The sequence below is a fragment of the Salvelinus fontinalis genome, chromosome 6, assembly GCF_029448725.1.
Source record: "Salvelinus fontinalis isolate EN_2023a chromosome 6, ASM2944872v1, whole genome shotgun sequence".
In the NCBI taxonomy this organism is placed as follows: domain Eukaryota; kingdom Metazoa; phylum Chordata; class Actinopteri; order Salmoniformes; family Salmonidae; genus Salvelinus; species Salvelinus fontinalis.
Genome location: NC_074670.1, coordinates 54,741,157 through 54,885,335, shown reverse-complemented (window position 1 = coordinate 54,885,335; position 144,179 = coordinate 54,741,157). Strand labels below are relative to the sequence as shown.

The 144,179-nt window shown below is 43.6% G+C and overlaps 1 protein-coding gene across 2 annotated transcripts; it reads right to left on the bottom strand.

Annotated features, from left to right (window-relative positions):
• Positions 1–77,012: 77,012 nt before the first annotated feature.
• Positions 77,013–121,123, bottom strand: ankrd50 (ankyrin repeat domain 50). 2 transcript variants are annotated; one of them, XM_055927167.1, is made up of 5 exons: positions 120,852–121,123; positions 118,840–119,901; positions 97,506–97,741; positions 80,475–84,016; positions 77,013–79,972 (listed from the first exon to the last, which is right to left on the bottom strand). In XM_055927167.1, the coding sequence occupies exons 2-4, from the start codon at positions 119,340–119,342 to the stop codon at positions 80,478–80,480; spliced, it is 4,278 nt and encodes a 1,425-aa protein (XP_055783142.1). In that variant the 5' UTR covers positions 119,343–119,901; positions 120,852–121,123; the 3' UTR covers positions 77,013–79,972; positions 80,475–80,477. The 2 variants fall into 2 exon arrangements, with proteins under 2 accessions (XP_055783142.1, XP_055783144.1); XM_055927169.1 differs by lacking the exons at positions 97,506–97,741; positions 120,852–121,123 and having other exon boundaries at positions 118,840–119,002.
• Positions 121,124–144,179: the final 23,056 nt, after the last annotated feature.

Here is a 144,179-nt window from a genome sequence, read left to right as displayed (position 1 = left end):
AGAGTTTGGCTTAGGCCACAAGAGAACTGCCGATCTGGAAGTGATGGCACATTCTGGAAGGGATCAGCTGTCACACCCAGCATCCCAGCTGCTCTCTCTACACTATATATCCCATATTATACCAGGAAACAAACATACAGATTAGAGCCAAAATGGGTACTGCCATACCTATGTGTTGGTTCTAGACTTGTGTAATAAGCCATTTTGGGGTGACAGAGTTCTATGGCAATAACGGCACCCTCATCATGCAGGGTAGAATAGGAGATGGACCAGTCCTGATCATGCAGGGTAGAATAGGAGACGGACCAGTCCTCATCATGTAGGGTAGAATAGGAGATGGACCAGTCCTCATCATGTAGGGTAGAATAGGAGATGGACCAGTCCTCATGATGCAGGGTAGAATAGGAGATGGACCAGTCCTCACCATGCAGGTTAGAATAGGAGATGGACCAGTCCCTCACCATGCAGGGTAGAATAGGAGATGGAACAGTTCTCATCATGCAGGGTAGAATAGGAGATGGACCAGTTCTCATCATGCAGGGTAGAGTAGTAGAAGGACCAGTCCCTCATCATGCAGGGTAGAGTAGAAGGACCAGTCCCTCATCATGCAGGGTGGAGTAGAAGGACCAGTCCCTCATCATGCAGGGTAGAGTAGAAGGACCAGTCCCTCATCATGCAGGGTAGAATAGAAGGACCAGTCCATCATCATGTAGGGTAGAGTAGAAGGACCAGTCCCTCATCATGCAGGGTAGAATAGGAGATGGACCAGTCCCTCATCATGCAGGGTAGAGTAGAAGGACCAGCACCTCATCATGCAGGGTAGAATAGGAGATGGACCAGTCCCTCATCATGCAGGGTAGAGTAGTAGAAGGACCAGTCCCTCATCATGCAGGGTAGAATAGGAGATGGACCAGTCCCTCATCATGCAGGGTAGAGTAGTAGAAGGACCAGTCCCTCATCATGCAGGGTAGAGTAGGAGATGGACCAGTCCCTCATCATGCAGGGTAGAATAGGAGATGGACCAGTCCCTCATCATGTAGGGTAGAGTAGTAGAAGGACCAGTCCCTCATCATGCAGGGTAGAATAGGAGATGGACCAGTCCTGATCATGCAGGGTAGAATAGGAGACGGACCAGTCCTCATCATGTAGGGTAGAATAGGAGATGGACCAGTCCTCATCATGTAGGGTAGAATAGGAGATGGACCAGTCCTCATGATGCAGGGTAGAATAGGAGATGGACCAGTCCTCACCATGCAGGTTAGAATAGGAGATGGACCAGTCCCTCACCATGCAGGGTAGAATAGGAGATGGAACAGTTCTCATCATGCAGGGTAGAATAGGAGATGGACCAGTTCTCATCATGCAGGGTAGAGTAGTAGAAGGACCAGTCCCTCATCATGCAGGGTAGAGTAGAAGGACCAGTCCCTCATCATGCAGGGTGGAGTAGAAGGACCAGTCCCTCATCATGCAGGGTAGAGTAGAAGGACCAGTCCCTCATCATGTAGGGTAGAGTAGAAGGACCAGTCCCTCATCATGCAGGGTAGAATAGAAGGACCAGTCCATCATCATGTAGGGTAGAGTAGAAGGACCAGTCCCTCATCATGCAGGGTAGAATAGGAGATGGACCAGTCCCTCATCATGCAGGGTAGAGTAGAAGGACCAGCACCTCATCATGCAGGGTAGAATAGGAGATGGACCAGTCCCTCATCATGCAGGGTAGAGTAGTAGAAGGACCAGTCCCTCATCATGCAGGGTAGAATAGGAGATGGACCAGTCCCTCATCATGCAGGGTAGAGTAGTAGAAGGACCAGTCCCTCATCATGCAGGGTAGAGTAGGAGATGGACCAGTCCCTCATCATGCAGGGTAGAATAGGAGATGGACCAGTCCCTCATCATGTAGGGTAGAGTAGTAGAAGGACCAGTCCCTCATCATGCAGGGTAGAATAGGAGATGGACCAGTCCCTCATCATGCAGGGTAGAGTAGGAGATGGACCAGTCCCTCATCATGCAGGGTAGAATAGGAGATGGACCAGTCCCTCATCATGCAGGGTAGAATAGGAGATGGACCAGTCCCTCATCATGCAGGGTAGAGTAGGAGATGGACCAGTCCCTCATCATGTAGGGTAGAGTAGGAGATGGACCAGTCCCTCATCATGCAGGGTAGAGTAGGAGATGGACCAGTCCCTCATCATGCAGGGTAGAATAGAAGATGGACCAGTCCCTCATCATGCAGGGTAGAGTAGGAGATGGACCAGTCCCTCATCATGCAGGGTAGAGTAGGAGATGGACCAGTCCCTCATCATGCAGGGTAGAATAGGAGATGGACCAGTCCCTCATCATGCAGGGTGGAGTAGAAGGACCAGTCCCTCATCATGCAGGGTAGAGTAGGAGATGGACCAGTCCCTCATCATGCAGGGTAGAGTAGGAGACGGACCAGCCCCTCATCATGCAGGGTAGAGTAGGAGATGGACCAGCCCCTCATCATGCAGGGTAGAATAGGAGAGGGACCAGTCCCTCATCATGCAGGGTAAAGTAGGAGAAGGACCAGCCCCTCATCATGTAGGGTAGAATAGGAGATGGACCAGTCCTCATCATGTAGGGTAGAATAGGAGATGGACCAGTCCTCATGATGCAGGGTAGAATAGGAGATGGACCAGTCCTCACCATGCAGGTTAGAATAGGAGATGGACCAGTCCCTCACCATGCAGGGTAGAATAGGAGATGGAACAGTTCTCATCATGCAGGGTAGAATAGGAGATGGACCAGTTCTCATCATGCAGGGTAGAGTAGTAGAAGGACCAGTCCCTCATCATGCAGGGTAGAGTAGAAGGACCAGTCCCTCATCATGCAGGGTGGAGTAGAAGGACCAGTCCCTCATCATGCAGGGTAGAGTAGAAGGACCAGTCCCTCATCATGTAGGGTAGAGTAGAAGGACCAGTCCCTCATCATGCAGGGTAGAATAGAAGGACCAGTCCATCATCATGTAGGGTAGAGTAGAAGGACCAGTCCCTCATCATGCAGGGTAGAATAGGAGATGGACCAGTCCCTCATCATGCAGGGTAGAGTAGAAGGACCAGCACCTCATCATGCAGGGTAGAATAGGAGATGGACCAGTCCCTCATCATGCAGGGTAGAGTAGTAGAAGGACCAGTCCCTCATCATGCAGGGTAGAATAGGAGATGGACCAGTCCCTCATCATGCAGGGTAGAGTAGTAGAAGGACCAGTCCCTCATCATGCAGGGTAGAGTAGGAGATGGACCAGTCCCTCATCATGCAGGGTAGAATAGGAGATGGACCAGTCCCTCATCATGTAGGGTAGAGTAGTAGAAGGACCAGTCCCTCATCATGCAGGGTAGAATAGGAGATGGACCAGTCCCTCATCATGCAGGGTAGAGTAGGAGATGGACCAGTCCCTCATCATGCAGGGTAGAATAGGAGATGGACCAGTCCCTCATCATGCAGGGTAGAATAGGAGATGGACCAGTCCCTCATCATGCAGGGTAGAGTAGGAGATGGACCAGTCCCTCATCATGTAGGGTAGAGTAGGAGATGGACCAGTCCCTCATCATGCAGGGTAGAGTAGGAGATGGACCAGTCCCTCATCATGCAGGGTAGAATAGAAGATGGACCAGTCCCTCATCATGCAGGGTAGAGTAGGAGATGGACCAGTCCCTCATCATGCAGGGTAGAGTAGGAGATGGACCAGTCCCTCATCATGCAGGGTAGAATAGGAGATGGACCAGTCCCTCATCATGCAGGGTGGAGTAGAAGGACCAGTCCCTCATCATGCAGGGTAGAGTAGGAGATGGACCAGTCCCTCATCATGCAGGGTAGAGTAGGAGACGGACCAGCCCCTCATCATGCAGGGTAGAGTAGGAGATGGACCAGCCCCTCATCATGCAGGGTAGAATAGGAGAGGGACCAGTCCCTCATCATGCAGGGTAAAGTAGGAGAAGGACCAGCCCCTCATCATGTAGGGTAGAGTAGAAGAGGACCAGGTTAGGCCGGAGTTTCAAGGCCAATGGCATCTGATCTAGCATTTACTGTAACTAGTTTCACTTGCCATTTTCCTGAAGTTGAACAATTGCCAATGGCTTTCTCCAATTTTTGTTACATTTTTTTACATATTTGAATGAGACCGTGTTGGTGGACATAAGCACTCCTATAATTGATTTTATACAGTAGGTGGCATTTTGGACATAAATTCAAGAATGCTCAAAGTAACAACCTGCATGACTTTACATACCTTGGTATTTATAGATGTACATGAACACTATGGACATTCTGAAGACAGTGATGAAACTACACTGAACAAAAAAAGAAATGCAACAGTTGCATTGGTTTTACTGGGTTACAGATCACATGAGGAAATCAGTCAATTGAAATCATTTCGTTAGGCCCTAATCTATGGTTTTCATATGACTTGGAATACAGATATGCATCTGTTGGTCACAAATACCTTAAATTAAAAAGGGCCTCAATGGGCCTCAGGATCTTGTTTTTGTGCACTCAAAATGCCATCAATAAAATGAACATTAAATTCTCTGGCAACAGCTCTGGTGGACATTCCTGCAGTCAGCATGCCAATTGCACGCTCCTCAACGTGAGACATCTGTGGCATTGTGTCGTGACACCATTTTAGTGTGGCCTTTTATTGTCCCCAGCACAAGGTGCACCTGTGTAATGATCATGCTGTTTAATCAGCTTATTGATATACCACACCTCACTAACAGGGATGTAAATACATTTTTGCCAATTTCTTTTGAGAAATAAGCTTTTTGTGCGAATGGAACATTTCTGGGATCTTTTATTTCAGCTCATGAAACATGGGAACAACAATTTACCAGTTGTGTTTATATGTTTGGTTCAGTGTATAACAGGAAACGCATTACATACAACTGACTGGAAATGTTGTCCTGTCACTTGACGATTTTATCATTTCCAGGTACAATATAACTGCGAAATCTTTATCACCCAAGAGATTAACTTATTTAGATTTTTATTTCTCATGTTTTTTTCTCCCTTATGTCATTTAGAGTGCCTCATTGATATTGATTACTGAATTGTTGGGTTTGGATCTTGCAAGAAAGGCATTTCACTGTACTTGTGCACGTGACATTGAAACTTGAACTATAAATCCCAAAGTGATGAGATTTACAGTATGAACAAAAACACTTAATTAATGATTTGATCTGACTAGGGTCCCACATCAGTAGGTGAGATCTTTCCAGACGGAAAGCACGGGGGCACCTGTGGATTTTCCCCTTGTTTCCACTGTCAGTTGGAAGGCATCAAATAAACATGCTGGACTGTTATCTCCATCCCACCAAGGAGCAGTCTGAGAAAGGAGGATGTGGTTAAAGTGGCGTAAATGTGCCTCTGACTGACTGAATTCCTCCTCTCTACACACACACACTCGCACACACACACTCGCACACTCGCACACACACACACACACACACACACACACACACACACACACACACACACACACACACACACACACACACACACACACACACACACACACACACACACACACACACACACACACACACACACACACACACACACACACACTGGCAGGCACAGACACACAAATTCTCGGCTGCCCCAGCCATAGAGGATAGGGGCTCACACAGTGATAGGGAACAATATGCTGATTTGTAACCCTGTTTCCTGTGCGTGCACAGAACACTACCCTCTGTCTTATCTTACACAACAGCCACCTGCCTCCAACCTGTCTGCAACCAGGTAAGCACGGTGCGTTGTGACATGGGAGTATTCATTATCTTTTTGCACATCTCTTGAACTACCTCCAATTCCTGAATGGATTGTCCCCCCCGGGGGGAAGCGATGTAGTGGGCGATAATGAGAGCATAGAAAGAAACAAATGGAGAAGCCATAATCTGGAGTTCTCCTCTGCAGACTCAAGCTCAACATCAATCAACGTAACTGTTTATCAACTTTCACTGCCATGTTTTATTTCTCTTGTAAAGGAGTGACCTTTAGTTTTTTGTGTTTGTTTCCTGTTGGCAGTCAACACCAAATACTCTATCAAATCGCCAACTGTGCTATTTAGAGTGACCAAGTGACACAGGTGCTACTCTGTTATAAGACCTCCAATGTACCTTATATCCATTTGATCCCCCAGATGAGACTAACTTGGCATTGTTGTATATAATATAAATATGGAAACTTTGTTCAACCTCTCTCGGATTGGTGGGTCCCCTGCAGGCTGTTGAGTTAAAGTAGGCTAATGCGATTAGCATGAGGTTGTTAGTAACACGAACATTTCCCAGGACATAGACATATCTGTGGTTGGCAGAAAGAGTAAATTCTTGTTAATCTAAATGCACTGTCCAATTTACAGTAGCTATTATGGTGAAATAATACCATGCTATTGTTTGAGGAGAGTGCACAGTTATGAACTTGAAAAGTTAATAAACCAATTAGGCACATTTGGGCAGTTTTGATACAACATTTTGAACAGAAACGCAATGGTTCATTGGATCAGCATAAAACTGTGCACATACACTGCTGCCATCTAGTGGCCAAAATCTAAATTGAGCCTGCACTGGGAAAATACATTATGGCCTTTCTCTTGCGTTTAAAAAATTTTAATAAAAAAACATGTTTTTTTTTACTATTATCTTTTACTAGATCTAATGTGTTATATTCTCCTACATTCATTTCACATTTCCACAAACATCAAGTGTTTCCTTTCAAATGGTATCAAGAATATGCACATCCTTGCTTCAGGTCCGGAGCTACAGGCGGTTAGATTTGGGGTAAAATTGAAAAAAATGTCAGGTCCTTAAGAGGTTTAAACTCCGTTGTCTGTATTCTGTCTCTAAATGTTTATCACGTTTAGCACCATATCACTGAGTATGTGTAAATATGCTTGGTGAATATAGGTGATTCTGATTGTAAGGTACTGACTGCCAGTAGCATCAGCGGAGATGATGTGTAAGGGGATTGTCCACAGACACTAATTGTTCCTAACTTTTATCATTCACACAAAGAGTCCGGAATGTGTAAAGAGCCAAGGACACAAAAGCGTTTCCCTCATCAAAAGGAGCACTAGGGGTGACTTGTTCCACTGAGCCTTTGTCCACATGTTTCATGAAGTATCTCTCTTGCTGGAGGAAAAAAAGGGATCTGGATTTCTCAAATTAAAGCGTTCTCCGATTTCCTTACCACATTCCACTTTTCCTGTTTTTTAGATTCCATAAGAAGTTAGTGTGCCGAAGATATTTCCAAAGTCAACTTAAAAAACAGGGCCAAAGCCACGAGGATAATGACCATGACATTCGTCTGACAGTTTCCCCTATCCCTGCGCCCCCGCCCCTCTAACCCCCTTTTTAAGCCGTTGTTTAAGGTTCGGCTTCGGAACCCACTTTGAACCCTCAGATTGTTCCCTAGCAGCACAGCTCCACGGTCCTTTATCTGTGCCCTGATGCACCAGAGCAGATTATCCCACTCCAGTCTTGTCCCTGTAGCCAGCCAGAGCCACAGCTGTGTGACTTGGTCATTGTCTGCCATACACCCCCTTCCCTAGGCCCCAGCCATTCTATCCTTAAGGTTCTCCACATGATGCAATCGATAGCAGGCCTGAAAAGAGTGTCTCCCAGGACTCAGACCTTTTCCTATTGTGATAATCCTCATTTGGTTTCAGGCTAGGGATCAAAGTTGTGGGCACTGGTGCTAAGAAATACACCAGATGTATGGGTATTTCCATTCATTTTGAGAATACTTCCAGACTACATTGCCATAAAAACTCGTCTGCAAAGATGTCGTGAAGAGTGCTTGACAACACCTCTTCCCTCTCAGGAGGCAGAACATTTTTGGCATGCGCCCTCAGCTCCTCAACATTCTACATTCAACATTCTACAGCTGCACCATCGAGAGCATCTTGACTCGCTGCATCACCGCTTGGTATGGCAAATGCCGCAAAGTGCTACAGAGGGTGGTGCGGACGGCCCAGTACATCACTGGGGCAGAGCTCCCTGTCATCCAGGGCCTTTATATCAGGCGGTGTCAGTGGAAGGCCTGAGAAATTGCTAAAGACTTCAGCCACCCAAGTCATAGACTGTTCACTCTGCTACCGTACGGTAAATGGTACCGGAGCATCGGCACCCGGACCAACAGGCTCCGAGACAGCTTCTACCCCCAAGCCATAGATGTTAAATAGTTCCTTAAGGGTACCCAAACTATCTGTACTGACCCTATCTTGCACTGACTCTATACAAACTCACAAGACTATCTATACACAAACACTCACTCACACGGACACTCTCACCCCCCCTCAAATCAAGTTTTATTTGTCACGTGTGAAATTGCTTACTTACAAACAATGCAGTTCAAGAAATAGAGTTAAGAAAATATGTACTACATAAACTAAAGTAAAAAATTACTTTATAATTATAATCAAAAAGTAACACAAAAAAGTACATAAAAATAACGAGGCTATGTACAGTGGGTACCGGTATCGAGTCAATGTCCGGGGGTACAGGTTAGTTGAGGTAATTTGTGAAGTGACTATGCAAAGATAATAGACAGTGAATAGCAGCAGTGTAAAAACAAAGGGGGGGGGGGGGGATCAATATAAATAGTCAAGGTGGCCATTTGATTAATTGTTCAGCAGTCTTATGGCTTGGGGGTAGAAGCTGTTAAGGAGCCATTTGGTCCTAGACTTGACACTTCGGTACTGCTTGCCGTGCGGTAGCAGAGAGAACAGTCTATGACTAGGGAGTCTGACTGGAGTCTTTGACAATTTTTTGGGCCTTCCTCTGACAGAATAGAATATAGGTCTTGGATGTCAGGAAGCTTGGCCCCAGTGATGTACAGGGCTGTACGCACTGCCCTCTGTTGCACCTTTACGGTTAGATGCCGAGCAGTTGCCATACCAGGCGGTGATGCAACCAGTTAGGATGCTCTCGATGGTGCAGCATTATAACTTTGTGAGCATCTGGGGACCCATGCTAAATCTTTTCAGTCTCCTGAGGGGAGAAAAGGTGTTGTCGTTGGTGATGTGGAAACCAATGAACTTGAAACTCTCGACCCGATCCACTTCAGCGCCATCAACGTTAATGGGGGCCTGTTCAGCCCTCCATTTTCCTATAGTCCACGATCAGCTCCTTTCTCTTTCTCACATTGAGAGAGAGGTTGTTGTTCTGCCACCACACTGCCAGGTCTCTGACCTCTTTATAGGTTGTCTCATCATTGTCAGTGATCAGGCCTACCACGATTTTGTCAAATCAAATCACGTGTGCCGAATACAACAGGTGTAGACTTTACAGTGAAATGCTTACTTACAGGCTCTAACCAATAGTGCAAAAAAGGTATTAGGTGAACAATAGGTAAGTAAAGAAATAAAACAACAGTAAAAAGACAGGCTATAAAAGTAGCGAGGCTACATACAGACACCGGTTAGTCAGGCTGATTGAGGTAGTATGTACATGTAGATATGGTTAAAGTGACTATGTATTTATGATGATCAGAGAGTAGCAGTAGCGTAAAAGATGGGTTGGCGGGTGGTGTTTGGCAGATAGCCTGGTTAGCCAATGCACGGGAGCACGGTTGGTCGACCCAATTGAGGTAGTATGTACATGAATGTATAGTTAAAGTGACTATGCATATATGATAAACAGAGAGTAGCAACGGCGTAAAAGAGGGGTTGGGGGGGGGGCACACAATGCAAAAAGTCTGGGTAGCCATTTGATTACTTGTTCAGGAGTCTTATGGCTTGGGGGTAAAAACTGTTGAGAAGCCTTTTTGTCCTAGACTGGCTCTCCGGTACTGCTTGCCATGCGGTAGTGGAGAGAACAGTCTATGACTGGTGTGGCTGGGGTCTTTGACAATTTTTAGGGCCTTCCTCTGACACCGCCTGGTGTAGAGGTCCTGGATGGCAGGCAGCTTAGCCCCAGTGATGTACTGGGCCGTAAGCACTACCATCTGTAGTGCCTTGCGATCAGAGGCTGAGCAATTGCCGTATCAGGCAGTGATGCAACCAGTCAGGATGCTCTCGATGTTGCAGCTGTAGAACCTTTTGAGGATCTCAGGACCCATGCCAAATCTTTTTAGTTTCCTGTGGGGGAATAGGCTTTGTTGTGCCCTCTTCACGACTGTCTTGGTGTGCTTGGACCATTCTATTTTGTTGTTGATGTGGACACCAAGGAACTTGAAGCTCTCAACCTGCTCCACTACAGCCCTGTCAACGAGAATGGGGGCGTGATCGGTCCTCATTTTCCTGTAGTTCACAATCATCTCCTTAGTCTTGCTTACATTGAGGGATAGGTTGTTATTCTGGCACCACCCAGCCAGGTCTCTGGCCTCCTCCCTATAGGTTGTCTAGTTGTTGTCGGTGATCAGGCCTACCACTGTTGTGTCGTCTGCAAACTTAATGATGGTGTTGGAGTCGTGCCTGGCCATGCAGTCATGGGTGAACAGGGAGTACAGGAGGGGACTGAGCAGGCATCCCTGGGGAGCTCCAGTGTCGAGGAAGGGCATGGCAGATGTGTTGCCACCTACCCTCACCACCTGGGGGCGGCCCGCCAGGAAGTCCAGGATCCAGTTGCAGAGGGAGGTGTTTAGTCCCAGGGTCCTTAGCTTAGTGATGAGCTTTGAGGTTACTATGGTGTTGAACGCTGAGCTGTAGTAAATTAATAGCATTCTCACATTAGTGTTTATTTTTGTCCAGGTAGGAAAGGCAGTGTGGAGTGCAATAGAGATTGCATCATCTGTGGATCTGTTTGGGCGGTATGCAAATTGGAGTGGGTCTAGGGCTTCTGGGATAATGGTGTTGATGTGAGCCATGACCATTCTTTCAAAGCACTTCATGGCTACCGACGTGAGTGTTACGTGGCGGTAATCATTTAGAAAGGTTATCTTCACTTTATTGGACACAGGGACTATGGTGGTCTGTTTGAAACATGTAGGTATTACAGACTCGGTCAGGGAGAGATTGAAAATGACAGGGACACTTGCCAGTTGGTCTGTGCATGCTCTGAGTACACATCCTGGTAATCTTCCTGGCCCCGTGGCTTTGTGAATATTGACCTGTTTAAAGGTCTTGCTCTCATGCATGCTTCAGTGTTGCTTGCCTTGACGCGAGTATAAAAGGCACTTAGCTCATCTGGTAGGCTCGCGTCACTGGGCAGCTCGCGGCTGGGTTTCCCTTTATAGTCCATAATAGTTTTCAAGCCCTGCCGCATCCGACGAGCGTCAGAGCCGGTGTAGTAGGATTCAATCTTTGCCCTGTATTGACGCTTTGCCTGTTTGATGGTTCGTCTGGATTTGCGTCCCGCTCCTTGAAAGCGGCAGCATTAGCTTTTAGCTCGGTGCGGATGTTGCCTGTAATCCATGGCTTCTGGTTGGGAAATGTATGTACGGTCACTGTGGGGCCAACATCGTCGATGCACTTATTGATGAAGCCAGTGACTGATGTGGTATACTCCTGAATGTTTTTGGAATAATCACAGAACATGTTCCAGTCTGTGCTAGCAGAACAGTTCTGTAGCGTAGCATCCGCATCATCTGACCACTTCCGTATTGCACGTGTCACTGGTACTTCCTGCTTTAGTTCCTGCTTGTAAGCAGGAATCAGGAGGATAGCATTATGGTCAGATTTGCCAAATGGAAGGCGAGGGAGTGCTTTGTACGCATCTCTGTGTGTGGAGTAAAAGTGGTCTATAGTTTGTTTTTTGTTTTTTTCTCTGGTTGCACATATGACATGCTGGTAGAAATGAGGTAAAACGGATTTAAGTTTGTGTGCATTAAAGTCCCCAGCCACTAGGTGCGCCGCTTCTGGATGAGCAATTCCCTGTATGCTTATGGCCTTATACAGCTCTTTGAGTGCAGTCTTAGTGCCATTATCGGTTTGTGGTGGTAAAAAGACGGCTAGGAATAATATAGATGAGAACTCTCTTGGTAGATTGTGTGCTCAACAGCTTTTCATGAGGTATTCTACCTCAGGTGACCAATAGCTCAAGACTTCTTTAATGTTAGACATTGCGCACCAGCAGTTATTGACAAATAGACACACGCCCCCGACCCTCGTCTTACCAGACATAGCTGCTCTGTCCTGCCGATGCACGGAGAAGCCTGCCAGCTCTATATTATCTGTGTGTTCGTTTAGCCACGTCTCGGTGAAACATAAGATATTACAGTTTTTAATGTCCCGTTGGTAGGAGAGTCTTAATCCTAGATCGTCCAGTTTGTTTTCCATCTACCTCAAATACCTCGTACCTCTGCACATTGATCTGGTACTGGTTCTCGCTGTATATATTTCCACATTGATCTGGTACTGGTACTCCCTGTATATAGATCCACAGTGATCTGGTACTGGTACTCCCTGTATATAGATCCACATTGATCTAGTACTGGTAGTCCCTGTATATAGATCCACATTGATCTGGTACTGGTACTCCCTGTATATAGCTCCACATTGATCTGGTACTGGTACTCCCTGTATATAGCTCCACATTGATCTGGTACTGGTACTCCCTGTATATAGCTCCACATTGATCTGGTACTGGTACTCCCTGTATATAGCTCCACATTGATTTGGTACTGGTACTCCCTGTATATAGCTCCACATTGATCTGGTATTGGTACTCGTATTGTGTATTGTATTCCTCTGTGTTCCAATTTTATCTATTTAAAAATATCTCCACATTGTTGGCAAGGGCTCGGAAGCAAGCATTTTACGGTAAAGACTACACCCGTTGTATTAGTCGGATGTGATGTAACATTTTTGATTTACATGGCATTTATAAAAGTTATTAAGCAGCCATGGGTTGTTATGAATGCTTATAACACGTCTCACCATGCATTATGGGTGTGATAGAAACCACCATAACCCAAACAGGTGGGGTCATAGTGTTATAGACATCTTATAGGCCTAGGTCATTGTAAGATTAAGAATGCGACTTGGCAGAACAATCAACTCTCTGCCTTCCTAGAATTCCGAGCGGTCTATCTGAAGTCAATCTACAACAGCGCGCAGTACAAATACAACACTGACTCATCCTGTAATTATTGTAGAACATAGGAGAAAGGAAATCCCCTGCATAGCTGCATCTACTCATGTAACAATTTGCTATAATTGTGATTGTGGTTGAATGAAAATGGTGGTTAGGGCAAACAAGATGTTTTTATGACTCTGCCATGCATTGCCTTTGAGAGACAACCACCTTTCTGTGGCAGGTTTCTGTGATGGTAGTAGTAAACAGAAATTAAATTGCTTTCGTGATTGATTGAGTTCTGTGTAGGAGTTCTGCACTTGTATGTCTTTTGTCCATTTTTTTCAATGCCCTGATTTTCATAAAATGGGTGATATGCATTTGAGGTACATAGCCCATGGGAGCTGTTCTGTCTACACTGGGAGTAGTAGATCTAGGCAGAATTAACATGAGGCCATGCCACACACAGACTGTCAGTAGTTATACATTCATTGCATGTCACACTGCTGTGACATTCCCGGCATTACATAATCATTCCTGAGTTATCAACACACTCCTTCCTGATTTTGCAGTTCGGAGGGGAACACAGAACTCCAAAGGAATTTACTCAGTGGCACTTTATGCAAAGGGACGCGAATCACATTTTCCCGGGACTTCCTGTCTGTATCCAAGACATTTCCCGCCTGTTATGCATACAGACGTGTAAATACAATCGGGCTGAAAGAGAGTGCAGAGAAGCTGGGCGGCAGCAGCGCATTCAGAATGGGACTGCCGGGATCTGAGTGGATTAGAGCTGTCACTATCAATCAAATCCGGTCAAAGGGCAGCTTTTCAGGTGGCACAAACAGACTGTTTGGCTGGGCGGGTTATTCTGGGAGGGAGCTTTGTATCTTTTCAACGGAGGGGACCAAGAAAGACATTGGTGTAAACAGGGACCTCTCAGCTAATGCTGAATTCGGAGGAGTGTGAAGGGATGTGTTTTTGTGGTTTAATGCATATTCTGTTGGCTACTTTTGTTGCTGTTGTTGTTGTGTATTCTACTTGTTTTTTTACATGGCATTAAAAGCATCTTGCGCCACAACAAATTGTCATAGCAGGCAAAAGGTGTCTACACAGGGTTTACAGAGACTAGATATTATGCTTGTTTTAGAGATAGTAAACATTTATCGTAGTCATGACGACTTGCTGAAAGGGTTGAGCAGCCGCTAAAATTCAAAAACATCTGCAGTTCCTGGAATGTCCATTAGATTATGCTTGTCTTTTTTTCCTTCACCGAGTCATTTCCTGTCTTCAGGAAAATCTGAGATAAGAATGTACTCCCTCAATCAAGTGATTCTAGACACAAAGCTAGCATAATTTTCCTTCCGTGTCCACAAAAGTACACAGTGACTGATAGCAGCTCACAAATAAACAATTGCTATCCTAGCGATGGTTGAGATTCATGAGGCTCAAGATGTCACGTGAATTCTGAGGGAACATTGTGACCCACCACAATGGGAGGTTGAAATGAACAAACCAATAGAATTTGAATGATCTTTTACATAAAACATTACACTCTATTGCAACTTCATTGAAAAGATCCCTGAAGATGTCTTAGGGAAATCATTGTCTTGTTCTAGAAGAACTGTAGACGTGATAAACAGAAGGTAACGTTTTGAGGGGAAAGGTTTTTGGAGAGCGTCATCCCTGACGGTCAGAACCTATGGTCAGGTTGTGGTCATTTTTCAATTACATGGAAGTCAATTCATGCATGTTCATACCCAGATTGTCATCATGCCTGTTCCTGGAGTGACATCTAACTCACCTCAAGCACTCTTTTTATGAAGTAGTGTCTCTTGCTTGGGAGTGAAACAAACTTCACTGAGCAACCAAGCATTTATTTTTCTATTGCATGTAATTATAAGAAAAACCTCCAGGGGGCTTTTAACAGTAACCCTTCGAAGTAATCAGGAATCCTATTTGTCCAATTTAAGAGTAGGACTATCATGGAACCTGTTGTTTTTTAGTGTGGCTGTGGGTATGAAATGTACATGTATGCATACACTTGCGTGTGGTTGCGAGCTTTATGTGTACTTTGATCTATTTATAGAGTTGTGTTTGCGTAGTACTTCCAGATTCCCACCTCTCGGCATGAAGACTGACAGCTACAGTTGTGTGTTATTCTAAAGTGGTGGAGATTGTTGGTACTTGAAAGAGCTTGTGGACGCTTGAATTTGATTTATGTTCTGTGTGTTTGATATCAATCATAAAAACGACAACACAGCTGTAGGAAGGAAAACTCATCTCCTGTTTAGAACGTCCTTTGATGTCGAAGTTGAAAGGAACAATGGAAAAAGGTACCATTTTTTTCTCATGGTCGGTTCATCTTTTTCTAATTTATTATCCATATTTCCCATTAAATCAACTGTAAATCAAGATATTCCTGACAAGTGAAGAGAAAAAACACGGCGCTTTGTGATTGTATCACGTTATTTTTGCTTCCCAGTCATATAGCAGTGCAGTGATGAAATATGTCAAATGAAAAGTCCTTTGGATTTGTTTTTATCTGCTCTTGGCTGCTGTTGGCCTTTAACGTTGTACATTTCTCGCCAAATGCAGATAAAATGTTGCATGAGAGAAGTGTGGAACGGTTGCATAAAGTTACGGGCCTCAAAATAAGTTCTCACGTGATATTTATTGGGCAATGAGTGTAATGTGGTAATAACTTTCATCACGTGTGACTGAACACATACATAGTGATTATGTGTGAACAACAATGACTCCACTGACACTCTACTGCCCTCTACTGGCTCTCGCTTGCACTTCTCTGGGATTGGATGAAAAAAGATAGTTGAAGTTGCCTTTAAACACTGATCTAGAATCAGATCACTCTACCCCAACCATAACCTTGACTAATATCTGACCCCATATCTAGTGATTATGTGTGAACAACAATGACTCCACTGACACTCTACCTTGACTAATATCTGACCCTATTGCCAGTGCACAGTGAATTTTTACGCCTTGGCAATACATCAATAATGTAAAGGTGAAATATGACATGTGCCAATAAATACCAGAACTCATACATAGTGCTTCTAACTGCTTAAGTGTTTATTAATGTGGGGTCCAACCGGTATCATCGACATGTGTCCAGTGTCACAAATCCCTCTCTGCCTCTCCCCCTGTCTCTCTCTGCCTCTCCGCACTCTCTCTCTCTCTGCCTCTCTGCACTCTCTCTCTCTCTCCACATGCTCTCTCTCTCTGCCTCTCCACACGCTCTCTCTCTACCTCTTCGCATTCTCTCTCTCTGCCTCTCCACACGCTCTCTCTCTGCTTCTCCGCAATCTCTCTCTGCCTCTCCGCACTCTCTCTGCCTCTCCGCACTCTCTCTCTCTCTGCCTCTCCGCAATCTCTCTCTGCCTCTCCACACGTTCTCTCTCTACCTCCCCACATGCTTTCTCTCTCTCTACCTCTCCACGCGCTCTTTCTCTGCCTCTCCACACTCTCTCTACCGCTCCACAAGCCCTCTCACTGCCTCTCCACACACTCTCTCTCTGCCTCTCCACACGCTCTCTCTCTGCCTCTCCGCACGCTCTCTCTCTGCCTCTCCACACGCTCTCTCTCTGCCTCTCCGCATTCTCTCTCTCTGCCTCTCCACACGTTCTCTCTCTACCTCCCCACATGCTTTCTCTCTCTCTACCTCTCCACGCGCTCTTTCTCTACCTCTCCACGCGCTCTTTCTCTGCCTCTCCACACTCTCCCTCTCTCTGCCTCTCCACACTCTCTCTCTCTCTACCTCTCCACACTCTCTGTCTCTACCTCTCCGCACTCTCTCTGCCTCTCCACACGCTCTCTCTCTACCTCTCCACATGCTCTCTCTCTGCCTCTCCACACTCTCTCTCTCTGCCTCTCCACACGCTCTCTCTACCTCTCCACGCGCTCTTTCTCTGCCTTTCCACACTCTCTCTCTCTCTGCCTCTCCACACTCTCTCTCTCTCTACCTCTCCACACTCTCTGTCTCTACCTCTCCGCACTCTCTCTGCCTCTCCACACGCTCTCTCTCTACCTCTCCACATGCTCTCTCTCTGCCTCTCCACACTCTCTCTCTCTGCCTCTCCACACGCTCTCTCTACCTCTCCACACGCTCTCTCTCTGCCTTTCCACACTCTCTCTCTCTGCCTCTCCACACGCTCTCTCTCTGCCTCTCCACACTCTCTCTCTCTGCCTCTCCACACTCTCTCTCTCTTCCTCTCCACACTCTCTCTCTCTGCCTCCACATGCTCTCTCTCTGCTTCTCCACACTCTCTCTCTCTGCCTCTCCACACGCTCACTCTCTGCCTCTCCATCAGTAGTTACCGCTCTCTAAAATCCCAACAAAATTGGAGGAATTTGTCTTCCTCTCCTTCCAGGGAACCTGCCCTGTGAGAGCTTTGACTCAGGGATTTTACAGCTTTCATCTTGTCTCACTGTGTACTACTATCTTTGCTCATTCTGCAGAAATGGCAATTAACACCCTCCATAAATCTGGCAGTAAGGGGAGGGAGCAGTCAGCTTCGATTTCCCATCTACTGTGGCAGGGCCTTGTGTGCCCAACTGTGGTGCCAAGATCTATTTGTGTGCAGGTGTTGCACCACAACTGTAATAAAACAGTCAGTAGACAAGTATCAACAACATACAATTATGTTCACAAGCCAGTTCTAATACTGTAGCATGATAACACATATTTGCCTCAAATATTCAATGTTGAAATTCACACTTATCCTCCCCAATCACTTAATGACGTATACCCGTTAGATATGAAGTCTCTCTTTCTGCAGGGCAGATCACAGTTGGAGGCAGACCAGCTAAAGCTCCTGTGGTTATGGGCATATTCTTCACACATAGATGACTAGTCACACAGTCCTAGTTCCACTCTTGAATTGAGTAGGTTGATATGGTGTCCATAACGAACTATCCAGCACCCCCTGGGGTTTTCCTTGGCTTGTAACTGAGCTGGCGGTAGTTTCTGTCTGCCCTTGGTCATTTCCATGAAAAAGGACCCATGAGTGCCAACGTGAAGTTCTTAGGAGCATATTCATTTGAAAATACTTGAGGCATCAGAACACAATAAGGTTGGCGTAAAGCCCCCTGCCAACTAATATCAACTGGAAGTTGAAGAAATATTGCCTTGTGCCTTGTATTTCTGTTACCAAAACCCCACATATCTCCTTTATGAGGACGGAGGGTAATAAAAGTTCAGAAGTAATACGTAATGGTAGACCAACCAATTGGTTACAGTGATTTTACTGATATCAAATTAGTTCATGCATTATTAAGTGATTTAAAACTCGTAATTCTGTCACCAAATTGGTAACGGAGATACCACAAATATAGGTAATGGAATTACTGCAATTGAATTGGCTACAGTGGGAAATCCTAATCCTAATTCTTTATCTTCGTTTTCAGGAGGTCAAGCCAAGAGTGTTTAAACAGTCTGGACAACCCCTCCCTCTCTCTCTCTCTCCCTCTCTCTCTCCCTCCCTCTCTCTCTGCCTCTCTCTCCTACTCACCAGTTAAAGTAACCTCTCCCAGCTCTACAATGACACACTTAGTTATCTACCCACCGCGGTCCTTTCTTTTAGCATGTGCACATAGTAAGTACACCATCATGCTTTCGGGATACGTGTCTTTTCAGATTCCACAATGATTCTTTAGTTGTGGACACTACATCACCACACTCCCTCTCTTGCTCTTGGTCCTCGTCTTTGTAAGTCACCTTGATTTGGCACCTGTGTGTTTTATCAGTTTCTTTATGAAAGTATTTAGCGTACTCCATGACAGTAGCTAAAGCAAGGGGCTATAGCAGAACACAATAGACTACAGCAAGGGGCTATAGCAGAACACAGTAGTCTACAGCAAGGGGCTATAGCAGAACACAGTAGACTACAGCAAGGGGCTATAGCAGAACACAGTAGTCTACAGCAAGGGGCTATAGCAGAACGCAGTAGACTACAGCAAGGGGCTATAGCAGAACACAGTAGACTACAGCAAGGGGCTATAGCAGAACGCAGTAGACTACAGCAAGGGGCTATAGCAGAACACAGTAGACTATAGCAAGGGGCTATAGCAGAACACAGTAGACTACGGCAAGGGGCTATAGCAGAACACAGTAGACTATAGCAAGGGGCTATAGCAGAACACAGTAGACTATAGCAAGGGGCTATAGCAGAACACAGTAGTCTACAGCAAGGGGCTATAGCAGAACACAGTAGACTACAGCAAGGGGCTATAGCAGAACACAGTAGTCTACAGCAAGGGGCTATAGCAGAACACAGTAGACTATAGCAAGGGGCTAAAGCAGAACACAGTAGATTACAGCAAGGGGCTATAGCAGAACACAGTAGATTACAGCAAGGGGCTATAGCAGAACACAGTAGTCTACAGCAAGGGGCTATAGCAGCACGCAGTAGACTACAGCAAGGGGCTATAGCAGAACACAGTAGACTACAGCAAGGGGCTATAGCAGAACACAGTAGATTACAGCAAGGGGCTATAGCAGAACACAGTAGTCTACAGCAAGGGGCTATAGCAGAACACAGTAGTCTACAGCAAGGGGCTATAGCAGAACACAGTAGTCTACAGCAAGGGGCTATAGCAGAACACAGTAGACTACAGCAAGGGGCTATAGCAGAACACAGTAGTCTACAGCAAGGGGCTATAGCAGAACGCAGTAGACTATAGCAAGGGGCTATAGCAGAACGCAGTAGACTACAGCAAGGGGCTATAGCAGAACACAGTAGACTATAGCAAGGGGCTATAGCAGAACGCAGTAGACTACAGCAAGGGGCTATAGCAGAACACAGTAGTCTACAGCAAGGGGCTATAGCAGAACACAGTAGTCTACAGCAAGGGGCTATAGCAGAACACAGTAGACTACAGCAAGGGGATATAGCAGAACACAGTAGTCTACAGCAAGAGGCTATAGCAGAACGCAGTAGACTACAGCAAGGGGCTATAGCAGAACGCAGTAGACTACAGCAAGGGGCTATAGCAGAACACAGTAGACTACAGCAAGGGGCTATAGCAGAACACAGTAGTCTACAGCAAGGGGCTATAGCAGAACACAGTAGACTACAGCAAGGGGCTATAGCAGAACGCAGTAGACTACAGCAAGGGGCTATAGCAGAACACAGTAGACTATAGCAAGGGGCTATAGCAGAACGCAGTAGACTACAGCAAGGGGCTATAGCAGAACACAGTAGACTATAGCAAGGGGCTATAGCAGAACGCAGTAGACTACAGCAAGGGGCTATAGCAGAACACTATAGCCCCTTGCTGCAGAACACTATAGCCCCAGTAGTCTACAGCAAGGGCATATAGCAGAATACAAGTAGATTACAGATGCATACCCTGAGCTCATAAAGTGAGCGCTACTGGATAGGGTTTGGACTGGGCGAGAAGGCCCCGGCTCAGCTCACATACTCTGCCTCTACTCTACTGTACTGTGCTGTCCAAACTTGTGAAACATCAGATTTACATTCATATCCATAATTATACATTTACGTACTGGGTTCTAAATCCAATTCACTTATATATTTTTTCTAACTCAATGTGTGATGTCATAGTTGGCATCCCATTCTTTCTGCAGACATCTTTGAATTTTTAAAGCAGTGATCACATGAAAACCTGCGGGAGAATTTACCATAATTATGTTACAAAAGTTTGTAAAACTTTCTGTGGAAATTCTTAAAAGTAGTCCTTAAAGTTGGTTTAAAGTTGGTTTAGTTAAACTTTGAAATCAATAATATGCCATACATTTTAAAGTGACAAACCGAGTCGAAGAATAATTATGTTACCGTGGAATTACCCCCTTGTTCAAGACTCACTTTACTCTACACTAAAGGTGTATTGGTCTTTAGGCGTGAAAGGTTTCTGCTTTGTATACTGTATAACAAGACAACATTGACAATGCTTCTCCTCATGCCGCTATTCTCTGTTCTCTTGTCTATCCTTAAGTCACATTACAGCCCGTTAAGCATCATCTGCTCTCTGCAGTCTCAACAAAGACAAAGTTTACCATCAAACACTGACAGCACTGTACATGAATGTCACTTTAATGATCAAGGCTGCAGCAGCCACTCCGACCCTGAAATCTGTGAGGTAAAGAATGTTGGAGTCAGGGAAAGGGCTGATGATATTTGCCTGAGACCGCCCACTACCGCACATCAAGCCCAGGGGCTAATAGTCCGTTTTGACTGACGGGTGAATGCGGGCCTGCCGTGCGTGACACCCCATGCAGTGGGAAACCTGTAATTACGTCTGGGAGCGAACCGTGAGCATCCCCCCACCGGCTACCATGCCGCCATAAATCTGCCAGCTCAATTAATCAAGGCTGTACCCCTGGGAGGCTGCTGGAGCCAGCCGCTAACGTGTCCGTCCCCGCTGAGGAACATTCTCACGAAGCATTAGTGCCACCGTGTTAGCGCAGGTCCATTCAGATGACAGTGGGAGGAAGGAGCCCCAGTATAAACGTTTGACTGTGAGTCCCAGCTCCAGTAGCACGAGTCCTCACTGACTGGCTGCTACTGTTCCATAAGAGGGAGCTCACATAAGACCTCTTTCTATAATGTATTATTCATATGCAGTGGCGATTTTAGCATGTAAATCTTGTCTGTCAGCGAAAAATGTAATTCTGCCTAATTTCTGCCTTTTTAAAAAACATAGCTGATATGGCTGATTTGCTTAAACAAACGTGGTTTCTACTGACAATTGACACGTACAAACTATGGCATAAGGGGACGACGAGCTGATAAGAGGCAATCTGTAGTTTCTATAAATTCTTTATTTAACCTTTTTTAACTAGGCAAGTCAGTTAAGAACAAATTCTTATTTACAATGATGGCCTACACCAGCCAAATCCAGACGATGCTGGGCAAATTCTTCCCTGCTCTACAGTATGGGACTCGCAATCACGGCTGGTTTGGATACATCTTGGATTCAAACCAGGGTGTCTGTGGTGACACCTCAAGCACTGAGATGCAGTGCCTTAGATCACCGCGCCACTCGGAAACTCCAATGGATTAAGACATTAATGAGAGAGCTAGGACGGACGTAGTCAAAATATCTATCTGTTCAGCACTTTTGAAATGTACAGCAGACAGAATTCAGAACATAGGCCGTTCTTACAGTATTTTCCCTATAGGCTACATGTGCACCACCAAGTCAGAACTGTAGGCTAAATTATGAGGTGGAAAAGGGACCAAGTTATTAGGGTGAGGCACATGGGCTACTAACAGCTTGCTACACAACATACACTTAGTATTACTTTCTTAGCTACAGTATACATATCTCCCTGGCATATTACATCATTTATGCAGCAGCATACAAGACATTTGGACTCCTTGTTGTGCTGTGATCACTTTAACAGGAAAGTGGCGTGGTTGTACTCTGTTGGCAAATTTTGTCAAACAAGATCTTCAGTTTCTTGGTAATTTCCTACATGGAATAGCCTTCATTTCTCAGAACAAGTATAGACTGACGAGTTTCAGAAGAAAGGTTTGAGTTTCTGGTCATTTTGAGCCTGTAATCGAACCCACAAATGCTGATGCTCCAGATACTCAACTAATCTAAAAAATGCCAGTTTTATTACTTCTTTAATCAGGACAACAGTTTTCAGCTGTGCTAACATAATTGCAACAGGGTTTTCTAATGATAAATTAGCCTTTCAAAATGATAAACTGGATTAGCTAACACAACCTGCCATTGTATCACAGGAGTGATGGTTGCTACAATAGTCGTTTACAACATTAACCATGTCTACACTGTACTTCTGATCCATTTGATGTTATATTAATGAACAAAAAATGTGCTTTTCTTTCAAAACCAAGGACATTTCTAAGTGACCCCAATCTTTTGAACGTTAGCGTATACATAATTGTTTTTACATTGTTTGCAAACTGACGTGACACGTGACACGTATTAATGCCAAAATAACATGCAGCTAAACAGGCACTCTCCCACCTGCCCTAATTGATGGGTCACTGTTCATGTGTCAATGTGTCCTTGTCGTTGCTCTCGCATCTGTGTCCCCACCTCTATTTCAACCTCAATCTGTTTAGTGTTTATTGACTAACTACTGTAGATGTTTGAGGGAAAGCTGTTCAAACCACAGAACAGGAAGCAGTTTGAACCAAATATGTAACCCAGTCATGGCCAGTCATCAAAGTACTCCTGTGACATCTAGTGGGAATAAGCAGACACAGCACTTGCAGGTCTAATGGCCTATCAAACTAGTTTAGGAGTAGGAACAGACTGGCCCAATATCTGGCAACACCCTACCCCCTTTAATGTTGTATCTCAAATCTTCAACCCAGCCCACAACCCAACCTACTAAATTATCCATCTGTTGAAATTGGAAAGTAAGGAAAAGTTCTGGGCAATTCCACTCTAGCAAAAACACATTTACTGGAAGAACTGTGCAGATGCAAAGTAAGGTAACTGAATTTCGGTAAAATCTACCTCAGTGTGTCTACCTCCTTTTTGTGTCTACGTTTTCCAAAATATCTGCTCAAAATTAAGATTCAACAATGTCTGCAGTGGATTTACACCCTGCATCGTAATTTTATCATGGGTCCCTGATCTGTACTGTACAGAAATGCATAACTATGGATATGAATGTCATTCTCTTCATGGTGATGTATCCTAAATACTGTAGGTACACAAAGGTAAAAATTAGCGACATCTTCCTTTGCAGACTTGGCTATTATTTTACACACTGGCTATTATTTTAATGCTCTACCCCCAAAGATGACCAAATTTGGTTGGTCCGGATCAAATCTGAACCAATCATAGACTTCTGTTTCCCAAGTTTGGACATCAAAGTAGAGCTCAGTAGACTACAGCACAGCACAAAACATTACAGTGCAATTAGAAAAGGTCTTAGAGACTGGCTGAACGACGGTGCTGATAATATAGAGCTGGCTGACTTCTCCGTGTTTCGTCAGGACAGAGCAGCTACGTCTGGTAAGACGAGGGGTGGGGATGTGTGTCTATTTGTAAACTGCTGGTGCGAGATATCTAATATTAAGGAATGTTGAGGTATTGCTTGCCTGAGGTAGAATATCTCATGACAAGCTGTAGACCACACTATCTACCAAGAGAGTTCTTGTAAAGGTTGTCAATGTCGTTCTCCTCCTCAGACGAGGAGGAGCATGGATCGGACCCAGATGCGGAGTAGGAGGTATTCATGATTTTAATGGCAAACCAACAAACACTACAAATTAACAAACAACAAACGTGACTAACCTGCAACAGTCCTGTGTGGCCCAAACGCTAACACAGGAAACAAACACCCACAAAACACCAGTGAAACCCTGGCTGCCTTAGTATGACTCTCAATCAGAGACAAACGATACACACCTGTCTCTAATTGTGAATCATACCAGGCCGAACGCAAAACCCCACATAGAAATAGAAAACATAGACTGCCCACCCAACACTCACGCCCTGACCAATAAAGACATATAAAACAAGAGAAAACAGGTCAGGAACGTGACAGTTCTCTTTTATATTATTCGTAGCTGTTTATTTACCACCACAAATCGATGCTGGCACTAAGACCACACTCAACGATATGTATAAGACCAGAAGCAAACAAGAAAATGCTCATCCAGAAATGTGCTCCTAGTGGACTTTAATGCAGGAAAACTTAAATCAGTTTTACCTCATTTCTACCAGCATGTCACATGTGCAACCAGAGGGGAAAACAACTCTAGACCACCTGTTCTCCACACACAGAGACGCGTACAAAGCTCTCCCTCGCCCTCCATTTTGCAAATCTGACCCTAATTCTATCCTCCTGATTCTTGCTTACAAGCAGAAACTAAAGCAGGGAGTACCAGTGGTCAGATAATGTGGATGCTACGCTACAGGACTGTTTTGGTAGCACACTCTGGAATGTGTTCTGGGATTTATCCAATGGCATTGAGGAGTATACCACCTCAGTCACTGGCTTCATCAATAAGTGCATCGATGATGTCGTCCCCACAGCGACCGTATGTACATTTCTCAACCAGAAGACATGGATTACAGGCAACATCCGCACCGAGCTAAAGGCTAGAGCTGCGCTTTCAAGGAGTGGGACACTAACGCGGACACTTGTAAGAAATCCAGCTACACCCTTAGACGAACCATCAAACAGGCAAAGTGTCAATGCAGGACAAAGATTGAATCCTACTACACCGGCTCTGACGCTCGTCGGATGTGGCAGGGCTTGAAAACTATTACAGACTACAAAGGGAAACCCAGCCGCGAGCTGCCCAGTGACGGGAGCCTCCCAGATGAGCTAAAGGCCTTTTAAGTTCGCTTTGAGGCAAGCAACACTGAAGCATGCATGACAGCACCAGCTGTTCTGAACAACTGTGTGAAGCGCTCTCTGTAGCCGATGTGAGCAAGACCGTTAAACAGGTCAACATTCACAAAGCCGCAGGGCCAGATGGTTTAGCAGAATGTGTACTCAAAGCATGCGCGGACCAACTGGCAAGTGTCTTCACTGACATTTTCAACCTTACCCTTGCCGAGTCTGTAATACCTACAACTTTCAGACCACTGTGCCCAAGAAAGTGAAGGTAACCTGCCTAAATGATTACCCCCCCGTAGCACCTAGGTCGGTAGTCATGAAGGGCTTCAAAAGGCTGGTCATGGCTCACGTCAACACCATCGTGCCAGAAACCCTAGACCCACTCCAATTCACATACCGCCCCAACAGATCCACAGATGACGCAATCTCAATCGCACTCCACATTGCCCTTTCCCACCTGGACAAAAGGAACACCTATGTGAGAATGTTGTTCATTGACTACAGCTCAGCATTCAACACCATAGTAACCACAAAGCTCATCACTAAGCTAAGGACCCTGGGACTAAACCCCTACTTCTGCAACTGGATCCTGGACTTTCTGACGAGCCACCCCCAGGTGGTAAGGGTAGGCAACACCACATTTGCCACGCTGAGCCTCAATAATGGGGCCCCTCAGGGTTGTGTGCTTAGTCCGCTCGTGTACTCCCTGTTCACCCACAACTGTATGGCCAAGCATGACTCCAACACCATCATTAAGTTTGCTGACAACACAACAGTAGTAGGCCTGATCACCGAAAATGATGAGACAGCCTATAGGGAGGTCGTCAGAGAACTGGCAGTGTGGTGCCAGGACAACGACCTCGCTCAATGTGAGCAAGACAAAGGAGTTGATCGTGGACTATAGGAAAAGGAGAGCCGAACAGGCCCCCATTAACATCAACAGGACTGAAGTGAAGCGGGTCGAGAGTTTCAAGTTCCTTGGTGTCCGCATCACCAACAAACTATCATGCTTCAGACACACCAAGACAGTTGTCAAGAGGGTACGACAACACCTTTTCCCCCCTTAGGAGTCTGAAAAGATTTGGCATGTGTCGACAGATCCTCAAAAAGTTATACTGCTGCACCATCGAGAGCATCCTGACCAGTTGCATCACAGCCTGGTATGGCAACTGCTCGGCATCTGACCGTAAAGCGTTACAGATGGTAGTGCCTACTGCCCAGTACATCACTGGGGCCAAGCTTCCTAACATCCAGGACCTATACACTAGATGCTGTCAGAGGAAGGCCCAAAAAATTGTCAAAGACTCCAGTCACCCAAGTCGTAGTCTAGGACCAAAAGGCTCCTTAACAGCGTCTACCCCCAAGCCATAAGACTGCTGAACAATTAATCAAATGGCCACCCAGAATATCTACAATAATCCCCCCCCTAGTTTTTACATTGGTGCTTCTTGCTGTTTATTATCTATGCATAGTCACTTTGCAAATTACCTCGACTATCCTGTACCCCTGCACATTGACTTGGTAACGGTACCCCCTGTATATAGCCTTACTATTGTTATTTACATTTCTTGTTACTTTTTCATTGATTAGATTTTTTTTTTTACTTTAGCTTATTTAGGAAATATTTCATCAACTGCGTTTTGGTTAAGGGCTTGTAAGTAAGCATATCCTGGGAAGGTCGACACCTGTTGTTTTCGGCGCATATGACAAATACTATTTGATTGAATTTTGTTTTGACATGTGGGTTTTTGGTAACATAATTTCAAGGCACAAGGCAATGTTTATTAACCCCTGACAAGGGTTTGAGTGAGAGGACAAACTGGTGTCTCCAAGTGGACACACACCTCTCCAAAGTGTGCACACAAAGTATGCAATTTCAATGTACTTTTATGACTCGAAGAGTCTTCAACTATAAGGTGATTTTTGTCTGTGCTGTTGAGGAACTAGAGCAAGCTCAATTGTAGTTGTTTTGTTTGTTTACACAATCCAAAAATAGTCAATTTCTAAATTGCAATCTGGGTTAGGTGGGCATAATTTGAAAGCTTGTTCTATTGCCAACATGACTAGCTAAATTATAAAATACAAGCTTAGTGTTAGGCTTTCACTAAGCAATTCAGAGAAGCTGATTGTAATTTTGGTGTGCATAGAATGGAGTCATGTTTGCCGTCTTTTCAATGCAACAAACATGGGTTCATTCTATTCAGAATAACCCAGGGTATGATGCCATGTCATCTTGTAACTGTACAAGCAAACATGGTGATCATCAACGTTTATACTGTATATTACATTTGTTTTATGATATGGAAATGTGAAGCGCACATTTGGACATGACATCAAAGCCGTATTTATTATAATCCTCCACGTTTCATCTTTCGAAATACACAATCCTCATAATTTACTGTGAGCGCGGTGCTCAAGTTCAGAACGGCTGTCAGTCACAACCTGTACAGCGCTGTGAAGCACAGAGCCGGAGCTGTATAGCATAATGTATAGCATGCTACTGTACAGACACTGTGTTCCAATTTAGGTGTTATATAGACAGATGTGTGCCTTTCCAAATCATGTACAATCAATTGAATACAGTTGTAGAAACATCTCAGGGATGATCAATGCAAACAGGATACACCTGAGCTCAATTTCGAGTCTCAGAGCAAAATGTCTGAATACTTATGTAAATTAGGTATTTCTGTTTTTTTTATTTTGAATAGATTTGCAAGAATTTCTAAACCTGTTTTTGCTTAGTCATTATGGGGTATTGTGTGTAGGTTGAAAACTGAAGGGGTCTGAATACTTTCCGAATGCACTGTGTATATATGCCTTAATTTCTCAAACATATAGACTCTTGGTTTTCATTTGGCACACAATTTTACATGCTCCAATGAACTTCATTTTGGTGCTCATGGGTCATTTTACATGGAAACTACCAATGAATTTATCTTACCCAAGGTTGTTTATAAATGATGATGAGTCTAAGGTCTACTATTTCAGTTTGAATAGGTTATTGAGCCACGGAAAGTAACTTGATTGAAGATGGATTGAAGAAATGTTATTTTGTCCCACTACTTCCTTATCTTAAAACTGAAATCCGTAGTGGTGAAGTCCATTTGCGATATTACAACAACAAAGACTACTTCATCAAAAAATGTACATTTTTTTCCCCTGGGACATCATTGCACGTGTATAGTACATACTTGGCTGTTCTATGTTTCAAAAACGAAACAAAAACAATAACGAATGTGCCTGAGGCAACCAGAGGCACTGTTTCACCTTATGAGGATCTCCGTTTTACATGCGAACTTGAGCTTGACCTTAACACTAGTCGAAAATGTTAAGATATACCCGGAAGCCTATTTAGTTAGTTTGACCGCAACAGTTGAGATGGAGTCAGAGGATTCAACTTCTCTGGACCCCTCTTCCCGTCAGCCAAAGGTCTGAAGCTTCTATGCATGTGTGGCATTCTCTACTTTACGTCCACTCTGCTCTACTTGTTTGGCGACTGCCCAGAGAACAGGCTAATGGTGTTTGAACATGATGCAGGAATAATGCCAATATCGGTCCCATGACTTGAATGGGATTTGTGCCACAAATGCTAAAAGATTTGCATGTGGAAACAGTGCCGGGGAAACTAAACCAAAGCATTGATTGCTGTCATAATCTGCCGTAGACTGCTTATAATGTAAGGAAACCAATGTCATTTTCTAATTTAACACGATCTGCTTTAAAATTAGCTCACAGTGTTGGCTACTTGGAAACAACAACGTACAGTAACTCAAGAAGATCCTAACGCATATCCCCATGAACTGATTGAGACGAAATGGTTGGCATCCTGCTGCTGCATGGACGTTTCACCGGTAAAACTTGAAGAGTTATCATTCGCGATTGACAGTGAGAAATGTGAAGGGAAGGTGACCACAAAAATGTATGCTTAAAGTAGAGGTAAAGAAACACACGCTCAGAACCTGATTCAGATGTTCAGATCTGGGGAAAAGGGATCCGAGGGGGGTGGGATGGGACGTTACATCCGGATACAAATCCTCTGCCCTTTATTTAACAGTGCAGTTGTTGATGGTAACCTCTGGATCCGGTGAATCTACAAAATATACGCTGAGTGTACTAAACATTAAGGAGACCTGCTCTTTCCATGACCCGGACTGACCAGGTGAAAGCTATGATCCTTATTGATGTCACTTGTTAAATCCACTTCAAATCAGTGTAGATGAAGGGGAGGAGGCGGGTTAAAGTAGGATTTTTAATCCTTGAGACAATTGAGATATGGATTGTACATGTGGCCTTTCAGCGGGTGAATGGGCAAGGTAAAATATTTAAGTGCCTTTGAGTGGGGTTTGGTAATAGGTGCCAGGCACACCGGTTTGTGTTAAGAACTGCAATGCTGCTGGGTTTTTCATGCTCAACAGTTTCCTGTGTGTATCTAGGAATGACCACCCAAGGGCATCCAGCCAACTTGACACAACTGTGGGAAGCATTGGAATCAACATGGGCCAGCATCCCTTTGGAACACTTTCAACACCTTGTAGAGTCCATGCCCCGACAAATTGAGGCTGTTCTGAGAGAAAAATGTGGATGCAACTCAATATTAGGAAGGTGTCCATAAAGTACGCTTACATTGGAGCCATGCAAGCAAGTTCACAGAGGAGGCAACTGGCAAGTAGCCTCAATAGAATACGTTGGCGATAGCCAAAAAAGGTAACAATGCTAAACATTTGTAAAAAAAGTTATAATAATAAAACATAAGATAAAGAGACTGTGGTTTGTTCTTATGTAATACAAAGCATGAAGTTTGATGGGATTAGCCAAAGCATAGTCAGGTTAACAATGCATGTTTGTATGCTACCAAACAATCAGGCCCTATGTGTGGGGAGAAATGGAGGGAAATGTCCCGACATGGCAATGAGATAGCTCACAGGCACATCGTCATATTTACCATACTACCAAGGTGCAAATGCATTAGAATCTATGCAAAAAATTGTGAATTACTTAAACATGAAGTCTATTTATGGGAGTGAGAGGTGGAGACTGGGTTCCAGACCACATGGTGGCCTAAGCTAACATACCATAGCTTGCTAGCAATATGGCTAAAAGTCTGGACACCAGGCTAGCTGAAAACCTCATCCCCATGGTATGCTATTAAGCAAATAACTTGGCTGATTCCTACCATAGCTTTCTGAGTCCTACTGTAAGTTTGGCCACGTTTTAATGCACATCTCTCTGTGTTAGTTACTCAAATGTAAGTATGTAGAATATTGACCCCAGTTATCAAGTTGATGCTATGATGATAAAAATTGGTATACAGATCTGAATGGAGATAATTTATGAATATTTTCTAACGTGTAGATTTTAGAATCTACCATGAAGAGCTGTTATAGATGAGTGTAATTCAACAACGTCTTGTCCCTCAGAAAGAGCAGAGTAATATGTGTAGGAATACTAGGAATGCACCAATGTTGTCTATACACCTTGAACATTCACATGTCTATCCATTCCACTGGCATGCCATCCCTGCACTACGACTCAGGGACATATTTGTGTTGGCTATCTCCAAAAAGTTCCTTTCTCAATTCTCGCCCAAACTGTCATTCCAAGGTTACATTGTTTTAACTCTGGTGGTGTGGTGAATTCATGTTAAACAAACGTATATTCACAGGAAATAACGGTTGATTTATGAGGTGTACATGAAGTGACACTGAACTCTGCTTAGGGCTGTGGCGGTCACAAAATTTTGTCAGCCGGTGATTGTCAAGCAAATAACTGTCAGTCTCACGGCTATTGACCGTTAATTAACATAAACACATGTAGTATCTCCTTTCACTGCCTACAAGCCACTGATGCAGACATTTGGAACATCTACAGTACCAGTCAAGTTTGGACACACCAACTCCTTGAAGGTTTTTTTTTTTTTACCTATTTTCTACATTCCACATCAAAGCTATGAAATAACCCATGTGGAATCATGTAGTAACCCAAAAAGTGTTAAACACATCAAAATATGTTTTAGATTTTAGATTCCTCAAAGTATCCACCCTTTGCCTTAATGACAGCTTTGCACACTCTTGGCCTTCTCTCAACCAGCTTCATGAGGCAGTCAACTGGAATGCATTTCAATTAACAGGTGTGCCTTGTTAAAAGTTAATTTGTGGAATTTCTTTCCTTCTTAATGCGTTTGAGCCAGTCAGTTGTGTTGTGACAAGGTAGGGGTGATATACAGAAGATAGACCTATTTGGTAAAAGACCAAGTCCATATTATGGCAAGAACAGCTCAAATAAGCAAAGAGAAACAACAGTGCATCATTACTTTAAGACATGAAGGACAGTCAATTTGGAAAATGTCAAGAACTTTTAAAGACTCTTCAAGTGCAGTCGCAAAAACCATCAAGCACTATGATGAAACTGGCTCTCATGAGGACCGCCACAGGAAAGGAAGACCCCAAGTTACAGTACCTTTTTGGTTCCAACCGCCATGTCTTTGTGAGACACAGAGTAGGTGAATAGATGATCTCCGCATGTGTGGTTCCCACCGTGATGCATGGATGGTGTGGGGTTGCTTTGCTGGTGACACTGTCAGTGATTTATTTCGAATTTAAGGCACACTTAACCAGCATGGCTCCCACAGCATTCTGCTGCGATTCACCATCCCATCTGGTTTGCGCTTAGTGGGACTATGATTTGTTTTTCAACAGGACAATGACCCAACACACCAGGCTGTGTAAGGGCTATTTGACCAAGAAGGAGAGTGACGGAGTGCTGCATCAGATGACCTGGCCTACATAATCCCCCGACCTCAACCCAAATGAGATGGTTTGGGATGAGTTGGACCGCAGAGTGAAGGAAAAGCAGACAACAAGTGCTCAGCATATGTGGGAACTCCTTCAAGACTGTTGGAAAAGCATTCCTCATAAAGCTGGTTGAGAGAATGCCAAGAGTGTGCAAACTGGCATCAAGGCAAAGGGTGGCTACTTTGAAGAATCTCAAATATAAAACATATTTTAATTTGTTGGTTAATACATGAATACAAGGCATGTTATTTCATAGTTTTATGTCTTCACTATTATTTTACAATGTAGAAAATAGTTTTTTTTAAAGAAAACTGTGAATGAGATATGTCCAAACTGTCACGCCCTGGCCTTAGTATTCTTTGTTTTCTTTATTATTTTAGTTAGGTCAGGGTGTGACATGGGGAATGTTTGTGTTTTGTTGGTTTTGGGTGTTTTTATGGTAAAGGGGTTGTTGGGTATAGTATATGGGTTTGTGTGGAGTACATGTGTCTAGTGTTGTCTATGTATGTTTAGTTGTCTAGGAGAGTCTATGGTTACCTGAATGAGTTCCCAATTAGAGACAGCTGATTTCGGTTGTCTCTGATTGGGAGCCTTATTTAGGGTGGCCATAGGCTCTCATTGGTGGTGAGTAATTGTCTATGTCAGAACGTTTGTAGCCAGTGTGTGCACATCGTTATTTAGCTTCACGATCATTTGTTGTTTTTGTTAATTTGTATTAAGTGTTTCGTGTTTATTTTTCGTCATCTTTATAATAAAAGAAGATGGCTTATTTTCCAAGTGCTGCGTTTTGGTCCGTCAATCCTCCACATGATCGTGACACAAACTTTTGACTGGTACTGTACATTTTCAAAAGTCTAATAAATTCATGTAATATAGCCTACACCTTCACAATAAATCCAGTTCGTTTTTTAGACAGGTCTAAAGAAACATGACATGAAGAAAATATTGTCTATTTCAGAAGAACAGAATAGCATACTCTGAGTTCTCCTTTAGTTAGGTCCTGATCTGGCTATGCCAAATGGCTGTGGGCTACACTAGTTCATTAAGCAGACAAGATTTGCTTAGAATTCCATGGCATTATTTTATAGTATGACGAACACAATTGAACAAAGCTGAATAAAATAGAAATTATATTTTGTCCAAATGATTTGAGGAAGTGCTCACATGTGGCTATTTTGTGTTGAGTGGTTAACAAATGAATGTGTATTCCTATATGCTTAATTTAGAGTTATTAATGTAACTTTAGTTGTTCTACAAACCTTGGGCTATATGTTTAGATTTTTAATACATTGTAAGGCTGCATGATGCTCCGCTTTGTTTTTATGCGCAGGCTGTACACAATACATACTGTAAGTCACTCAATCACAATTTGACATGCATTTGACGTGGCCTAGAGTTTCACGGCGGCATCCACTTTGTGTGGCCGTAATGCACCCTTTAAAAATCCATTCCCATTGGCCGTTGTGCCCTTCTCCCTGAGTGTTGCGTGCTCTGACGCACCTCTCACTCACACGGCTCTCCATCAGGTGAGCGGGTCTTTCTCACAGGCTACAGGTGAAGACAGACACATCAGGGACCCAACTATGATCGTCCTCATCCAGTTACAAGGTGCATATTGAAGATATTGGAAGAACTGTCCACATTTACTTTCGTCAGCCAACAATCAATCTACTATCCCCCGTAGTACAAAGGTCGACCTATTCTATTCTGTGCGAGAAATAAATATTCCAAACATAGTCTGGGACAGTTGTGGGATGCGATAGATCCCGAATTCATGCAACCACTCGCATTAAAAAATATGTTTTACACAATGTCGCTGACGCAACAGATCAGAACGTTTAGCTTAAAATGTTGATAAACTATTAGGCTATTTCCTCACATTATAAGCGCAGCAATGTACACATGATAGTAGGCTACAAGCGCAAATGTTCCATTAGCGGAAAACAACATTATCAAAAGTGACCACAAATGCAATTATCCATGTAATGCTGTTATCATAAAGGTGAATTTTTATGGGGGAAATGATCTTCCCTCAACTTGAAAGTCACGCGTTGCATATATATGCCAGTTAGGCTCTACACCCCTTGTAAAGCGGATTAATGTGCTTAATTTTAAGAAGTTATTTGGCCACTTTAGTTGTGATACAAACCTTATCAAAACAAATAGGCTTATGGGCTAGGCTACATGAGGTGTGCGGCTATGATTAGAAAACGTCACACAAAAAGGCATGGTTTCGTATGACGGGCATCATTCACAACTGATAAGTGATAGGCTAATATTGTCGCCCATCAGACTATTCTTGATTGAATCTTGTCTTTACATATACTAAATAATATATGTGTTAAATTTGTTTTGATTTAGAATGGACCATTATCATGCACCTGTATTGAAACAGGGGCAGCGGGCAAAAAGACATGTCATCTATGCACTTAAACAGCAAACGGAGGACACTTTTCCCATGGTTCATTTTCATGCCAGCTAGGTAGGCTATACTCCTGTTGTAAATATAAGCAATGTGCTTAATATTAGGAAAGTTGAGAAATAAATATAGTAGGCCTAGCCTATAGAAATCTGATGGGATCCTCCTATTTTTAGTAGAGGCCATGACTCTGTTTTCTTGCACAATTGCACAGCCTATAGAAATGTTGCCTAACATGAGCTCTTGGGCTCTCATGAAGTGTTTGATTAGATTTTCGATTACATTTGCATTGATGGTTAAGCGTGCTAACCCTCGCAAGGCTGCCGGCCCAGACGACATCCCTAGCCGTGTCCTCAGAGCATGCGCAAACCAGCTGGCTGGAGTATTTAGGGGCATATTCAATCTCTCCCTATCCCAGTCTGCTGTCCCCACTTGCGTGAAGATGTCCACCATTGTTCCTGTATCCAAGAAAGCAAAGGTAACTGAACTAAATGTAGCATTCACTTCTGTCAACATGAAGTGCTTTGAGAGGCTAGTTAAGGATCATATCACCTCTACTTTACCGGAAATCCTAGACCCACTTCAATTTGCTTACTGCTCCAATAGATCCACATATGATGCAATCGCCATCGTACTGCCCTATCCCATCTGGACAAGAGGAATACCTATGTAAGAATGCTATTCATTGACTAAAGCTCAGCATTCAACACCTTAGTACTCTCCAAGCTCATCATTAAGCTCAGGGCCGGGCTGAATTTCCTGACGGGCCGTCCCCAGGTGTTGAAGGTATGAAACAACACCTCCACTTCTGATCCTCAAAACAGGGGCCCCACAAGGGTGCGTGCTCAGCCCCCTACTGTACTCCCTGTTCACCCATGACTGTGTGACCACGCACACCTCCAACTCAATTAATTAAGCAGACAACACAACAGTAGTAGGCCTGAATACCAACAATGATGAGACAGCCTACAGGGAGGAGGTGAGGGCCCTGGGAGGGTGGTGTCAGGAAAATAACCTCTCACTCAATGTCAACAAAACAAAGGAGCTGATCGTGGACTTCAGGAAACAGCAGAGGGAGCAAGCACCCATCCACATCGAAAGGAACGCAGTGGAGAAGGTGGAAAGCTTGAAATGGTCCACCCACACAGACAGTGTGGGGGAAAACAATGCATCATCAGGGGCAAACTACCTGCCTTCCAGGACACCTATAGCACCCGATGTCACAGGAAGGCCAAAAAATATCATCAAGGACATCAACCACCCGAGCTACGGTCTGTTCACCTCGCTATCATCCAGAAGGCGAGGTCAGTACAGATGCATCAAAGCTGGGACCGAGAGACTGAAAATAGCTTCTATCTCAAGGCCATCAGATTGTTAAATAGCCATCACTAGCCAGGCTTCCACCCGGTTACGCAACCCTGCACTTTAGAGTCTGCTGCCCTGTATAAATAGAGTTGGCCACTTTAATAATGGAAAACTAGTCATTTTAATCATGTTTAAATAATGTTTACATACTGCTTTACTAATCTCATATGTATTTACTGTATTCTATTCTTCTGTATTTTAGTGAATGCCACGCTGACATTGCTCAATTTAATATTTATATATTTCTTAATTTCATTCTTTTACTTTTAGATATGTGTGTATTGTTGTAAATCATTTTTAGATACTACTGCACTGTTGGAGCTAGGAACACAAGCATTTCGCAACGCCCGCAATAACATCTGCTAAATATGTGTATGTGACCAATAACATTTGATTTGATTTTTTATTTAATGTCAGAGTGATTAGAGGGACAATAGAGTGCTGAGTACCAGGCAGTTAGCAAGTTTGGTAGGCTACTAATGACTAGCAGCAGCAACACAGCTTGGAGAAGTCTAATCACAGTGACTAAACGGTCACTTGCAATTTGACTGCCTTCATGACTTGTGACCGCCAGTGTGGCGGTAATAAGGTCACCTCAACAGCCCTAACCCTGCTTCCAACAAAGACCCTGGGAGAGGAGAGAAGATGTACTACCTTCTGAATAGGTTACAGCTTCCAGCATTCTGAGCGAGAGTGGTGGAACTGCAGCTTGGTAAACGTAAGGTTACAGAGAAGTGAGTAGAGAGAAAATGAATAGACCCATTCTGAGGCGTAATGGGACTGGTTCTGCCAATGAACAACGGTGTTAATTAGTGAGAAAGCACACTCTGATTACATGGTCGTTTATCTAGTAGATTGTGACACGAGGAGGCGTCCCACCTGCCACTGTGCCAAACCTTGTTAAGGCATCAATGCTAATTCAGAACATTGTTGAAGCTGCCAGTGTTAAGATTACACCGTGGCTTTGGCACACACTGCTAAAAGGCTACAGGCAATAAAGGATTAATCAGGTGGCACATATAACACAAAATACAATTAACTGATAGTGTTCCAAAAATTGTTTTTCCTATCTAAAACTATAAAGTTGCTTTTTTTATTGGCTAGTGGCTATTTTCTTCCTATTTTCACGATTTGTTCTCTGAAAATGTTTTCATATACATCTTAAAAGTACATTTCTTTAGTACAACACCTATGCAATCAGAAAATTTGAATGTCCATGGTGGGGCATGGCATCACCTAACCTTTTCTCTTGGTGTTTGATTTCGGGTGGCCTTTTACTTATTTGGCCTACACTCTGGCTCTGGAGGGCGCCATCTGCCTTTCAATAATAAGCCTGTACTTGATTTTTACCAAATCACAGTCATACACCCCCATGCTACATAAGGATCTATCTCTTTTCATATATTCTCTATTTCTAGCCACAATGTAAGATTATTTTTTTATTTTTTTTGTGCTAATAATTCAATCTGTTAATTAAAATAATTTGTATTTAAAAATATTTGTTGGCCTTTTTGACCTCTAAGTCTTTAACCTAGATTTCCCTTTTCTTATTTAGCATGTTGCTCACTAGACCCTTTGTCTTCATCATGAAATCTCATGCAGCCTTACAACTCATTTATAAACATGGCAAATGAGGTTTGATTGAATATAAAATGTGACTGCATCCTACACGCATGTGTTGCCAACGGTCATAATAATGGTAGAAATGTATGTGTAGTTCCACAGAAGCCACAGTGTCTCATAAAATCCCTTCTTATGAGACGGTGATTCTCCATTATTTTCATGGCATATGCAACTTTTACAACCTCGAGCGTTCAGTTGCAGTTTGATGTCTTGACCAGCAGGTGGTGTACCTCTGAGTTGTGCAGAGTTGCTTGTGATGGAGAATCTGAAACAACTGGGCATCTTGCCTGCCAGCAGGCATCATCTCATTCTCCTCCTCAAAATAGGTCTGTCACTGAGCTAGGGGAGGACTGCAGCTTCTCCTGCCAAACTGTGAAATGAATGACATACCGTTGGTCAGGGAAAGAGGGATTTGTCTCTAGTATGATTGGGATAACCATAAAGAATTCGCTGAGGGACAATCTTTGCCGTGGCAATTAGAAAGTGCAACTCTGCCTCAATAGCGGCTATTTTAATGCTCACGAAGGTAATGCTAGACTTGATGTTTCCAAACGAAACAATCATTTAGACAGCAGATAAACAAGAGAGATAAATCAAATAAATTAAAAAAGGTCATGAAAGAAAATGAAGCCACAGCGGTGCTCTGCTCCAGTCTGACAGCTCTGATGTGAAGGGATATGTCATATGACATCCGGAACATTGACATCTCTGAGGAGCTGGGTGACCTTCAGTGCATCAACAAAAGGCTGTGCTACGTGCAGGATTAGGTCAAACTTTCAGCTTTAGCTACCACTCAGTCAGAGCACCCTGACCCTTTCTAACCAGTCATGTGAGCTTTGACTCCTCAGCTTCATTTCTGAGGGCCATATCACATCCTGTTGACAACCACAACAATCATGGTTATGTCATTGCTCCGTTTGAGGAAGTTGTAACTTTATGCCTAATACAGAAAATGGGTTGCTTTCTCTAGTAGCCTAACATTTGTAGTCTGATATTTGTTGGACTTCAACTTGGGGTATTGCTCATCTCTGTGCAAAGTAAAACAAAGTTAATATAGCCCTTTTAATAAGCTGATAAGAGACTCAAGCCTAGAAAACAATTAAAATATTACAACATTTTGATCCTACATCCTATGTTGTAATCTAAAGCAATCAATGGTCTGCTAGGCATGTATGCAAATGTATAGACCATTTGGAAAGACACTTTCATTGACGAGTAGGCCTACTTAGTCTTCTAATGAAATATTGTTGAGCTAAATCCGTCATTCACAGGTAGTTCATAGAAAGTGCAAACAGAAAATCTGTTTCATGAAATCGTAAAACACTGTCTTCCTAGCAATTCACTTCGAAAATTGCCCACTTATGTGAGGCCAATGCATAATTGGGCGTCATTACCAACCACCATCTTGAACAGTTTGCTATAGAGGAGAGGGAATCTGGTATCCAGGCTGTGGAGGAAGCATTTGGATCTGGACAGCATTTGCAACCTGAGCTGGCAGTAAATACGCCATTTTATCGGCAACAACTGAGCGGACTCGGCATCGTTTCAAATGATGGAATTTAATAGGGTGTCATTGATACAGAACATTGTCATGAGCACATATGGTTTAAGGCTAATGTCTAGACTCACCGACCATGCTCAGTGACTGCAAGAAATCACTGTCATGACTGACTACACTGAGAAAATGCTGCAACCCCATGAGCAAGTACGCAGTCTCCCCAGACCCTGCACTCCAGTCATAGATCAAATCAACCTCCGAGCCACACCCTTTGACCTCCCAACTATAATAGCCATAATTATACAATACAGTCTCACTCCTGACATCAGCAATGTAACCATTTCTCAAATGAAGTTGTCATTTGTCAAGATTTGAGTTATACACTTTTGTGGCTGGGCGTTTATCATTTCACCTTGCACTTTGGCTTTTACTATGCTCCTGAGGACAAAGGTGTTCCCAAAACCACCGTTAAGTATTTTCCTTTACTCTCACCTGTCTTCTATATCTTCCTAATGGCTATTGCTCAGGGTATGAACCCAGTCCTCTTTACTGGCACTTTGTCCACCAGGTGAAAGCCATTAAGCTAAGAGCAATGTGGCACATTGTTTGAGATTACGGGGCAATATACTGACCTTATTTTTTACAAGCACCAATGATAATAAAGCGATAAGTTAAGCACTGGCGTGTGGCTCAGTTGGTAGAGCATGGTGCTGTCAGGGTCGTGGGTTCAATTCCCACAGGGAACCAGTATGAAAATGTATGCCCCTGCTACTGTAAGTTGCTTTGGATATGAGCATTTGATAAATGAGAACTGAATTGCTGTTGAGGCAATATGATGTGTAAGTGGACATTTTTCTTGGGGAGAAAACTCTTCCATACCAACGCCAGGTCAGCCAGTGGCCATTCAATTATTATTTGACCCATAAGAGGCTTTCGAGGATCCTTTACAAAACCCTGGCTCTGCATAAATCCTTCTATTAAAATGTACTTAAGCGTACATAATACATTCAGTCCAGCTCAGGGGATCACCAGCCTGCAAGTAATGTATGCAAATAGCAAAGATGATATGTTGACCTCACTAAAACAACGTTATCTGTAGAGCGAGAAATTATAAAGATTTAGATCCGTAGGCTTAAGAGCAAACAAAACGTTGACAGGATGTACTGTTATAGAATTTGTGGTTGGTTACAATGCTTAATTTGTACATTTTCATATGAATGGCGGTTTAACCTTTCGGTTATCTAGAGTTTCTTCCTGGACGCTTCTTTTAGCACCGACATCATGATGCAGGATTTATTGTGTCTGCTGGTGACCAGACTGGTGACGCCTCGCGAGGTGAGGGCTGCTGTCGCACTCTCTCTGTGACCTCCGTCGGGGGGCGCTGAGCATGAGCCGACCTGCCATTTCACAGCAGACACCTGTCGTTGTGTCCAACTTGGAAATCTCACCACGTTCACACCGCTGACCATCTGCAAAATGGCTCACGGAATAGAGGGGAAAAGTCATTTCAGGCCTTGGAATTGGATTTCTTTGATGGAATTTGTAAGTATAGAGTACCAACTTGTATCTCTGTTTTATGCGATTTTGGATTCCTCAGCATATTGGTTTTGGAATGTTTGTTTAATATTATGTTAATTGGATCTGTGGGTGATAGTGATGTTTTGCTTAGTCTTGAGGATGCCTTTTGAGTTTGTGTTTTCTTATTCCGAAGCACACAGCCTTTTTTATTGACTTTACCTTGTGGTACAAATTTACACTCCAATTAAAGATAATTAATGGGTCTTGAGGAGTTTTTATTTAGTCTCACAAAATCACCTTTTTAAGGGATTGAAGACTGAAACCTGTTCCTTGACACAGGGTCTAATCTATTGACGCCTCTCTGAATTTTGGCCCAAATTCTCATTACCATAATGTACTTCCTCTAGACTAAAGACAAACCCTGACGCACTACTGTTATATATTCCTTGAAGGACGAATTGTCTGATAAGAGAAACTGATCCACTCATAGTGCTGGGTGCCTTGCTCAGCAGTTTGTGGGGTCACCAACTCCCTGCACTTTTAGGGCAATACTGTAGAATTACTCACCTGATCATCAGAAAATACATCTGCAAGGAAAAGTTAAGGTTGTATATTATTCTTCCAAAGACATAAATACATAGTTACACATCTTTTAATCCAGACATTTTCCAGTTTCTGTGTGACTGAACTAGAGCCCATATCTGTTCGCTATATATTCAACACATCGCTTCATTCTAATATTTATTGAAAGTTGAACTGCTCCCTGGGGCTTGATATCTCTTTCACAATGACAGTGTCTTGGTCATAGTGAAACGCCTGCCATAATCATATTCATTTCACTACATTTGCCATCATGCCACGTTCCCTTCTTTGTCTCAACACCCGCTAATATCCATCACTGAAATGGCTCTTCACTGAGGGAGATGCCCTGGGGGGTCTAATAACTGGTCTCCAGCCTCTCTCTGCCATGCTAGAGCAGGCCCATGGCTATACCAGTATTACTGTTGTCAGCGTTCATTAATATCCTCCGCTAGTATGTGACTAGCAAAGCGCAAAGGGACACCCGTCTCTTGTCTCTCGCTGATGCTGCATGAAAGGGTGTGAAGGAAACATGTCCTGGTTGCGGACCGTTTGACAGTCATATCGAGATATATAAAGGACATGTGATACTTGACCAGGGTGTCACTTCCAAAGACAAAGGCGATCTGGGCGCTTCGGGACTGGAGATGGGGATTCTTCCAGACTCAGAGGGCTAACTGGAGTTGGTTTACGTTTGATGTGTTCTAAATAACTGAATATGTTAATGAGTTGCATTAGTATGCTCCGGCAGAATTGCAGGGAGAGTTCAAAGATGAAATAACCTCAAACCATCAGTAGGCATTATCTACTGTTTCCAATTCCAACACAGTTGGCTGGCAGAAACAACATCTAGTTCAGTTGGGGATTCAGCATGAATGTTTCATTGCTCCATAATACCATGAATATAATCTGGAGGGACTTTAACCGCATGATCAAATCAAATCAAATGTATTTATATAGCCCTTCTTACATCAGCTGATATCTCAAAGTGCTGTACAGAAACCCAGCCTAAAACCCCAAACAGCAAGCAATGCAGGTGTGGCTAGGAAAAACTCCCTAGAAAGGCCAAAACCTAGGAAGAAACCTATAGAGGAACCAGGCTATGAGGGGTGGCCAGTCCTCTTCTGGCTGTGCCGGGTGGAGATTATAACAGAACATGGCCAAGACGTTCAAATGTTCATAAATGACCAGCATGGTCAAATAATAATAATCACAGTAGTTGTCGAGGGTGCAACAAGTCAGAACCTCAGGAGTAAATGTCAGTTGGCTTTTCATAGCCGATCAGAACAAAGGCTCAGCTGTGTCAAAATGAACACTGAAGGTCAATTAGTATTTAGCACCAATTTATAATTAAGTAGTTCAAACTTAGAAATGCACGTTCTGATTTGTTTGTCCCTGTCCATCCCAGATGAAGTGTCTAAGGGAAATGGATTGAGGTTGATTGTTTCAATAGTTTGACAAAGTTGTTTGCATATGAAGGTAGACTTGATAACATATCAGGATTATTAAAGTTAAAGACCTGACATTTAGTCCACTTATATGAACTCGTGTAGAAACCCTGGGGATGCAACCCTGACATATATTGCGTCTCCCTCATAAATTCCTGTAATCCAATTTGGGTGCCATAATCTAAATGCCAATAGAAATGTATTGGCTGACTTTCCCAGGACTTATTTCTCTCTCTCGTGTGACTGGCCCATTTCCCCCTATACTTTGCCAAATGGGGGAATAGGATACCCTCACTGCACTTTTTATCCAGTTTATTCAGTAGCTTGTTGAGAAATAGAGATATAATCACGCTGCTGCTATTGGCTGTGATTGCTTCCCTGTAATTCCATATCTTCCTGGTGGTGCTGTACATATTCAGGTGATAGTGTTGCATTTGTTTATGATGCTTCTCCAGCCTCATAAACAAAGTCTTCCTTCGGTTGAGGGCTCCACATTGCCTTGTGGATTGGACCAGTGCCATGTGATAATGGACAAGAAGAGTCAAAGACCACATTGGCCGTCTGCAAGGTCTTTATGCCTGCCTTTGTCATCAAATGACGGGGGCCGACCTAGGTAGTAAGGGTGTGACATTGTGACAATCCATTGAATGATGATGGGTTTTTCCTATCAGAGCATTGTCAAAAGGAACATCACCTGGTGACATAGGCCTAGCATAGCCTTCTAATTTTATTTTCAGTTCATATTCATTTTGTATGATGCATTGCAGGGTTAGGCTAAGAGAATGTTGGTTTTTAGAGAGGGACTTTTGTACATAATAACAAGAACTCTGAATACACTACAGACTTGACATCTGTAATACCTCTATTTACATATGAAGACGGGTCAAGTAACATTCCTTCAGAACCACTTATTGGAGAGACACATCACTTCTTTCATCTCTAGCCTTCTGTTTGGTTCACGAAAACGCAGAGACTTTCTCCTCAACCTCCCTCCCTTTGTTGTCACACACATTTCCATGTCAACCGCCGCAGCCACATGACAGCTCCCTGCCACAATGGAATTAAATTATTCATTTATTCCGACTGTCTTACATCCAATTACATGGCAGCTGCCTGTCCCCAGGAGCATGGCATCCAGGCAGAGCACCACGTTTAAAGCTTCAGCAGCAGTAGCCTCGCCCACTATGCCCCCTTGCCAGGAGGAACATACACAGTGAAGCACCTCTCTCTACCCCCCCTTACAGATTCCAGTCAGAGGCCTTATCCACAGCTCTGCACTGTCTGGAATGGAATGCTTTTCATGGAGATTTACGCATGCCGAACTTCCTCTTAGCTGTATGTCTGTGAGTGTGGGTGTCTTTGTGCCTCGTTAACTAGAATCAGTCTAGCCAGAGAATGTCAGTATGGTTATTTTATGCAGAATTCCCCCGCAACAACACAAACAAAACCACTTTAAATGTACAGTATGTATGACCAGCTATTGCTGCTGACCCAATAAGCATAATGAAATAAAATGGATGTTGAATGGTCTCATTTAGGTTATCTGTGTTCTATTGTCTGGATACGGGCCTTATTGGTGGCATTAGTGCCAGTTTCAGGCAAAAAGAGAAGAACATTCTTAGCATAATTGCAAACTTCCCCAAGTTTATTAGGTTTTCCCTTGTGCAGACGCAAACACTGTGAAGCAATCTGTGATGTTTATAAACCAACCAAGGAAATGTTTTCACCAAACTGTTGCCTTAGGTCAAGCGAGAACTACAGATCAATTTGTTTTAACAACTTTCAATGCTATCATAAGCAATATTGGCGTATTCAAAACCATCTACACTGGTTTTATTTAATACTGTCTATTCAATGAACAGCATGCTTGGGCTTTGCTCACCGTAGTGTTCAAACAATGAGCAAGGGAAAAACCAAAGACACTACTAGGTCATGCAAACTTATGGACCAATATCTTGAGACAAATATTTGAATAGAAGACAATAGAGCTTTGGAAAACATCATGAGTGCAATTGAGATATGAAGATTTGAACCTCCGAGCTGTAACGGAATTAGTGTGAAATGTCTGTCCAAGCAGTGCCGGGCAACAGAGGAAAAGAGAAGGGAAAATTAACTGCAAAATAATGTCACCCTGAGTTTAAATCGGAGCGCATGGCATTTTGTGAAATGAAACAGGGAAAAGGAAATGCAATTACATATAGGGATAAATGTGTCAATGGGGTTGAGAGTGCTCTTGCCATGCCGATTCATTCCTTGGTAATGAATAGTTCCTGTTGCCAGCGGCGCCGGGGGCTCGTATCACAAAAGGTGTGAAACGAGGTGGAGGGATTTGAGTGCTCGCAGTTATATGGGTAGCGACTTTATTGTACTCTTCTGTAGGAGCATTTGCCATCTGTAGGTACAAAGACAACATCAGTAAAGGAAAACGAATCAATCTCATCAAGCTGAAGTCCTTATGCTAATAAGAGTTAAATGAATGTAAACATATCATTAGGCCGGTGATGAGATATTAATAGGCCAGTCAAAGGGATTTAGATCATAGATGGCCTTAGCCGTCTACAAATTGCATTTCAATAGCCCTTTGTAGGCATTGGATAATTGTCTTTTATCGTCAAATGGCATGTAGCATGCTGGGCTAATGGCTGCTGTCACTCAGAACAGCTTGAACACAGACATCAGCTTGATGAATGAACAGATTCAACAATGACACTGGTACTATTAGTGCCTACCTTGCAGCAATGGACTAACGTTATTTGTCCTCTCTAGAGCTACAATGTAAACACAATGTAGCACAATGATGAATGTCAGTTAGTTCAGTTGAAGTGGGTGTGACGCCATTCCATTTATGCAGATGGTAGATCAAGTGAGACGTAAATCAAAGTCCTCGATTGATCACATGAAATAGTCTTTACCTGAACTGTAGCATGGCAATCAGTCAACACATGGCCTTGTCAGTTGGCACTAAGCTGCTACAGAACCTGTTTATCTTACATTCTCCCAAATGAGCTGGATTCTGTGTCAAGGCCTGTGGGTGATTCACAGTTTGTAATATAGATTGTAATCGCTGCTCAGCGGAATTTACAGGTTTCCCCAGGGCCACGTCTCTAGAGTTACCCCTCCGAACGCCCCACTCTCTCCCCCTCGCTCCCAGCAGTGGGGCTGAAGGGGAACCTCTGGAATTGCCATCCTCCACCGGTCCATTGCTAGCCAAGGCATAGGAACCTGCTGCCATTTTACAAGCGCTACTTGAGCATGGGTTTTGAGCAAAACCTGAGTCGCTTGGTTCTGTCTGGGCCACCTTGTAGTGCTTTCATCACAGGTCTGCAATGAGACTTGAAATTGAGCTCAGGTGCATCCTGTTTCCATTGATCATCCTTGAGATGTTTCTACAACTTGACTGGAGTCCACTTGTGGTAAATTCCATTCATTGGACATGATTTGGAAAGGCACACACCTGTCTATATAAAATGTCCCACAGTTGACAATGTATGTCAGAGAAAAAACAAAGCCATGAGGTCGAAGGAATTGTCTGTAGAGCTCCGAGACAGGATTGTGTCGAGGCACAGATCTGGGGAAGGGTACCAAACATTTATGCAGCATTGATGGTCCCTAGAACACAGTGGCCTCCATCATTCTTAAATGGAAGAAGTTTGGAACCAACAAGACTCTTCCTAGAGCTGGCCGCCGGGCTTAACTGAGCAATCGAAGGAGAAGGGCCTTGGTCAGGGAGGTGACCAAGAACCCAATGGTCACTCTGACAGAGCTCTAGAGTTCCTCTGTGGAGATGGGAGAACCTTCCAGAAGGACAACCATCTCTGCAGCACTCCACCAATCAGGCCTTTGTGGTAGAGTGGCCAGACGGAAGCCACTCCTCAGTAAAAGGCACATGACAGCCCGCTTGGAGTTTGCCAAAAGGCACCTAAGACTCTCAGACCATGAGAAAGAAGATTCTGGGGTCTGATGAAACCAATATTGAACTCTTTGGCCTGAATGCCAAGCATCACTTCTGGAGGAAACCTGTCACCATCATGCTGTGGGGATGTTTTTCAGCGGCAGGGACTGGGAGACTAGTCAGGATCGAGGCAAAGATGAACGGAGCAACGTACAGAGAGATCCTTGATAAAAACCTGCTCCAGGGTGCTCAGGACCTCAGACTGGGGTGAAGATTCACCTTCCAACAGGACAAAGACCCTTAGCACACAGCCAAGACAACACAGGAGTGGCTTCGGGACATGTCTCTGAATGTCCTTGAGGGGCTCAGCCAGAGCCCGGACTTGAACCCGATCGAACATCTCTGGAGAGACCTGAAAATAACTGTGCAGAGATGCTCCCCATCCAACTTGACAGAGCTTGAGAGGATCTGCAGAGAAGAATGGGAAAAACTCCCCAAATACAGGTGTGCCAAGTTTGTAGCTTCATACCCAAGAAGATTTTGTAATCGTTGCCAAAGGTGCTTCTACAAAGTACTCAGTAATGTTTTTTCTCACATTTTTTATTTATTTAACCTTTATTTAACTAGGCAAGTGTTAAGAACAAATTCTTATTTTCAATGACGGCCTAGGAACAGTGGGTTAAATGCCTTGTTCAAGGGCAGAACAATAGATTTTTACCTTGTCAGCTTGGGGATTCGATCTAGCAACCTTTCGGTTACTGGCCCAACGCGCTAACCCTGATATTTGCAAAAGTCTGAAAACCTGTTTTTGCTTTGTCTTTATGAGGTATTGTGTGTAGATTGATGAGGGAAATTAACTATTTTATCAATTTTAGAATAAGGCTGTAACGTAACAAATTGTGGATTTAAAAAAAAAATGGTATACTCTGAATGCACTGTATTTTTACTTTCCGAATGCACTGTATTTTTACTTTCTGAATGCACTGTATTTTTACTTTCTGAATGCACTATATTTTTACTTTCTGAATGCACTGTATTTTTACTTACTGAATGCACTGTATTTTTACTTTCTGAATGCACTATATTTTTACTTTCTGAATGCACTGTATTTTTACTTACTGAATGCACTGTATTTTTACTTTCTGAATGCACTGTATTTCTACTCCTACATCATTATGGAGACTGTATTCATGTGAAACTATATACTGTAGGAACTTCTACCTGTTCCTTTTCAGAAATCCATTAAAGAGCTATATTCTTGTTGCCCACCTGCGTTATTCGAACCTGTATCCTAAAGAGACTAGGTGTTCCCCTTGCTTAGCTGTTTTTTTGCCACTTCATTTTAAAGTTAGCGGTGAGTAAGCTGTGTCGACAGCAATATTGGTTTTACTGGTATTGAATTTGTCCTCCGTAACATAATGACGTGGTCTTTTATTGGTTATTTGGTCTTTGGAGGACTGTTCCCAACATGTTACAAGTGTAGCTCTGTTCTGACTACTTACTGTCAGTTGAATGGCACACAGGGAATCAAGCACAACAACAGAATGAGTCATCCTTGTGTTGCGGTCTCCAGTGTGGTGTATATTGTGTATTACCAATTATGTCTCCAGTTTCTGGTTACGGTTTGTTCAGAAAACAGATCATTTTGTTTACACGTGACAAGGCAGATTTTAAAGGCTGCAGATAGACGATTCAAGCTAGAGAGACTCGGGTATAATGCGAAACAGGTTATCAATATATTATTAACATTGATACATTTCTACTTGAGTAACAATCATCATAAAAAATATATCAAATATGAACAACCAGTATCCAGTATCCATTTCCATGACCAGTAGTGAAGAGTTATCTCAATGATGCTAAGTTAAGCTGATTAGTATTCTTCTGACTGGCACATCATTTTGCTTCCACATTGCACTGTGGCCTCAAGAAATAAATGTGTAACACAAGTCATCAATTCCAGAGGAGGTGTCCCCAGTCGCTCAAGTGATAACGGGTCACTCCTTTGTCCTACACAGTATTGATGGTTTGACAGTGTGCAGAGTCTGTCTAATCTACTGCTGGGCCTGAGCCTGTGACTGGGTCAGTAAATCATTCTCCTCAGGGGACACTGTGATCGCCTGCAAGGGCTGTGGAGCCCTGATCCTCTGCCCCAGCAGTGCAGTGCTACTGCTCGTTCTCCTTTTTCCCCTCTGAGTCTCTTTCTTTCTATCTTTGTAACTACTTCAAACTCTGCCTCTATCTCTGTCTACCTCTCTATCTTTCACTCTCTCTCCCTCTCTGTTCTGTGTCTTTCTCTCTCTCTTTCTTTGTCTCTCTCTCATTTTCTCTGGCCCTAACTCTGGTCTCAACAAGCAGCTTTTCTTCCACACGATAAGGCTGCATTAAAGAGATGCCCGCAGCAAATTCACTCTCAGTCCCGGCGTTAGCGGCACTGTAGGGAAATTTCACTACAACACAACTAAATGACTAAGTAAGACTTTCAGGAGATTAGAACTTTCAGTCGGTTCCCTGAGGCACATTGCCTGAAAGATAATGATATACTAAAGTGGCCAAAAGGCCAACGAAGTTCACCTGAGTTATTCCAGCCAACTAAGAACAAAAGCATCTCTGTTGCCTAATGGAAATGGACAGAAGCCACCATGCCCATTGTTGTACCTTTTATAACCTGGAGCACTTCCATCATCAGATGTACTGGTGCTGGATCATTTACATCATCAGATGTGCTGGTGCTGGATCATTTACATCATCAGATGTACTGGTGCTGGATCATTTACATCATCAGATGTACTGGTGCTGGATCATTTACATCATCAGATGTGCTGGTGCTGGATCATTTACATCATCAGATGTGCTGGTGCTGGATCATTTACATCATCAGATGTACTGGTGCTGGATCATTTACATCATCAGATGTGCTGGTGCTGGATCATTTACATCATCTTCATGTACTGGTGCTGGATCATTTACATTATCAGATGTGCTGGTGCTGGATCATTTAACTCATCAGATGTACTGGTGCTATTCATTTACATCATCAGATGTACTGGTGCTGGATCATTTACATCATCAGATGTGCTGGTGCTGGATCATTTACATCATCAGATGTGCTGGTGCTGGATCATTTACATCATCAGATGTGCTGGTGCTAGATCATTTACATCATCAGATGTACTGGTGCTGGATCATTTACATCATCAGATGTGCTGGTGCTTAACCATTTACATCATCAGATGTGCTGGTGCTGGATCATTTACATCATCAGATGTACTGGTGCTGGATCATTTACATCATTACATTTACATTTAAGTCATTTAGCAGACGCTCTTATCCAGAGCGACTTACAAATTGGTGCATTCACCTTATGACATCCAGTGGAACAGCCACTTTACAACAGTGCATCTAAATCTTTTAAGGGGGGGGGTCAGAAGGATTACTTTATCCTATCCTAGGTATTCCTTAAAGAGGTGGGGTTTCAGGTGTCTCCGGAAGGTGGTGATTGACTCCGCTGTCCTGGCGTCGTGAGGGAGTTTGTTCCACCATTGGGGGGCCAGAGCAGCGAACAGTTTTGACTGGGCTGAGCGGGAACTGTACTTCCTCAGTGGTAGGGAGGCGAGCAGGCCAGAGGTGGATGAACGCAGTGCCCTTGTTTGGGTGTAGGGCCTGATCAGAGCCTGGATGTACTGAGGTGCCGTTCCCCTCACAGCTCCGTAGGCAAGCACCATGGTCTTGTAGCGGATGCGAGCTTCAACTGGAAGCCAGTGGAGAGAGCGGAGGAGCGGGGTGACGTGAGAGAACTTGGGAAGGTTGAACACCAGACGGGCTGCGGCATTCTGGATGAGTTGTAGGGGTTTAATGGCACAGGCAGGGAGCCCAGCCAACAGCGAGTTGCAGTAATCCAGACGGGAGATGACAAGTCCCTGGATTAGGACCTGCGCCGCTTCCTGTGTGAGGCAGGGTCGTACTCTGCGGATGTTGTAGAGCATGAACCTACAGGAACGGGCCACCGCCTTGATGTTAGTTGAGAACGACAGGGTGTTGTCCAGGATCACGCCAAGGTTCTTAGCGCTCTGGGAGGAGGACACAATGGAGTTGTCAACCGTGATGGCGAGATCATGGAACGGGCAGTCCTTCCCCGGGAGGAAGAGCAGCTCCGTCTTGCCGAGGTTCAGCTTGAGGTGGTGATCCGTCATCCACACTGATATGTCTGCCAGACATGCAGAGATGCGATTCGCCACCTGGTCATCAGAAGGGGGAAAGGAGAAGATGAATTGTGTGTCGTCTGCATAGCAATGATAGGAGAGACCATGTGAGGTTATGACAGAGCCAAGTGACTTGGTGTATAGCGAGAATAGGAGAGGGCCTAGAACAGAGCCCTGTGGGACACCAGTGGTGAGAGCGCGTGGTGAGGAGACAGATTCTCGCCACGCCACCTGGTAGGAGCGACCTGTCAGGTAGGACGCAATCCAAGCGTGGGCCGCGCCGGAGATGCCCAATTCGGAGAGGGTGGAGAGGAGGATCTGATGGTTCACAGTATCGAAGGCAGCCGATAGGTCTAGAAGGATGAGAGCAGAGGAGAGAGAGTTAGCTTTAGCAGTGCGGAGCGCCTCCGTGATACAGAGAAGAGCAGTCTCAGTTGAATGACTAGTCTTGAAACCTGACTGATTTGGATCAAGAAGGTCATTCTGAGAGAGATAGTAGGAGAGCTGGCCAAGGACGGCACGTTCAAGAGTTTTGGAGAGAAAAGAAAGAAGGGATACTGGTCTGTAGTTGTTGACATCGGAGGGATCGAGTGTAGGTTTTTTCAGAAGGGGTGCAACTCTCGCTCTCTTGAAGACGGGAGGGACGTAGCCAGTGGTCAGGGATGAGTTGATGAGCGAGGTGAGGTAAGGGAGAAGGTCTCCGGAAATGGTCTGGAGAAGAGAGGAGGGGATAGGGTCAAGCGGGCAGGTTGTTGGGCGGCCGGCCGTCACAAGACGCGAGATTTCATCTGGAGAGAGAGGGGAGAAAGAGGTCAGAGCACAGGGTAGGGCAGTGTGAGCAGAACCAGCGATGTCGTTTGACTTAGCAAACGAGGATCGGATGTCGTCGACCTTCTTTTCAAAATGGTTGACGAAGTCATCTGCAGAGAGGGAGGAGGGGGGGGGGGGGGCGGAGGATTCAGGAGGGAGGAGAAGGTGGCAAAGAGCTTCCTAGGGGTAGAGGCAGATGCTTGGAATTTAGAGTGGTAGAAAGTGGCTTTAGCAGCAGAGACAGAAGAGGAAAATGTAGAGAGGAGGGAGTGAAAGGATGCCAGGTCCGCAGGGAGGCGAGTCTTCCTCCATTTCCGCTCGGCTGCCCGGAGCCCTGTTCTGTGAGCTCGCAATGAGTCGTCGAGCCACGGAGCGGGAGGGGAGGACCGAGCCGGCCTGGAGGATAGGGGATATAGAGAGTCAAAGGATGCAGAAAGGGAGGAGAGGAGGGTTGAGGAGGCAGAATCAGGAGATAGGTTGGAGAAGGTTTGAGCAGAGGGGAGAGATGATAGGATGGAAGAGGAGAGAGTAGCGGGGGAGAGAGAGCGAAGGTTGGGACGGCGCGATACCATCCGAGTAGGGGCAGTGTGGGAAGTGTTGGATGAGAGCGAGAGGGAAAAGGATACAAGGTAGTGGTCGGAGACTTGGAGGGGAGTTGCAATGTGGTTAGTGGAAGAACAGCATCTAGTAAAGATGAGGTCAAGCGTATTGCCTGCCTTGTGAGTAGGGGGGGAAGGTGAGAGGGTGAGGTCAAAAGAGGAGAGGAGTGGAAAGAAGGAGGCAGAGAGGAATGAGTCAAAGGTAGATGTGGGGAGGTTAAAGTCGCCCAGAACTGTGAGAGGTGAGCCGTCCTCAGGAAAGGAGCTTATCAAGGCATCAAGCTCATTGATGAACTCTCCGAGGGAACCTGGAGGGCGATAAATGATAAGGATGTTAAGCTTGAAAGGGCTGGTAACTGTGACAGCATGGAATTCAAAGGAGGCGATAGACAGATGGGTCAGGGGAGAAAGAGAGAATGTCCACCTGGGAGAGATGAGGATCCCAGTGCCACCACCCCGCTGACCAGCTGCTCTCGGGGTGTGCGAGAACACGTGGGCGGACGAAGAGAGAGCAGTAGGAGTAGCAGTGTTATCTGTGGTGATCCATGTTTCCGTCAGTGCCAAGAAGTCGAGGGACTGGAGGGAGGCATAGGCTGAGATGAACTCTGCCTTGTTGGCCGCAGATCGGCAGTTCCAGAGGCTACCGGAGACCTGGAACTCCACGTGGGTCGTGCGCGCTGGGACCACCAGATTAGGCTGGCCGCGGCCACGCGGTGTGAAGCGTTTGTATGGTCTGTGCAGAGAGGAGAGAACAGGGATAGACAGACACATAGTTGACAGGCTACAGGAGAGGCTACGCTAATGCAAAGGAGATTGGAATGACAAGTGGACTACACGTCTCGAATGTTCAGAAAGTTAAGCTTACGTTGCAAGAATCTTATTGACTAAGATGATTAAAATGATACAGTACTGCTGAAGTAGGCTAGTTGGCAGTGGCTGCGTTGTTGACACTACACTAATCAAGTCGTTCCATTGAGTGTAATAGTTTCTACAGTGCTGCTACAGTGCTGCTATTCGGTGGCTAGCTGGCTAGCTAGCAGTGTTGATTACGTTGCGTTAAAAGAACGACAATAGCTGGCTAGCTAACCTAGAAAATCGCTCTAGACTACACAATTATCTTTGATACAAAGACGGCTATGTAGCTAGCTATGTAGCTAGCTACGATCAAACAAATCAAACCGTTGTACTGTAATGAAATGAAAATGTGATACTACCTGTGGAGCGAAGCGGAATGCGACCGGGTTGTTGAGTGCGGAAGTTCTATTCGGTAGACGTTGGCTAGCTGTTGGCTAGCTAGCAGTGTTTCCTACGTTAAGGACGACAAATAGCTGGCTAGCTAACCTCGGTAAATTAAGATAATTACTCTAAAACTACACACTCTGAACTACCCAATTATCTTGGATACGAAGACAGCAAAGACAACTATGTAGCTAGCTAACACTACACTAATCAAGTCGTTCCATTGAGTGTAATAGTTTCTACAGTGCTGCTATTCGGTAGACGGTGGACGTTTGCTAGCTGGCTAGCTGCTGGGCAGATAGCAGTGTAGACTGCGTTAGGACGACGAAATACGATAATTACGCAAATTATCTTTGATACAAAGACGGCTATGTAGCTGGCTAAGAAGAAGTTGCTAAGATTAGACAAATCAAACCGTTGTACTATAATGAAATGTAATGAAATGTAATGAAAAGTTATACTACTATTCGGTAGACGGTGGACGTTTGCTAGCTGGCTAGCTGGCTAGCTGCTGGGCAGATAGCAGTGTGGACTACGATAGGACGACGAAATACGATAATTACGCAATTATCTTTGATACAAAGACGGCTATGTAGCTAGCTAAGAAGAAATTGCTAAGGTTAGACAAATCAAACCGTTGTACTATAATGAAATGTAATGAAATGTAATGAAAAGTTATACTACCTGCGGAGCGAATGCAAATGCGACCGCTCGCTCCAAACAGTATGCTAACTGATGTGCTGGTGCTGGACAATTTACATCATCAGATGTGCTGGTGCTGGACAATTTACATCATCAGATGTGCTGGTGCTGGATCATTTACATCATCAGATGTACTGGTGCTGGATCATTTACATCATCAGATGTGCTGGTGATGAACCATTTACATCATCAGATGTGCTGGTGCTGGATCATTTACATCATCAGATGTGCTGGTGCTGGAATCTAACAAAATGTGAAACGGGCGGAGGTCCCTGAGGATTGGTTTGGGAAACACTGCTCTACAGTATTCCTAGCGGGACTTTTCCTTTGAGTATAACAGCAGTATAACAGCAGTACAGTGAGCTAATTCCACGTGTGAAAGGGTTCTGGGTAAATCTTACTGTAATGCAGCTCCTCTTGTAAATCGGATTTAAGAATTGTTGTTGTTTTGCATTAGCTCTTTAACCGTATTCGGATAAGGAGAAGGCGTAGGTGGCCAATGGTTGTGGGAAAACAATTGCTGCTAGTGATTGGGTATAGAAGCCCACAATCCTACAGAGCATACGTACAATTTATTTTCAAAATTCAAAATCTCTTTTTCCCTAACCCTTAAACTTAACCCTAACTCCTGAAACACTCACTAACTCATTCCCTCACAGCTAGATGTGTGGAGGCCAGTCAGTGGAGGATGCCCAGTGTGCCAGCTGTTAGTGAGTTTACATGTTCTGCTAAAACTAGATCAACACAGTCATTTTCCCATCAACTGTTTCAGGCATTTTCTGCATTCCTTACCACAGCAGTGGCTAATCAATACCTTTTTTTTATAAAGCATATTTCTAAAACTGATTCACACACAGTAGATTATTCCTGAGGGAAACAACCCAGTGAATAAACCCTGAATTCCACTGATAACGAGGAAGATACAGCTGTATTGCTTGAACAGTATTATGACAATGTCCTTCTGAGAAATTACTTTTAAATATAGCACTTATCAAGGATCCTTGAACACATCAGGCTTCCTCATTACCTCACGTGAAAGCTATCCCAAAACCTCCCTCTCTTGATTAGATGAAGACTTCCTCTCATTGCCTAAACCAAGCTGGATGTCGTCTTCAACAAAGGATGTGTCTCAAAGGCCACCCTATTCCCTATATAGTGTACTTCTTTTGCTCTATGGGCCTGTCATAAAGGGAATAGGGTGTCATTTAGGTAAAGAATGTCATAGATTTTGTCTGAAATATACAGTATTAGATCCCTCTATTTATTTTTCCAAGCTAATGATCAAGTCCTGTAGCAAGCATTAGCAGCCAGTAATGACTCATACTGTAGCTTGATAATGTGGTAACTTAATGGTGTTATATACTGTACTGTACATCGCTATCTATTGTTTTTAAGATAAGAACTTCTGACACCTGTAGTAACTATTTTTCACTGAACCTTTGGTCAACTATAAATGGTAATATATAATCATCAACACCATCATCCCAGAAACCCCAGACGCACTCCAATTTGCATACCGCCCCAACAGATCCACAGATGATGCAGTCTCTATTGCACTCCTCACTGCCCTTTCCCACCTGTACAAAAGGAACACCTATGTGAGAATGCTATTCATTGACTACAGCTCAGCTTTCAACACCATAGTGCCCTCAAAGCTCATCAATAGACTAAGGACCCTGGGACTAAACACCTCCCTCTGCAACTGGATCCTGGACTTCCAGGTAGTAAGGGTAGGTAACAACACATCCGCCACGCTGATCCTGAACAAAGGGGTCCCTCAGGGATGCGTGCTCAGTCCCCTCCTGTACTCCCTGCTCACTCATGACTGCACGGCCAGGCATGACTCCAACACCATCATCAAATTTCCCGATGACACAATAGTGGTAGGCCTGATCAGCAACAACAACGAGCCTATAGGGAGGAGGTCAGAGACCTGGCTGTGTGGTGCAAGAACAACAATCTCTCCCTCAATGTGATCAAGACGAAGGAGATGATTGTGAACTACAGGAAAAAGAGGACCAAGCACTCCCCCATTCTCATCGACGAGGCTGCAGTGGAGCAGGTTGAGAGCTTCAAGTTCCTTGGTGTCCACATCACCAACAAACTAACATGGTCCAAGCACACCATGACATTCGTGAAGCGGGCACGACAAAACCTATTCCCCCTCAGGAGACTGAAAAGATTTGGCATGGGTCCTCAGATCCTCAAAAGGTTCTACAGCTGCACCATCAAGACCATCCTGACTGGTTGCATCACTGTCTGGTATGGCAACTGCTCGGCCTCCGACCGCAAGGCAAGACAGAGGGTAGTGCGAACGGCCCAGTACATCACTGGGGCCAAGCTTCCTGCCTTCCAGGACCTGTATACCAGGCGGTGTCAGAGGAAGGCCCTAAAAATGGTCGAAGACTCCAGCCACCCTAGTCATAGACTTTTTTGGGGGGGGTTTTACCTTTTATTTAACTAGGCAAGTCAGTTAACCTCTAACGCCTCACAAACCCGGATCCGGGAGCACCCCCATCAAAAAAGCTGACTAGCATAGCCCAGCCTAAAGCCCCAGGGATATCATATAATAAAATGTTCATGAAATCACAAGTCCAAGACACCAAATGAAAGATACACATCTTGTAAATCAAGCCATCATTTCTGATTTTTAAAATGTTTTACAGGGAAGACACAATATGTAAATCTATTAGCTAACCACGTTAGCAAAAGACACCACTTCTTTACTCCACCATTTTTTTACTCCATCAGTAGCTATCACAAATTCGACCAAATAAAGATATAAATAGCCACTAACCAAGAAACAACCTCATCAGATGACAGTCTGATAACATATTTATTGTATAGCATATGTTTTGTTAGAAAAATGTGCATATTTCAGGTATAAATCATAGTTTACCATTGCAGCCACTATCACAACTCTCACCAAAGCGACTAGAATAACTACAGAGACCATTGTGTATTAGCTAATTACTCATCATAAAACATTTTTTAAAATACACAGCGTACAGCAGATGAAAGACACAGATCTTGTGAATCCAGCCAATATTTCAGATTTTCTAAGTGTTTTACAGCGAAAACACAATATAGCGTTATATTAGCTTACCACAATAGCAAACATCACACCAGCATTGATTCAAGGCAAAAATAGCGATAACGTATAAACCACCAAAATATATTAATTTCTTCACTAACCTTCTCAGAATTCTTCAGATGACAGTCCTATAACATCATATTACACAATGCATATAGAGTTTGTTCGAAAATGTGCATATTTAGCGGCACAAATCGTGCTTATACAATGAGAATAGTGTCCAAAACCTCAAGCAATCTTTCCGGCGCCATCTTGGAGAGGCACCTAATTCTAATCGAAAACTATTCATAAACTTGACAAAAAAAATACAGGTTGGACAGCAATTGAAAGACAAATTAGTTCTTAATGCAATCGCTGGGTTACATTTTTAAAATTAACGTTACTTCAAAATACAGCGTGCGATAAAGCAAGGCTGCACTGCAAGTAATGGCGGCTTATGTATTTGACTTTTTTCAACAGAACAACGAATTATCAGCATAAATAGTTCTTAATTTTTGATGAACTCTCATCAGAATCTTGGGAAAGGTGTCCTTTGTCCAAAAGAATCGTTGCTAGGTTGGAGAATGTCGTCTTCAACGTTGCAATTAGCAGTAAACATTAGCAATGTGGGCCAGAGATACCCAACTTCCTACAACGCCACGAAAATAAATACCCGAAAATCGCAATATACTGACATAAACTGATATAATTCGGTTCAAAATAACAAGATTATGATGTCTTTAAAGCCTATATCGAATAAAAACACAGCCGGAAATGTCTAAGATCTATAACCGATGCTTCCAGTAGAATGTGCCAAGGTCCTCAGTGCGTCAGAGCGAAGGGGAAAAGAACTATTCGATATAGGCTTGGACCTAGATTTGCGCTCCGGTACCGCTTGCTGTGTGGTAGCAGAGAGAACAGGGCGGCAGGTGGCCTAGTGGTTAGTGCGTTGGATTAGTAACCGATAGGTTGCAAGATTGAATCCCTGAGCAGAAAAGGTAAGAATTTGTCGTCGAACAAAAAATGTATATATTTGCCGCTGTATATATTGTATATGTATATATTGTATATATTGTTATTTTTTACTGCTGCTCTTTAATTACTTGATACTTTTGTCTCTTTGTCTAATCCGTATTTTTTGAAACTGCACTGTTGGTTACACCCCAGTGTTTCAAAACACAGCGAATAGTATGTAGCTGCTAGAGTGAACTTTTTACCAGTGTAAGACGCTAATAGTGTTGAAGTGTCATCCTAAATATCAGGACCTAGCACCACAGTCAGTGTCTATGGGAGGGTAGAAACGATGAAGAACACTCTGTTAGCTGTAGCGTGTGAAAAGTAGCCCAAGTGTTACATCTGACGAATGAGTGTAGAATGTTCGGTCAGCATTCATAAGTTAATTGAGTCTTCGTAGTTCTCCAGTCCTGGACACCCCTTGTGTTGTTGTTGGCTTGGTCTCAGTATAAATCAGTTGATGATTACATATTTGGAAGACTATTGTATACTTTATATTCATCCCTCTTTCGGCATAACATTACAGTAATATATATATATATATCTTTTTAATTTTATCCCCTTTTCTCCCCAATTTTCGTGGTATCCAATCGCTAGTAATTACTATCTTGTCTCATTGCTACAACTCCCGTACGGGCTCGGGAGAGACGAAGGTCGAAAGCCATGCGTCCTCCGAGGCACAACCCAACCAAGCCGCACTGCTTCTTTAACACAGCGCGCCTCCAACCCGGAAGCCAGCCGCACGAATGTGTCGGAGGAAACACCGTGCACCTGGCCCCCTTGGTTAGCGCGCACTGCGCCCAGCCGGCCACAGGAGTCGCTGGAGCGCGATGAGACAAGGAAATCCCTACCGGCCAAACCCTCCCTAACCCGGACGACGCTAGCCCAATTGTGCGTTGCCCCACGGACCTCCCGGTCGCGGCCGGCTGCGACAGAGCCTGGGGGCGAACCCAGAGACTCTGGTGGCGCAGTTAGCACTGCGATGCAGTGCCCTAGACCACTGCGCCACCCGGGAGGCCCCACATTACAGTAGTATACTATATGCGAAATAAAACACTAGCAATATTTACTACATGACCAAAAGTATGTGGACACGTGCTCATTGGACATCTCATTCCAAAAATCATAGGCATTAATATGGAGTTGGTTCCCCCTTTGCTGCTTTAATAGCCTCCACTCTTCTGGGAAGGATTTCCACTAGATGTTGAAATATTGCTGTGGGGACTTGATTCCATTCAGCCACAAGAGCATTAGTGAGGTTGGGCATTGATGTTGGGCAATTAGGCCTGGCGCGCAGTTGGCGTTCCAATTCATCCCAAAGGTCTTCGATGGGGTTGAGGTCAGGGCTCTGTGCAGGCCAGTCAAGTTCTTCCACACCGATCTTGACAAACCATTTCTGTAAGGTCCTCACTTTGTTAACTGGGGTATTGTCATGCTGAAACAGGAAAGGACGTTCCCTAAACTGTTGCCACAAAGTTGGAAGCACAGAATTGTCTAGAATGTCATTGTATGCTGTAGCGTTAAGATTTCTCTTCACTGGAACTAAGGGGCCCGAACCATGAAAAACAGCCCCAGACCATTATTACTCCTCCACCAAACTTTATAGTTGGCACTATGCATTGGGGTAGGTATCGTTCTCCTGGCATCCGCCAAACCCAGATTTGTCCGTCGGACCGCCAGATGGTGAAGCGTGATTCGGCACTGCAGAGAACGCATTTCACCTGTTTTAGTGTCCAATGGCGGCAAGCTTTACACGCTTGGTATTGAGCATGGTGAGCTTAGAATTGTGTGCGGCTGCACAGTCATGGAAACCCATTTCATGAAGCTCCCGATGAACGGTCTCGGTAGTGAGTGTTGCAACCAAGGACAGATGATTTTTACGCTCTCCTCAGCAGTCACGTTCTGAAAGCTTTTGTGGCTTACCACTTCGCGGCTGAGCCGTTGTTGTTCCTAGACGTTTCCACTTCACAATAACAGCACTTAACAGTTCACCGGGGCAGCTCTAGAAGGGCAGAAATTTAAATAACTGACTTGTTGGAAAGGTGGCATCCTGTGACTGTGCCACGTTGAAAGTCACTGAGATCTTCAGTAAAGCCATTCTACTGCCAATGTTTGTTTATGGAGAACTGTGTGCTCAATTTTATACACCTGTCGGCAACGGGTGTGGCTGAAATAGCCGAATCCACAAATTTGAAGGGGTGTCCACATACTTTTGTATAGAGTGCATTTGGAATGGATTAATTAGTATTTTTTACTCACCAATTTACACTCAATACTCCATTATGACAAAGCAAAAACAGGTTTTTAGAAATTTTAGCAAATGTATAAAAACATGTATAAAACTGATATCACATTTACTCAGTACTTTGTTGAAGCACCTTTGACAGCGATTACAGCCTCGAGTCATCTTGGATATAACGCTACAAGCTTAGCACACCTGTATTTGGGGAGTTTCGCCCATTCTTCTCTGCAGATCCTCTCAAGCGCTATCAGGTTGGATGGGGAGTGTCGCTGCACAGTTATTTTCAGAGACTTGTCCCGAAGCCACTTCTGCGTTGTCTTGACTGTGTGGTTAGGGTCATTGTCCTGTTGGAAGGTGAACCTTCGCCCCAGTCTGAGGTCCTGAACGCTCCGGAGCAGGTTTTCATCAAGGATCTCTCTGTACTTTTCTCTGTTTATCTTTCCCCCGATCCTGACTAGTCTCCCAGTCCCTGCTGCTGAAAAACACCCCTGCAGCATAATGCTGCCACCACTATGCTTTATTGTAGGCATGGTGCCAGGTTTCCTCCAGACGTGACGCTTTGCATTCAGTCCAAAGAGTTCAATATTGGTTTCATCAGTCCAGAGAATCTTCTTTCTCTTGGTCTGAGAGTCTTTAGGTGCCTTTTGCCAAACTCCAAGCGGGCTGTCATGTGCCTTTTACTGAGGAGTGGCTTCCGTCTGGCCACTCTACCATGAAGGCCTGATTGGTGGAGTGCTGCAGAGATGGTTGTTCTTCTGGAAGGTTCTCCCATCTCCACAGAGGAACTCTACAGCTCTGTCAGAGTGACCATCGGGTTCTTGCTCACCTCCCTGACCAAGGCCCTCCTTCCCCGATTGCTCAGTTTGGCCAGGCGGCCAGCTCTAGGAAGAGTCTTGGTGGTTCCAAACTTCTTCCATTTAAGAATGATGGAGGCCAATGTGTTCTTGGAGACCTTCAATTCTGCAGACATTTTTTGGTACCCTTCTCCAGATCTGTGCCTCGACACAAAGCTCTACAGACAATTCCTTTAACCTCATGGCTTGGTTTTTGCTCTGATATGCACTGTCAACTGTGGGACCTTATATAGACAGGTGTTTGCCTTTCCAAATCATGTCCAATCAATTGAATTTACCACAGGTGTACTCTGATGAAGTTGTAGAAACATCAAGGATGATCAATGGAAACAGGATGTACCTGAGCTCAATTTCGAGTCTCATAGCATGTAAATAAGTAATTTCTGTTTTTTATTTTAATACATTTGCAAAAAATGTCTAAACCTTTTTTTGTTTTGTGATTATGGGGTATTGTGTGTAGTAGATTGATGAAGATTTTTATTTATTTAATCCATTTTAGAATAAGGGTGTAACGTAATAAAATGTGGAAAAGGTCAAGGGGTCTGAATACTTTCCAAATGCACTGTATATAGTGTATGTTGGAGAACAAAGGAGGATACAGATGTGGGATCTTCATTTGAGCCAGTTTGCTACCTCAGGAACATAATTCTGCAGCATCAGGTAATGTGGATTATAATTAATGGACAATTATTGTAGGGGTTGATTCATTTTTCGTTAAGGCAAATCAAGTCTGATATTTTAAAGTGGAATATTTTAGAAGCCTTTTTAAACCTTAAATATACTACAAGTTTGAAAATTCTCAGCAACAAAAGTGATCCAATTAAGATCATATGACTGTAGGCCTATATTATGACCTTTACATTCTGTTCAGGAGGTTGACATTTACAGATTTCATGCACCAGACTCTCTTAAGAACAGACGGATCTCTTGCATGTCATTCACACTGATCTGACATTTTTAAAGAGACTGTGTACAACTTTCAATGTAATGCATCTCAATAGGAAAATAGTGCTTTTGCACAATGTTAGAAACCTAATATTCCACAAATTACTTTGTAATTTCAATAACAGGTATTCCTATCAACATTTTAGCTTTTTTAATAAACGAATGTCTTTACAGTGTTACATATTTGTTTCTAGGGCACAACATGTGCTTCAAAAGTAAATAGGTTTCGTATTGGGGTTGTTCCGTCTCAAAAAGCAGAAGATTTCAACACCAACCATCTCAAATTGTTCTGAAATTGTTTCTGTAGTTCGAAACAGATATGGTGAGCATTCCGGAAACATTATTTTGTTGAATTATAATTTGATCACTGAGAAATTAAGCTAATTGATTGCCCACAAATTGACCTTTTTAATTTATAGGTTTCATATAATAATCAATAATTATAGTACCTAACATCCAATTTGGACCAAACCTTTTTCCAACAATGAGTAAGGAATCCAAAGAACTGGTCAGAAGCCATCCACGGACCCCCCCACACACTACATAAATTCCAACCCAACAACGAGTTTACGGTATCAGTTCCCTATGTTTGACAAGTAGTATGGAGCTGCGGCTTGGAGTATTGTTTCTTCATCCTATGTAATACATTTTTTTTTCTCTCCTGTTCAGAGAAATTAGTCATAGAAGTTTTTGGGTTTATGTCCCATCGTATATCCTGATATAACCAGGTTCTGACCACTACATAGTGCTGTTCCTGCTATTAGATTATTATTTTTTAAAGAATCCCCCTCCCATAGTTAAAGGGATAGTTCACCCAAATTACAAATTACTTATTTGTTTTCTTATCCTGTAAGCAGTTTATGGACCAGGAATGACAGCAACCCATGGTTTGGTTTTGTTTACCTAGCCACTTTTTCAAATGCTTAGCATTTGTGGCACAAATCCAATGTCAGTCAATGGTACACATATTAGCATTTTCGCGCTTCATATCCAAATGGCTTGCTGAAATGACATGGAACGACCCATCGGCCCAATATAGGCTGGATCTCAATCAACAACAAAAAAATCATGACATTTTCTGGTGCTCTTACATTTCATGTGGTGCTCCTAACCTTTTAAAAAGTTTGTAGCTCCAGTGCTACCAATGAAATGTTTTAATTTAGAGCCCTGTAGGGGGGCCTTTTTTGAATCCACCAATTTTGTCCTTTTGAAGTTACAGATGTAGAATAGAGTTAAGCTGCCATGACATTACACTTTAAGAGTCATGACATATCCACATGTTGACTTTCTTGAAATCGTTTTTGCTCTGTGTGTCTCAGCAAACCATTTGCTATCACTGTTCTGTATCTAACCCCAGAAATAGACGTCTGGCATCTCTTCAAAAAAAGAGAGACTGGGCGGAGCTAGAATATCACCACAGAGCATTTTCAAATAGGCTTCCATCCAAGTGCCTCCAGCACACACCACATCCCCATTCCCCCCCACCACCACCATAATTGCAGTGTCAATGCACCCCTTGAACCAAAAAGGCTTCTGCAGTGAATCAGATATAATTCCCATGAGGCAGAAGAAGAAAAAAAGGCTTATGTTTGTTCAATGGAGGATGCTCTGTTTCCAGTCTCAAAATGGAAATAGACTGACCTCCACCATGGAAACTTGGACCAATCACAACAGAGCGATTGGAGCGTTCATTGAGTTAATTGTTCCCTGCCACTGAGGTACAGTATGTGATTTAGGGACAAAGAAAGTGGGCCGTGTCCTACTCAATACATGGAATTGTGTGCGTCTATTCTCCAACATTCACTTTGACATGGAGAGAAAAAAAATCATATTTTTTTTAATCATTTTTTGGATATTGTAACATTGATATGTTGAAATGAAAGGAGTATAGCATAGCTGCCAATCATTGTATTCATAGCTACGGATTGTATACGTTCACAATGATCATCTGATTTATCATAATCCTATTAAAAGTGGGAAAACAAGTACTTCCTTTAGTTGCGAAAAACATCAAAAATAATTTAGCACATCCATCTTAACCATACAATATTAGTGCAGCTTGTTAGATCTCCCACTGATCGAAAAGTTAGCACAGGCCCATAGCATATTAATGCACATACACTCAACATATACACACCCTACACCGTACACACACAGACGCACAAAGACAAGACCAAGAATATAGCTAGCAAGAGAACCCCCATAGCCTGGGGAAGAACTAGCTAGCACCAGCTAGCACCTTGCTGTGGTAACTCCCTCCATAATGGTAGCTAATTGATGCACAGCGCCAACAAGTCAAGCCTTTCATCTGTCCATGAAAGAAAAGGCTTGGGCTGGGTTGGGGGGAGGGACAGGAGAGGGTAGGCTGCCTAGTGCCGACACCCATTGACGGTCATGAAATATGTATGGTTGCTGAGCAGCAGCCAGCCGTAATTGATCAGAGGGCACCATTATGACGGCACACCCCTATTTGGCTGCACCTGTGGACCCTTCCACTCCATTAGTCCTCCATGATGATCAGAAAGAGGAAGGAGACACCCCCCGATGAGTTACTGCCACTCTCACACTGCGTCTTGGGCCGGTTTAGCTGGTCTTCACTGTTATGGAAAGGGGGTTTGGATGCTGTCTTTCAATGTTATCCAGTGTCTTTGCTAAGGTAGTTTGCATAGGGAGGGCTTTAGTCTTCCACATGCAATACCGATATGAATAGTGTGAAGTCAAGGATTGTTTCATCGATTAAATATGTAGAAATAGGTGAAAGAGCTATATCTTGCACTGGCATAGCAGTTATGCTACTGCCTTTATTCTGACTATCATGCTAAACAATATGGCCTAGAGCCTATCTAGCTGCAGAATCATCTGAATGAACCATCCTATGCATAATATGCATTCATAACAGTCGCAGGTAGCAGCGCTTTTCTTCACCATAGCAATGACCAGTATCTGGTGTCATTGTTTGCACACAGGAAAAGGCCCACATGTAATCCCCTGGCAGATGTCAGGCGCCACATTCTAATTCATTTCATGAATTGTTAGCTGCCCCTCAATAAGAGGTCTGCTAAATGACTTAATAATCATCATCAGGAGAATTGTAATTGCACAAACGTTCCAGAAGACAGGACGAGGACGGCCTGTGATGTGTGTACCACTGGTGAACCCAATTCCCAGTTGTTATGTGACGATAATCCACATGGACAGGTGAATTAGAGAGAATTCCCTTGCAGATTGCGTGGACTTAGACAATCAATGGGCTGCAGCTGAGAGGTGGAGCGAGTTCTAAGAAAATGCATATCTTTGTCCTGCACTGTAGCTCTTCTGTTGCTTTCCTTGTTCCTTCTTGAAGTAATCACAGATCTGAGGAGACTGGTGAGAAGACCAATATGGTGAACAGGGCTGTGGATTTTGAGAGTTTGAGACCCATTACCCCACACTCAATAATTCCTTATCTATACAGTGTCGTATGTCAAGGCCTGTCACTCCAGAGCAGTAATCACATTGAAGGGATGGATTGTGGTAGGTTGGAAAGCCTTTTTAGAGAAGGTTTAAAGCCACTGAGAGAGTTTGATTACCTTCACATTGATAGGGGTAAAATCATCTGTTTATAGCCCTAGGATTACCATCAGTATCAATCTAAACATATGAGTCTTCATAGACTTTATGGCTGTTATGATAATACCAGTGCTGAGCGATTAGTGATTTTTGAGGTCGGTTCGGTTTTAGTTAGATAGTTAGAAAATAATCACAGATTTCAGTTTCAAATACATTTTTAAAGGATTAAATGCACTATGTGGGCTGAATGCTGGAACACAATAAAACAATTAATACAAGTCCCATGACGGCAGTGACTGCACATTACTCCTTATCACTTATTAACCATAATTTATTCACATTACTTTACTTAAATAAAATATTTCAGTTGTTGTGTATATTACATTTGTTTTATTTGATGACTTTATTTTTTCATTCCAAGTCATCATCTCATCTCTATAGAGCTGCTGCCTATGCTGTCTGACAAAATCACTATTTTAGTAGTTCAAAGTAAGGCATACTTTTATAACTGCTGAATACCAACTATCAATCATTTTTTATCATGTATTTTCAGGTAGAGATAACTCGTGCAGCAACTGCTCTCTATCCCTCTCATCATATCAGCATTCTTCTGTCACCTTTAAATAAAAAAGTGTTTCTTAAAAGAAACACAAATCGGACAAGTAGGCAGCAAATGGATTATGGTCATTGTAGTTCAATAACACGTTTTCTGCTTAAAACTATGTCGAATATTGGCCTGTTGGAAACAACAGGTCTACATCGCATAGTCCGGGCTTGATCTGATTTATCTCTAGAGAAACTGCCCAATGTCCACATTGAGCTCACAGAAAAAACCCAGAACGAAGTGGAATTCAAATAATTGAACCTAAGTTGGTTAAAATTGTTCAGCACTAGATAATGCGTACCGGTATACTACAGTATGATGGTTATGATCCTCATCAACACGTAGCAGTCATATTATTTTTGCCAGTTACACTGTGTAATTGTGATCACAGTTATTGGACAGTTTCTGACGATATGGGACAATGGTTACCCTCCTGACAATGCGTGTCCAACTGCTGCGTAGGTCAAAATGGTCCTGCATGCTCTAGAACTCTTTTGGATTACAAATTGATTGCAGGCCTTGAATCACTTCGTTTATTGGTGTTCCTCCAATTAAAGGCTGTCGCCAACTGCGTCCGCGCCGTTCATCTTGATCTCCCTGCTGAAAGAAAAAAAGGTTATTGAATGTTTGATGTCTGTATACAAATTAAGAATGCTCTATTGAGAAATTTTACAAATCAATGACTCAGGAGTTTAAAAGAATCGGAGGTTTCCTCTTGGTTTCCCACGTCGGTTAATTGGAAAAGTGTGAATGCGTAGGCTAAGTGTACACACTTCACCTTAACAGTAACAGTAACATCAACTTAACATCAACTTCTTAATAATCTTCTACTCGTAACTTTAAAGAACTCCGCCAAGCTTATATAACCGGATGACGATTCAAATAGATTACAAAAGTTCATAGAATATTTGACATTCGATGGTGTGTCTGTACAAAGATGTGCCAGTCTGAAAAGGCTCCAAGGCAGCCATCTTATAATAGCTTCCTGAGCAGAACAAGGCCATGACACGCTGAATTGAATTTCATTGTGGACACCAAGGCTGTGGGATGTTTGGCGCATTGTTAGAGTCATCTCGTTTCCTCCTGCCGTTGGCAGTTTCCACTTCTTGTTGTGTCAGGTCAGGCAGGTGAAATGTGTCATGACAAACGTGGGGGAAAAGTTGCGTTACATTTCATTTAATGGAGCTTGTTTTTTCATGTCAAGTGCATGTAAAACATTGGTATGATTACAGGAAGCCGAGTAGCGTGTTTCTATAAAAAAAATATTGAATCAAATTTACTGGAACTGACGTCATTCTAAGTGTCATTGACAGCTTGTAAAGCAGACCCTGAGATACACAGTACAACTCATTCATCTGTACATGTGTATTTATGAAGAGGATGTTGGGTGATATTCAGGTCCAAAGTTACATAACAGCGTATATCTATTTCTTTCCTACAACAGAAAATATCAAGGTTAGTGAGCACAATTTACTGTCGATCACATGCATATGTCTACTTAACACCCTGAGTGCGTCGATCCAGTCTCTACACGTTTTGAAATTGGTCATCAAAAATGATACTATATGATACTCAATTCTTGGTTTCATGAAGAAAGACCATTACCACCTACCGTGTTTAATATATACACAATACACCCATCTTAACGCGGTTGCTGTTCAGTAAATCGATAAAAAGGTTAAGAAAACAGCTCTGCACACCTTGGGTCATCCAAACTGTTTGGAAGAAACTGTCCAAATATGTATATTACCACCAAAAGGCCAAAGGCTTAGATTTAATGAGCAACATCTTGAAAAACAGAAGACATCTTTGGAGGCCAAAGTCGAAATGATGAGCCAAAGAAGAACAAAACCAAGGTACACAAGTAGATTGAGAATTGACCCATGCCTCATTAAAAATTCCCTTTCTTTCACCGTTCAGTCACTTTCTGTGTGCCTGAGCAGTAATTTGTTGCAGGGGCGTTGATGAGTGAGAACTGCATATCACCCTAATGGGCATGTGAGGGGGTGGTCTGCACTCTGAGGGTGGTAGCATCTACCAATGACTCAGCCATTCAGCGCCTGCCTGCATACAGGTTTCTCTCTCTTCCTGTTCTGTTCCCTGTTTCAAGGCAATAAAGCGTGCTGTTAACACATGCTTTCATAAAAGCCCACTTTTGTTATGTGTTTGTCTCTCATGCAGTACAGCACATATTAAAGGTAGTTATTAACAATGTAGTCAAACCTGTTGGTCAATTCTGTTTAACACATTCTCCAGTTATGACTATCAAATGCCCTTTTCAAATCAACCCTCTCTGAAAACTGGCAATTTTATGAAATCATCCCTCCATCAGTCACAAATATCATATTACAAAACAGAAATATTGTGTTATTGTACATATATCATTTCTGTCAAATGCGGTAAACACAGCAAACCCACACCCATGCATAAAAACTAGCTGCACCTCTCAAAATAACAAAGCTAGCGTAACATGCAATTACAGTGCTACATGTGTTGGTTTAGTTGAATTTAGTGCATGTTTGAGGGCTGAAATAAACATAGGAGAAAACCCTTAGCAGAGAATGAATGAGGAATGTTCTCAGGTTAGCTCGAACCTGTTTGTGGTGCTCAGAAGCTGTTGTTGAGGCAACACTCCATAATTAGTGTGGCTTTTGAATTATTATTCTCCACTGGAGTGGTGTTATGTAACTATTGCCACTTATGCCATACTTTCTATGTGAAATATCCATTCAACATACCAAACAGAGAGGTCATTAATTGAATGTACTATGTGCCTAGGCCTATTTATTTTGTCACACAAAATGCTTTATGTAGTGGAGAACTTGTGTCAAAGATACCTTGACAAAGTGGATGCATTATGGAATGGAAAAGGGAAGAAAACATTTCCACCCACGTTGTCTCCTCTTGTGTGGTAAATCCATTTCACAAGACACCCATCTCTCATTGAAATCCCACTGACCTCACAGAAAGTCTAAATAAACAGATAGGAAATGAGGGGCAAGAGCTTGCCTGTAGTTCCATTTATATGTTAATCTGTTGCAGCCTTGGTCTCGGGCTTTGAGTGATTCTCGTATAAGGCAAGGTAATGAATTCAACTGGACATATTCTGCTGTACGTGACATTAAAACTTGAAACTTGGTCATGTAGAGCCTACACATCCTTTTAACTCAGAGGCAATCCATCATTGTGTAGGTCCTGCAATGCATTAGGTTCAAGCCTCCGTAATTGTCCCATTTATTTAGAAGATAACTGGTTTGTAGTGAAATGGCTGGTGTATATAAATCACCTTTGTAACCATAGGTAATCGTAACTCTAGAGGACAAAACATATACATTTGCCTTTTGTCCAGTGCAAAGAATAAATGTAGAAGAAGAAGAAGAAGAAGACGAAGAAGAAGACGAAGAAGAAGACTTCTTTATGGACTACTAACTAAAATTCACCTCTTGAGTCTCTCCATTTGCATGATGGATTGTACATTTTGTCAAAGTGAAGGAGCATTGGACCTGCACTGTTTCACCCCCTCAAACACCACAGTACATTAATGGAATTTCAACGCTCCTGTGAGTTTTGGCTGTAACGACATGAATTCTTCATCGTGTGTGAGGACAAGATGGCATCAACAGACACGGTCACCCTATTTCTAGCTCCTAGCCAACTTGGTAGTGTTTAATTTTTTTGTGTGTCATTTCTTACATTATTTGCTCAGAACGTGTCTTATAGTGTTTCACACAGGCAAAAATAACCTTTGGACATTAGAACAGAGGTCACTGCCAGAAATTCAACTTCCCTGACCTGGATCCTTTGTTTGAACTTCATGAGGCAACTCTATTCATCCCGGGGGCTGCACCAAAACACTGACGCCCGGAGAAAAGGAAGAAGTGGGGCCATAGTCAGACTCAGGTGGCGTGCATAACATCGACTGCTTCAGAGTATATTACTTGCTAACGTTCAGTCCCTGGACAATAAAGTAGACAAGCTCAGGGCGAGGATCTCCTTCCAGAGAGCCATCAGGGACTGTTTTACAGAATCATGGCTCTCTGGATATATTGTCCCCGTCCATCAGCCAGCGGTGTTCTCTATCCATCGCATGGACAGGAAGAAAGAACTCTCCGGGGAAAAAAAGAATTTTTCATGATTAACAACTCATTGTGTGATTGTGGTAACGTACAGGAAATCAAGTCATTTTTTTTCTCCCGGTCTGGAATACCTCACCATCAAATTCCGACTACATGTCTACTACAATGTCTACCTCAAAAAGAGTTTTCAGTCATCATCACAGTCATGTATATCCCCCCCCTCCCAAGCAGACACCGTGACGACTCTCAGGAAATCTGAGGAAAACGCTACCGAAATTCTATCAACACATCACCTGAGCTACACACACGTCATGTACCCTGGATCAGTACTACTATCCCTTCCGGTATGGCTACAATGCCATCCCCCGACCTCCCCTTCGGCAAATCGGATCACGAAACATAAACAGGAAGCACCCATGGTAAGGACTGTTCAATGTTGGTCTGACCAATTTGAATCTATGATTCAAGATTGTTTTGATCACGCGGATTGGGAAATGTTCCGGGTCGCCTCTGAGAATAATATGATGTATACACCGACTCGGTGACTGGGTTCATCAGGAAGTGCATAGAGAATGTTGTTCCCACTGTGATGATTAGAACTTATCCAAACCAAAAGCTGTGGATGGATGACAGCATTCATGCAAAACTTAAAGTGCGAACCACCACATTTAAACATGGCAAGGTTACTGGGAACATAGACATGTACAAACAGACCAGCTATGACCTCAATAAGGCAATCAGAGACAAAACGACAGTACAGGGACAAAGTGGAGTTGAAATTAAACGGCTCAGACACGAGACATATGTGGCAAGGACTCCAGACAATCATGGCTTATAAATGGAAATCCAGCCACATAACAGACACGACGCCTCGCTCCCACATACGATTGAAATGTTCTGCATTGACTGACCTTCATGTATTAAAGTAATAATGGGCTGTCATTTCTCTTTGCTTATTTGAGGTGTTCTTGCCATAATATGGACTTGGTATTTTAGCAAATAGGGCTATCTTCCCTATACCAACCCTACCTTGTCACAACACAAATGATTGGCTCAAACGCAACTGATTGGCAACTGATTGGCTCAAAAGAAGGAAAGAAAGTCCACAAATTAAATTTTAACAAGGCACACCTGTTAATTGAAATGGTTGAGAGAATGCCAAGAATGTGCAAAGCTGTCATCAAAGCAAAGGGTGGCTACTTTGAAGAATCGCAAACATAAACTATATTTGGATTTGTTTAACACCTTTTTGGTTACTATATGATTCCATGTGTTATTTCCTAGGTTGGATGTCTTCACTATTATTCTACAATGTAGAAAATAGTAAAAATATATCTATATATATACACACACACACACACAAAGTGTACAAAAGATTAGGAACACCTGCATTTTCCATGACATAGACTTACCATGTGAAAGCTAAACTCCCTTATTGATGTCACCTGTTAAATCCTCTTCAATAAGTGTAGATGAATGGGAGGAGACAGGTTAAAGAAGGATTTGTAAGCCTTGAGACAATTGAGACATGGATCGTGTATGTGTGCCATTCAGAGGGTGAATGGGCAAGACAAAATATTGATGTGCCTTTGAACGGGGTATGGTAGTAGGTGCCAGATGTTGCAGTTCTTGAGTGTCTCAAGAATTGCAACGCTGCTGGGTTTTTCACACTCAACAGTTTCTCGTGTATATCAAGAATGGTCCACCACCCAAAGGACATCCAGACAACTTAACACAACTGTGGGAAGCATTGGAGTCAACATGGACCAGCATCCCTGTGGAACACTTTGGACACCTTGTAGAGTTGATGCCCGACGAATTGAGGCTGTTCTGCAACTCAATATTAGGATTGTGTTCCTAATGTTTTGTACACTTGGTGGGTGGGTGTGTGTTAATTTCTATATTTTTACTTTTTGGATTTGTGTGTATTGTTTTGTATTGCTAGGTATTATTACTGCACTGTTGGAGCTAGAAACACATTTCACTGCACCTGCCATACCATCTGCAAATCTGTGTACGTGACCAATAAACTTCGATTTGATATCCCTTCTCAACTCCATATAGCCCACATTAGCAGATGCTTGACACGTCATACCCAACATATTTGTCTCAGTTACTCATTCCAGTGTGAAATTATATGTTTTTAAAGAAGTTTCAGACACGACCCAAGGGCCGAAAATAAATTGTTACATGGCTATCAAGAAAAGTACACAGACCTAGCCAGAGGCGCGTTCTAGGTGATAGTAACTACTACCCAAGGCTACATGTTTGGGATCCCAGGTGGCGCAGTGGTCTAAGGAATGCATCTCAGTGCTAGAGACGTCACTACAGACACCCTGGTTTGAATTCAGGCTGTATCACAACCAGCCGTGATTGAGAGTCTCATAGGGCTGCGGAAAATTGGTCCAGCGTTGTCCAGGTTTGGCCGGTGTAGGCCGCCATTGTAAATAAGAATTTGTTCATTACTGACTTGCCTAGTTAAATAAAAAATGTAATAAATGTATTTATGTGCACTGCAAATATTCAAATGGTATTTGTGGCACATGTATGTGTACACACAGTCAGTAGGTCAAATAGATGACAGACCACTTGAGAGCCCTTACCTCTTCCACAGCCCAGCCTCTGTGGTTAATGAGTTTAGACTATATGTGCTGCTTGACTGGCCAGAGCAGCAGAAAGGGGCCCCTTTACGAGGAGTCAAAGGTACTGACCTGGAATAGGGGTTGAGGGGTACGTGAAGGGCCATGGGGCCAGTGAGAATGCGCATTTGGGGAGTGCTGAGTCGGAAGGTCATGCACTGATTGTGCTGAATTGCGGTTAACTTTGAGGGTCACTCGAACACAAAGGGTGGGTCAATGACTTCGATGGTAGTTAACGCATGGCCCGATGGTAGTTAACGCATGGCCCGATGGAGCGGCAGGTTTTGACGGAATGATCAGTTAGTAAGGCAACACATCAGTCTGCACACTTTGGCTGCCCACAAGTTAAGCCTTTCTGCCTCGCCAGTTTGTCTTAGCCCTGGAGTCATGGCCATAGTTGTTTGGTTAAAGTAACTCTTATTGGTGTCCAGCAGCTAACCATCTCGTGTTCCCCCGGTGTCTTCAGACCCTTTCTCCACACTGTATTCAACAATATTCAACAACGCCCTCTGGAGTTCATGCTATCGTCTGGCACTCAAATCTAGCCTTGCTTGTCATTTCACTATGTTGATTTCCAGGCTCCTTCCATACTCATTCTCAGTTCCCTCATACACAGTAATCGTTTTTTGTTTCTTCTCCACATTTGTCCCAGGGCCCTTCTACACCTAATATTTTCATTCGCTCGACGCAGTGGAAAGCAGAGCAGAGAAGAGCACTGGTGTCCTGAGCTGAACCAAGCAACAGTCAGCGAGGAGTATTTCCTGAAGAAAGTCGCCACTGCTAAAATTCACCAACTCCCTACTATAATAAGCTGTTCATGTAGCTTATCAATATGCATAGATGCGTGCGCTTTCGTATTCCTCAGTTTCGCGGTTTGATAGCGAATGGTGTATTTGATAGAGATTCAATCTCATTCCGTTGTGCACAATGTTAATAGCCGTAAGGGGGAAGGCAAATCTGTTGATGATTATTCCCAGCTGTCTCTGCAAGATTCCAGTTCGCTTGTGTCCCACAGACATGAAACATAGAAGGTATCACAAGCTACAGTATCAAATGCTACAAACAGCAGTTTAATGTAGTCCTCTGTCTTGGCCACTGGGATGGTTAGGCTGTTGAACTGCTGTTTATTTCCCTTGGCTTCATCTGTAATGAAAAATTACGTCTGTGTGGTACAAAGGTATAGTATATGGGCGATTCACATACTAAAGGCCAGCCTTTCAAAGGAAATGTCTCCTCAGTGACAACACATATTCTAAAACTATTGTGAAGAAATGCCAGATATGAATGTTCAGTCATGAGGGGTATTCAGACTACAGTGAAACTAGGACACCTGTGTACATACTGGGCCATCGCTTCGAGCATCAAAGAGAACAGATTTTATTTGGAGAGTCCTTTAAGGCTTTTTATCCACTTTTCTTGATAGATCATAGGGATTAGGTAACCTTAAGCAACAAAGGCATACGGAATATGCATATACTGTTATTATTTTATGTGAAATATTAGCATTATCTTTCTTGAGGCACCTGCTATCAAAATATCGTCATATAGATAGCTACCTTTATTGAACAAGGCATGTTTTTATCATTGCATATCAATATTTGGTTTGATTCTGCCTTTGATCAAAAAGGAGGGCAGCAAGTGAAAAACACATCTAAAAAGACTTTGAAAAGTATCGCTTAGAAACTGTTTATTTTGTACTCATTGTTACTCATGAAGGCCAATTCATTCATTCCTCTGAAGGGTATCATCTCAGAACACAAGTCTACTTTCCACATTGCTTTTATGATTTCAGTCTTAACAAATGGTTGTTTAACGTCTTCTTTTACTATCTGTTCAGTCATGTCCTTTGCCTTAAAACATTGCCTCATATGAAGAGAAACGTTCCCTTTCCCCAACATATAACTCAGGAGAGTGCAGTGCCAGCCCCCAAGGTAATGAGATATGCAGCAGGGCATGTATTTAATGCTGCTCTGAAGTTCATTTTCCGCCTCCATCTGCAACATAATAAATCTCCATCCAGCATACGCAAATCATAACCTTTTCCTCCAGTAAGTTATTATCTCATTGCAGGAACGTTCAGCAGAATTCAAAATATTTATGATTATTAAGAAAACCCTAGCAATGGAAACCTCTGGCGATTTCAATTTGCGAACCAGACGGATAAAGTGTTATGCCTCACGGCACTTTTGTCATAAAATAAATGAATGAGTGGACTTATATTTCCCATTGAGAGATTTCTCCACGGCCCTTCTTTGCTGCTCCTCACCAGCTCCTACAGTGTCTGTGCTGACAGAATGTACACTATACTTCCTCACTCCAATCCAGCTCATCCAATAAATGTGCTTGTTTTGAAACACCACAGCGGCATATTGTCCCATCACATGTCTAAAGATCACTCATGAACAGACTGGCATCAAAACGTGCCAGATGCGTCCATTTACCAAGTCGTTTGAATGCAATATTACTTGAAATTGGTCTACGGAAAAACAATTGTGCTCTGTTCAGAGGTTGTATTGTGAGAATCCAAAAAGGAGGAGAAACAGATGTGGACACTGGCAGAGTCCAAGAGAAAGACCCAACCATGGACACTCCTGATGATGTCATCACCAGCTGATTTGCTCATTAACACCCTGGTTGAATCCCCTTAACACATTCTATATGTGAGGACCTACAACAGAACTTCTTTATTACTGGAGGGGGGAGATATCAAAGACCATGTCACCCTTGTTTGTAGTTGGAAGCTCTGAAGTCCATAGAGCAAGATTAGTCTCTTTGTTTTGATGGGCTCATTTCTGTATTACAGAATAGCCTGAAAATCGCATCGAATGCACAACTCCACCACCCAAACCACAACAACTAAACCTATAGTAATTAGATTTGTATATTCGAAACCACAAAATAACACCATTTTCCTGTTCAGTCAATGCCTGGATGAAAAGGGTGCAACGATCGAAGTTACTTACTGTCAAAAGGATGATAACAGAAAAGGGAAATACCCATTATAATCGCCAACCTATAAAAATAAACTGCTAATAACTGTTTTGATTACAAATGTTTGCTTCAATCTGCTTCAAAATCAAGCATAATATCAACTTTATTTATTTGGAAGTAGATTAAACAGTTAATCGCCCTTGTATCGTACGATACCGTCCCTGTGATCAGACCTCTCATGTATCTCTTCCTATGTGGTGAACTGAGTGAACCAGAGCTGTGATGGAGCTTGGCACAGCCCTCTGTTCCACTTCAGTTTGATCCAAGTGCTGCGATGCATGCAATGTCCTGGTTAGGCCCTCCACCATCAACTGCACGGTGGGGAAAGATTGACAGTGTAGCCTGTGGTTATATAGCTTTAATAACAGGAAAATCAGACCCTATTCTTTATCTACCATCTGCATTATGACCAAATGTCCACCCCACTGGGGGCTACTGAATCAGGCTTTTATTTGACTTCATCTATGCTCGGATAAGATGGCTATAAATAATTATGGTTGCAATGCAATCTTTAATTTGAGTCAGATATCCACTATGGAGACTCGTTGAAAAATGGGAGTTGGATAAATTTCAGTGTCAATTTGTCAGTAAAATACATTATCCAATGAATCAACAGATGACCTTTGTATGTTGCATCATATAGCTGACCTACGTGTCATTGCTGAAGTAAACAGTAGAAAGCCATGTATTATTATTAGATAACACAATTGACACAAGGTTCATTGGGAAACGACTATCCCAGAACGTGACATACTTCTCGAGAGGATACAGTGATCAAGTCAATCTGTGTGTATATGTAGGCCTCATGAGATTCAACGCATTAAGGCAGGCAACAATGCCAAAACAGGCAATTATTTGACAAGAGAAGAAACGGTTGCCCAATGCTTAGGGATGCATGTAATGGCCTTTGACACGTAAGGTTATCATATAGGGAACAGACATAGCATAGTATGCATCTCTGTTAAGTGTCTGGTACAGTGGTTAAAAGGATTAATTGAGAATATGGTGATAATTAAATTACAATAATGTAACAATAGAGAGTCTAACTTCCAGCAGTAAAGCAAATATGTTTATTAAGCACTTTAATATACATCAAAAAATGTGGCTTAATAGAGTACAGGAAATACGTTTTTAAATGAAAAGTTCAATGTACATGGTAAGCTATTTACAATCAAATTGTTTAGGGTCAATTCAAAACGATATTACAGACGACACAGGCAAGACAAGTAATGACAGTTTGATAGATGGCGAAACAAGTTTGAATACTTGTCCAGAATTTATCCTAAAATGAGACCTTCCTTTATACCTTCATACTGTAGCACACCTTCAAGCTGTACCGGAGAGCGGAGGGCTTTGACTTGGGCTTATACCGTATGTGTTTGTGCATGCGACAGCTTTACGTTTTTTTCTTTCTCTTGGCACAAAATTGCTCACTGTTAACATTGTGAAAAGCCTGCAAAAATATGACTCGCAAATGCTCACACAGCTCCACATAGTCCATTAGAAACACATGTTTCCAATCCCAAAGCACCATCTCCAGGACCCTCCCTTGCCAGCGGAGCCAGAGCTGGGGTAACTGATCTGCAGCCGCTCGGGCGAAGAAGAAAAAAGCTGTTTCAACTTTGGCATGATAAGCATACATTTCAAACAATGGCTTAAAAACATCATATTATTGAAGTCTACTACTAGGTGAAGTCGTGACAAGTAAACCTTAAGCCTTTTTTGTGTCTTGCCACAAAATATACTGCAATTATCAAAACATAGCCACACTACAATAGGGGAAACAAAGCTTGAATTTAGTTTCTTGCATTGCAGGTTATATATAGAATTCTGTCAACGAATGCATTCAACCCGGCTTAAGCTTTGAAACCTTTGCATTCAGCACCAAACTCTGTAGTTGACAGTATACTAACGGTTATTTTAATCCCTTTAAATGCACACAGAAACAAATGAAAAGTCCCACAGGGACAAAATGAAATCACATTTGTGTAACGTTTTCAACGAACTCTCCCCCTTAGCTACTGTGTCTGCAGTACTACAATACACACAGCAAAGAAAATAGTTTCAAGACGACCAAAATGGAGTCCAAAATAACTGCAGGAATTTTTTGAACACAGCACCATGATAGAGCTTACAATACAAATGAAAGTGGCTTTTTCCTAAATAAATATGCTTGATTATACTTGTATAGCAAATTGCCTTAACTATTATCATATTACACACAGCATAGTCTACATGACCAGAAGTATGTGGACACCTGCCTGTCAAACAGCTCATTCCAAAATGATAGGCATTAATATGGAGTTGGTCCCCCTTTGCTGCTATAATAGCCTCCACTCTTCTGGGAAGGCTTTCCACTAGATGTTGAAACATTGTTGTGGGACTTGCTTCCATTCAGCTACAAGAGCATTAGTGAGGTCGGACACTGATGTTGGGCGATTAGGCCTGACTCACAGTCGGCATTCCAATTCATCCCGAAGGTGCTGAGGTCAGGCCAGTCAAGTTCTTCCACACCATTTCTGCATGGACCTCACTTTGTGCACATTGACATGCTGAAACAGGTAGGAAGCACAGAATTGTCTAGAATGTCACAGCACTAAGATTTCCCTTAACTGGAACTAAGGGGCCTAGCCTGAACCATTTTCTATTTAATGAGGCAAGTCAGTTAAGAACAAATTCTTATTTTCAATGACAGCCTGTGTTAACTGCCTTGTTCAGGGGCAGAACAACAGATTTTTACCTTATCAGCTCTGATCTAGCAACCTTTCAGTTACAAGTTCAACGCTCTAACCACTAGGCTACCTAACCACTAGGCTACAAACCCCATGAAAACAGCCCCAGACCATTATTCCTCCTCCACCAAACTTTAGTTGGCACTATGCATTGGGGCAGGTAGCGTTCTCCTGGCATCCACTAAACCCAGATTCTTCCGTCGGACTGCCAGATGGTGAAGTGTGATTCATCACTCCAGAGAACACGTTTCCACTGCTGCAGAGTACAATGGCGGCGAGCCTTATACTTGTGTGTGGTTTGCGTGCGGCTGCTCAGCCATGGAAACCCATTTCATGAAGCTCCCGAGGAGCACTTATTGTGCCGACGTTGCTTCCAGAGGCAGTTTGGAACTCGGTAGTGAGTGTTGCAAACGAGGACAGACCATTTTTACGCGCTTCAGCACTCAGTGGTCCTATTCTGAGCTACCACTTCAAGGCATGCCGTTGTTGCTCCTAGACATTTCCACTTCACAATAATAGCACTTACAGTTGACCGGGGCAGCTCTAGCAGGGCTGAAATTTGACAAACTGACTTGTTGGAAAGGCGGCATCCTATGACTGTGCCATGTTGAAAGTCACTGTGTTCTTCAGGCCATTCTACTGACAATGTTTGTCTATGGAGATTGCATTTCTGCGCGCTTGTGGGGCTGAAATAGCAGAATCCACTCATTTGAAGGGGTGTCCACATACTTTGTTATATATAGTATATGCTTAGCACACTGAACAAAGTTAACACCGATTATTTGGGGTTTTCAGAAAGACAGAGTATCAACGCGTGCAACATTATCCCATGTCATCGATTATCTTGATGTCCCTCTGATCAGATGGGACAATGTACTCAGCGGTGAATTGCTGTTGGTGTGTATGATTGCAGGACAAAACAACACACAAAAAAAATATATGATCCTTTTGAACAATTAGTTTGAAACACATGAGCATAAACAGGAGACTGAACAAATGCATGTTTGTCATTCTCTTTTTAAAAAGTGCATACACTGCATAAATATCAATACATTAAATTAAATGATAGTGTGCATGATTACACTGAGAAGACTGTAACAGATGTAGGCACATTGAAGTATCAGTTCATGTAAGCCTTGTGCAGCGATCAACATTCTTCCCTTAGGTTTTCTGAGGTGTTCCACTTGAGAGTGGAAAACAATTCAATCGGTTCTTATGCGGATGAAAATAGTTGCTTTGGCACATTCCCTCCGATGTCTGCATGACGAATGGCATTCAAGACATCTGAAACGGTAATGAAAATGATTTGGGTTAGTGCTGAGTTGGAAAACATCGTAGTCTTCTTGGCCAGAGAAGGACATTCTTTGAAATGCATCAGTCATGTTCAAGTTTGTTTAAGTTCTACTAATGATAATAAAATATTGACAGGATATTTCCATACAGTGTTTCCAGTAGTGGTGAGTGAGTCATTAGATTGTATTTTAATAACAACATACTGTATCAACAACGTGGCAATCAATCATACAAGTAATATACAGACATGTATACTAGTATACAGGGATTCTGATCTTCAGCCTACATCCCATCCCTGCATGTTGTTAACTTGTACTTATATCTTCAAGATGTAATGAAACCATTTGAAACCATTCTGAAAATAAAGCACGTCTGAATTGATCATCTACTTATTATATCATTAATAAAACAACTGTTGAACGCCAGAAGAACTCTAGAGTCGGTGGTTAATGCTTAGAAAAAAGCATGACATCAGATTAGTTTAAACACTTACCAGCTATAATGGAGTCTCCTTTTTGTAGTTAAACCCAGGGTCAGATCCTTCTATCTGCAGTTTCAAGACTTGTTTAAGGCTTAATTCAGTCTCCCCTATAGGGTAGTTCTCCAGAACGTCCTGGTGTCCTCTATTCTGTACAGTCCTATGGACAGAAACCCTCCCGAGGAAAACCTGATTGCCCTGAAGATGGTAGTTGGGGTTGGTCATAATGCCATTTCGCTTCTTCTCTGCAATGCTCTGCTGTTGGATGAACAACTGCTCTTGGGTCAGTCCCACTTCTGGCTGGGTGGAGCCACCAACCATGATCTTGCAATGAGGATCTTTCACCGCAATGCTCGCTACAGACTTGTTGAGCGCAATCCTCTTATCAAACTGGGTCATCTCATATTCTAACACCTGACCCTGGGTTGAGCCAATGCTCTTGAGCCTTTTCTTGTCTCCAGACCCCCCTTTGCTGTTGGATGTGGTATTTTCGGTCTTACTCCCTTTGGTCGACTTGAGACTTGGCTTAACCTGAGCCCAGTCAAATTCACTTGGAGACCCCGGCTGATGTCCAATGGACTTGGTGGTGGAGGAAGGTGAGACGATGGATTGTCGGCTCCGACTGCGAGGCAGAGAGTGTTGCTGGATTTGCTCTGTGAAGGTCATTCCGTGGAAACTATCTATCGGCACAGTCTGTGCAGTCGCTGTGGACGAGGTGGTTCTCAGTGAGGAGTTCTTAGAACTTTTGAGGGAATTATTTGAGAGAGACAACTTCTGTCTGTCCACGGTAGAGTCAGGAGATTCCGAAGGGGAGCTGAAGGCGTTGACAGGACCGTTCTGTAAACCACGTCCAGATGACTGCATATCTCCAGCCCCTGTGCTGCCAGAGCTGTTGGATTTGATTGTGAGGGAGTGCATTTTCCCAGATACAGAGAGTGGGATTTTCTGTTCCATAGTGTGTACTGGCGAAGGACTACAGCCATTAAGACTCGAGGCCCCATACTTCTCAAGAAGTTTGATGATCATTGAATGCCCCCCTTTTGCAGCCACACGCATGGCTGTGCGTCCAAACTGGTCTGCGTGGTTGGGGTCAGCGCCATGCTCCAGAAGGATCTGCACTACATCTCTGTGCCCCTCTTGGGCAGCAATGCCAAGCGCTGTTGCCCCCTGATTACATGTATTATCCACGTGAGTGCCATTGTCAATCAAGAACTGCACAACGTTTGCGTGGCCTTGCCAAGCTGCTGACTGGAGGGCGGATCGTTTCTCGTTGTCACAAGAGTTCACGTCGGCATGATAGTTGATCAGCATCCTGACCATTTCTACATGCCCTTGCCAGCAGGACACGTGGAGGGCTGTCCTTCCCTCTGTGTCGCTGACTTCCACATTTGCCCCATTTTCCAGGAAGTACTCCGCCATTGCTAGCTGATTCTCAAGTGCCAATATGTATAATGTTGGGCGTCCGTCTGCGTCTTTATAATCTATATCAGCACCATGACTCAGCAACAGTTCAACAATATCCCTGTGGCCTTCCAGTGCAGCCGCCCTGAGAGAATTCCTCCCATCGTAACCTCTCTGGTCGATGCAAGACTTGTTTTCCAGAAGAATGTGGACACAGTCATAGTGGCCCTCTTGCGCAGACAATATCAGGGGTATTCGACCATCGTTATCCACCTCTGTGCATCGGGCACCTTGCTCAATGAGGGCATCGCATACTTGCCGGTGACCCTCGAATGAGGCCATGTGCAGTGGGGTCCAGCCTGAGTCATCTCTGTGATTTTCATCCAGCCCTCTGTCCAGCAGAGTTCGGACCACCTCTACATTCCCTTGAGCAGACGCTATGCTCAGAACAGTTCTTCCTTCACTGTCGATGCTGTCTACAGCTGCACCCCAGAAAAGCAGGGTATTGACAACAGAGGCATGGCCCATGGATGCTGCTGCAAGAAGAGGAGTTCGGCCATTGTTGTCAGTGTGATCCACATCAGCTCCACCTTCCAGCAGCAGATCAACTACGTCCACATGTCCTTCATAGGCAGCCACAAGGAGGGGTGTCATGCAGTCTTTGTCGCAGTGGTCGACCTCTGCACCCCTGTCAATGAGGAGGCTTACGACAGAGGCATGACCTTTACTGGCAGGCACACAGAGAGCAGCAACTGAGAGTGCTGTCCTTCCGTCCGCATCTTCATGGTTCACCTCTGCCCCATGTTCCAAGAGGTGCTCTACGATTTCTCTGTGCCCCATGTATGCCGCTGCAATGAGAGCCGTCCTTCCTTCATTGTCTGCTTTGTTGACTTCTGCCCCGTGTTGGAGGAGGTTCAGCACGATGTCTTCATGGCCTCCCCAAGCTGCGGCTCTCAAGGCGGTTCTGCTGTCGGCATCAGCACAGTCAACTTTGGCACCGGCGTAGAGGAGAGCAGACACCACCTCTGAATGCCCACCCCAGGCCGCAGACCTAAGGGCGGTCCACCCATCATGGTCTGTGTGATTGATGTTTGCCTCACAGCCAATGAGGCAGTTGACCACCTTAGTGTGCCCTTGTCTTGCAGCAAGAGTAAGTGCCGTTTGTCCATGGCTGTCCTCCAGCTCCATGTTGGCTCTCCTGGATATGAGAAAGTTCACCACATCCAGGTTTCCACTGTACGCAGCATTGGCCAGCAAAGTTCTGCCACTGGAGTCACATTGGTTCACAGAGGCCCCATTGTCTAGCAATGTCCGAATGGAATCCTCTCTCTCCAGTGCCTGCTGCACTATGCAGGAGGCATGGTCGTCCTCGTTGTTGACATGAGCCCCAGCTTTGACCAGAAGCTGCAGCACCTCCTGTTCTTTAGGTATGGAGGTGGAAAGAGAGTCTTTAGTGGGTGTGCCATTCCACACCATCCAAAGAGCCAGGTTGAAAGAGTCTATCTTCAGGTTGGATTTGATCAGATGCAGGGCAAACTCCTGCACCTCCAGCGGTTTGAGCTGCTTGGCCCTGCAAGTGTAACTCATTGCCATCATTCTATGTCCCTCCGCTTCATTACACAAGTACTTTTGGGTACAATGCTTAACATCCAGGAGCCACTCGGCAAAACTGTAGTGAAAGAGGATCTTAGTACTTCTGAGGCCATCGATCAACAACTTGGAGAGGATGTCCATCTTCTTCTGAAAGTCCTCCATGGTGAGGGCCATGTTTTTGGTCCAGACAGCATAGTAAAGCTCCTTGACAGTAAGCGGCCTGCAGGTGGCGAGGATCACGTTGAGGATGGGCTGGACTTTGGCAAACTGCTTCCGTACAAACAGCCTTTGGCAGAGCCACAAGTAGAGGCCGTTGAGCGTGCCGGGGATGTCGCGGATCTCTCGCAGCATGATGAAGTTCTCCACCACCCCATCCAGCACTCGCTCCAGGTACAGGAAGCAGCCGCTGCTTTTGATGTGCAGCTGGTTTAGCATCTCGGCCGTCTCCTTGGTAAGATGCTGGCGAAGGGCCTCCTCCTGGTCGAGTCTGTGGAGGATGTACTGCTGCACGTCCTTGACGATGTAGGCTTTACGAAGGTCATCCAGGCTGATTTTACGGAATCCTAGAAAATAGAAGGAAAAAAACGATTAGTTTACCACCAACTTTCATTTCCACCAACTTTTTCCCACACATTTCCAATATTAATATGGCAGTGTTACAGTGTATCAGAGTAATACAGAGCGGGTATAATTAGTCTTTCCACTGAATTTCAGCACTCATACAAAGATAAGTAATACATTTTCCCATGGTGACCCTAAATTCTCAGAAAGACGTCTGACCTTCAGAATATAGTCACTCCATTTTCCCATTGATCTTTTACCTTTGAAAAATTATATTACATCAAGCTTTCATTTCCTAAAGCAGAGACTAATTAGTGGTAAAGCCATGTTGTTAAAATAAAACCTTTCAAAGGAATTGAGAGCATGACCCTGGTCTCTGGCAGAGTAATCAGTCCAGCATCAGTATGGCAGATATTTTGTGAAGGACTACGGAAAACAAAGCAGCTGTAATTGATGCTCTAAAGGGGTATTTGATGCATAAGGCTTTTGATTATCCTAAGAAAACACAATATACACTGCTCAAAAAAATAAAGGGAACACTTAAACAACACAATGTCACTCCAAGTCAATCACACTTCTGTGAAATCAAACTGTCCACTTAGGAAGCAACACTGATTGACAATAAATGTCACATGCTGTTGTGCAAATGGAATAGACACAAGGTAGAAATTATAGCCAATTAGCAAGACACCCCCAATAAAGAAATGGTTCTGCAGGTGGTGACCGCAGACCACTTCTCAGTTCCTATGCTTCCTGGCTGATGTTTTGGTCACTTTTGAATGCTGGCGGTGCTTTTACTCTAGTGGTAGCATGAGACGGAGTCTACAACCCACACAAGTGGCTCAGGTAGTGCAGTTCATCCAGGATGGCACAGCAATGCGAGCTGTGGCAAAAAGGTTTGCTGTGTCTGTCAGCGTAGTGTCCAGAGCATGGAGGCGCTACCAGGAGACAGGCCAGTACATCAGGAGACGTGGAGGAGGCCGTAGGAGGGCAACAACCCAGCAGCAGGACCGCTACCTCCGCCTTTGTGCAAGGAGGTGCACTGCCAGAGCCCTGCAAAATGACCTCCAGCAGGCCACAAATGTGCATGTGTCAGCATATGGTCTCACAAGGGGTCTGAGGATCTCATCTCGGTACCTAATGGCAGTCAGGCTACCTCTTGCGAGCACATGGAGGGCTGTGCGGCCCCACAAAGAAATGCCACCCCACACCATGACTGACCCACCGCCAAACCGGTCATGCTGGAGGATGTTGCAGGCAGCAGAACGTTCTCCACGGCGTCTTCAGACTCTGTCACGTGCTCATGTGCTCAGTGTGAACCTGCTTTTATCTGTGAAGAGCACAGGGCACCAGTGGCGAATTTGCCAATATTGGTGTTCTCTGGCAAATGCCAAACGTCCTGCACGGTGTTGGGCTGTAAGCTCAACCCCCACCTGTGGATGTCGGGCCCTCATACCACCCTCATGGAGTCTGTTTCTGACCGTTTGAGCAGACACATGGACATTTGTGGACGCAACATGCAACAATTTCAAAGATTTTACTGACTTGCAATTCATAAGGAAATCAGTAAAAAGTTAATTAGCCCCTAATCTATGGATTTCACATGACTGGGATATATATATATCATGACTGGGATATATATGACTGACAGATATATATATTTTTAAAGGTATTTGTGTTGGCCACAAATACCTTAAAAATAAGTAGGGGCTTGGACAAGAAAACCAGTCAGTTTCTGGTGTGACCACGATTTGCCTCATGCAGCGTGACACATCTCCTTCGCATAGAGTGATCAGGCTGTTGATTGTGGCCTGTGGAATGCTGTCCCAGTCCTCTTCAATGGCTGTGAAAAGTTGCTGGATATTGGCAGAAATCATACTGAAACATGAGGTGATGGCGGTGGAAGAATGGCACAATGATGGGCCTCAGGATCTCGTCACGGTAGCTCTGTGAATTCAAATTGCCATCTTGTTCGTAGCTTATGTCTGTCCATACCAAAACCCCATCGCCACCATGGGGCACTCTGTTCACAATGCTTACATCAGCAAACGGCTCTCCCACACAACGCCATTCATGTGGTGTGCAGTTGTGAGGCCGGTTGGACGCACTGTCAAATTCTCTAAAACAATGTTGGAGGCGGCTTATGGTAGAGAAAGTTACATTCAATTCTCTGGCAACATCTCTGGTGGACATTCCTGCAGTCAGCATGCCAATTGCACAGTCCCTCAAAACTTGAGACATCTGTGGCATTGTGTTGTGTGACAAAACTGCACATTTTAGAGTGGCCTTTTATTGTCCCCAGCACAAGGTATCTGTGTAATGATCATGCTTTTTAACTAGCTTCTTGATATGCCACACCTGTCCGGTCGATGGATTATCTTGGCAAAGGAGAAATGCTCACTAACAGGGATGTAAATGGATTTGTGCACACATTTTGAGAGAAATACGATTACTGTGCGTATGGAACATTTCTGGGATCTTCTATTTCAGCTCATGAAACATGGGACCAACACTTTATATGTTGCGTTTCTATTTTTGTTTAGTCTAACTACTTTTGGAAAATAAAGTATGCAAGACAGACTTTCTTATACAATACACATCAAAATCCTTAAAGCTCAGGGCCCAACTAATTCATTAAAGCTCAGGGCCCAACTAATTCATTAAAGCTCAGGGCCCAACTAATTCATTAAAGCTCAGGGCCCAACTAATTCATTAAACTTTAGGGCCCAACTAATTCATTAAACCTCAGGGCCCAACTAATTCATTAAAGCTCAGGGCCCAACTAATTAATTAAAGCTCAGGGCACAACTAATTCATTAAAATGACCTCTCCTCACATACCTCAGAAACATGCATTCAGACCTGTACTGTAATATATTTGAGAGAAAAGCCACAAAGTAGGTAACACCTGGGAGCCATTTCCATTTTATAGTACACCGATGGCCATAAGACAACTCTACTGCTTCACTCATTAACAGACTACATGCACAGACCAGACCTTCAGAAAGAAATCGCCATGGGTCTTAATGAATGACCCACTAATGTGCAGTAGCAATCCTTTCCCAGATAGGGGAAAACAGCTCCATGCCAGACTGCTAACAGACATGCAGGGGGAAACTTCCTTCATGTTGAAGCAGTTAGCTCAGGCTACACACCCAAGGGCAGGGGAAGCATTTCCGCATAGATTTATTTACTGTTCCCATGGTCTCAGGCCTTCTGGGGCAGACGGGAAACAAGAGACTCGTTCAATGTTGACATATTTCGCAATTCTAAACTAGCCTCCTGCTGTGGGAAACGGGTGTTAAATTCCTTTCTTTTATCTAATTGCCTACATCATCAAAAACAAGCCGCTTCTAAATGTTTCCTGAATAAATGAGCTCATTTCCTGCTGCCTGGGTTAGGGTAACCGGGTTAATTAAATGAAGGTACCTTAAACACACCCACATAATAAATAAAACAAACATTACAAAGTAAGGATCTGAGAGGATTCTAGACAGAGACTAATGACAACATTTAGACACAATTAACATGCTCAGAATCAATCAGTGCCATTAATACTACAAACTGGGTTGGTTTGATTGTCTGTGCACAAGTATCACAAAGCCTGTGGCATTGTTCCCTCCATTAATAAGACTATGCAGAAAGAAGACTATGAAACCTTATCCCACACAGGGGCAATGGAGCCACACCTGTAGGTACATGAGGCACACCCCTCTAATCATTGTCATTGTAGCTTTCGATACATGCACCTGGCAGTACTCATACATGTGCGAATAACCAATCCTTGAGGAATATAAAATGTTCCATGCAAGTTACGGCTAATTATGTTCTACATTATAAAATGCCATTCCTAATAATTACAAACGGCTATCTGTGGTATATTACCATTCCATGCTATAACGGAAACGACAAAAAACTATGCAGCTAGTCTGTCCTACATAATGTAGTCACTAATAACAGAGTACAGTAGGATCACCATAATATTACTTACAACCCAATGACCCAAAGCCTCTGTGTGTCAGTCAATGTTTTTAGCAACAGAGTATTTTCCACTGCCTCTCCCAGGCCCTGTGGCCTCCTGCTCCACCTAAGTCTCATTCTTCGCTAAGCATTCGGGATCCCTCCAGCGGAGACAGGAAACCCACTGCCCGAGAGGAGGAAGAGGCCATTAAGAGGGGGGACTGAGCGATATCTATGACAGATGACCTAAAAGTCTATTTTAGCCAGCCGGAAGCTTTTGCCTCAGCATGTTGTCTTTTAAAAGGTTGTCTCAATGTTTGATTTAGACATGTGTAACCCGCCATCAGAGTATCAGTGAATCAGACTGCACTGTAGCAGTTAGTTATTTCTCTAGACAACGATTAACAACAAATGCACTCCTTCTCTCCTACAGTTTTGAGACTACTGTCCTCCCCCAGTTCCTACATAGTTGTTCATATGTACATTATGAACACTGGTGATGTGGAAAAGTCAAGAGGAGGAAAAGAGAGAGAGCAAGTTAACCACAGCCATCTTGAAATAGAGCGTTATCCCTGAAAACATTTCCAGGGGCCCAGAGAAAGGAAAAGAAAGAAATGAACAAGCATGGGCCCCCTGTCTGAACACACCAGAGGTCTTTTCATTAAATATCTATAAATGGAGGAATCTGATCTACAATTCCCACTTGAGTCATCACAGACATCACTTCATATGGCCTGAAACTCTGCTGTGCAGTCATGGCGATATCATTGTTCTCCTCGTGTGGCACAGAAGAACACAAGAGAAAGTTGAGGCAAAAACTTTGGCTCATCGCAGTAGCAGATGTAGTAACTAGCAACACAATGAACTGCTATCAGAGGTCTGCATGACTCATGTTGCACAGGCCTTTCAAGAAGCGTGTTTTCTTTTAACTGCAGGCAAGGACATGATGCCAAGGCCTTGAAACTTTTCCAGGTCAACTGGACCACAGTCAATTGTAACTGGGGGGGCTGCAACAGTACGAGCATAGATGGCAGGGGTCTGAACAGAGAGGGACAGCTAACCAACCAACAACTGACGCATTCATCAGGCCAGGGATGCAGCGCCGAGTACAGGCCTCTGAGCCAGCTGCTGCTCGTTACGGAGCTGGATAGTAGCCACGAGAGACACAGTCCAATACAAAAAGAGGAACCGTTGTCAGATGACAAATGAGGTAGGGTGTGTGTGTATGGAGTGGGGGGTGGTTCCAGGTTCTGACCCATGGACCTGGTTCTGACTGACAGCGTCTGTAATTTGTCACGTTCTTCGCGAGCCACCATATTAAGTCATAAGATCCAAAAGGTAAACAGAAACCCTAGCTCCTCTCCTCTAGCCTGCCGTAACCCCCCCCCCCCCCCCCCCCACACTCGACAAACGCCTGTCCAACAGCTGCAGAGGTCTTGGCTCCAACACCGAAAACGGCAGCCTCCCATACACAAGTATGTGGGACGAGACTCTGCTCAAACCGTCTGTAGAAAAATAAGTCTTAAAAGCTGCAGTTGTCTTTTCATTTTGAAAAATGTTTGCTGCACACTCGAACACTGATTACATTAGATAAATGTTAGTGAACTGCTGAAAAGATGCCATAGTCTATTTGTTATTGAGAAGTTAAATATAGATGGAAGTTGGTATTTATGAAAGTCTCATTTAAAAGAAGTAAGAAATGAAAACTGTAACTGTACTCAAGTTTAGTTGTTGGGAGAAACATAACTATGTAAATTATTTCTGTGCCACTTTTGTCCTTACACGGCATCCTGACACGAGAAGCAGAATTAAACGTGCCACTGGAAACAACTACATAAACATTCAAACAATTCATTTGCAGAGAGTAATCCTGGCGGCGCAAGCATGAACGGGTCTTGTCCGAACGTGTCCTCTTCTGAATTTCAAAACGGGAGAGGAGACCTTCCAGTTAGACCTGTTGTGGTAACTGAGTGGACTGGGGCACACTGAAAGGTATACACGTAGGGCCGTTAATACAGCTTAGTATTACAGTCTACAATCTAATGGTCCCATCAAGCCACCTGCATGAAAACACATCACACGCTGCAGGAATACATCTATCAAAGATGATATATGTGAAACACTGCAGAACCTGCAGACTGATTAGGGGAAATATCCAGCCAATGAAACGCTGTGTTGTATTCCAGAGATACTACAGGATAGTGGTATGAGATGAATTCATAAGGCAGCACACCTGGTTGGCTATGCTCAGCTCAGTCTTTGACCCACAACGGGTCACTATATCTTCAGCTGGATTGACATGAAGCCTCCTTTTTGCATGCAGCTGCACCAATGACTAGCCTTTTTCTCCAGATGACATTTTGAGAGCCTGCATTAAACTGATGGTGATACTATGTTTCACAACTAGGGCCAGCCATTTATCCTGACCACATGATAGTGTGAAAAAAATAGTTACTAAAAAGAACAGTATTGTTTTGGCTGCATCTTGCCATGGTTCAACTCTTAATGACCTAATTAATATATATGTTTTAAATTCATTGTCATTAGCAGACTCTCTTATCCAGAGTGACTTACAGGAGCAATTTAGGGTTAAGTGCCTTGCTCATGGGCACATCACCAGATTTTTTTACCCAGTCGGCTCGGGGATTCACACCAGCGACCTTTCAGTTATTGTCCCAATTCTCTTGACCGCTAGGCTATCTTCCACCCTTTTTGACCCACTCTTTATGATTTTCCAGTCTTTTCCAGTCTTGGATGCCAATCATGTTTTATTTGCCGTCACTTCAAATAAACCTCTATCTACTATCGGTGTGCAGCAAGGAGTCTGGAACCATTTTGTTCAGCATGTCCACGCACCAGATTTAAAGCTCAGCCCATGGAATGTTCACAGAGCTCGCTGTAAAATCAGGTACTTGCAAAGTTTTTCTTGGCATGATAGTCGGAGTCAGTCTGGCATATCACCCTGTCTTTAGCACACTTTACCCCGCGTTGCAAGGCGAACCATTGGCTTGCCAGAAATTATAGGGCATTTATTTTCCTCAAATCAAATTAAGACCTAATTAAAGATCCCTGTATCGAAACGAGAACCGACATGCCTATACAGAAACCTAAAGAGAATACTAATCTTGTTATATGAAACTGGGATTGTTGGCAGGGCCATGCTGCATTCCAAAAGGCCATCACCTAGAAGGCAAAGAGACAGAGTTCTTCAACCATGTCTTGAGTCATGTTTCTGCGGTGCAGCACCAAAGGTCTCATAGATACACAGACACAGAAGACCTGTAATTTGCTTGGCTGTCAGACTGCTCGTGGTAAATACAGCATTCAGGGGGATTATAGTTGTCTTCAGCACAGCCAAGTAGCGCTCAACACGCAGACCAAGAGACTAACCAGCATACAGGAATACAAACCTGATGCACAATCTGTAAACACCAACTCGGCAACTATGAAGTTGATGGCAACTATGATGTTAGTAGATAAATATAACCTATATCTAATTATGGTTAACAATTTGATTGCCTCAAAGGTATTAGACTGTGCAACAGAAACAAACATATCAAAATAACCATAGAACAACCAAATACTATCATTTTAAGGATATTTTAGTCCGCTGAGGCTATGCATTCTGTAAGCAATACCTTCCTGACAAATAAGTGGTCCACATATCTAGCAAAAAGTTATTTGAATGGTCACTTCCACTGACATCCCTCCCATTTCTAATGATTTTACATCACCCGTACTACGTCCACGCTTCCTACATCTATGACAATATGTCATGACAGTGGAGCCTGCTGGTTAATGATAGGCCATCCAAACACCATCTTCATCCCTCTTTGGGGAGCATTCCACTCCTGGTGTAGAATAAATAAACAGTCATCGATGCTTTACAGCCATATTTGTGTTGTCAGCAGGCCAGAATATAGTGAGGCCTCTCCATTTGCACCAAGAAGAAGAAAACAACTCCCAGGATGGAGACGTTTGAGTGCTTTGACTTTCTTTCGGAGGGGCCCTATGCTCTGCGGCCCCTCGGAACCAAGCGTGGGTCTGCAGACAAGGGTTGGTCTGAGAGCTATGGTGGGGGGGCAGGAGAGCTTTTTTCATTTCTGGTCAGTGGTTTTAAATCAGGCCTGTCACCTGGCTTTGGTGCAAAGAATGGTCCATTCACAGCCGGAGCAGAGGAGGCACAGCTCCTCACTAAGGTGGACTACAGCTCCACACTAGGGTGGACTACAGCTCCTCACTAAGGTGGACTACAGCTCCTCACTAAGGTCGACTACAGCTCCTCACTAGGGTGGAATACAGCTCCTCACTAGGGTGGACTACAGCTCCTCACTAGGGTGGACTACAGCTCCTCACTAAGGTGGACTACAGCTCCTCACTAGGGTGGACTACAGCTCCTCACTAGGGTGGACTACAGCTCCTCACTAGGGTGGACTACAGCTCCTCACTAGGGTGGACTACAGCTCCTCACTAGGGTGGACTACAGCTCCTCACTAGGGTGGACTACAGCTCCTCACTAAGGTGGACTACAGCTCCTCACGAGGGTGGACTACAGCTCCTCACTAAGGTGAACTACAGCTCCTCACTAAGGTGAACTACAGCTCCTCACTAAGGTGAACTACAGCTCCTCACTAAGGTGGACTACAGCTCCTCACTAGGGTGAACTACAGCTCCTCACTAAGGTGGACTACAGCTCCTCACTAAGGTGGACTACAGCTCCTCACTAGGGTGAACTACAGCTCCTCACTAGGGTGGACTACAGATCCTCACTAGGGTGGACTACAGCTCCTCACTAGGGTGGACTACAGCTCCTCACTAGGGTGACTCCAGCTCCTCACTAGGGTGGACTACAGCTCCTCACTAGGGTGAACTACAGCTCCTCACTAGGGTGGACTACAGTTCCTCACCAAGGTGAACTACAGCTCCTCACTAGGGTGAACTACAGCTCCTCACTAAGGTGGACTACAGTTCCTCACTAAGGTGGACTACAGCTCCTCACTAAGGTGAACTACAGCTCCTCACTAAGGTGGACTACAGCTCCTCACTAAGGTGGACTACAGCTCCTCACTAGGGTGAACTACAGCTCCTCACTAGGATGAACTACAGTTCCTCACTAAGGTGGACTACAGCTCCTCACTAAGGTGGACTACAGCTCCTCACTAGGGTGGACTACAGCTCCTCACTAGGGTGACTCCAGCTCCTCACTAGGGTGACCTACAGCTCCTCACTAAGGTGAACTACAGCTCCTTACTAAGGTGGACTACAGCTCCTTACTAGGGTGGACCACAGCTCCTCACTAAGGTGAACTACAGTTCCTCACTAGGGTGGACTACAGCTCCTCACTAGGGTGGACCACAGCTCCTCACTAGGGTGGACTACAGTTCCTCACTAAGGTGAACTACAGCTCCTCACTAGGGTGGACTACAGCTCCTCACTAGGGTGAACTACAGCTCCTCACTAGGGTGAACTACAGCTCCTCACTAGGGTGGACTACAGCTCCTCACTAGGGTGGACTACAGCTCCTCACTAGGGTGGACTACAGCTCCTCACTAGGGTGGACTACAGCTCCTCACTAGGGTGGACTACAGCTCATCACTAAGGTGGACTACAGCTCCTCACTAGGGTGGACTACAGATCCTCACTAGGGTGAACTACAGCTCCTCACTAAGGTGAACTACAGCTCCTCACTAGGGTGGACTACAGCTCCTCACTAGGGTGGACTACAGATCCTCACTAGGGTGGACTACAGCTCCTCACTAGGGTGAACTACAGCTCTTCACTAGGGTGAACTACAGCTCCTCACTAGGGTGGACTACAGCTCCTCACTAGGGTGGACTACAGATCCTCACTAGGGTGGACTACAGCTCCTCACTAGGGTGAACTACAGCTCTTCACTAGGGTGAACTACAGCTCCTCACTAGGGTGGACTACAGTCTCTCTCTGAAGAGACGTGAGAAGGAAACAAAAGCTGCTGATAAAACCACCGTTTCAGAGAACGGACGCAGCATAAATGGTGACACACAAGCATGGGGGGAGTAACATGTATGTATGTGGTAGACATTAGTTATGGGAAAGATTTATCCTCAATAGCCCAATGGATAAATGTTGTCTCGATAAAGAAATGAACAAGTGAACCCTTATTTCCTTATGGAGGGCAGAAGAATGTCCCCTGGAAGGGTTTAGGCTTCCAGACACCATTCCTGGGTGAAAAACTGAAATATGCCCGTCTTAAAATCCTGTTGCTATACATGGCCAAAAAGAGAACACCATACTGTGTGTGTCAGCCAATACTCCACTGAAAACTTTATTGGGCAGATGGTATCCATCACTACAGTTCTACTGTACTCTGACAGGGAGACAAGACAGGGCTTCATCATGCATTCCGAATGAGTTTTCACATGATTTGTCAGTCATTTTCAGTCAAGACTACAATGTTTCACTGTCCACTGTTTACAAAGAGTGCAGGGCAAACATAGTAAGGCAATCAGACAGTCCGGGAAGAAGCTCTTTCAGCTTAAATCCTGATCATGTTAACCTTCAAGACAAATCAGAGAGAGAGAGAGAGAGAGAGAGAGAGAGAGAGAGAGAGAGAGAGAGAGAGAGAGAGAGAGAGAGAGAGAGAGAGAGAGAGAGAGAGAGAGAGAGAGAGAGAGAGAGAGAGAGAGAGAGAGAGAGAGAGAGAGAGAGAGAGAGAGAGAGAGAGAGAGAGAGAGACTTCCCCAAAAATATTTTGAGATAAAATGAGTCAATTTCCATGGGAACATTTTTAGGGATACCATCCAAAATATTCTCCAGGACCATTTGAACTGAATGGTGGCCTACCCAATGACCTTTTGGTCAGAAGACGTTCTCCAAACTCAATCTTCACTATATTCATGCGACCGCAAAGTTCCCACAACCACAAAACAGCGTGTACTGGGCTACAAACACCTCCTCCGCTCAGGACAAATGTGTTATTTTCAATAGGCGTATGCGGTTGCTTTGCAGAGAGCGTGACTCTGCACCCTGGCAGTACTCTGCCAACACAAACGGGCCTCGTAAACAATACAGAGGACTATTTTTAGTGTACGCTTGGACTCAATTTGATACCCTAAGTATTGTGGTCTATTTTCATCAAGCCCTACGGGAATTGTGAGTATTCGCACAGCGGTTAAAATAAGTGGGTGTGTCTAATGGACGATCAAGTAAGCGTGCATGTGTGTGGGAGGCTGCAGAGCTGAACGGTTGCTGATGGTGTGGAAAACACAGGACACTGAACACAGACTAAACCAAAATGAATGGCTTGACTACATCAAGAAACTCTTGAGTTTTGCTTTCTGTGAATGCTAAACCTATTTCTCAGAAGCACAAGCCACTTTATCGGGTGTGTAGACTTTTGATTCTGTGACTGATACAACAGCTAGCAGCATTTCAAAACACATGTTGACATGTTCATTTTCCATCTGCAACAGACAGGTAAAACGTATCTCGCTGTTTTTATTATTCTGTCTGGCGTTTAAAGTGACAGGAGGCTATGACATGGGCTTGGCCCTTATCAAAGTGACAACTAAAGGGATTGAGAGGACGAGAGTCAAACAGAAAACACAAGAGATAACTGTTATTTATCCGATTGCTCCATGGTGAATCTTCCTCTCAATAAAACCAAATCAAAACAACCAAAAGACAGGGCTGTCTGTTTAAGCACAGAGAAGCCTGTAAGTAAAAATACCAGTAATCATTAATATCACTATTAATTATCAGGAAGCAACTTGCTGATAATGCTTTCTGATATGGATCATCATGAAGGATTTACATTGGTGACATATACCAGCAGTAATTCCATCCCCAACAATTGACGTCTCATGAAATCCACAAATACGGATCTACGGATGGGGGCAATCACACATTTCTGATACCTTTCCGCCCATGATGAACGGAATAGCCGAAACGTTTAAAATCGTATGCAAATCAGACAAAGCCTTCCACTCATGTGAGAGAGGATATACTGTGTGCAATGCAGCTGTGTGTTCTGTGGGCTAAGGACAGTACGGCAAGGAGACATGACAGAGCTACGATTCATCGGCCGCTATGTTCGGTTAGATCAATACTGTTAGGCAGGGGGTCCAGGTCACTGGTGTAATGGGAACTGAATGCCTCTGCAGACCTTACAGCAACTGTTACGTTCGATTGTCTCAATGCAACGCTTACATTTCAATTTCATATCTATCTTATGTCCATCGGAATTGGCATGGCTGGTCCACACAAGGGTCAAAATATTGTTTTAAGAATCCTCTCTCAAATTCCTGCTCATGTTATCGACGTACAAAACAAAACACTGCCATAGAAGAGCTTCAGGCAGGCTTCCAGAACCCTGTCCTTTCACGATTCCAAAAGTCCTTGACTGTGCTCAAAAAAATGTGTTTTCATAAAGCGCATGTAAATATGGTTGAATCTCTCTAGACATTTCTTGAGTTATCTGCCCATCTTACTAGCATTTGTAGTTATGTGGCAGAATATGAATCAGTATATCGTCTTGTTCAGAACTGCCAGCTTCCCTGCGTTAACCCTGCCCACAGGCAGTAATACCTAAACTAGCGTAGCATAGGAATTCTATTCAGCAGAAACCCTAATTGCAATTGGCAACCACTTTCTGAATAGAGCACAGAAGAAACGGGGCTGTTTTAAATCGGGTTTTACATGATGTTTCAAGCAGCAACAGGAGGGCATCCGAATCCCCCACATAGTGTTTGAAGAGCTAAAGGGGACACAACAGTGCAGGCTCTGCGGCGGGTATTACACCCACGCTCTCTTACTGGTTCGATTAATGTTACGCCAGCCTCTCTGCTCATCACCCAATAGTGGGCTGGTATTCTGACAGCTCGATAATGGCCGCTAGTTCGGCTTGTCATGGCACATAGAGCAGTAGTCGTTTTCGCAAGACACCGTGATATTTAGGCGTTCTGTGGCAGGACCTAATCTTTTTAGCATTTCATGATGTTAAAATCTATATGGAATTAGCATTCGCTGAGCCGACGTGGCTGGAAGCACAGCATGACACGTGCTTTGTTTAATAGCTGCCGAAAAGGCTGACATTTATCACGACACGGAATAGAATAATCTGTACTCCAGAAGAAAATGGCATAACCTGCTCAGTAAGAGTTTAAATATAACTGAAAAGCCTTTTACTATGATTGCCTTACAGAAAACCCAGAGGAAATCCATATATCTCTTGAGAAACATATGCTCAATGTATGCAAACAAAAGCAGTTAAGAGGAAGTTTTATTCTTCAAGGAGCCACAAGTGGCAGACTAGTGGCAGTACACGATGCGACATTCGCGTTAATTGTTTGTTTGTGTGGCAATGTGTGTTGTCTAAAGAGAAGTACAATGTGTTCTGCGACACATCTTACCATTTGGTGAAAAACGACTCATTACGTGGATATACTAAACAACATATACCAACTGCTGTATATAAGCCTCACCATATGGATCCCAAAAGAAATGAAAACCCTATCACCCGACCCGAAAGGTACCCAAACAAATGTACTCAGACCTGTGAACAGTTTGGTGATGGCCTTGTTCTGTCGGCGTGCTGAGCAGATGAGGAGGAGCCAGGGTGGGAAGAACTCATGGTGGCTGGCCAGAAGCTCAGCGATGGTTCTGGGGGTGTCTGAGCCTGAAGACCTCTGTTCGCCCTCACCCAGCTGACAGCCTTCGTCAATAGAGTCTACCAGGAGGAAGAGGGCCTGCTGAGGCGGCTTGGCGCTCAAGAGTGGGAGGAGAACACACCTGTAGGGCAACATAGAAGAGGAACGATTTAGAAATCTCTCTGTGCACCTAACGCTTCCCACGGCAAGTTGATACTGTTGAGGAGAGGTGAGGATGAAAGTCCACCTACAACAAAAATTGATTTAATGTCAGTCTGTAGCAAACGTTTGATTGTATCTTAGAAACTTTCTCTCCATCCACAGTTTAGCTTTCAGGCTCTTGACAGGCCTTCGCAGTGCAAACGCAATCTCTAAAACGGAAACCTCTTTAGGGAATTGAAATCTGCAGTACAGATATCACTGCATATAGACTGTATAACACTGCATATAGACTGTATAACACTGCATATAGACTGTATAACACTGCATATAGACTGTATAACACTGCATATAGACTGTATAACACTGCATATAGACTGTATAACACTGCATATAAACTCAGTCCTCTAGATTGTTTATTAGCCGACTGCTGAGAGAAAATGTGAGAGAAAATAACTGAATTTCAATTGAAAACAGACCGAGCAGGTCCACATGAATCAAATGAAGACAAGCCATGCTTACATGGACGACAACTGTCTGAAATAGTCAGGGAAATCATTTGAGAGTCGTTACAAATCCATGTCAGTATTTGAGCCTACACACACCCATTAAAACAGCCTGGATGCACTGTGAATAATGTACAGCATTAAACAACCAACACTCAGCTATACTCACAAACCCAAAGTGTTTAAATGCTGCATTGACATCACATAAGCGTGCAAGCCAAAGGGAAAAGTGAAGATCCCATTTGCTGGAATGATAATGCCTAGTATGACTACGTGCATAAATGCCATGATGTCCTGTATGTGTCCTGTATTTGTTCCCGTTATTTTCCAACCACATGTTTGTGCTGGCAAGACTTTAGTGCCTGTGTACAGAGCTGCTACCCCAACCTGATTCCTATGTTGAAACTGTTATTTTCCTGTTGTGATTTCCCACCACCGCTAAAACAGCCCTTAGTTATGCATGCCCTCGCTGATCCCCAAATTAGGGCCTTTTAAATGTTACTTTAAGTCAGAATGCAATTCCAACGGCTCAGCAAACACTTTTTCAGCCAAACCTGCCCTCCAATCCTCTATTTTCCAGCAGCTCATTTTCTCAAGTGCAAGAAAGGGAGGGTAATGCGCAGTCATCAACCTGCAAGCTCAATCATTACATCGCACCATCTCAGAGAAAAATGGCTGATTGCTCTTTCTGACGACTGCAGCCCCACATCAAATCTGCAGTACAGGCAGGGAAACCAGCCAAGAGGAATGTCCATCTGCAGCGTTTGTGTGCTCCAAACTACTGCAGAGACAAACAAATTCACAGTGACAGCAATGCAGGCCTTGTTACGAGACAAAGAGCCATTCTTTCCCTAAAAATCAACTGCTTTCAGAACTGTTGACAACTGACTTTCCTGCAGGAAGGGGACAGGGGCTTGAAATGAACACAACAATAGGATGGGTGTCATACTACCTTCCTAAGTACCTCAGCGAATGATGAGTGGATTTGTGACGCATCCTGTCCCTCAGACCTTAACACCAACTATTTGGGGCTTTTGTATTCCATCCTCAAAATATGCCAATCGCTGAGGGCCATTATCATTTTGAGAAAGAAAGAGAACGTGAAACGAGCCTAATGCTCCAGCCATCTGTTATGCTGCGGTCCCCATCTTCCACGGCCCGGCCACATTGTGCAAAGTGGGTTTCACTGTAATGTTTAGTGAATATGTCTGGGCCGACAGGCAGCACTGGGCACCGTGCCCGCGTCTTACAAATTTACTGAGTCGCTTTTATGGAGTGGGCGCTGAGCCTGAAATTTCCCCCGTCATGCAATGGCGCAGGAGACTGGCTCAAGTCCAATATACATGTCCGGCCATGACACCATTCTATTAATGGAGTAGAGCTGCAGGTGAGTCAACGACTCACTGCAGAGTCCCCATTGAAAAGCAATAGCTACACAGTGCCACAGTGGAAACCGAACGACTCTCATTAGGAGAATCAATTTGAATGGAACACCTTGTCATGCCCTGACCGTAGAGAGCTTTTTATGTCTCTATTTTGGTTTGGTCAGGGTGTGATTTGGGTGGGCATTCTATGTTCATTTTCTATGTTTTGTATTTGTTTGTTGTTTGGCCGGGTGTGGTTCTCAATCAGAGGCAGCTGTCTATCGTTGTCTCTGATTGAGAACCATACTTAGGTATCTTTTTCCCACATGGTTTTTGTGGGTAGTTGTTTTCTGTTTTTGTGTCTTCACCAGACAGAACTGTTTCGTGTTGTTACATTTTGTTATTTTGTCTCAGTGTTCAGTTTTTTAAATAAATATCATGAACACCTCCCACGCTGCGCTTTGGTCCACACCTTCTTCATACGACGACCGTTACACACCTGTATTTCTTCCTTTAGAGAGTCCATTTAGCCTGCTCAGCTTCTTTGCAGAGTCAGGAGAGCTTAGCAGAAAAAGATTGCATGACAACAGTTGACTCATGCCCCCTCAGGGGGGTAGACCGAGAAAAAGCAACCAGCCCCCAATTTGGAAAATGCATATTATTAATGTATACCTTAAAGTGGAACAGACAGCATTTTAACTACTTTGTAGATATGAAACAAACAGACAATCATATCAGCCCAAAATATACAATTCCCAGTTTATGCTACAAAACCAACTTTATGAGGTTTTAAAATGAGGTTCTCTTTGACCCAGCATTCCATGGCGTAGAGTTAGGCATTGTTTGCAGAATAGATGGATGCAGTACAATGCATGACTCATAATTCACAAATAAATGTTTCGGTAGTTCAACAAATATTGCTATCAGGTTGTGAATCACAGCTGGCCTGGTACAATGTATGCTGCCTCCAGCCATTCGTGATCCAGTTTCAATGACTCAATATTTTGGAAAGAAAACAAAAACTAATGTCCATACAATTCAACTAGCAAGGGCAATGATCACAAGTCAGTCATAAACTAGCCTATTAGCCACGTTATCTACTGATGTAACTATTTATTTCTAATGATCTTATATATATATATATATATATACACACAGTGCTGCTTGAAAGTATATGAACCCCTTGTGCAATTACATATTTGTTTTGTTTTAACCATGAAATCTTCATTTAATCATAACCAGTCTTTTTGATCTGACATAAGAGGTTTATATTTACCAATACCATACGTTGGTGTAGAGCAGCGTTTCCCAAACTCGATCCTCAGGACCCCAAGTGGTTCACGTTTTGGTTTTTGCGCTAACACTACACCACTGATTCAAATGATCAAAGCTTGATGATTAGTGAATCAGCTGTGTAGTTCTAGGTCAAAAACCAAAACGTACTCAATTAAAAAATCATTAGTGTAGGTGCAAAAATATGTGAACCCCAAGATGCATTGGTTAAATCAAGTAGGTAAGTAGAATCATGTGGGTAAATAATGAACCAATCAAAGGAGCGATCATTAGGAAAGAGTTTGGGCGGGACTCTGATAAATAAAGATGAGAAACCTGGTCAGTTTGGCGCTACCCATCCAGGTGAATGCAAAGCACACCATGCCGAGAGGAAAGCAGATCTCAGAGGACATCAGGACGAGGGTAGTGAGGTCACATCAGTCTGGGGAAGGCTATAAAATCATCTCAAAAAGATTTGAGCTCCATCAGTCCACTTTTTACAAATGGAAAATGGAGAGCATTTACAATGACAGCAACTCAGCCTAGAAGTGGACACCCTTCCAAAATATCCCCAAGAGCCTCAAGAACAATAGTAAATCAGGTAAAAGCCAACCCAAACATAACATCTAGAGATTTGCAGACCTCCCTTGCTGCATCTCCGGTAACTGTGCTTCAACAATAAGAACAGTGAATCTAAATGCTATTCATGGGAGGGTTGCTAGGAAAAAGCCTCTGCTGTCAAAAAAGAACCAAACTGCCCATTTTAACTTTGCCAGAGACTACCTGGAGAAACCTGAAGGTTTCTGGAAGTCCATTCTCTGGACCGATGAGTCCAAAACGGACCTTTTTGGTCACAATCAACATGGCTATGTTTGGCGAAAACCCAACACTGCCTACCACCAAAATAACCTTACCCCAACAGTCAAGCATGGTGGTGGGAATGTCAAGATCTCAGCTGCTTTTCCTCCTCTGGACCTGTATGACTCCACATCGTCAAGGGAACCATGAATTCTGAGGTATACCAGGATATTCTTGAACAGAACGTCATGCCATCAGTCAAGGAGCTAAAGCTGGGGATGAAAATAAGGTTTTCCAACAAGACAACGACTCAAAGCTGTCAAGCAAATCTACCAAGGAACGTCTCTGGAGAAAGAAGTTTTGGATTGGCCGAGTCAAAGTCCTGACCTAAATCCAATCAAGATGCTGTGGCTGGACCTGAAGAGGGCAGTTCATGCCAGACACCCCTCAAACCTCAATTGGCTGAGTTCTATAAGGAGGAGTAGGCAAAAATCCCTCAAAACATTTGTCAGAGACCGAATGCTGGCTATAGGAGACATTTACTCTAAATTATCGCTGCTAAATGGAGGTGCCACAAGCTATTGACTGAAGGGGTTCACATTTTTTGAACATATCAAATCTGAGTTTCTGTTAAATAAACCTATTTTGTTAAATAAACAATGAAAATGTATTTAAAAAATAGTTTCTGTCATTTACTTGGAATGTATTACGAATTGGGGTTTGGATAAGGATTTAATGTTTATTTTAATATTTTATAGCAAAATAATGACCAGCCCTGTAGGATTCACATACTTTTAAGCAGCACTATATATATGTACACACAGTGCATTCAGAAAGGAATTCAGACCACTTTACTTCTCTACATTTTATTACGCTACAGCCTTATTCTAAAATTGATTAAATAGTATTTTCCCCTCATCAATCTGCACACTACCCCATTATGACAAAGCAAAAACAGTTTTTTTTGTTTTTTTTTAATGTTCCAAATGTATTAAAAATAAAAAATGGAATATCAAATTTTTCATAATTATTCAGACCATTTCCTTAGTACTTTGTTCAAGCACCTTTGGCAGTGATTACAGCCTCAAGTCTTCTTGGGTATGAAGTTACAAGTTCGGCACACCTGTATTTGGTGAGTTTCTCACATTTGTCTCTGCAGATCCTCTCAACCTTTGTCAGGTTGGATGGGGAGTGTTGCTGCAAAGCTATTTTCAGGTCTCTCCTGAGATGTTCGATCGGGTTCAAGTCCGGGCTTTGGCTGGGCCACACAAGGACTTGTCCCGAAGCCACTCCTGCGTTGTCTTGGCTGTGTGCTTAGGGTCGATGTCCTGTTGGAAGGTGAATTTATGCCCCAGTTTGAGTTCCTGAGTGCTAGGGAGCAAGTTTTCATCAAGGATCTCTCTGTACTTTGCTCTGTTCATCTTTCCCTCGATCCTGACTGGACTGTGTGGGTAGCCTAGCGGGTAAGAGCATTGGGCCAGTAACCTGAATGGTCTCTGGTTTGAATCCCTGAGCTGACTAGGTGAAAAATCCGCCGATGTGCCTTTGTGCAAGGCACTTAACCCTAATTGCTCATGTAAGTTGCTCTGGATAAAAGTGTCTGCTAAATGACTAAAATGAAGAAGAAGAAAATGCTGCCACCACCATGCTTCACCGTAGGGATGGTGCCAGGTTTTCTCCAGATGTTACGCAGTAGTGTAAAGCACTTAAGTTAAAAAAAATGAAGTACAACTGAAGTAGTTTTTGGGGGTATCTTTACCTTACTATTTATATTTTTGACAACTTGTACTCTTACTTCACTACATTCCAAAAGAAAATGTACTTTTTACTCCATACATTTTCTTGACAACCAAAAGTACTCATTACATGTTGAATGGTTAGCAGGACAGGAAAATGATCCAATTCATGTACTTATCAAGAGAACACATGGTCCTCCCTACTGTCTCTGATCTGGCAGACTCACTAAACACAAATGCATCTTTTGTAAATGATGTCTGAGTGTTGGAGTGTTCCCCTGGCTATCCAGAAATGTTTAAAACAAGAAAATGGTGCTGTCTGCTTTGCTTAATATAAGGAATTTGAAATGATTTATACTTTTACTTTTGATACTTTAGTATATTTACAACCCAATACTTTTAGACTTTTACTCAAGTAGGATTTTACTGGGTGACTTTCACTTTTACTTGAGTAACTTTCTATCAAGGTATGTATACTTTTATTCAAACATGACATTTGGGTACTTTTTCCACCACTTACGTTACACTTGGGATTCAGACCAAAGAATCTTGTTTCTCATGGTCTGAGAGTCTTTAGGTGCCTTTTGGCAAACTCCAAGCGAGCTGTCATGTGCCTTTTACTGAGGAGTGGCTTCCGTCTGGCCACTCTACCATGAAGGCCTAATTGGTGGAGTGCTACAGAGATGGTTGTCCTTCTGGTAGGTTCTCCCATCTCCACAGAGGAACTGGAGCTCTTTCAGCATGACCATTGGGTTCTTAGTCACCTCCCTGACCAAGGCCCTTCTCCCCCAATTGCTCAGTTTGGCAGGGTGGCCAGCTCTAGGAAGAGTCTTGTTGGTTCCAAACTTCTTCCGTTTAAGAATGATGGAGGCCACTGTGTTCTTGGGGACATTCAATGCTGCGGAATTTTTTTGGTACCCTTCCCCAGATCTGTGCATCGACACAATCCTGTCTCTGAGCTCTACGGACAATTCCTTCGACCTCGTGGCTTTGCTCTGATATGTACTGTCAACTGTGGGACCTTATATAGACAGCTGTGTGCCTTTCCAAATCATGCCCAATCAATTGAATTTACCACAGGTGGACTCCAATCAAGTGGTAGAAACATCTCAAAGATGATCAATGGAAACAGGATGCACCTGAGCTCAATTTCGAGTCTCATAGCAAACGGTCTGAATACTTATGTAATTAAGGTATTTCAGTTTTTTTTTAATTATACAATTTAAAAAATGTCTAAAAACCTGCTTTCGCTTTGTCATTATGGGGTAGTGTGTGTATATATATGAGAAATGTTTTATTTAATCAAAATATATATATATATGGCACACGAGACACCTGTCTTATTTGTGCCCATCTCTGTGAAATAATCCATTGCCGTGGCCGCAGGGATGGCACAGTACAAGAAGAAAGGGCGTGCGTCTAAGATGCACAATGCACGTCTCTCTCCAGACGCGCTCTCTCCCGCCAATTTGTGCACATTCTTTTTTTCATAACTTCATTGTGTGAATTGTTTGCATTTGATTGTTAGTGTCCATCAATTCCCCATTAAATACACTATATATACAAAAGTATGTGGACACCCCTTCAAATGAGTGTATTCAACTATTTCAGCCACACCTGTTGCTGACAGATGTATAAAATCGAGCAAACAGCCATGCAATCTCCATAGACAAACATTAGCAGTAGAATGGCCCGTACTGAAGAGCTCAGTGACTTTCAATGTGGACGCCACCTTTACAACAAGTCAGTTTGTCAAATTTCTGCCCTGCTAGAGCTACCCCGGTCAACTGTAAGTGCTATTATTTTGAAGTGGAAACGTCTAGGAGCAACAACGAGTCAGGCGCGAAGTGGTAGGCCACACAAGCTCACAGAACGGGACTGCCGAGTGCTGAAGCGCGTAAAAATCGTCTGTCCTCGGTTGCAACACTAACTGCTGAGTTCCAAACCGCCTCTGGAAACAACATCAGCACAAGAACTGTTCGTCGGGAGCTTAATGAAATGGGTTTCCATGACCGAGCAGCCGCACACAAGCCTAAGATCACCATGCGCAATGCCAAGCATGGGCGTGAGTGATGTAAAGCCATTTGACTCTGGAGCAGTGGAAACGCATTCTCTGGAGTGATGAAACACACTTCACCATCTGGCAGTCTGGCAGACGAAACTGGGTTTGGCGGGTGTAAAGTTTGGTGTAGGAGGAATAATGACCTGGGGCTGTTTTCATGGTTCGGGCCCATTTATTCCAGTGAAAGGACATCTTAAAGCTGCAGCATACAATGACATTCTAGACGATTCCGTGCTTCCAAATTTGGGAAAGGCCCTGTCCTGTTTCAGCATGATAATGCCCTGTGCACAAAATGAGGTCCATACAGAAATGGCTTGTCGAGATTGGTGTGGAAGAACTTGACTGGCCTGCACAGCCCTGATCTCAACCCCATCGAACACTTTTGGGATGAATTGGAAGGCCGACTGTGAGCCAGGCCTAATCGCCCATCATCAGTGCCCGACATCAAGTCCCTGCAGCGATGTTCCAACATCTAGTGGAAAGCCTTCCCAGAAGAGTGGAGACTATTATAGCAGCAAAGGGGGACCAACTCCATATTAATGTGCGCCTGTCGATGTTGAGTAAGGATGCGCACCTGATTATGCATAGAAGTAGGTTCATAGGCTACCTGGCCTGCGCGCAAATGTAGGAATATAAATGTGCCCATTTTGGAATCTAATAGTATTTCTGATTTGGCTTAACGCACCACTACTAATGAGCTGTGGAGCTTCTCAAAGTAATGTTTTCTTCACCTCAAACAGCAAGCAAACAAATTCTGTTTTAACATCCATTGAGATTTCCAATAGTTCTTCAATGTATTTGAAGAATCTTTCCATATTTCGATAACCACTCAGCGTCAAAGGAAAAAATGTCATGCTCTGATCCAGTGGGAACAACATAAAATAGGCATACCTGATTACTTCTTATCCCTTGAGCAAATTAGCCTACAGCTGTGTTTGTCCTGAGCTCATTGGAGCGGGAAACTCTGAGGGCCCAGAATATTTTATACAATGTTGCAAGTTTGCTAGTGCAAGCTTCAGGCCAGACCCAAGTTAATAGTTGATACGTTTCAAGTTAGTTGCAGACAGGCCATGATAGGAAATGTGATTTATAGGATATTCATTTTTATCAGGATATTTTCTATCTGCAGGCTGCAATGTTTTTATTTTTTGGCTTTATAGGGTATTTCTACATAGTTGGCAATGACAATAAAAGTTACTATTTAGGTTTACCATTTTCATTTAGATTTGGATATAATTTTTATTAACCACATGACAATGATTTGAGATACGAAGACGTTATATGAATGAAATGAAACTGTTCACCCAATGTGGTATGGATCTGCTATTTTTTTATACTTTAGAACCAGAACCCCCATCAGAAGCTAGCCAACTAACTAGCTACTAGTCAGTTAGCCACTGCTAGCGCTATTTACCGTTAACGCGGACATCAGCCAGCCTCAGCCAGGTCAATTCCTGCCAGTCTGCACAGCGCGATATCAACCCAGAGCGTATCGGACTGCTTTTTCTCTACCACATCTCCGGATTCCTACCGCAAGCTCTGATCACTCGGCTACACATGCCTCTCCCTGATGTCAATATGCCTTGTCTATTGCTATATTGGTTAGTGATTTTTGTCTTATTTCACTGAAGAGCCTCCAGCCATGCTCAATATCAGTTAGCTAGCCCTTTTGCTCCACCCCCCACACATGCAGTGACGTCACCTGGCTTAAATGGTGTCTCTAGAGACAAAACCTCTCTCATCGTCACTCAATGCCTAGGTTTACCTCCACTGTACTCACATCCTACCATACCCTTGTCTGTACATCACACCTTGAATCTATTCTTCCGCACCCAGAAATCTGCTCCTTTTACTCGCTGTTCCGAATGCACTAGGCGACCACTTCTTATAGCCTTTCAGCCGTACTCTTATCCTACTCCTCATCTGGTCTCTGGTGATGTAGAGGTTAACCCAGGCCCGGCAGCCCCCAGCATCACTCCCATTCCCCAGGCGATCTCATTTGTTAACTTCTGTAACTGTAAAATCCTTGGTTTCATGCATGTTAACATTAGAAGCCTCCTCCCTAATTTTGTTTTATTCACTGCTTTAGCATACTCCTCCAACTCGGGTGTCCTAGCAGTGTCTGAATCCTGGCTTAGGAAGGCCACCAAAAATCCTGAAATGTCCATCCCTAACCATAACATGTTCCAATAAGATAGAACTGCCAAAGTGGGCGGAGATGCAATCTACTGCAGAGATAGCCCCGCTTCTCCTTCACCCAAATCCAGACAGCTGATGTTCTGAAAGAGCTGTAAAATCTGGATCCCTACAAATCAGCTGGAATAGACGATCTGGACCCTCTCTTTCTAAAATTATCAGCCGAAATTGTTGCAACCCCTATTACTAGCCTGTTCAACCTCACTTTCGTATTGTCTGAGATCCCCAAAGATTGGAAAGCTGCCGCGGTCATCCCCCTCTTCAAAGGGGGAGACACTCTAGAAATAAACTGTTACAGACCTATATCCATCCTGCCCTGCCTTTCTAAAATCTTTGAAAGCCAAGTTAACAAACAGATCACCGACCATTTCGGTCCCACGGTACCTTCTTCACTTTGCAATCTGGTTTCCGAGCTGGTCATGGGTGAACCTCAGCCACGTTCAAGGTCCTACATAATATCATAACCGCCATCGATAAAACAGACAGTACTGTGCAGCCATCTTTATTGACCTGGCCAAGGCTTTCGACTGTCAATCACCGCATTCTTATCGGCAGACAATGATGTCGCTCTTGCTGCTGGTGATTCTCTGATCCACCTCTACGCAGACGACACCATTCTGTATACATCTGGTCCTTCTTTGGACACTGTGCTAACAAACCTCCAAATGTGCTTCAACGCCATATAACACTCCTTCCGTGGCCTCAAACTGCTTTTAAAACTAAGTAAAACTAAGTGCATGCTCTTCAACCGATTGCTGCCCGCACCCTCCCGCCCGACTAGCATCACTACCCTGGACGGTTCTGACCTAGAATATGTAGACAGCTACAAATACATAGGTGTCTGGTTAGACTGTAAACTCTCCTTCCAGACTCACATTAAACATCTCCAATCCAAAATTAAATCTAGAATCGGCGTCCTATTTCGCAACAAAGCCTCCTTCACTCATACTGCCAAACATACCCTCGTAAAACGGACTATCCTACCGATCCTTGACTTCGGCGATGTCATTTACAAAATAGCCCCCAACACTCTACTCAGCAAACTGGATGTAGTCTATCACAGTGCCATCCATTTTGTCACCAAAGCCCCATATACTACCCACCACTGCGACATGTATTCTCTCATTGGCTGGCCCTCACTACATATTCGTCGCCAAACCCACTGGCTCCAGGTCATCTATAAGTCTTTGCTAGGTAAAGCCCCACCTTATCTCAGCTCACTGGTCACCATAGCAACACCCACCCGTAGCACACGATCCAGCAGGTGTATTTCACTGGTCATCCCCAAAGCCAATACTTATTTTGGCTGCCTTTCCTTCCAGTTCTCTGCTGCCAATGACTGGAACTAATTCCAAAAATCACTGAAGCTGGAGTCTTATATCTCCCCCACTGTACCTGTACAGTACACAGCCAATCTGTAAATACCACACCCAACTACCTCATCCCCATATTATTACTTACCCTCTTGCTTTTTTGCACCCCAGTATCTCTACTTGCACATCATCATCTGCACATCTATCACTCCAGTGTTAGTGCTAAATTGTAATTATTTCACCTCTATGACCTATGTATTGCCTACCTCCCTACTCTTCATTATTTGCGCACACTGTACATAGATACAAAAAAAAATACTGATATTGTGTTATTGACTGTACATTTGTTTATGTGTAACTCTGTGTTGTGGTTTTTGTCGCACTGCTTTGCTCTATCTTGGCCAGGTCGCAGTTGTAAATGAGAACCTGTTCTCAACTGGCCTACTTGGCTAAATAAAGGTGAAATATATATATATTTTTTTAAATAACATAGTTTGATGTCTTCACTGTTATTTTACAATGTAGCAAATAGTAAAAAATAAAGAATAACCCTTGAATGAATAGGTGTGTCCAAACTTTTGACTGGTACTGTACTTGTTTTCTCAGCTTGTCATTGGTCAAAGACTACAAAACAAAACCAACGAGAATCTATTAAGCAAATACTTAAATGCAGAAAATAATGTCTGTTGTAAACACAGGCTTGGGAGATCTTATACGTTTTGTTCTATGAGTTAATATCAGTCAGTTACCATGAGCTTTATGAATGATGCTTGTTTTGATTACATAAATGCTTCAAAATTCACAAAAAGTGACGTTAGCTAATGAAGATGATCTCATAGAACACGTATAAGATGTCCTAAGCCTGTGTTTACCGCAGACCTTAGATTCTACATTTACTCCCCCAAAAAACGTTATTTCCCCCATAGGCTTTGGCCAACGAGCCATGGCGGAGCCTCCATTGGTGCCTACAAAAAGACACCATTACTATTAGGAGACTTCAGCTGAATGCTTCATAAAAAGGACTTTTCACACTGTATGTATACAGAGGTGAATTGGTAACTATGCTGGAATGAACAATACTAGCATTTTGTCGAAGAGGAGTAAAGAAAGTACAGCAAAGCATTTATAGTATAAAGCAATGGGGATGTCAGTCATGTCAACTGGTGCTGCAGAACAAAGTCCAAACATTTCTAAAGCTCAAACAACTGCATCTCCACAACCCACAAGTCTCTGCAAGTAGAACACCATTTCTGAGATTTTCTGATGAACTGCACAGTTTATCAAGATCTTTTTTGGCATAAAGCTATTCTGCCCACAATTCATATCTCCATGGGATTAGCCCCTCCTCCCTGCAGTAACAAGGAGTAATGGATTGGTTGACTGGATTTACTGAATGTTTTAAACAAATCCTCAAGAAGGAAGACTAAATGTATGTATTAATAGCTACTACAACTTAGCAGTACTCAAGGTGAAAACGGCAAATTAGTTGGCTACAACTTAGCAGTAACTTGACTCAAGGTGAAAACGGCAAATTAGTTGGCTACAACTTAGCAGTAACTTGACTCAAGGTGAAAACGGCAAATTAGTTGGCTACAACTTAGCAGTAACTTGACTCAAGGTGAAAACGGCAAATTGGTTGGCTACAACTTAGCAGTAACTTGACTCAAGGTGAAAACAGCAAATTAGTTGCCTTACAGACAGACAAAAGGGGAATCTGGTAATGAGGTAATGGACATCCTAGAAAAGGGAGAGGTCTAGAGCTGTCATAAACAGTGCTCTATAGACAGTTCATGCAATACAAGGTAAAGACAGGAGTGGTTTGTCACGTTCCTGACCTATTTCTGTTAGTTTGTTATATGTGTTAGTTGGTCAGGACGTGAGTTTGGGTGGGCATTCTATGTTTTCTGTTTCTATGTTGGTTTTTGGGTTGCCTGGTATGGCTCTTAATTAGAGGCAGGTGTTTGGCGTTCCTCTAATTAAGAGTCATATTTAGGTAGGCGTTGTCACAGTGTTCGTTGTGGGTGATTGTCTTCCGTGTCTGTGTAATTGTTTGCACCATACGGGACTGTTTACGGTTTGTTCGGTTTGTGTAGCTTATGTTTCCTATTCGTGCGTTCTTCTTGTTTTATGTAAGTTCGTCGTCTAGGTCTGTCTACACCGTTTATTGTTTTGTTAGTTTAGTCAAGTTCGTGTTTTCGTTAATAAAATATGTCATTTCACTACGCTGCGCCTTGGTTCCCTCAATACTCCTCCTCTTCAGATGAAGAGGAGGAGGACTGCCGTTACAGAATCACCCACCAATCCAGAACCAAGCAGCGGAATTTCGAGCAACGGGAGAGTATACAGGACTTGTGGAGTTGGGAGCAAGTATTTAACGGAGAAGGACCATGGACTAAAGTGAATCACCGTCCATGGGAACAGCTGGAGGCAGTTCGGAGAGCGGAGGAGAAGAGAGAGAGGAACCGGAGTTATGAGGGGACGCGTCTTGCACGGAAGCCCAAAAAGCCCGTGAGTAACACCCAAACATTTCTTGGGGGGGGGCTAAGAGTTAGTGGGCCAAGGGCAGGTAGGAGACCTGCGCCCACTTCCCAGGCTTACCGTGGAGAGCGGGAGTACGGGCAGGCGCCGTGTTACGCAGTAGAGCGCACGGTGTCTCCTGTACGAGTGCATAGCCCAGTGCGGGTTATTCCACCTCCCCGCACTGGTAGGGCTAGATTGGGCATTGAGCCAGGTGTCATGAGGCCGGCTCAACGCATCTGGTATCCAGTGCGTCTCCTCGGGCCGGCATACATGACACCTGGTAACGCATGGTTTCCCCGGTTTGCCTACATAGCCCGGTGCGGGTTATTCCACCTCCCCGCACTGGTCGGGCGACCGGGAGCATTCAACCTGGTAAGGTTGGGCAGGCTCAATGCTCAAGAGAGCCAGTACGCCTGCACGGTCCGGTATTTCCGGCGCCACCTCCCCGCCCCAGCCTAGTACCTACAGTGCCTACACTACGCACTAGGCTACCAGTGCGTTTCCAGAGCCCTGTTCCTCCTCCATGCACTCTCCCTGTAGTGCGTGTATCCAGTTCGGTGCCTCCAGTTCCGGCACCACGCACTAAGCCTCCTGTGCGTCTCCAGAGCCCTGTACACACTGTTTCTTCTCCCCCTACTAATCCTGATGTGCTTGCCCTCAGCCCGGTGCCACCAGTGCCGGTACCACGCACCAGGTATAGAGTGGGCTTTGAGAGTCCAGTGTGCCCTGTCCCTGCTCCCCGCACTAGCATGAAGGTGCGTGTCCTTAGCCCGGTGCCTCCAGTTCCGGCACCACGCACCAGGTCTACAGTGCGCCTTATCCGGCCAGAGCCATCCGTCTCCCCAGCGCCATCTGAGCCAACCGTCTCCCCAGCGCCATCTGAGCCATCCGTCTCCCCAGCGCCGTCTGAGCCATCCGTCTGCAATGAGCCTGCAAAGCCGCCCGTCTGCCATGAGCCTGCAAAGCCGCCCGTCTGCCATGAGCCTACAGAGCCGTCCGCCAGACAGGAGCCGCTAGAGCCGTCCGCCAGACAGGAGCCGCTAGAGCCGCCCGCCAGACAGGAGCCGCTAGAGCCGCCCGCCAGACAGGATCTGCCAGAGTCGCCAACCAGACAGGATCTGCCAGAGTCGCCAACCAGACAGGATCTGCCAGAGTCGCCAACCAGACAGGATCTGCCAGAGTCGCCAACCAGACAGGATCTGCCAGAGCCGCCAACCAGACAGGATCTGCCAGAGCCGCCAACCAGACAGGATCTGCCAGAGCCGCCAGCGAGCCATGAGCAGCCAGAGCCGCCAGCGAGCCATGAGCGTCCAGAGCCGTCAGCCAGCCATGAGCGTCGAGAGCCGTCAGCCAGCCATGAGCGTCGAGAGCCGTCAGTGAGCCATGAGCGTCCAGAGCCGTCAGCCAGCCATGAGCGTCGAGAGCCGTCAGCCAGCCATGAGCGTCGAGAGCCGTCAGCCTGCCATGAGCGTCCAGATTCGTCAGTCAGCCATGAGCTGCCCTTCAGCCAGAAACGGCTATATACCCAGAACTGCCCCTCAGTCCAGAGCTGTCTCTCTGTCCGGAGCTGCCCTTCAGTCCGGAGTTGCCCCTCTATCCTGATCTCCCTCTCTATCCTGAGCTACCTCTATATTCTGATCTATCCCTCTGTCTTGTGCTATCCCTCTGTCTTGATCTATCTCTCTGTCCCGGTGTTGTCCCTGTCAGTGATGTTACCAAGAGGATTTTGTGGGGGTAGAATGAGGGTGGACATTTTTAGGGGGAGATGGAGGCTAGGATGGATTATGGTGGGGTGGGGACCTCGCCCGGAGCCTGAGCCACCACCGTGGTCAGATGCCCACCCAGACCCTCCCCTAGACTTTGTGCTGGTGCGCCCGGAGTTCGCACCTTATGGGGGGGGTTATGTCACGTTCCTGACCTATTTCTGTTAGTTTGTTATATGTGTTAGTTGGTCAGGACGTGAGTTTGGGTGGGCATTCTATGTTTTCTGTTTCTATGTTGGTTTTTGGGTTGCCTGGTATGGCTCTTAATTAGAGGCAGGTGTTTGGCGTTCCTCTAATTAAGAGTCATATTTAGGTAGGCGTTGTCACAGTGTTCGTTGTGGGTGATTGTCTTCCGTGTCTGTGTAATTGTTTGCACCATACGGGACTGTTTACAGTTTGTTCGGTTTGTGTAGCTTATGTTTCCTATTCGTGCGTTCTTCTTGTTTTATGTAAGTTCGTCGTCTAGGTCTGTCTACACCGTTTATTGTTTTGTTAGTTTAGTCAAGTTCGTGTTTTCGTTAATAAAATATGTCATTTCACTACGCTGTGCCTTGGTTCCCTCAATACTCCTCCTCTTCAGATGAAGAGGAGGAGGACTGCCGTTACATGGTTAGCCTATACAATTCAATAACCTACACAAAAACAACTTATTTTGTGCTTTGGAATTCATCTATTTCAAACAAAGCAAAAAAAACTAAACACGAGTCCAATTTGGCATAACCAGAAAATGTATTTAAATGTTGCGCTTTTAAGCTATTTAAGATAGTTGATTGATGACAAACAGGTTTATTCCCTACACTAACCCCTGAAATGATATAACTTTCTAAGTGGTAAGGTGTGCATTCCCGGCCAGGCTGCCAGTGATTCAACAATGTCAGTGGGATCGGAAATTTCATCCCGCCAACTCCCAGACCAATTTTTTTTTATTTGATTAAACCTTTATTTTGACAGGGAGTCAATGCTGAGACCCAATGTCTCTTTTCCAGATGATCCTATATAGCACCACGATACACATCAAAATACAATAAACACATGAACCGACACATTCATATACACATTAAACTAGACGTTATTATACACAACAACACACAAAAAGCTATACAAAATCATAAAAAAACAGACACATTCTTCAGTAAAAAAGTTCCCTAAAATCCATCTGAAATGCCTTAGAGGCACCAATTCCTTCAATGTTAAAGTGCATTGTAGATCATTATTGTAGATAATTCAACACGTAACGGATCTACCTAACTCCCTAGACGTCAAAGGAGTCTCCGGAGTTAATCAACCCTGTGAACAGGTTTGATCACTTTTCATTTTAAATCTTAATAGTGATGTTAGGTAAGTCGGAAGTTTGTGGAGCAGGCCTTTGTAAATAAAAATAGTGTAATGATGTGATCTACGTGACTTCAAAGCGGTCCAGACAATCTTTTGGTAAAGAATACAGTGATGAGTGATAAAACTGTCTCCAGTGATAAAACGGCATCCAGGGGTTTAATAGTAGAGGCAGATTCACTTTGATAAATAGTATCACCATAACCAAGAACAGGTGGAAAGGTTGACTGCAAAATCTGCTTCCTGCTGACAAGAGAGAGACCAGATCGGTTTCTGTTAAAAAAGCCCACTTTAAATCTTAGTTTCTTAACCTCCTCCTATATGTATATACTCCTGTTAAAATTGGACTCTGGGACACGCTACACAGTACACACACAGCGTGGTAAATATCTGACGAAGCAGCCTGCGGGGACAATGAGAGCGTCTCCTGTATTTCATCCTGATGAGGACACACAAGAAGACATCATGTGCCAGACAAAGCATACGCAACTTCCTTCCCTCCCATTCACTCCAGTCAGCGCGAGACAGAAGAAGGCATATCCCACACGGCATTGCCGAATTGACATCCTCTGAAAGCACAAAAAAAATCTGCCGGGGCTTTCATTTCACATCACTTAGCGACCTCCCCGTTTCCGAATGTGTGCAGCCAATAGCTCAGTTAACATTTAATATGCTCGTCATGCAAACACGCAAAGGGGATCCGATGAACGTGTTTGGGCTGTTTGGCGTCATAACACCCACTCCCATACCCACCGCCCCTGTATGCCAAGTTAAAGCGGCGTGGGCAGAGGGGCTGGCTCCAGAATGCTGAGTCATAGCTGCAGCCACTGGGACCATCTCTCTGGCTGTCTGGGGCTGAGCCTGACGCGCCACAGCGGCATCCTTTAAAACATGGCCTAATCTGCAGTGAGTCTTCCGCAGCCGTGCACCACATGAAGGCCGTGCGGCGCTTTCATCTTCCATTAGCATCCTCTTCTTTCCCCCCGACTGCCGCTCTGCAGTCCCCAACCTTCTGGCAATAGTACAATAAGTACTGCAAAGTACAACAAGTACTACAAAGTACAATAAGTAATACAAAGTACAAAAACAAAGTACAGGTACTGATCCAACTTTACAAGAACTGTGCCTTTACAATAATGTATTTGGATGGCAGGCAGATACATAGTTGCATCTGTTTGTGGCATGCAAATAAGCTCAGAGTTGAGATGCATTTTCAGGATACCGGCGATGTTGTGGTGAATTGCATCAGATGATCATGGCACAGGATTGTGAAGTTAGGACAATCATATACCATGAACATAAGTGTCAGCAGAGTTTCAATACATCCAGATCACTATCCATCATTTATGGAGTTTATGAATGTTGATGTTATTAATAACATCCGAAGCTCCAACTACAGTAGAGGAAAAGGAGCATATTGCTGTCAATGTGATTTGTAAAGGCTAGCAACAAACTTGTCATCGCCTTCAGTCCTTGCATGTAAAAAGCTTTAGAACATTAGCTTGTTATGCTAGCTGTAGGCCTATGTATTTAACAATGTTTTTTATTTTAATTCATGAGTCAATTCAATTAAGTGGCTAATGTTGATTTGGAGCAAATATAGACCATTTGGAAAAACCTCAATCAACTTTCGAAGCAATAGGGTCATAAAGGCAAGAACGCAGACAAAATTCTGCCAAGAAACTCAAACCGGGTTTTCAGATTCAAGCCATGAACACTCTACAAGCTCCCTTCGCTACCACGTACAGATTTGCCTGGCAGTTATTCAAACAACTGCACGCTCATTTGAAAATTAGACTTACAAACAAACCCCAAAAGCTCTCACCTAAACAAAAAAGTAATCTGCCCTCTCAGCACATTTCCCAGTGCCTTCAGCTTTTAGAGTGCCCACATGACTGAGTTAATTCCACCTATTTATGTGTGCTCTTTTGTCCCGAGGAAAAAAAGACATGTTGGGGAGAGAGAGAATGTTGTTGGATAGTTTCAAACAAGGCCAAATTTAATTCCACTGCTAGTGCTCTAGTCAAAACATGGTAGAGGCCATTAATAGAGGGAAAGCATATTGTAGTTAGATCCCCTCCCTCCCAGGTTTTCATGTTGCTGTTGTTCCTATCCAAGATATCCTATTCAAGATAAAGCTTACTCTGGTGACTAGAAAAGCACACAATGGTGAATGGAGAGGATGGCAGGGCATAGGATGGAGATGTCAACCAACGTCTGAACCAGGTTTAATGTATTGACACACAACCGGTGATTACGATCAACATACTATTAATTGGTTGGCTTTGACGAGGACAAAGAATTTGGTTAAACTCTCTGGCATTCACATTTAAAACTGAGTGGGGGCCAAAGGTTCCACCAGTCTTGTTTAGCAAGACTGGTGGAAAAATCTGTCGATGTGCCCTTGAGCAAGACACTTAACCCTATTTGCTCCTGTAAGTCACTCTGGATAAGAGCATCAGCTAAATGACAAAAATGGAACAAATGAACACACTCTTTTTCATTTATTGATCGAGAATATAGCCTAGTTATTGGAACACCTGAGTTGAGTTTTTCACCCACTGTGAAATGATTTCCCTAAAGTCAATTAGGGGAACCATCATTTTGAAAGAATAATACACTTTTTTATATTCCTCCATTACTTGCTTTGCCTATTGTAAATGCCAGTCTGCAAAAATAAAGCTGTGGGATCTTGGCTACAGATCTTCCACATTCCAACGTTCTGCAACCTGACAACATCTAGTAGATTACCAAGGGGCCGTGAAATGATTTGTGTACAACAACATCCACAACACTTTTACACCTGAGATGGTGATAAGAAATTCTTCAGAGTTCATATTTACTCCACAAACAAAAGGCTGTGATCTCCATTGGATAAGAATTCTGTATGTTGTCCACAGAGTCTGAACCAAACCTCAAGGGGTAAAGAAATACCCTTGTTTAGGCCAGGATTAGTTGGTGATGCAGTCTGTGAGAAGCATTCCATTCCTTTGACACTGACCAGAAATGGACCTCTGTATTTCCACAGGTTGTCCATGTCCCCATGTTAACCTGTCTTCAATCTCAAAGTTCACAGTCAAGTCCCAGGCATCAATAGTGCCTTATTACTATACTAACTGACACAGGGCTACTTCCTCAAGTTCCGATGGGAAAGGTGTATAACCCAAGGGAAATCAATGAGTCTGTTGACCATTTAAAAATGATTTACCTCGCTGAACGTTTGACCTACTTTCCCAGTGTGTGATGTAGAGATGGTGCAATAAGCATCACCAGATGGCCAGACATGAGGCATGTGTGTTCAACACTGCATTCCATCCCATGTGTGTAATAGTATAGACTGGCTGACCCATCCCATGTGTGTAATAGTATAGACTGGCTGACCCATCCCATGTGTGTAATAGTATAGACTGGCTGACCCATCCCATGTGTGTAATAGTATACACTGGCTGACCCATCCCATGTGTGTAAATAGTATACACTGGCTGACCCATCCCATGTGTGTAATAGTATAGACTGGCTGACCCATCCCATGTGTGTAATAGTATAGACTGGCTGACCGATACCATGTGTGTAATAGTAAAGACTGGCTGACCCATCCCATGTGCGTAATAGTATAGACTGGCTGACCCATCCCATGTGTGTAATAGTATACACTGGCTGACCCATCCCATGTGTGTAATAGTAAAGACTGGCTGACCCATCCCATATGTGTAATAGTATAGACTGGCTGACCCATCCCATATGTGTAATAGTATAGACTGGCTAACCCATCCCATGTGTGTAATAGTATACACTGGCTGACCCATCCCATGTGTGTAATAGTATACACTGGCTATCACGTCGTATAGACAAGTCGTGCAAGTAACATACACACATAGCAGTTCGTTTAAAAATACAGCTTTAAACCCCTTTTAAAGCCCCAGTCTAACAGTTTTTTTTTAATCCTGTATGTCCAATTGAACTTGTATAAGATATAGGGCAGTCAGTCAAACACTTCAAAGCTGTATGTTCTTCCGTTTGGGGCCACCTGAGCTTTGGTGCCACTTAAAATAACTGACCTTTCCTCAACCAAGGGCTAGTGGGGACAGTCCCACAGCATGCCACATAAGGGGAAAAGAACAACACAAACACTTCATCAATGGGTAGGGGGACAGAGGAGGGTGGGGGTAATGCAAGGAGGGGAGAGGAGGGAATGGGGTGGGTAGCAGGTTTCACTTACCTCTTGAAAGCCTCAGTGGGGTTTCTCTCACACTCCCCGGGCTGCAGGGCGCTCTGCACCGCTGGTTCATGCACCTTCTCCTTGTAATCCGGCACCAGGCCGCTCTGGCAGATCTGGGCCACCAGGCCTCGGATGAAGCCGCCAAGGCAGAGTGTGTCCGAGTCGTCCGCACGGCAAAAATGGAATGCCAAACTCTGCTGCTGCAGCCCCCGATGAGCACCCTGGGCTGAGGTGGGCCACAGGAGCTCTGTGCATAGGGCCGTCTTCCCACTCCCAGGCCCCCCCACCAGCAACACCCCCCAGGTGGTGGCCTTCGCAGAGCCTGCTGCGGAACTGCCGCTGGGGTTGGGTGCGCTAGTACCGGAGGCAGAGGACTGCTTGCTGGGAGTGGTGGTCACACCACTCAGGCCATTCGTTTTTTCCCGGATGCAGTGCTGGATCTTGTGGAAGACCCAGTCCCTGCAGTAAAAACGCTTACCCTGCAGCAAACTGGTTTGGGCCATTTTGAGATACTGCTATTCCGACTATTCCTCATAGGGCTTTCCTTGCCCTCACATTTTTAACCCAGAGTGGGCCAGCTGTAAAATCGAATATCCATTCTGTTGGCTCCACATGTGCTTTTCCAAGTTGATTGCAGCTGTCCTTAGTGTTGTCATAAAGCCAAAGTGAAACTGAGGCTCCCTTCTGAGAAAACACAGAATGGTTGTGGACAAGAAAACCAGTTTTTGAGACGTCGCTTAATATATGGGGCAAAAAAGAGTCACAATTGAGGCTTATACTGTACATTTTCCACTAACTTTTTCCATGGCTTTCTCATTGGCTGGACTGAATGCTCAGTGTTATTCCAGTTTTGTTGCTTTAACATGGTGTTGTGCATGACAGGGCACAGTGCTTTGAGTGCATCCACTTTCAAACTCAACCACTGCTTGATTAGCCCTGAGAGTTAGTTATTTGTTTCCCTTGCTACATTTCAAAGAGAAACTGGAGCAGAGATATTGTTTCCATTACATTTGCCAGAGATGCGTTGGTCTGTCCATAAACATTGAGCGCCTGGTCACTTTCCTGGAATAAACAGTTTGGTGTAAAAAAAAATCAGATTACAGTTTCAACTTTATCTAGCAATACAACTACACAGTTCACTCCCATTTCGAAAATGCATTGCATTAGTTTGCTGAATGGGGAGTTTGTTTATAACAGAGTAACTAACAAGACATTGCGGATGGTCCTCACACTTCAATTCTGGGCATGGTTTGGTTCAGTTTCTCTAGCCTACTCACTGATCCTTCTTCCTTCTTATGTGGCTGTGTCGCAAATAATTCCCATCCGTCCTGAACGGGGAAAAACTCCAAATGAGAGGACCCCCTTTCTCTTCCTACCTACATCGATGTTCCCTATCCCACAATGCAATAATGACTAAAAGCAATAACCTTAAAGTGTCGGTTTCTATTCAGATCTGTAATACAGGTGGGCGCTATACTGCATAACAGTAATAGGTATATCACTTTAAAACACATGTATTATGTCCGGTAAATGTTATTATTCACCTTTCTCCAGTTTTCTAGGCACACACTTTATCGCGTAAACATTATAGCCTGCTACAGCGCTCTCATTTTAGAAAGAAATGACCGAGGTAGTTTTTAACTCATTACCGAAATGCAACGGCAAGAAAAAACCCTACGAATAGGTAGACAACCGCTATTAGGGGTAAACTGTCATCGGTGTCGATGAAACGTGGACCAAAGACTGGTCAGGCTACACCGTCTTTTGTATGACAAAAAACCTCACCCATTTCAAATAGAATACAATCGAACACCTTTCGTCAATCTAAAAACATACACTATGTAAAGATAATGTCATGCCGATAAAGAGCAAATAGGTCAACTAACTGAATGCTGCCCTTAATCTTGTCAAATACAATGCAACTATTTTTTGAACTTTAAGCAAATGTGTATAACGTTTTTCAATGTTAACGTTACAGTTTCAAATGTCTTGTATAGCCTACGGCTTCTCACCTCTTGCTGAATCTCCCTTTTCTTTTGGTTTCTGTGTCCGTGGTAAAACCATCTGTCGTCTAACCAAATGCTATGCTTTAAAAGCAATATTTGATTTGCTTAATCGATTTCCAAGCCCCATCTTCCACTTCGTCCATCCGCGTCTTCGCATTATTCTTTATTTCAGCAGCGGCGGTTCCTGCTATCCAACACAGCACTGTAACCAGTAAACCATTCTCTTCCTCCAAACGCTCTCCAAAATTCCATCCCTCCTTGCATACAGAGCAGACACGCAGGATGGACGCAAAGTCTGATGGGAATTGGGGTTTTGGCTCCCCAAGCCGCCATTATAACGGCCTAATAAACGCACAATTTCTGCGTTATAGAACAACAGTAATTAGTCAAAAGTGTTAGCGTTAAAACCAGCCGTTTTCTTTCTTTACATAGATGTATAAAAGTGCTAATGTTATTACGACAATGTTGCATAGAGGAAAAAGTGACAGTAAAAAAAAAATCCAGACAATTTATAATCACTGATGACCATTGATGTACCATTAATCATTCAAGGCACATTGTTTTCCAACTAGTTGATCACGTGGGTGTTTTCAGAACAGAATACAGGAATTACCAGGCTAACTGCCTAAGATCACTTACTAGTTGATGAAAGAATGACAAGAATGGTGTTGCAGTTGTAACAGGTTGTAATTAAAAACAGTGTTGCTTGTGCCTGCACGTCACACAAAGTCAATTAGTGTTTTAATTTCAAAGTAGACACCTTTCCTTCTTGTAAAAGTGTCGTCTGACCCTTACCCTATGGGGAAGGTATGCTTATAGAGCTGCCCCCAGTGGACACGGCAGAGAGAGATAAGCAAATCTATACATTGAACCCAGCCTTTCTCCTGTAATCACACACACATACACACTCATCTCCCCTCTCTGTCTCCTCCTACATTTACCTCTCACTAATACAGTATGCCATGCAGGGTCTCCACCCACAGAGAAGTATGAATCTATGTTTCATCTGGCTGTTCACACGAAAATAACAAAACACAATCACCTCCAACGTACTACTCACTTCATGCAGTCAACATTTGCATGGCACTCTAGTGAGAAGAGAGTGGTTGTTAATGTGCACTGGATCCGATTCTTATGTCAGCTGGAGTTGATGTGTTATGAGCTCATTCCCTTAAGCTGTGGTAAAGCTGCATGTTGCTGTTTATACCATGCACAAACTGCTCAATAGGTGTATCCAACAATGCATTCAAACCAATCTGCGGAATTTGGGTAATTTTCCCTCTCTGTGCCAGTTAAATACCAACTGGTTAATTTCAGAACAAGACACAGGTTAGGGGGGTCATTGTGTGCAGTAATAATGATTCTCGTTTGTAAATATGTCCAATATATTACGCCTCAATTTGAAATCAACAGTTTAACACATTTGGTGTATTAGGTTGGCAGCAGGTTATTTATTTCGGGAAAATAGTGTAGAGAGAGTATCCATGTCTTTGCCATTTTGTACTCTTGCTGAAATGTTGGCAGATGCTCTACTGCCCTGTAAAAAGGTTGTTGGTATATAGGTGTCTAAAACACATAGCTCTTCAGGGCCTGAGAATGTAGGTTAATGTGTTACTGCTGGCTCTTCATATTGCACCTTCTTACCCTGCAATTTAAGGATAAAGAATGGGACCTTTAAAATGGCAATCAAAACAAAACGATATTGGCCATTTGCTGATGTGTTTTGCAGATCTGGGGTAAAAAATAGTTGTCATATATATCATTTATTTCAACACTACAGACAGCAAACAAAGCCCAGAGGACTGCAATGTGCATCCAACATTTTGAGTGTATCCACTGCAAGCTTATTCCTCTCAAATATTACAGCATGCTTTCCAAAACAAACATGTATTGTATAAAAGCATACATGCAAATCAATATACTCCGCAGTGAAGACATTGTAACATTGATGAACAATAAGAGGCATCACATTCTTTTTTTTTCTTCACATGCAATAGCACTTAGTGTACTTTACAAATCCCAGCAGCAGGACAGCAGGTGAATAATACTAAGCAATCACTCAATGCGGCTCCTTGATTTGAGAATGCTCCAAGAACAAATACGTATTTTAAGGTGTGTGTGTGTGTGTATAGGCACAGCATAGTTATTGAAGTAATTTAGGGGCATGACTATTGTGCATAGCAATAATTGTTTGGCTTGCTGCATCATGGCCTCAAAGCATGAATCACCTTCTGTAATAAATTAGCAATCATATAGTCTAAATATCAATATCCCATTAAAGTGACATATTTAGAGACTATTGACATCTGGGGTGACACTGACATGACCTTCTCCCTCCCAACATCTTCTCTAATTGTAGATATGGAAAATACTTCGATACGAGCATGCATGTTGACTAATATTTTATCTTCTTAAGGCTTGTTATGTTGCTGTTAGACACAATACTCCCTTGCTGTTGGACCATTATTGGAGCTCAACATGTTTCATATGTCACGCTTTCCTCTCACTGTCAGTTAGAAAAATCCTTCATAGCACAATGTCTTCAGGGCTACAGAAACAAGTTGAGAGAAACTCAAGTGTCATGGTTCAACAGAAAACTAAGACCCCTCAAACAATGAGGGCAGTTGGCAATTTCAAGGCCATTGAGCTCCACTATGTTTGCGGTTAAGACATATCATTGGGTTTTGAGGACCATAATGAGTCTGCTGCCTTCAGGACAGAGAAATACAATACAATAGACCTACTTTTAGTTTTGCTGCTGGGTTTTTCTACTGTGTGAATTCATCTCAAATGACGTGAATTGGTTTGACGTGATGTCAGAAATCACACCAAGGTTGAGCCAGGCAATTAATAACAACACCTAATAGTGTAAACGTCATCTGTCATCTGTCTACCTGGAGTGGGTTTAGTTTTCTCATGGAAAATAAGCTTTAGTTCTTTGCAGTTTTTTGTCCTCCAAAAATATATAACTACCACCTACTCCAAAGAAGTTGTGGATTGGAGAATAATGCTGTCAATCACTTTATAAGACAGATTCACACAGCTCTGGGGCCAAGTTGACACTCTTTGTACAATGTTGTCCAGCAGACTGGAACTAACAACAACTACTCTCTGAAATATTAATATCCCTGGAGTGAGAGTGTGTGTTGGCTGTCGATGGAAAACTGGCACAACACTGATGCATTACTAAAGGGGGAAGTCTTCTCTCTCTCTCTGTGCCTTCAGGCTACATCTCCCACTATCGATGCTAAAGATCCTGAGACTTCCCAGCATTGCTATATTTGTCATACAAAGGCCCTGTTTACTGTATGCAAAATGCATCCACTATTCGTCCCTTACTTGGAGTAATTACTGATCTGACAAGGTTTGATTGGTCAAAGAAAGAGAATCGAAACTACACTAACCATCCACATACAGATCAGTGAGCACTTCAACGGAGGATACATTTTAAAGTATTTAAGGGGGGCATTAAATGTAATGCATCCCAGAGTGGACAATGTATAGAAGATTCATTCTCTGAGGTAATGGTTTTAATGGATGCTTTTAATGAAGTGTGGTTTTAAAAGGACTGTTACAAGTTTCTGCAGTCTGCCGTCATTCTTACTATTTCCCTATGAGACATAAAGTATGGTATTCACATAGGCTATATCATTGAATTTAGAGCAAGGGTTGTATGAGTCAACATGTGAAGGCACCTTCATAACAAGCAAAACCACTTTTTATTGAGATTCTATTGCAGCACTGTTCCCAAATTCCATACCCAAATTCTCATTGTAAATTCATAACCTCTTGAGTACTGAATTATTAATTCTAAAATAACAATATAAAACATGAAACAATAACATGTAATCTTCAGAAATCTAGGACATGGACATTGAATCGTGAGCATTGTAAAACAATACAGACTTAAATAATTGATGAAGTCTTGGTGGAATCAAAGGACTTGTGATAAGCCCCCAGACTGCAGAGGATACTCATGAGAGTATTAGATGTCTATGTCTATGTGTCTCTGAAGGACTCCTTTGAAAAAAGAACAGCTTTGTCTCTCAGCGTTTCGCTTACGTAACTGGCTCATCCAAGGCTACAAGTTTCACTCTTCTCTTTATTTCCCACTTTCCCTCTTATCAAAACTATGAGATATGAGCGCCTGTGGAGGAGAAATATGTTGTGCAATGACTCATCATGGCGCACTATTGACAGTGACGGAAGAGGAGGCGAGACGCCCCACTCGCTGTTTTTTTCTGATTCAATGAAAGTCAATGATCTAAGTAGACTAGACCCAGCTGCTATAGCATTGGTGTCTATGGGAGACACCCACTTACGTAGACAGGAACTGACCATATAAAAAGGAAAACGGCCCGAGTGAACTCTTCATTTATCCACCGTCTTTGCTTGCGAGTCACTTGAGACAAAGTATGTTCACAAGTAAAGAGCACGGCGTGTCGGTGTGGAGTGATGACCTCGTGCATTCTCTCTGGGTGCGGAGTGATGACCTCATACCAAGAGCATAAACTCTTGGTCCTCCACCACACCATGTTACCATTGTTTGCATGGTATGTGACACCAGTCTGGTTCCTCATATTGCACAAAGGACTAGAAGTCGTTTAAGTAGTGGTGAGAATATGTAAAACGGTCTAGTTGTAAAATGGATCTGAATAGAGGCCAAAAAGGTGCGGGTGGAGACCTATGTTGGCCAAAAAACGAACCAGTAATTAATAATGTATTACTAGTAATTAGAAATGCATTTTGTTCATTTATGTAACAATCATTTGGGCCACACGGTCTGCAGCGCTGCTGGTTTGCATCCTTTCCCACTACTCAGGCATTGAGATTTTCTGTCCCATTCATGACATAGGAGAAATTAAAACCAGCAGTACTGAGGACATTGAGGCATTGGGTATCGGTACCCCAGACATACCCAGATATAATACGTAATTTTATTACAACTCTTAGAACTGCAGAAGTTATTTGACGATAGAGGTAGATTGGTGCATTGATACCTTAGCTGCTCCTCCGTCCGGACAGTCCCACTTCCTTCCCCTTGCAGTGACCTCCAACTGGTCTGGAGGTGACACGGCTGTCTGCTGTTTTTCCACACTGCAAAACTGCCAATTTAGCTGCATATTTCTTTGCTGCCTATTTCTTTGCTGCCTATTTCTTAGCTGCCTATTTCTTTGCTGCCTATTTCTTAGCTGCCTATTTCTTTGCTGCCTATTTCATAGCTGCCTATTTCTTAGCAGCCTATTTTTTAGCTGCCTATTTTTTTGCTTTCCTATTTCTTAACTGCCTATTTCTTAACTGCCTATATTTTAGTTTTCCTATTTCTTAGATTTCCTATCTTTAGGTGCCTATTTCTTAGTTTTCCTATTTCTTAGTTTTCAATGCCTTTTAAAAAGGACAAGGACACTGTAAAGGACCTTCATTATAAGAAAGAAAATTAGTAAATGTGTGAAGACAGGCTACATTAGTTTTAAAGTCTATTGCATTTGTCTAATTAGCTTGAGTGACTTTCAAGGTCAGTGATGACTGGAGAGATGCCGTCGGGGATATCTGTATCATGGTGACTGGAGAGATACTATCAGGTATATCTGTATCATGGGGACTGGAGAGATACTATCAGGTATATCTGTATCATGGTGACTGGAGAGATACTATCAGGTATATCTGTATCATGGTGACTGGAGAGATGCCATCAGGTATATCTGTATCATGGGGACTGGAGAGATACTATCAGGGATATCTGTATCATGGTGACTGGAGAGATGCCATCAGGGATATCTGTTTCATGGTGACTGGAGAGCTACTGTCAGGGATATCTGTATCATGGTGATTGGAGAGATGCCATCAGGGATATCTGTATCATGGTGATTGGAGAGATGCCATCAGGGATATCTGTATCATGGTGACTGGAGAGATACTATCAGGGATATCTGTATCATGGTGATTGGAGAGATGCCATCAGGGATATCTGTTTCATGGTGACTGGAGAGATACTATCAGGTATATCTGTATCATGGTGACTGGAGAGATGCCATCAGGGATATCTGTTTCATGGTGATTGGAGAGATGCCATCAGGGATATCTGTATCATGGTGATTGGAGAGATGCCATCAGGGATATCTGTATCATGGTGACTGGAGAGATACCATCAGGGATATCTGTTTCATGGTGACTGGAGAGCTACTGTCAGGGATATCTGTATCATGGTGATTGGAGAGATGCCATCAGGGATATCTGTATCATGGTGATTGGAGAGATGCCATCAGGGATATCTGTATCATGGTGATTGGAGAGCTACTGTCAGGGATATCTGTATCATGGTGATTGGAGAGATGCCATCAGGGATATCTGTATCCTGGTGACTGGAGAGATGCCATCAGGGATATCTGTATCATGGTGATTGGAGAGATGCCATCAGGGATATCTGTATCATGGTGATTGGAGAGATGCCATCAGGGATATCTGTATCATGGTGATTGGAGAGATGCCATCAGGGATATCTGTATCATGGTGATTGGAGAGATGCCATCAGGGATATCTGTTTCATGGTGACTGGAGAGCTACTGTCAGGGATATCTGTATCATGGTGATTGGAGAGATGCCATCAGGGATATCTGTATCATGGTGATTGGAGAGATGCCATCAGGGATATCTGTATCATGGTGATTGGAGAGATGCCATCAGGGATATCTGTTTCATGGTGACTGGAGAGCTACTGTCAGGGATATCTGTTTCATGGTGACTGGAGAGCTACTGTCAGGGATATCTGTATCATGGTGACTGGAGAGATGCCATCAGGGATATCTGTTTCATGGTGACTGGAGAGCTACTGTCAGGGATATCTGTATCATGGTGATTGGAGAGATGCCATCAGGGATATCTGTTTCATTGTGACTGGAGAGCTACTGTCAGGGATATCTGTATCATGGTGATTGGAGAGATGCCATCAGGGATATCTGTATCATGGTGATTGGAGAGATGCCATCAGGGATATCTGTATCATGGTGATTGGAGAGATGCCATCAGGGATATCTGTATCCTGGTGATTGGAGAGATGCCATCAGGGATATCTGTATCATGGTGACTGGAGAGATACCATCAGGGATATTTGTGCCATGGTGACTGGAGAGATACCAAGTGTGTGCAGGCCAAAGGCTGGTTGCCACAATTCCAGAAGTCTCAATATGTTTTCCAGAATCTATGACAAATCTGATAGTTTAACAACCATCGCCTTTCATTTGGAGTCAAACTTCTGCACTTGGTCACTTGAGCATAGCAAATGCAGTCATTAAACCCATACTGTAGACAGTATGGGAAATGTTTAGATTCACATTTTCAATGTTGTGTATATGGCACTTCAACTACAAAAATACTTATTCTAGATTGGTCTTATATTCAACTACATCTCTTACAGTACACTAACGTTTTTTAACATGTTTATTTCTATTGTGAAGCACTACCTTAATGAATAGCATAATTCTACCATCTACGATTCCAAGACTCTGCACTAGTGTTGTCGGTGTTTTCAGAAATACACATGATGCCTAATACTTCTCTCTCTTGTTAACCAAGTTTCAGCATAACTTCACTGTGGTTTCAGTATTGCTGAGGAGATTACACTGTCAGACCCTCTTAAGGTAGCCATTCACAGGGTGGCATTTCCTTTCCCTTACCCACTATGCAATTACTGCCTAAACTGGGCTCTGTCTGAAGTCTTACCAGGTGCGGCTGGAAATTGTGTGTTTGGCAAGAATGCCATCTGTTCAGGGAATACCAACATTATCATCTCCCTCACAGGCCTTTTATGGTTCTCTGTCATCGATAAAGCTAAAGAAACACAGCTGGCAATCTTGAATATTCTGAATGCACTGTTGCATATGAACAGTAGTTGTTGGCGTAGGGCTTAGGCCATTCATATTTTTTTCTACACTTAGCCCGAACATACAATGGCACGCATTCATGACAATATATTGTATCTCAGCAGATGCGAACTGCATTCACAATGTAGGCTACCCATCTGTCCCTGGCACAAAACCCCTCTATTCTGTACACTGGAATCACGAACAGTCTGTTGACAAATGGACGAGAGCACGTTTGCATCGCTTCACGTCCAGATAGCCACGGCATGTTGTTAAATCATCTGCATTTGTTAGAGTGAAAGGGTGGATTCAGACGTTTTTCTTGCACCGGAATAATGCACATTTGGATTTTATGTACTGAACGAAACAATGTTCACCACGTAAAACACGCTTCTGTTATGTGTTAATATAATTTATTTAGACTTATTGCAGAACTGATCATCCTCAGTTATATGAACAGTCCATTTTGAGTGGGAGAGGAGGACAAGGACTAGGGAGGTCTCAAAGCTATGGAACATAACATGACTAAATGGAAGGCAGGCTTGGTATTGTCAGAGGAAGTGAGATCCTAGATCTATGTTGTTGTCTGGGCCATCTGAAGAGGCTGTCCGGAAATATATGGAAGCCAGTCGTATGGCTGTGCTGCATAGGTGGAAGAAAGAGAACATATGGCTTGTAAATCTCACCAATGGGGGTCTATGAGGGATGTGATGGCAGGCTTACAAGACTATTCAAACATTTTCTCCTGCTCATTAAAAGAGAAAAGAGGGTGAAAAGAGGGTGTCCTCTTAAGGATCTGAACCTTTTTTTCAATTTTCACCTAAAATGACATACCCAAATCGAACTGCCTGTAGCTCAGGACCTGAAGCAAGGATATGCATGTTCTTGATACCCTTTGATACCAGAGACAGCAGGGATTACGGATTACATGCAATCCATGTAATTTAAAATGTCAATGTTTTCCATGAAAACAAACATGAAATGAGTTGCAAAATGAAGAGGAAATATAGTCAATATAATATAATTTCCTACAGGCTCAAATTTCTAAGTGGCCCCAAACTTTTGAATGGTAGTGTATATCAAAATCAAATTAAATCAAATCAAATGGTGTTTGTCACATGCGTCGAATACAACACCTTACAGTGAAATGCTTAATTACAAGCCCTTAATCAACAATGCAGTTTTAAGAAAATACCCCCCCCCCCTCAAAAAAAAAGTATGAGATAAGAATAACAAATAATTAGAGAGCAGCAGTAAATAATAATAGCGGGGCTATATACAGGGGGTACCGGTACAGACTCAATGAGCGGGAGCACCGGTGTCGAGGTAATTGAGGTAATATGTAAATGTAGGTAGAGTTATTAATGTGGCTATGCATAGATAATAACAGAGTAGCAGCAGTCCAGAAGGGTGGGGGGGGGGGGGCAGGAGGCAATGGAAATACTCTGGGTAGCCATTTTATTAGCTGTTCAGGAGTTTTATGGCTTGGGGATAGAAGCTGTTTAGTAACCTCTTGGACCTAGACTTGGAGCTCTGGTACCGCTTGCCGTGCGGTAGCAGAGAGAACAGTCTATGACTAGGGTGGCTGGAGTCTTTGACAATTTTAGGGCCTTCCTCTGACACCGGCTGGTATAGAGGTCCTGGATGGCAGTAAACTTGGCAGCAGTGATGTACTGGGCCGTACGCACTACCCTCTGTAGTGCCTTGCGGTCGGAGGCAGAGCAGTTGCCATACCAGGCAGTGATGCAACCTGTCAGGATGCTCTCGATGGTGCATCTGTAAAACCTTTTGACGATCTGAGGACCCATGCCAAATCTTTTCAGTCTCCTGAGGGGGAATAGGACCATGTTAGTTTGTTGGTGATGTGGATGCCAAGGAACTTGAAGCTCTCAATCTGCTCCATTACAGCCCTGTCGATGAGAATGGGGGCGTGCTCGGTCCTCCTTTTCCTGTAGTCCACAATCATCTCCTTTGTCTTGATCACGTTGAGGGAGAGGTTGTTGTCCTTGCACCACATGGTCAGGTCTCTGACCTCCCTACAGGCTGTCTCATCGTTGTCAGTGATCAGGCCTACCACTGTTGTGTCATCAGCAAACTTAATGATGGTGTTGGAGTCGTGCCTGGCCGTGCAGTCATGAGTAAACAGGGAGTACAGGAGGGGACTGAGCACGCACCCCTGAGGGGTACCGTGTTGAGGATCAGCGTGGCGGATGTGTTGTTACCTACTCTTACCACCTGGGGATGGCACGACAGGAAGTCCAGGATCCAGTTGCAGAGGGAGGTGTTAGTCCCAGGGTCCTTAGCATAGTGATGAGCTTTGAGAGCACTCTGGTGTTGAACACTGAGCTGTAGTAAATTAATAGTATTCTCCCATAGGATTTCCTTTTGTCCAGTTGTGAAAGGGCAGTGTGGAGTGCAATAGAGATTGCGTCATCTGTGGATCTGTTGGTGCGGTGTGCAAATTGGAGTGGGTCTTGAGTTTCTGGGATAATGGTGTTGATGTGAGCCATGACCAGCCTTTCAAAGGATTTCATGGCTACAGATGTGAGTGGTACCGGTCGGTAGTCAATAAGGCAGGTTACCTTAGTGTTCTTGGGCACAGGCATTATGGTAGTCTGCTTGAAACATGTAGGTATTACAGACTCAGACAGGGAGAGGTTGAAAATGTCAGTGAAGACACTTGCCAGTTGGTCAGCGCATGCTCAGAGTACATGTCCTGGTAACATACATACATACATACATACATACATACATACATACATACATACATACATACATACATACATACATACATACATACATACATACATACATACATACATACATACATACATACAGTGGGGCAAAAAAGTATTTAGTCAGCCACAAATTGTGCAAGTTCTCCCACTTAAAAAGATGAGAGAGGCCGGTAATTTTCATCATAGTTACACTTCAACTATGACAGACAAAATGAGAAGAAAAAAAATCCAGAAAATTACATTGTAGGATTTTTTTATTAATTAATTTGCAAATTATGGTGGAAAATTAGTATTTGGTCACCTACAAACAAGCAAGATTTCTGGCTCTCACAGACCTGTAACTTCGTCTTTATTAAGAGGCTCCTCTGTCTTCCACTCGTTACCTGTATTAATGGCACCTGTTTGAACTTGTTATCAGTATAAAAGACACCTGTCCACAACCTCAAACAGTCACACTCCAAACTCCACTATGGCCAAGACCAAAGAGCTGTCAAAGGACACCAGAAACAAAATTGTAGACCTGCACCAGGCTGGGAAGACTGAATCTGCAATAGGTAAGCAGCTTGGTTTGAAGAAATCAACTGTGGGAGCAATTATTAGGAAATGGATGACATACAAGACCACTGATAATCTCCCTCGATCTGGGGCTCCACGCAAGATCTCACCCCGTGGGGTCAAAATGATCACAAGAACGGTGAGCAAAAATCCCAGAACCACATGGGGGGACCTAGTGAATGACCTGCAGAGAGCTGGGACCAAAGTAACAAAGCCTACCATCAGTAACACACTACGCCGCCAGGGACTCAAATCCTGCAGTGCCAGACGTGTCCCCCTGCTTAAGCCAGTACATGTCCAGGCCCGTCTGAAGTTTGCTAGAGAGCATTTGGATGATCCAGAAGAAGATTGGGAGAATGTCATATGGTCAGATGAAACCAAAATAGAACTTTTTGGTAAAAACTCAACTCGTCGTGTTTGGAGGACAAAGAATGCTGAGTTACATCCAAAGAACACCATACCTACTGTAAAGCATGGGGGTGGAAACATCATGCTTTGGGGCTGTTTTTCTGCAAAGGGACCAGGACGACTGATCCGTGTAAAGGAAAGAATGAATGGGGCCATGTATCGTGAGATTTTGAGTGAAAACCTCCTTCCATCAGCAAGGGCATTGAAGATGAAACGTGGCTGGGTCTTTCAGCATGACAATGATCCCAAACACACCGCCCGGGCAACGAAGGAGTGGCTTCGTAAGAAGCATTTCAAAGTCCTGGAGTGGCCTAGCCAGTCTCCAGATCTCAACCCCATAGAAAATCTTTGGAGGGAGCCGAAAGTCCGTGTTGCCCAGCAACAGCCCCAAAACATCACTGCTCTAGAGGAGATCTGCATGGAGGAATGGGCCAAAATACCAGCAACAGTGTGTGAAAACCTTGTGAAGACTACAGAAAAAGTTTGACCTCTGTCATTGCCAACAAAGGGTATATAACAAAGTATTGAGATAAACTTTTGTTATTGACCAAATACTTATTTTCCACCATAATTTGCAAATAAATTTATTAAAAATCCTACAATGTGATTTTCTGGATTTTCTTTTCTAATTTTGTCTGTCATAGTTGAAGTGTACCTATGATGAAAATTACAGGCCTCTCTCATCTTTTTAAGTGGGAGAACTTGCACAATTGGTGGCTGATTAAATACTTTTTTTCCCCCACTGTATACTATATACTGTATGTACACTACCGTTCAAAAGTTTGGGGTCACTTTTTTGTCCATTCAAATAGCATCAAATTGATCAGAAATATAGTGTAGACATTGTTAATGTTGTAAATTCCTATTGTAGCTGGAAATGGATGATTATTAATGGAATATCTACATAGATGTACAGAGAACCATTATCAGCAACCACCACTCCTGTGTTCCAATGGCACGTTGTGTTATCTAATCCAAGTTTAGCTTTTTAAAAGGCTAATTGATCATTAGAAAACCCTTTTGCAATTATGTTAGCAGAACTGAAAACGGTTGTGCTGATACAGGAAGCACTTCAACTGGCCTTCTTTAGACTAGTTGAGTATCTGGAGCATCAACACTTGTGGGTTCGATTACAGGCTAAAAATGGCCAGAAACAACGACATTTCTTCTGAAACTCGTCAGTCTATTCTTGTTCTGAGAAATTAAGGCTATTCCATGCGAGAAATTGCCAAGAAACTGAAAATCTCATACAACGCTGTGTCCTACTCCCTTCTCAGAACAGCAAAAACTGGCTCTAACCAGAATAGAAAGAGGAGTGGGAGGCCCCAGTGAACAACTGAGCAAGAGGACAAGTGCATTAGAAGGTCTAGTTTGAGAAACAGACACATCACAATTCCTCAACTGGCGGCTTCATGAAATAGTACCCGTAAAACACCAGTCTCAACGTCAACAGTGAAGAGGCGACTCTGGGATGCTGGCCTTCTAGGCAGAGTTCCTCTCTCCAGTGTCTGTGTTCTTTTGCCCATCTTAATCTTTTCTTTTTATTGGCCAGTCTGAGATATGGCTTTTTCTTTGCAACTCCGTAGAAAAGCGTTGATAGTAGCCTCAGGGTTGCCTGGGTGCTCCCGTCGAGGTTAGAAATCTTTTTCCTTCACATTTATTTTGTCTGTTGCCACTTTTTGTTTACTTTACAGAATGCCTTCTGATATGAGAAAACATCCTGGATGATAAGAAGCATATCTAGCACTCTACCTCATCAATGTTATGTTATAATCTTTTTTTACCAAACCATGTTTTGAGAAAATGCGTTATTTATAAAGTCCAGATGACATGCTGATGTTTATTCACCACAGACAGCCATTAGTCAGGCTACCCATGGTGTATTATGAGACCATTTGAACATTAGCAGAAGTGAGTTTGTCTGAGAATGTTAGGCATCTGGGGTGGGAGGGTAGACTGATTGACAGATAAGTCATTCTGGGACATGTTCCATTGACCAGTGAGAGGACTTGCTCTTTGGTAACTTTAAGAGAAAGTGGGGAAAAAATAGATACATTAAAAAGCCTCACGTCTGCAGCCCAAAGATAACAGACATACAATTTAACACGTACACACACACACACACACACACACACACACACACACACACACACGCGCACACGCGCACACGCGCACACGCGCACACGCGCACACGCGCACATGCGCACAGGCTGCTGCTGTCACAACAAACAAAGCAGTGAGTGACCCCGAGATGTCTTGGAGGCGTCACTGAAATCAGCTGTCTTTATGTAAACACACTCGCCCGCTGGTAGTACAATAGGCCAGACTGCACCTGAGACTGTCCCCTGAGTTGCAAAGCGTTCCGAGAGTGTCAAGCCACCATAATTCACATATATAGATTTTGTTTTCTAAAAAGGTTTGCATTAATGTTATCTGTGTCCCACTTCAAAACTCATATATTTATCTACAGTATCTATAACTAGCCTTTGAGTGGCCACTGGAAACATGCCTGTCAACTGTAGACAGCAATGAAACGTGTCATTGGCCCACTAATAGAGGCTGTATAATGAGAGCAGAGCCCTGTCAGTGGCCGTCTGAGCAGTCTGCAGCCGTCCTTCCCAGCCTGCCTTGCAGCAGTGTCGCCCAGCGCTGTTGAGGGCCCTAAATCTCGTCTGCTATTCTGCTGACGAGCCAAAGGCGTCCATCTCCCACAGACAAAAGTAATTAGGTTTCCACTGAATCCTCAGTATATTGCAGCCCTGGAGTTTGCCTCTCTCCATCCAGCCCTGAATCAGACCCCATCCTGTTCCTGTGTGTGTGTGTGTGTGTGTGTGTGTGTGTGTGTGTGTGTGTGTGTGTGTGTGTGTGTGTGTGTGTGTGTGTGTGTGTGTGTGTGTGTGTGTGTGTGTGTGTGTGTGTGTGCGCACGTGCGCACGTGTGTGCGTGCGTGTGTGCACGTGTGTGTGTGTGTGTGTGTGTGTGTGTGTGTGTGTGTGTGTGTGTGTGTGTGTGTGTGTGTGTGTGTGTGTGTGTGTGTGTGTGTGTGTGCGCACGTGTGTGCGTGTGTGCGTGCGTGTGTTCTGTCATTTCACTATTTCGGACAGTAGACAAAAGTAGGGCAATAGGAAGCAACACATTTTATAAATGACATTCTGGAATACACTGGTCTGGCTTTCAGGCAAAAGTAATGTTTTTGGTTTAGTCCAAAATCTGAAATGATGCACCTCCAAGTGTATTTTTTAGGCCAGTAGTATAAGCCAGAGTCATAGCAAATCCATCTTGGTGTTTCTCCTCCATCAACATTTGCACAAGCCTTACTATATCTGTTCATGTCAAATTCTGGCATGTCTAATTGGTTCCAGAAGTTCATAAACCTCTGCCATCAGAAGTTAGTTAGTGGGTGTCACTGTCAAACTAGCCTGGCTGCAGTGAGCATCAAGCGAAACTTCCTAATAGAGGTAAGCATTGTGCTGTGAATTGGAGAGCAGTAGAGGTCCGCCAGCTGACACATTCTCGATTAGAAGGACTTGGTTGTAGACAGGGGTTAGCTAGGTCAGATCTACTGATAGTGCCCCTGAGAAACGCAACAGCTGCCTTCTCAATCAGCGGTTGTTCAGAGAGAGAAAGAAAAGCCTATGTCTCTCAACATTAGCCTCTAAAAGAAAAATGTCTGTCGAACATACTACACTGAATAAAAATATAAACGCAACATGTAAAGTGTTGGTCCCATGTTTCATGAGCTGAAATAAAATAGACCAGAAATTTGCCGTACGCACAAAAGGGTTATTTCTATTAAATGTTGTGCACAAATGTGTTTACATCCCTGTTAGTGAGCATTTCTCCTTTGCCAAGATAATCCATCCACCTGACAGGTGTGGCATATAAATAAGTGGATTAAACAGCATGATCATTACACAGGTGCACCTTGTGCTGGGGACAATAAAAGTCTGCTCTAAAATGTACAGTTTTGTCACATAACACAATGCCACAGATGTCTCAAGTTTTGAGGGAGTGTGCAATTGGCATGCTGACTGCAGGAATGTCCACCAGACCTGTTACCATAGGATTGAATGTTCATTTCTTTACCGTAAGACACCGTCAACATCTTTTTAGAGAATTTGGCAGTACGTCCTACCGGCCTCACAACCACAGACCACATGTATGGCGTCATGTGGGTGGGCGGTTTGCTGATGTCAATGTTGTGAACAGAGTGCCCCATTGTGCGGTTATGGTATGGGCATGCATAATCTACAGACAATGAACACATTTGCATTTTATCGATGGTATAATTTGAATGCACAAAAATACCATGATGGGATGCTGAGGGCCATTGTGAAGCCTATTTTTTTTAAAGATATCTGTGGCCAACAGAGGCATATCTGTATTCCCAGTCATGTGAAATGCATAAATTAGGGCCTAACATGCTGACCAGACCGGACACGTCGCAAAATAAATTTAGAAATCAATGTCATTCAATTATTGCACCCACACTGCTTGCGAGCGCCCACACTGCTCGCGCGCGCCAACGAGCATCTGCGACGCGAAGGGCTAAAATAGAAGTCTTTCCTATTTCTGACGCAGATCAAGCTGAAAGTTCTGCCTCTCCCATCTCCTCATTGGTTTATAGAAGCAGGTACCCACGTGCCATCTCCTCATTGGTTATACCCACGTGGGTGATTGAAAGACGAACTTTGTTGCCGGTTGTCGTGGTAATACTATGAAAGTTTAGATAGCAATCACCATATAAGTTCAAAGATGAAAAGCCTGGAAGGAGGAGAGATGACTAGAAACGATTCGGTTGGCCGTTTTATGTGTGGATTAATTGTCGGAGTAGAGGTCCTTGTGCATTTCAGGTAAAATAACAACTCAATGATTATATCCCAGGACAAATTAGCTAGCAACAGCAAGCTAGCTAAATAGGACAAATTAACGTTAGCTAGCAAGTGCAAGCTAACTAGCTAAATTGCCATACATGTTTAATGCTTTTCGACCTGTCCCCAAATTAATGTCATTGGTTCAGAGTTTGTTTTGATATTTTAACCTGTGTGTCGTGATCGCGTTTGGTGTAGGGGGACAAAATACCTTTATGCACAATAGCGCACGATGGCGCACGCGCGCAGCCGGTTTGGGTTCCGTGTAATGAATTTCTTTTATTTGACTGATTTCCTCATATGAACTCAGTAACTCAGTAAAATCAATGAAATTTTTGCATGTTGTGTTTATATTTTTGTTCAGTATATATTTACATGTTGAGTAAGGTCAAGCTTCACATAGCATAATAAAACATATGGGCAGCATTTTTATTTTCACCTGAAAGTAAGGGACCAGCTTGCATTTCAAGGGGCAATCTGCAGTTACTACATCCATATTTGGACATATACAGTGCCTTCGAATAGTATTCAGACCCCAACACTTTTTCCACATTTTGTTATGTTACAGTCTTATTCTGAAATGGATTAAATAAAATATTCTCCTCAGCAGTCTACACACAATACCCCATGATGACAACGCGAAAACAGGTTTTTAGAAATGTATTAAATATGAAAAACAGAAATACCTTATTTACATTGGTATTCAGACCCTTTGCTATGAGACTCGAAATTGAGTTTTTATTTATTTTATTTTATTTTACCGTTATTTTACCAGGTAAGTTGACTGAGAACACGTTCTCATTTGCAGCAACGACCTGGGGAATAGTTACAGGGGAGAGGAGGGGGATGAATGAGCCAATTGTAAAAGTTCAGGTGAATCCTGTTTCCATTGATCATCCTTGAGATGTTTCTACAAGTTGATTGGAGTCCACCTGTGGTAAATTCAATTGATTGTACATGATTTGGAAAGGCACACACCTGTCTATATAAGATCCCATAGTTGACAGTGCACGTCAGAGAAAAACCCAAGCCATGAGGTCAAAGGAATTGTCCTTTGAGACAGGATTGTGTCGAGGCACAGATCTAGAGAAGGAAACCCAAAGAATTCTGCAGCATTGAAGGTCCCCAGTGGCCTCCATCATTCTTAAATGGAAGAAGTTTGGAACCACCAAGACTCTTATTGGAGCTGGCCGCCCAGACAAACTGAAAAATCGGGGGAGAAGGGCCTTGGTCAGGGAGGTGACCAAGAACCTGATGGTCACTCTGACAGAGCTTTAATGCTGCCTGGTGCTGGCAGCAGCATGCTGTGGGGATGTTTTTCAGCAGCAGAGACTGGGAGACTAGTCAAGATTGAGGCAAAGAGCAGAGCTAAGTACAGAGAGATCTTTGATGAAAACCTGCTCCAGAGCACTCAGGACCTCAGAATGGGGGCAAAGGTTCACATTTCAACAGGACAACGACCCTAAGCACACAGCCAAGACAACACAGTAGTGGCTTCGGGACAAGTCTCTGAATGTCCTTGATTGGCCCAGCCTGAGCCCGGATTTGAACCCGATCGAACAACTCTGGAGAGACCTGAAAATAGCTGTGCAGCAATCCAACCTGACAGAGCTTGAGAGGATATGCAGAGAATAATGGAAGAAACTCCCAATATACAGGTGTGTCAAGCTTCAAGGCCTCGGAATACTTTCCAAAGGCACCGTAAGTTAGCTTTAGAGTATGCACAATGCCGGTGCGTGTCCAATCGCATAATCTCTTACTGTAGTTCACCCGTCTCGCCCACTCATGTCCGTGTGGATCAAAGCATCCATATTAGGACATCCTCAGACATCAGGCTTCGATAACAAATTATCTAAAAGTTATGGTAAAATCAAACATTTGAGGCTTTTTATTATTTGGTGTTTCAAATCTAGTTTGTAAAGTATGCCATTTAAATAAAGATTGACAATTGTGTACTGTTCAAATGAACATGATGGGTCAGGACTGTTTTTATTTGGATGGGCTATTTACAGATGGGATATGTTCAGGTGCAGTGATCTGTGAGCTGTGAGCTGCTCTGACAGCTGGTGCTTAAAGCTAGTGAGGGAGATATGTCTCCAGCTTCAGTGATTTTTGCAGTTCGCTTCAGTCATTGGCAGCAGACAACTGTAAGGAAAGGCGGCCAAAGGAGGAATTGGCTTTGGGGGTGACCAGTGAAATATACCTGCTGTAGCGCGTGCTATGGGTGGGTGCTGCTATGGTGACCAGTGAGCTGAGATAAGGCGGGGCTTTACCTAGCAAAGACCTATAGATGACCTGGAGCCAGTGGGTTTGGCGACGAATATGAAGTGAGGGCCAGCCAAAGAGACCATACAGGTCGCAGTGGTGGGTAGTATATGGGGCTTTGGTGACAAAACGGATGGCACTGTGATAGACTGCATCTCATTTGCTGAGTAGAGTGTTGGAGGCTATTTTGTCAATTACATTGCCGAAGTCAAGGATCGGTAGAATAGTCAGTTTTACGAGGGTATGTTTGGCAGCATGAGTGAAGGAGGCTTTGTTGTGAAATAGGAAGCCAATTCTAGATTACATTTTGGATTGTCGATGCTTAATGTGAGTCTGGAAGGATAGTTTACAGTCTAGCCAGTCACCTAGGTATTTGTAGTTGTCCACATATTCTAGGTCAGAACCGTCCAGAGTAGTGATGCTGGACGGGCGGGCAGGTGTGTGCAGCGATCGGTTGAAGAGCAGGCATTTAGTTTTACTTGCATTTAAGAGCAGTTGGAGGCCACAGAAGGAGAGTTGTATGGCATTGAAGCTTGTCTGGAGGTTAGTTAACACAGTGTCCAAAGAAGGGCCAGAAGTATACAGAATGGTGTCGTCTGCATAGAGGTGGATCAGAGAATCACCAGCAGCAAGAGTGACATCATTGATGTATACAGAGAAAAGAGTCGGCCCGAGGATTGAACCCTGTGGCACCCCCATAGATACTGCCAGAGTTTCGGACAACAGGCCCTCCGATTTGACACACTGAACCCTATCTGAGAAGTAGTTGGTGAACCAGGCGAGTCAGTCATTTGAGAAACCAAGGCTGTTGAGTCTGCCGATAAGAATGTGGTGATTGACAGAGTTCAAAGCCTTGGCCAGGTCGATAAATACAGCTGCACAGTATTGTCTCTTATCGTGGGCGGTTATGATATCGTTCAGGACCTTGAGAGTGGCTGAGGTTCACCCATGACCAGCTCGGAAACCAGATTGCATAGCGGAGAAGGTACGGTGGGATTTGAAATGGTCGGTGATCTGTTTGTTAGCTTGGCTTTCGAATACCTTAGAAAGACAGGGTAGGATAGATATAGGTCTGTAGCAGTTTGGGTCTAGAGGTTCTCCCACTTTGAAGAGTGGGATGACCGCGGCAGCTTTCCAATCTTTGGGGATCTCAGACGATACGAAAGAGAGGTAAACAGGCTAGTAATAGGGGTTCCAACAATTTTGGCGGATAATTTTAGAAAGAGAGGGTGCAGATTGTCTAGCCCGGCTGATTTGTAGGGGTCCAGATTTTGTCGCTCTTTCAGAACATCAGCTATCTGGATTTGGGTGAAGGAGAAATGGGGGAGGCTTGGGCAAGTTGCTGTGGGGGGTACAGGGCAGTTATCCTGATATAAAAGCAGACACTTACATATGGCTCCTGAAATAGTCAAACTCCCTCTCCTAGCCACCCAATAATGTGCTATGGTGTATGTTTGGCCGTCTCAATAGCACAATAACCCTACATAACATTAAAAAGTCAGAGTATTTCATAGTGATTGAAATCTTTGTTGGCTACCAGTCATGCTGAATCCTCTGAGCATTGCCATTCAACCGTGTATTTGTCTCAGCACAATGTTTGTTTTGACTACAGGGGTTCAGATTCTATCTACAAGAAGACAAAACTCTTTATGCATCTGCTACCCTAAGAGAACATCTGGTGCCATTCACTGATAAAACCGTTTATGACACATGTTGCAAACGGGAACCTACTTAACTTAAACCATTTACAGAATTTCCTATGGATAATGCAGAAAGCTAAGAAAAACAAATAGACTATAAGAACTATAACAATCCTTTGTACTCCCTGAAACACGTCAGCGTTTTTAACTTGTTGTTCTATTGAACATTCCATAACTTAAAGGTATTTAAACTAATTATATGAAGAGTGCCTTGGTCATTTTTTTTAAAGACCATTTAACCCTTTTACCAAAGAGCTCCTTCTACCTACAGAGTTCTACTGTTGTATCCCAGCAGCATTCCCTTTCGTTCTTTTTTTCTACTAAAATAATGAATGTTGGAATTAATTTTATAATAAAACAGTGCTTACTGTGTTAAACTAACGACAAGTTCTACTTTCAACAGATTCAAATGTGATCTGTAATCTTGTCCAACCCCAGTGAACCTGGATATAGGTTTTGATTGAATAGGTCATTGTGTCAACCACAGGTGTTGTTCACACCATGCTTTTGGCTGGACTATTCTCCATCAACAGTGCCAATCAATTATATTTCCTGTGTTATGGTTACATAAGCTTCTGTTCTGTTAGCGTCCTTTGCTAAGTGGCGCATTAAAAAAAAGGTTATTCAGTTAGACATGGAAGGATCCCAGAGCAAATTTTGTGGCATAACTGATGTTGATTAATTTGAAGCTGAGTAAAACAGTGCAGATGAGATGTGTTATAGCTCACACATGTAATGGTAGCGCCGGTCTTATCAGTGATGATCTTGAACACATTGTCTAGAGCCAATGGCTGGCTTCCAATACAATAAGTTAGTATGATTCAGCATATCAACACTGCCTCAGGTTGTAAAAACAAAACACTAGCAGGATCCAGGGCTTGTTTCAGACACCCTGCTATAAATCTTATGATACACAGACTAGATGTGTCATTGTCAAAATACATTTAATCTCACCTGGGACCCAAAAAATTCTTCATGTCTAGATTTCATATTTTCCACCACAAACGGATCCAATTCTTCTCAGAAAACTACTCCAGGGCCCAGTTTTTCAAAAGTGATCTATCTGGATTTCGCTTATCCGATGGGATTAAATGCATAGAAATGGAATGAATAGAATGGACAAATCATTGACTTGAGTAGGGAATCCTCATCTATTTTTATGCATTTAATCCTATTTAATAGGCGAAATACAGATCACTTTTGAAAAACTGGGCCCAGGACATTTGTCAGATGAACATCCTAGAATCCCAATGTTCCGATGACATACAAAAAAAACTCACATTCTCATTCATACACAAATGGCCAAATGGAAATACATGCCGCTTGATCTATGGAATACACATTATTTCCCTTTCTAATGAGCCATAAAGTTAACAGCATCTAGTGAAAAACCATTGTAATACTAAGGGAACAGGGTCTGTATTCTAGAAGCTAGACCTGCTGCTCTCTGCTGAGCTCTTGTAATACCCACCTCCATCATGGATGAACCGGACTCAGACACAACAGGACCAGGCACGTACTGGAGAGATGAATATACATCTCACTCAGTGCGTTATCAAGGCCAGACCTGCTGCGCTCATTCGATTGAGTTCCATCTCTGCACTCGCTGACGGGGTCTGGCGGTTTTAATTGAGTTGTTTAGTATCTTCAAAATGGCAATTTAATCCTGGTCTGCATATCAACGGCTCGAAATGAGGAGCCTGGCCTAACTCACCGATTTAGGAATCTCCGCTATGTTTTAATTGGATATAATTATCACTCACAGGCTAGACTCTATAGGGGACTCAGGGTCAAAGGATTAACATTTTTGTTTGACATTTAATTGAATTGGTCACTCTTTGTACGTTCGCACAGATAAGTCTAAGGTGATTGTGGAAAACAAACAGAACCTTAATCCTTCTTAATATACGGTACTTCTAAATAAACTATTGGCTAGTCAATTTGATTCATGGTGTAAGGTTCTGTATTTATTTTCTTAGTCAACCGTGTGTTCTGTTTTGTTGTGTTCCTGAATGTAGCCCTGTCTTTTATTTTTGTTCATTGATTTCACCTGTGTTAGTTACTCACCTGGTCTCAATAGCTCCTTATTTAGTTCAGTTCATTCTGTTTGTGCCTTTGTGAGGTATTGTTCGTTTTGACTCTACTAAGCTTTTTCCTAGCTCGTTTGTGAGAACCAGTTACAGCCTTCAGTCCCAGTTTTGATTTGCCTACCTGTGTATGACCATTGCCTGCCTGTGACCACGATTCCTGCTTCCTGCGAAGGCGAAATAAACACCTACCGTGCTCTGCGAGTGAATCTACACCTTTTTCTCCCTGAGTATTCATTACACATGGCAGCTGCTTCATGCGGTGTAATTCTCTGTAACGGAACCACAAGGCTTTTCCTCTCAAACTGGATTGCTGGTGCAAGATGTTAGCAAACGTATTAACGTGGCCTGTCCAAGCAAACAGTGATTTGAACCAGCTGGGATCACACCGCTGGCATCTGCAACCTCCCTAACACCCCACCGACAACCTCTCCCTCACCTCGGAGAGACGTAATTGGCTGGGTGTCAGGTTTGCTTACACTCCTCTGTGGTAGGTGTATAGTGCAGAATTAATAGCAGACGGAGGTTAGCCCATAATCACCGTGATGAATACGGAGGACCCTTTTGGGTTTACACAGGAGGGCTGCCAAAAATGACATCGACCCCCTTTGTGCCTCCTCTGGGGTCTATATGTTCTCATCTCAAGGTTGAGACTGACACACAGCCACTGGCTTAGGAGGAATGGACACTGTTGCCTTTATTTATTAATCTGTTTGACATTTTAATAATTCTGCTAAGAAAATGAGATACCTAGTTGTAACAGAATGTGTTCTTAAATGCATTAGCCTTGCAAATTGAATGAGTCTCTCGATGTCCTATGCGACAAGGAGGAAGAGGGAAACAGTGTATAT

Bases quoted from the DNA above. Each gene is read 5' to 3' on its own strand.
- ankrd50 (XM_055927167.1), bottom strand. From the start codon at position 119,342: ATGGCCCAAACCAGTTTGCTGCAGGGTAAGCGTTTTTACTGCAGGGAC. The intron at 97,742-118,839 runs GTAAGTGAAACC...GTTGCCCTACAG, and splicing joins CCCACTGAGGCTTTCAAGAG to GTGTGTTCTCCTCCCACTCT. The intron at 84,017-97,505 runs GTCTGAGTACAT...TCTATTTTCTAG, and splicing joins CATCACCAAACTGTTCACAG to GATTCCGTAAAATCAGCCTG.